At 43.1% G+C, this 143613-nt stretch overlaps 4 protein-coding genes, 1 long non-coding RNA gene and 1 pseudogene across 10 annotated transcripts; 3 read left to right on the forward strand and 3 right to left on the reverse strand.

The window, feature by feature from the left end:
- Positions 1-9884: 9884 nt before the first annotated feature.
- Positions 9885-14316, reverse strand: Prok1 (prokineticin 1). Its single transcript, XM_020187866.1, has 3 exons — positions 14245-14316; positions 11664-11789; positions 9885-10004 (listed from the first exon to the last, which is right to left on the reverse strand). The coding sequence occupies exons 1-3, from the start codon at positions 14314-14316 to the stop codon at positions 9885-9887; spliced, it is 318 nt and encodes a 105-aa protein (XP_020043455.1).
- Positions 14317-51072: 36756 nt separating this feature from the next.
- Positions 51073-55508, forward strand: Lamtor5 (late endosomal/lysosomal adaptor, MAPK and MTOR activator 5). The gene is made up of 4 exons (XM_020187867.2): positions 51073-51399; positions 52106-52167; positions 54313-54430; positions 55095-55508. Exons 1-4 carry the CDS (start codon positions 51203-51205, stop codon positions 55153-55155), a joined length of 438 nt encoding a protein of 145 aa, XP_020043456.1. The 5' UTR covers positions 51073-51202; the 3' UTR covers positions 55156-55508.
- A 4493-nt stretch (positions 55509-60001) lies between these two features.
- Positions 60002-82386, forward strand: Slc16a4 (solute carrier family 16 member 4). Its single transcript, XM_074050796.1, has 10 exons — positions 60002-60188; positions 60731-60895; positions 60983-61098; positions 65773-65905; positions 66620-66763; positions 66879-67040; positions 68501-68995; positions 70254-70465; positions 71497-71590; positions 81326-82386. Exons 3-10 carry the CDS (start codon positions 61012-61014, stop codon positions 81505-81507), a joined length of 1509 nt encoding a protein of 502 aa, XP_073906897.1. The 5' UTR covers positions 60002-60188; positions 60731-60895; positions 60983-61011; the 3' UTR covers positions 81508-82386.
- On the reverse strand, positions 73087-106768 carry Rbm15 (RNA binding motif protein 15). 6 transcript variants are annotated; one of them, XR_012439955.1, is made up of 5 exons: positions 103900-106768; positions 98133-99714; positions 88968-89126; positions 88404-88508; positions 86393-86474 (listed from the first exon to the last, which is right to left on the reverse strand). XR_012439955.1 is itself a non-coding variant. In XM_020181127.2 (2 exons), the coding sequence occupies exons 1-2, from the start codon at positions 106766-106768 to the stop codon at positions 99692-99694; spliced, it is 2892 nt and encodes a 963-aa protein (XP_020036716.1). In that variant the 3' UTR covers positions 86393-99691. The 6 variants fall into 6 exon arrangements, 1 of the variants encoding a protein (XP_020036716.1); XR_012439951.1 differs by adding an exon at positions 73087-82514 and having other exon boundaries at positions 82573-89126; XR_012439954.1 differs by having other exon boundaries at positions 86393-88508.
- A 649-nt stretch (positions 106769-107417) lies between these two features.
- LOC141414942 (uncharacterized) lies at positions 107418-113323 on the forward strand. Its single transcript, XR_012439956.1, has 2 exons — positions 107418-108008; positions 108636-113323. It is a non-coding gene; the product is annotated as an uncharacterized lncRNA (long non-coding RNA).
- Positions 113324-124911: 11588 nt separating this feature from the next.
- Positions 124912-126047, reverse strand: LOC109697489 (small ribosomal subunit protein eS6-like; annotated as a pseudogene).
- Between the last annotated feature and the right edge of the window lie 17566 nt (positions 126048-143613).

The raw sequence follows: 143613 nt of genomic DNA on the forward strand, positions 1-143613 counted from the left end.
TTATTGGCAAAGCCTACAACATAATGAAACCAACCAGTGGCTTCTCCAGCCTGGACCAGACCAGACCAGAGCAGGAACTCCAGAGAAAGTAAGGGACAAAGAGAGACAGTGGAAGACACCCACCACAGTCCAACCCTGAAGAGGCAGGCCTGGCTGGGTGATCACACCCCAAAGAATCTGACTTCAGACTCCATTTATTTTCTTCTGTACAATTTTGCCCAAAGATTTCCAGTAATCCCACGTCAATGGAAAACCTGAGCATCATCCAGCCACATTAATTAAGGAGGGTTTTTTTTTCCCTCGGAGATGAATGTGTGTTAAAAATATCAAATATTAATCACTGGCAACATTAATTTATAATAATGCTTGTCTCCCTTTCAACTTCCAAGTCGACATCTGGTGTGACTGCTTTGAAACTAACACTTGCTCCATAGCGGGAATTATAAATAGCTCAAGTTCAAAAACTTCACCTTGAACTGAACAGACTGACTCCCTGGGGTGATTTTACAGAAGGGAGGGGGCTTCAGTGTGCAATAAAGTCATGGGGTAGGGTCTTTAACTTTTTTTTTAAAGAAGGTGGCTGAGATCCTGGAGTGGGGGACAGAGGATAAAGGGGAGGCCCACTGGGCCTGAGATGGGTCAAAGGTGGGTGGGGGCTGGCTTCTCCTTCCATCCCTCTGGCATCCTAGCCTTGCCTAGGGATTGATGGATGCAGATAATGACTTTGACAAAGGGAAAGCAGAATCCACTTTAGATGAGCAGAGGAAAAAAGTTGTCAGTCAGCCCACAAAGCCCTTGCATTCATTAGCTCGTGTAGTACTCACAGTTCACACTTGACGAGCATTCAGTGTCACCTCACTCAGCCTGTGTGATAGGTTCAGGTTCAGAAAGAGCTGTCACCGATGAGGAAACTGAGCTTAGAGAAGGAGAAATTGAGCAAGGTACAGGTAGCAGGTGGTAGGCAGAGGCAGCATTCACAGCAAGAAGAGCAATTGTTGACGCTGTCCCCACCTTCCTAAGGCTGCTAAGACCCCAGCCTCCCACATCTTCTCTCCAGAGTGGCTGTGGGATGGGACCCAGCACTCTGAGTGCTTAACAGGCACCTCCAGGTAGTGCTAACCCCCAGTGCAGGCTGGAAGCATCGATGTGGGGACCCCTTCTGCAGATCCAAAGGATAGGCAGGGATCATTATTCCCATTTCTCAGATGTGGAAACAGAACCTGAGAACTGCCTGCCACCTCCTAACCTTTGGTCTCAGTGCCACTAGGAGGAACTCTGACCTCCAGCCTGGAGGTCAGAGCAGGGAGAGAGACCAACCTGGAGGACACCTCAAGGAGGTAGAGGCAGGCAGGAGAGGCAAAGAGGGTGGGAGAAGCTGGGAGCAGCATACTGTCCCACAAGGGGCTCCCAGGACACTCAGTGAAACCCCTCCCAGCCCTCCTGTTTTGTCATTGCTATCTCCAGGTGCTCCAGTGGTCCTGTGCTCCTGGGAGGATGCAGGCTGCCCAAGGTATGGTGGCCAAAGGCAGGATTGTTGGCAAACAGTCTCCAAGGACAGGAAGAAAATTAATTCCCTGGAACTCAAGCAATGAAAGAGCATCACTTAGTCACTTCACAGCTGCCCCTTGCATTCAGGGCTCCAGTGCCCACCCTGCCCAATGATACTGCAGCAGGGAGCCATCAGAACCTTCTCTCCATCTTTCTCTGGCTAGCCTTGGCCATCAGTGGGACCAAAGTCTTCCCAAATGCTTAGTCCCCTGATACCCCTCATAAGCTCCTTCCTCTGTCCCTGCTTCCTTGGGCCTGCTCCAAGCTAATGACAGCAGTTTTGGCCAACCCTGACAGAACTGGCTTTCAGATGCTTAAATCCCTTGCCCTCACCCTAGAGTGTGCCAAGGACCACCTCTGCCCATGGGTTGATGCTACTGGGAGACTCTTGCTAGACCCCTAGAGTGGGGAGGCCCCCAAGAAAGAAGCCTGGGCCCCATTCTCTGCTGCCATGACTCCCTGACACCCCCACCATGCACCAGTCATCCCATCTGGTCACTCCTCCCCTAATGGCACCAGACTGTGTCCTCCCAGCTTGGGGACAGCCATCCTTTGGGTCATCCTTTAGGTGAGCGCCCCTCCAAGGAGCTTCCTTTCTCTCCTTCACAGTCACCCTTCTCTTTGTGTTCTCTCCCCTCCTCCCCAGTGCTGCTAGCAACTGAGGATTTCATAGGAACAGCAAACCCCACCTTAAAGCCTGGTTCTGGATAGGCACAACCTGGACACTCACATCCCATTCTTCTGGCTTTCCCTGCTGTCTTGCCGGTCCTTGTTTTAACATGAGGACCAAATTCTGACTCTCCTGGAGCTTTCCCTAAGGGCAACTGATCTCTCTGTCCCTTTGAAAGAGATGTAGAATTTTCATTATTTGTTTCATTGATTTCCTGCAAAGGTTGGGTGGCTGGCATGTTGGGGCAGTGTTTTCATGGTGTGGAAGGTACAGAGACCACCATGTGGGAGTCATAGCTAGACAGGCTCAAGAAAGGCCCCAGTGAATCCGAGCCCTGGTGACACCTTTCTCTGGTGCCTTAAAGCACCATTGAGAACTGTGGTCTAGGAGCTGAGTAACATTTCTTAGAGCTGTTTAGTCTTGGGGCAGCAATCAGTAATGGTGAGGCCTGTCTCGGGATGCAGACGCCCTTGGGTCGGTTTGATTTGAGCACAATCTGGGAAAAAAACTGAACTCCAAGCCCACTCTCCTTCTGACTAGCACAGTAGTGTAATCAAAGCCCATATTGAGCAAACACCACGTTTCGCTTTGAAACAGTGACTCAAATGTTTAGCGAGGTATTAAGAGGCAGTTAGATAAGACTGGTGTATCTCTGTTCCCAGAAGGAGTTGTTATTGGTTTCTGCCCACGTAAACCTGTGCTGCTGAACTAGACCACAACAGAACATGATCTGAACAGGCTGTGATTTCTTCCCACTGTGTTCAGATTCTGGGGCATCAAAGCACATCCAAGAGAAGGTATTCAGTCCCTTTTTGGCTCTTTGATTGAAGGAGCCTCCAGGTAATCATGATTTAGTGAATTGGTCATGAGAACCCCAGACACTGGGCCAGGAGCCCAATTCTGACTCTCTAAAGTATCTTCATAAAAAGGCAAAAAAAAAGAAAAAAATTTGAGCTGGGGGCATGGCTCAAGTGGTACAGCACCTACCTAGCACGCATGAGGCCCTGAATTCAAACCCCAGTGCTGCAAAAAAAAGAAAGAAAAAGAAGAAGAAGCTGTATGCCAGACCTTGCCCTGAGTGTTTTGTGCACACTAACATTTAATCCTCACTGCAACCCCAAAAGGTGCTTGTTATTACTATTATAGCAGATGGGGAAACTGAGGCACAGAAGGTTTAGGAACCTGACCAAAGTTCCTAGCTACTAAGTAGCTAAGCCAGGGCTCAAAGTTGGGCAGCCACCAACCACCATAGTACCCAGCCCGTTGGGAAACAAGAAGAAGGCAACTGCTGATAATTCAACGAGAAATGCCAACGAGCACTATGCAAAATAACAAGGAAATGTCAAACTGCCATTCGACAGATTTGTTTACTTAATCTTGGGGTTTAGTTTTGTGACAGTATTTCAGGGGTCCTCTCCAACTGGTCTCTGTCAGAAACTTGTCACTGCCCATGGTTGCTTACTCATCAACCTCTCTCTCTGAAAAGGCCCAGAGTCCTCACTGACCCCCAAGTAACGGCCCCTCTGCCTTTGAAGGGCCTGGGATCTTCTACTGCCCCACAAAAGGTCAGGTCCTGCAGGTGCCCAGAGCAATTTGAAGAATCACAATCTTGGTTTCCCCCAAGTCACACAGAAAGTAATAGCTCTGTGACCCGAGGGCACAGAGGTGGGAGGCTGAGACAAGGAAAACTCTTCTGGGCAAAATGGCCACAAATAGTATCCCTCCTGTAACCTGGGTCATGTGGCCTCCCCAAGATCCAAAGGCTGTTCCCTCCAGGCAAGCAGGAGACATGGGAAAGGCGGGGGCCACAGACTGTGGTGACAGACATGTAGCAAGTGAAAAGTCTCACAGGGAGCCCACTGAGTCTGTGCCCGTTAACTCTGCCCTGCCAAGGAGCCTTGCTCCTCAGTGGGGAAATAAAAGTTCCTTGTGCTCATTTTAAGTCACAGTCACAAAAAACTGAAAGCCCAAAGTGTAGAGTGCAAGGTCTAAGGGCTTTCACTGCTGCTGAAATTGATTGTGTCACATAGGCGACTTTATCATCTCAACTGCTGACAGCTCAGCACACCATTCAAGAAGTCGTCTGGGATAGAACCCACCTCTTACAACTACCTCACGCAGTTCATGAATAAAGAGGTACAGTTCTCCCTGAGTACCACAGGGGATTGCTCCAGAACCCCCAAGAATACCAAAATGCGAGGGTGCTCGTGTCGTGAATCCACAGTTGGTTGAATGCACATGCGGATTTTATTAATGTTTTTAATAGTTTTATTGTGATATAATTCACACACCATGCATTCTTCCATTTCAAGTGTGCAAGGATGGCATTTATAAAATGGCACGGGACTGGCAGAGGGGCTCAAGAGGCACACGCCTGCCTAGCAAGCAGGAGGCCCTGACTTCAACTCCCAACACCACCAAAAAAAAGAAAAAAAAAAAGCAAGTGTAAAATTGCATCGAATTTGCATGTAACTAACCCACTTCCTCCCACATACTTTAAATCCTCTCTAAATGACTTATTTTACTTAATACAACGTAAAAGTTGTTGAGCACATATGAATAATAAAAAAATAAAAAGTAAAGACATACCCCTCATTCCAAAAATAAAAGTTGTTGAACTGGGCTGGGCTCAAGTGGTAGAGAGCCTGCCTAGTGTTCATGAGGCTCTGGGTTCAAACCACAGTACTGTCAAAAAACATCGTAGTATATTGTTGAGGGAATAATGACAAAAGTCTATGCCTGTTGAGTATAGATTTTTTTAAGTATTTTTGACCTACAGTTGATTGAATGCATATGTGGAACCATGAGTATGGAGATCTGACTGTGTACAGTTTAAGTTGACATGAAATCATTCTTCTTATCCCCCACAAAGTAAATGTTAAATGAATGTTTAAAAAATACCTATTTGAGCCAGGTGCCAGTGGCTCATGCCTATAATTTTAGTTTCTTGGGAGGCTGAGATCAGAAGGATCACAATTTGAGGCCAGCCTGGGCAAATCTTGTTCATGAGACCCCATCTCCAAAATAACTGGAGCAAAATGGACTGAAAGTATGGCTCAAGAGGCAAGGCGTCTGCTTTGTAAATGTAACCCTGAATTCAAACCCCAGTTCTACCTAAATAAATAAATAAAAATTAAAAATACCTGTGTGAAAGGAAGCCAAGTCATTTTTCAGCCCTGGGATGCCCACCCTCCTTGGTGTTGGCGTCCACCTAATCTTGAAGGTCTCTTGGATTCTAGAAGCACCCAGTTCCTGAGGCCAAGGCTGGCCTTTCCTAGCGTCAGTCTTTCCAGGTCTGTACTGAAGTTACTGAAGGCTACTTCTTTTTTTGTGTGTGGTACTGGGATTTGAACTAAGGGCTTCACACTTGCTAGGCAGGCGCTCTACCCCTTGAGCCGCTCTACCAGCCTTGAACACCACATCTTTTTGTCTTTCCTTCTCTTTTTTACTTTGTGGATTTTAATAGCTTTATTGTGACATAATTCACAAACCATTCTATGGAGTAATTTTTAGGATTTTTACAGTTGTACAACCATCTCTATGATCTTGTCTTAGAACATTTTTGTCATCTCAAAAAGAAACCTTGAGATTGGGATCATGGCTCAAGTGTTAGAACACTTGCCTAGCAAGTAGGGGACCTTGAGTTCAAACCCCAATACCACTCCCCCCAATAAGAGTAAAAGAAAAATGCATAGGAAACCCTAAATCCATTCACAGTGACCCCCCATTTTTCTGTCTCTACCCCACCCCCAACCCTGGGCAGCTCTGTTTCTATGGATTTGCTTATTGTGGGTTAATGAAATCATACAAAATTAGGGTCGTTTGTGACTGGCTTCCTCAAATTAATTTAGTGGATGTTCTCATGGATAATCCATGCTGTAGCATATTAAAGGTATTTCTTTGCTTTTTAGAACTGAATAATATTCCAGGTTTGCATGCCACATGTCATTGGTTTAGTCATTAGAAACAGAGAGGAGTTGTTTGTTTAAAGACAGTTCTTTGTTTACTTTCCAATTTCTGATGAGAAGGGGCATCCCTAGAGACACACAGACAGAGTGCCCCAGGGCTTCCCCTCCTCACCTGGCAGATCTGATTTTGATTTCTGGGGTTTTCTGTTGTTTTTGTTTTGTTTTGTTTTGTTTTGTTTTGCTTTTGGCAGTACTGGGATTTGAACTTGGACTATACCTTGAGCCATTCCACCAGCCCTTTTTTTGTGTTGTGTATTTTCAATATAGGGTCTCGTGAATTATTTCCTCAGGCTGGCTTTGAACATGGTCAAACCCCACTCTGAGGCCAGTGCTTTAGCACTGGAGCCTCTACTGTTCCAAGAAGGAGTCCTGTTCCTCCTTGGGTATCACCTTTGGTCACTGTGCCCCAGAGCCCAAGGGCTAAGATCTCTTAGCTAGTGATAACCAAATAGGAGAAACAAGTCACTATGCCTGGTCTTGTGTTCTCTCAGTCATCAGAATGTCAGGAACTATGCAGTCCACTGCTCACCATTACCATGTGGGTGGAGGTGGTGTTGCAACAGATTTCTACCTGGGCAGAATCTCTGCTCTGGCCTCTGCCCTCCTCTCTGTGTCTGGCCCTCCTGCCTCTGTGGGGAGGGCTCTAGACATAGGTCACCCCAGCTCCCCAGGGATACTGTAGAGATGGTGGAGGTATTGATCTGAATGAATGAAAATGAGGGTTTATTTAGAGAGGGAGGCTGAGTAACCAAGAAGCCCCAGAGAGCCAGCTCTGTGGTTCCTGCTCCGTCCTGGCGATACACAGATGGAAACAAGATCAGCCAGTTGTGTTACTCTGACTCATATCCGCACACACTTTCCTAACTCTGGAGACAGTGTGAGAACACAGGCCACAGCACCTGAACTAAAATCAGCAGGAGAGCAACTTCCAAGACAAGCATCTAAGATGAGACTGGCAATTGATCATCTTTCCTATGGTCCTTAAAGTGGAAGACCTCTTTCCACAGGTGTGAATATTGTCCCTTTAGCTTTCTAATTGAGTCTAATACCAGTGGATGTTTGGGGATGTTCCCTTCCTAAGGCTCCCATCTCTCCCATCTCAACTCTTCTTGCTATCCCTATAATAGACACTAGATGGAGCAAGACACCATTAGTTGACAATGAAAGCTTGAGGGCCAAATAAGAGGGTGGATCTTGAAGAATGTCAACTTCACCTGGTCTTATTTTCCTAGAATATATCTGTTTCCGGGATATATTGTTCTCATAAGTAGATTCTGTTTATAGCTATACTTATGAAGAACATATTTCTACATAGAAAGAATGTATTTTTCTTAGCCTCCCCATCTTCCCCTTTGTCTGGCTTTCTGTGTTCAGCAACAGCACCAGGGAATTGGAATGAAGACCAATTACATAATCCTCAAATGTAAGATATGAAAAACTGAGAATAAGTCCAATTAGATTCTATTGATGATTCACCCACCCCTTGGTCAGCAATTGACCTGCTCTCAGATGGAGGTGGGAGGGGTGAGATGGCCGTGTGTTAGGGAGTGCTATGGGGCATCCTGGTGTCTGCTCCCAAAGCTGTAACCATTGTTCACTCAGTGACTCTGCTTGCAGAAAGGAGCACGATATGGAAAAGGCCCCCAAAAGAAGTCAGGGCCATGACAATTAGCGGTGCCTTGAGATCCCAAGAGCAAGGACAGTCAAATTGGAATTTCAGATTTGCAAAGGAAATTCCATCCAGGACCTGAGCCTGAAATGAGAAGAGAAAAAGGCCTGTGTGGTGCAGGAAGGAACGGCTGTACAAGTCAACACAGCAGGTGGCAATGTCTGTCTGAGAGACAAAACAAAGACAGACAGGATGGGGGTTGGCCTGGCCTGGCCTGGCCTGGATGGAATAAAGACTGCTGAGCAGGGAGGGGCAGGAGGGATGGAGGACAGATGTAGAATGAGCTTTCTGGGTGGGCAGGAACCCCCAGGCCTCAGAAGCCACGGCGGACTCTCCTGGAGGCTTCTGAGAAGTACAGTGTGATACGATATAATTTCCTCTGTTTTTGTGTTTTGTTTTGTTTTGGGTGGGACTGGAGTTTGAACTCAGGGCTTCACACTTGCAAAGCAGTCACCTGCAAAGTAGGCGCTCTACTGCTTGTTCCATGCCTCCAGTTCATTTTGCTCTGGTTATTTTGGAGATGGGGTCTCAGAAACTATTTCCCTGGGCTGGACTTGAGCCTCAGTTCTCCCAATCTCAGCCTCTCAAGTAGCTAGCTAGGATTACAAGTGTGAACCACCAGCTCCTGGCTATAACTTCCTTTCGCATTCTACATTTTTCTAGAATAAGAATTGAGGTGGGGAAGAGGCAGCAGGACCAGCAGGTAGAGAAGTTCCCAGCCCTGGGTTCAGACATAGGGTTCATGACCTTACTAGCTCCATCCGTGATACCCCGATACCAGGAGCTCAAGTATTTGACATAAAGCCAAACAGACCAAGTTTCAGAAATGAGAGTTGCATCCAGATCACCTAAGTAGTCTCCACAATGGCATCTCCTACTCCACCCCAACGCTTCAAAGCAGCAACCATCCCACCCAGAATTCTCTGAGCTGCCTCTTGCCCCTCACTCAAAGACACTTAGAAACACTTGCTCCAAAACACTGCCAGGGCAAGGAGGAGGAACACCCATCACTCCACCCTTGCCCAACATGGCCTGGTCTCCACAGACAGGGACCCCTGTCTACAAGCAGTAATAGGAAGACCATACCACACACCTCCGTTTGGCTCCTTCTTTTATTCTGAAGCAGAACCTAAAAAAGGTCTGTGGGCACAGTGTCTTTCTGCCCTGGAACCCAAGCTTCCTTCAGCCTCTGTCCTGCTCCCTCCCTCTCTCTTCTCCTCCCAGCCTGGCAGACCTGCTCAATGGGTCTCATCCTTACAAGCAGCTATTTAAGGTGACTTCCTAATTGCCTTCTAAAAAAGTCACTGTCAGGTAAGATTGAAGCCCACCGTTTGCATTTAAATTGGGAGGCACTGGAAACTGGGAGCTTCACTGATAACTGGTAGAGGGTGTGAGGAGTGGCTTTAAGATACAATGCAATTCTGACCTAGCGCAGGCTGAAGGTCACAGGTCACAGGCTAGCTGGGACCCGAGCCTCGGGAGCCTGACCTCCCTGGCTCCCACATCTGCCTCCAGATGACTGACTTCCGACCTCTGGGAAGAGCTGACCTTGGGTCTGTGCTCTTGAAATAAGAGTGAGTCAGTGAAAGAAAAGTGAACAACCCTCAAGTTGGCTCTCCCAGTCCTCATGAGACCTGTGACTTTGAGCAACACTACCCAAGGGCCTGGGCTTGGGAATATCTGGCTCAGGGAGAAGGGCACATGCAGGAGGAGGACAGTGATGTCCTTTCCACCATTCACAACCTCTCAGGCAGCCTGAGCAGGGAAGCATCAGGCTGACCCTATCAGGGCCACAACTCAAGCTGGACACCCTCGGGCTGGCCTCATGGATCATGCCACAGTGGGAACTCCGCCCACCTGCATGCACACATATGGTCTGGGCAGGAGGTCTCCAGGCTGACAGTATAGGGCCTGGGGGACTTGGGGGGCTGGGTTGCAAGGTAGAAGCAAAAATCCAGAAGAGATGGAAGAGATCATCCCAAGCTGTGCTCAAGAGAGGCCCAGTGGGTGTCCTGACTCCAGCAAATTTCTAGAAGTTGATGTTCTTCAGGTTCATGGAGCAGCGGTATCTGCCATCCAGAAACCGCAAGCACAGGAGGCTGGGCAGACAGGGACAGGCGTGATGCTGGCGTTTCCGGAAGAAGGGGATCTGGGGAGAGAAGAGAGCAGCACTTTCACCACAGGAAGCAGAACTTTCGAAGGAGCCTCTGGTCACCCTACCTCCCCATTACAAATGAGGAAAGCAAGGCACAGAGTGAACCAATCTGTGAAGGAGCTAGAATTTGGACCCAGGCAGCTGTGTACATACACACCTCTCTTGAGTGCTCTTCTGTTATGTGCTGAGCTCTGCACTGGGTGCCCAGGTGCAGCTATGAAGGGACAGACTCACACCTCCCTAGGTCCAGCAGGAAACTGCCTGGATATAAATCCCAGGTCTGTATAATAATTGACAACTTGTTCAGCCTTGCTGTGCCTCAACTTTATTAACCGTAAAATGGGTTAATAGCACATACCACACATGGTTGTGAAAAGGTTGACTTTATATATTTGCAAAGACTGCTGGGCTACCCAGCCTAGTTCCTCAGCCTTCAGCCTCCTTGGCTGTGGAGGGGGTTGAGAGGGAGGCCATGATCAGGAGTGAAACTGATGGAGGATTTTCTAAATCCAAGAGAGTATGGGAGGCTATGCAGGCCAATCACCAGCTGTGCGGTAGACTCCTGGAGCCCAGGCTGAAAGGAGAAAGGTCTGAGAGTTGGCAGGCCCTGCCCCGTGCAGGCCCCTGCATCACCTGACCTTGCAAAAGCAAAGAATCATGGTTGACCTACGACCTAGGAACTAGCTGTCAGGGATTTGGAAGCAGGGTGAGTGTCTCCTTAAAGTGTGTGCTTTAGGCACCTGCTTCCATCACTCTAGCCCAGCCATGTATGGAAGGCCATTTGTCAGGCCTTATTTCATGTTCCTGAAGGGAGGTTCCTAGGGAGCAAAGGGCATTTTGGGGCCTTTCAAAATCTGAATTTGTAAGATGTGTAAGTGACTTTACGGATGACTAGTCTGCTCCCTTCAATGAACACGTGAGGCCCAAAATCACACAGCAAATCAAGGGCTGGTGGTGGCCAGCCTCCAGGTCTAACAGCTTATATGATTGGTACCATTCCTCCAAAAACAAGGAGGCAGAGCCCAAATCAGTGAAATGTAACTACAGTTGAAGTTGACACCTGAAAATTGGAGCTCCAAGAAACCTGGTATGGCGGCCCATGCCTGTAATCCCAACAGTCTAGAGGCTGAGGCAGAAGAGTCTCAAGTTTCAGTCCAGCCTGACTACATATGAGACCCTGTCTCAAAAACAAACAAACAAACATACATACATACATACATAAATGGAAAACTGTAGTTCCAATCCTGCTTTCTCATTGGCTGTGTGTGTTAAGCAAGTCACACGACTTCTCTGTACCTCAGTTTCCCCACCATGGCCCAGGGTTTCTATAAGGATTAAATCCACCTATATCCTGCCTAGAAGGTCATAGGTGGACAATGTCAAGCCCTGTACCAAAGTATACATATCATCTGCAGAGCACTAATTCGGGTGGGTGCCTGATGGTAGTGGACAGCAGGACCTCCAAGGTTGTCTGCTCCCCCTCTGACAGTCAGGAGTTAGATTTGCTGTTAAGGAATCAGAGCTGGCATCCCCCGACACTGCCCTTAGAAGCCACAGCCTCGCTGGTCTTGGCTTGAGCCAGGCCCCAGAACCCTGCTGTCTGATCAGCCCATGGTGGGCCACACACATGCATCCATACAGGCGGTGCAGCACCTTGTGGCTGCCAGGATGACACTCCTCTCCTTCCCGTCCCAATGGAGTGCACATCCTCACTCCCCGCAGCCACAGGCTGATGGCACAGCAGGTGCCTGCTCCACACTGGACATCCCGCTCACAGGCCTGCAGAAACAAGAGAGAGGGGGGAGGCCATTAGTGCCACCAAGAGAAACCAGAAGGAAAGAGCACACCCTAGAAGACCTTGTCAGGATGGGGAGGAAGTGACTGTGTGTCTCAACCTAACAGGACACCTTGAGCTGTGCTTTACTGTCCCTGCTTCCCTCCTGGGCAGGGCACTAGGGGCTCAATGGGGGCCCCTAGCCACCTGAATCTGAGGGACCACCCAGCTCCTTTGAGGCAACTCAATGGGAAGCATTCCTTTGTCAGCAAGTCCAAGGTTAAGAGGCATAGCTTTTCCCCACGCTGTAGGTGCTCAGGGATTGCTGGTGGGACTGAGTTAATTAGATCTTTCAAAGGGGGTAGGGTCCCTGATGGCTCAAGCCCCTGGGTGGACATCTCTGCCCCAACCCCTGGAATGGTGTCTCCACCACATGTTGGTGCCTCAGCCCTCAGAGGTACAGTGGACTGGTGTCTCTCCCTAGTGCTCCTCTGCCGCCCTCTCTGGCCCCTAGCTAGGGGTGGATCCCCTCCAGGTTGGGCTCCCAGAATGGGTTGTGTGGTCCTTCCTTGTTTCTGGAAGGTGCCATTTGTCAAGAAGGCCACACAACCCCACTTTACATACAAGCCAGAGCCAGGAGAATTTCAGATTCGGGTGGGACCTGATGGAGAAACATCTGACCTGTCCACTTGAGAGAACTATGTGGCTTCACTGAGCTGAAGTTCAAAGCTGGGTTTTGATTTGCTCTTGTCCAGTACAAGGCCTGGAGCACCTTTGGGTGTGGGGGACATGACAGGAACTGGAAGCTCCCAACTCCCTCATCCCAGGGTGGGGGAGGGGATGTCAAATCCCTCCATCGCCCAGAGGAGGTGTGGTTGATGGTCACCACCTCCTGCCTCCAGCCCAGCAAGGGTATGGCTCCCATCCCGGCAGTTCCCAGATAGCCACAGGCAGAGGAAGCAGACACCACTTGATTCTGCCTCTCCCTCAGGGGTGGGAAATTGTGTCCATGCTGGGAGGGAGAACATATGGCCTGGATAGTCATGATCCAAGGAGCAGTGGAGTGAGTGGTTAGGCCTGTCCTCTTCCTGAGCGTCAGCTGTGGGACATCAGCAGGACATAGAGAATGGAGGGTGGCTGGGCGCTCCTGGCTTCTGCTCAATACCCTGTTCTATCTGATCCCCTTGCTGCTCTATATGTTTCCTCTGACTGACCCTCGCTTTCTCTCATTTTGCTTCTCACTGTGCAGGTGGTGTCCCATCTTCCTCAAACCTGTCTGCCTGCTGCCACACTGGGCCAGATGTTGGAGCTGTCCCAGTGAGGTTGACCCAGGCGTCCAGGTCCACTACGTGCTCCCATCCATCACTGTGGGCAACGTGACTTCTCTTCTGCCTTCTTATCCCCAGGTCCTCAGGCCACATGACCGGAGGCCACATATAGCAGTTCACACTTACTAGGTTTAATTCTACCTTCGTATTTCTTTGGAGACCCAAAGCATTGGCTTGCCTTTTTGTTTGCTCTTCTTTTGAACAGTCTCTTTCCTTTAAAATGGAGAATAAAGTGGTCTTGGCTATGAATATTAAAACCAATCCAACTCCAAGAATTTTTTTTGTTTGGCATTACTCCTTTCCTATGTACAAAGCTGGAAGAGGTTGAAATAAAAGTTAATTTCATCTCCTTTTTTCCTCCTGCTTTTTATCTAGACAGCTCTCAGGTGAAGCATTGCTTTGGTTTTAATTAGAGTGGTCCTGCGCTGTAACAGAGCATGTGCCCATCCATACAAGAGGGATGCACAGTAAAGCTAGGCATCTCAGAGGACACCACCACCCTAGTGTTGGGACATTGAAATGCCCAGTGCCCCTGGGCTGAACCTCTGCTGGGAGACTGCATTTCAACTTGTTTGGGGAGTCCTCAGCCAATGTTGGGGTGGCCCATGATACCCTCGGAACTCACTGGGCACAGAGTGAAAGAAGTGTTTTGAGCATCCTTGAGAGGCAGCAGAGGTGAGATGACGCAACAGCAGCTAAAGAGCTCACCAACCTTAACCAAATCAACATGTCATGTAAGTTAAAACAGGCTTCTGGACCAGATCACACATGAAAGCCAAAATTTACACAAAAGACAAATTAGGGACTGCTAATCCACTTTGTAAAGGAATCCCCTGTTACAAAACAGAAATCTTCATTTCACCAAAGAACTAAACTTCAAAATTCTCCATGCTCTCCTAATGCATTTAAAACACAAGTTGATTTACACACAGTGTCTCCAAAACCAACCCCACTTATCAGAGTGAATTCTAACTATTTTTGGAGATCACATGCAGACCCTTCTCCGAGGAGCTGTTTGATGGCTACCTCTCTCTTCCTCTTGCTTTGTGATGTGACAGAGTGTGGTTCCTGATATCTGTGCAGACCCTGACATTGTCCCAAAACCCAGACACAGAGAATGCTAGAGACTTACCCCTGTGATCACGGCACAGTCGGACACAGTTACTAGGAGGAGCATAATTGAGACTCGCATGGTACTCTCCATGGTCACCTGGGAGGAAAGGAAGACAAACACTGTTCCAATTCTTCTCACTTCCTCTGCTCAGCCTCGTGCTGGCAAGCTGGGAAGGCCAGGCTCTTGACCCCTTCCTTCTCCCAGATTTATATGATCAGATCCAGGGCTGTCTGTCAATGCTTCATCTCTGCTCTTCCCTCCCCTTCACCAACGTTATTCAGATGATCTCAGAGCACAAATGAGACCTGAATCCCTAACGATGTTGTCTCACCATGAGAACTAATAAAATCGAAGACTTTGACAGTTGCTCTAACTCTTCCAAGAACGCCGTGCTTCAGACGGTTGTACGCATTTCACTTGATTTTCTTTTCTGCCTCCGCATCCTTCTATGCTACTCCAGATAGGAGGAAGCCTTTGGTAATGAATTAAGGGATTTACGATGTCGCCATTTATCGTTCCCTGAACCAAACCGTGCAACATACAGGATTATTGATTCCCTCACATTCAAGCCAGAAAGAATTATCTGGGAATTTACATCTGGGCTCAGCACAGAGATAACTGAAAAGATGCAGTGGGTAAGGTGGAGTCCCTGGTCCTCTGAAAGGCTAGGATTCCAATGAGGAAATTCTAGACAGCGAATACAAGACCAGGCTTGTGGGTTGATGCTCCAGAGTGGCCCTCATAAGAATCTGCTTTCTAACAGACTCAGGAAAGACACCAGCAAGTATCACTTAGCACAGTGGCAGAAGATCAGCAAGCACACAGGTCCCACCCTCTTAGCAATCTGCAGAGAAGTCAGCTTGGGATGGACTGCGACTACAAGGCCCCAGTACCTACACTTCTGACCTTTTGTTGCATGGGGTGAGCATGAGAACAAACTAACAAACACAGGGAGCTCAGATACCAGTCTGATAGGAAGATGACTCTGTCACAGCCTCTCTTGCTGGGGTAAGCTCCTATTCCCAACCTTCTCCACTCTAGACAACCCAGAGAGACGTCCTGAATCCTTTATCAGGATTCTGGACGTCTCTCTACAATAATAAAAGCTAATATTTTCCGAGGTGTGTTTTTCAATGTATTAATACAGGTTAAACATGCTTGCCTAGAAAGCACGAGGCCCTGAGTTCAAGCCCCAGTACTACCACCACCACCAAAAAAATACAGGTTGAGCGTACCTAATCATAAAAACCCAAAATGCTCTAAAATGCAGAACTTTTTGACATGATGCTACACATGGAAAATTCCATACCAGACTCTTCATTGCATTCATAAAATTATTTAAAATATTATATAAAACTACCTTCAGGCTATCTGTATAAAGTATATATGAAACATAAAGGAATTTCATGTTTAGACTTAGGTCTCCTCCCCAAGATATTTCATTATATATAATGCTAATACACCAAAATCTGCAAAACCCTGAAACCTAAAACATTTCAGGCCTCAAGCATTTGGGATAAGGGGTACTCAGTCTGAAGGTGTTACACACACGAAAAAAATAAAGATTTCTATAGTCAAAGATCTGGGAAACATCGAGTTATACATATTTAACCAGCTTCCTTCTGGAGGACTTTTCAGAGCCTTTCATATGTGTTAACATACAAAATGTCAAGTGCAAAACATAGCTTTATAGTACGTTTCCTAACAGATCCATCCACAAAGCCTTTTTTTTTTTTTTTGGAAGAGTTCTATGGAAGCACAGTTCCCACATAGAAATGTGGACAAGCGTTTATAAGTGGGGACAGTAGAGTCAGGGCACACTGGCTGGGAACACAGCATGCCCCCACCACCACCCCACAGGAAGACATGTTGACTTCTGACTCAAGTTGCTCACTGGCTTCACGACCTTGAGAATAAAACTAATGCTCCAAGTCCCAGTTTTCTCAGTGCCTCCCTTTCTTATCCTTCCTTTCTCAGTCCCCCCACCCCACACCATTCCCTCCACCCCATGACACGCAAAATCTAATTGTCCCACACAATTGCAGTGAAGAAATTGTGGCAAGAAATACTGTTGCAAAACAAGACCAATAAGGTTGACTGGAAGTATTTTCTTTCTTTTGAATGCTTGACGGAAAGCCAGTTTCAGCAGAGAGACAGGGATAGCCGGTGGCACAGCGGGAATCCCAGAAGACTTTGTGGAACTTTAGGGACAAGCAGCACTTTCTTTGTGTCCTAACTCAATTAAACAAGCATTCATTGGGAGCCTCCCATGTCATGGGAAGCTCATGGGTACTGAGCTGAATTTTTCTCTACAACTTGGAGATCTGTTTCTGTGTACAGGTGAGTGTTAATAGTCCTCTTGACACAATAAGGGTCACTTTTTGACTGACAAATGCAGAGTGGGGGCCATAGCAGATAGGAGCCCCAGGAGATGCAGGTAAAAAGCCAGAGGTGAAGTGAATTGAGAAGCGAGTGGTGGAAAGTGGGAATGATGGTGAAAGGTGCTAAATGTGTATCAGTTCCCAATGAGAGAAGAAAACTAGTGGATAAAATGTGTTGGGCAAAGGCTTCCCCACCATACACACCTGGGAGAGGAAGGGAGCAGGTGGGCAGTAAGTCACATGTACTTGGGCATTTGTGTGAAAAAGCTGTCAGCAGGTCATGCGTCATGTCTTGGGCTTCTACCCAGTCCTCGGTTTCAGTTCGTGCCAGTGTCACTGTTCTCCAAAACGTGTGTGTGTGTGTGTGTGTGTGTAGCAAGGGCCAGGCTCATGAGGCCCAGGGTAAACCCTGGAATGGAGGTTCAGGCCCAGGTTAGCCCAACCTGGTGTCACAGTCATTGTTCTACAAATTACATGACATCATTTCCTCTAGGTACTGGTGTTTCCAGAGTTCTCCAAAGTCTACTTTTCTTTCTTCCTTTCTTTCTGTATTGGGGTTTGAACTCAGGGCCTCACACTTGCTAGGCAGGCACTCTACCACTTGAGCCACTCCTCCAGCCCTATTTTGGGTTGGGTATTTTTCAAGATAGGGTCTCATAAACTGTTTGCCTGGACTGGCTTCAAACCATGATCCTCCTGATCTCTGCCTCCCAAGTAGCTAAGATTACAGGCATGAGTCGCCAGTGCCCTGTTCTTCCTTCCTTCCTTCCTTCCTTCCTTCCTTCCTTCCTTCCTTCCTTCCTTCCTTCCTTCCTCTCTCTCTCTGTCTTTCTCTCTGTCTCTCTGTCTCTCTCTGTCTCTCTGCCTCTCTCTGTCTCTGTCTCCCTCTCCTCCTCCCCCTCCTCAGCCTCCCCGCCAACCCCCAGTCTCTTTTTGAGACATGGTCATGTCTCAAAATTCACAATCCATCTGCCTCATCCTCCCAAGGGTTAGGAATGCCAACTTGTGCCACCATGCCTGGCTTTTCCTCTGCTTCTTTCTACCCCTTGAACCATTTCCCTGGGGTTGGACACTTGTCCCGAATGAACTTCACAGCCACTCAAGTGCTAATGATCTCAAGTCTGTGGTCAACAGCTCACATTCATTCAACAGTGTCCTGACCCATGGCCCCCTTTCCACCCTCACCCCTAAGCCCATTTATATAACTCAAGGTTCTTAGTTATAAATAACGGATCCAGCCTGGCTGGCTTAAGGGAAAAGAGATTCTAATGAAGACTGTTAAACAGCTCACTAAATTGTTGGGTGTCTTGAGAAACAGGATGGAGCTCAGTGTCCAAGAGCAATGCCCAGCAGCACAGCACGAACTTGCCTAATGAGAAAAGCCAGATGTCTGCTGACATCCAGACTCCCGGAGTTTCTGAGCTGCTCCATTCTTGTGCAAGACGCACGTGAGCTGTCTGATTGCAAAGGCCCACTCTCTCCCCTGCCGTCTGCAAGGGCAGGCTCAAAACCACAGACAGGGAAAATCCTCAGGGCTCTGGGACAGCTGCAAATCATGCTTGCCCACTGCTAGGTCCTCCCTACACAGGTTGGTGGCCCCATACTACATTCAGTAACTGAGTTACTCATTACCTACTTGATCCTGTCACCTGGACCTCCCCTGAGCCCCAGATCCCCGTTTCCATTTTCACCACCACTCTCTACGCCATCTTCCTGATTGACACCTCCCTCCAGGCTAACTCCTCCTTCTGCCACACAGCTCAGAGAGATGCTCTTCACCTCCTAAACATCAAAAGGCTTTATGGATTCCACATTGTCCTTCAGATCAAGCCCAAATCCTTATCCAAGTCCAAGGGCTTGAACCATCTTCCCCAGCAGTCCTTCTGGTGTCATCTTCCACCATTCTTACCCTCACACTCACCTTTCAGCAGGGAAGACCTTCTCCCAGCTCCTCACTGGGCGACTCTTGCATCTTCCTTACCTTTCCACATACTTGTCTTCTTTGCTCTTGTCTAAGTTTCTGTGATAACTCAGCCACTTACTGACCATGTCAATGTAGACAAGTTATCTCACCTCTCTGAACCTTAGATTTCTCTTCTAAAAAGTGGAAGGAATGCCCCCGTTATGTGTGTATTATGAGAAGTTTATGGCATCACTCTGCAGAGTTTAGCATCTCTAGTGGACTGGATGGTGCCCCAAAAAAGATATATCTTTGTCTCATTCCCACCTGTGAATATGCCTTTATTTGAAAAATGGTCTTCGTACATGTTATTAACTTAAGGATCTGAACATGAGATCATCTTGGATTACCAGAATGGTTCCTAAATATGTTGGCAAGCATGCCATGAGAGAAGAGGACAAGGCCTGTGTGAAGACAAAAGAGAGATTAGTGATGGTACCACAAGCCAAGGTATGCCAGGAGCTGGAGTAGGCAAGGAAAAATTCTTCCCTAGAAATTTCAGAGGCCCAGCTACCGCCTTGACTTCAGACTTGTGACTCCCAGACCTGGGAGAGTAAATTTCTGTTGCTTAAGCCATTAAATTCATGGCAATTGACTGCAGCAACTGTAGGAAATTAGCAGAGATTCAAAGGGCGTATGACTTTCTCCTGTTGCCTTCCTCATTCCTCCTGTCAGAGATGCTGCCTCGCTAAAGGCCAAGAAAGCCAAGCCCTGGCCAGCAAGGGCACAGTTACCCTCATTTCCTTTACAAGCATTCACTAGCGAGAAGGTTCCTCTGAAGAATGGAATTTGAATTCAGACGTCCTCTCTCCCCAGGAAAGCTGGCTCCCCAGCTATTCCTGAGTGAGGAAGCCCAGGGAACCACAAACAAGTAGCTAAGACTCCACCCCTCAAGGGCAGAACAGGGTAATTAGCAATTAGTTCTCATTTATTTTGGCTTCCTGAAGATATCCTGGGAATTTACAACTTGGGTATGTTTGCTGTTTGTTTGTTTGTTTGTTTATTTGTTTCTGAACCTGTTCTAAGAAATACTGGGAATTTTTTCCTTGAGGCCCTGCAGCATCTGGTTATTTTGTCTCTTCTCCCCATCAGGATTTTTTTTTTTAATGTTTTTATTTTGGGGGCAGGACTGGGGTTTGAACTCAGGGTTTTGCTCTTGCAAAGCAGGCACTCTACTGCTTGAGCCACAACTGCAGTCCATTTTATTCTGTTTATTTTTAGAGACGGGGTCTTGGGAACTTTTTTGCCCAGACTGGCCTTGAACCAAGATCCTCCTGATCTTAGTCTCCTAAGACTAAGGATTATAGGCATGAGCCACTGACGCCCAGACTCCGTCACAATTCTTACAAGAACATAGGAAGTTAGCTTCATAGGCCTCGCAAAGATACTCATTTCACTGCAGAGGTGAGACAGGCCTGTCTGGCTGAGGGAGGCTGGGAAGAAGGCAACCATAAGCATAAGAAGCTTTTCTTTCCACAGCCCCAGACACTCACTGCCAGGATAACATTTGGCATTTTCACCCCCAAGATTTTGTCCCAAAGCAACCTGATCTGTCTCTACCCCTCACTACCCAGCAAAGGATCCAGCATCCAGAAAAGCCAAAGGTCACTCAGCAAGACTGTGACAAATCCCAAACTCCATCTGGCTAGAGTAGAGAGAGAAATAAGCCATGCAATGAAGCTGCCTGGTTTTGAGTCCCAGTTCTGCCATATATCAACAAGGATTCCCTTATTCCTTCAAGCCCAAGTCTTGGGCATCTGTCTCGCCTCCCATGTTTTTGAAGGGACCGAAAGAGAGAGAGAGTGTATAAACTTGTAGTGTCTTTCAGAGAAGTGGGCCATAGGACTCTCCCATCAATCTGGGAGTGGAAAGTACTGACCACCAAGGGGGCACTGCCTCCCACAAGGGGAAGTCTACTGAAGAAGGTGGGAGGAAGCTAGCTCCCACCTACTTCACAGGGCAAAAGTAGGATTCAATTGTGAAAGTTGCAGGGGAGAAGACTTCGGCCCAGTATAAGGAAGAAAATCTCAGCCAATAGGGAGATTTGGCTGCTGGGGAAGTAGCAGGCATTTCATTACTAGATGTATTCAAAGCCTCCCCTTACAGCTGAGAGGCTGCTATAGGGTATCCCTGCCCACAGCAGCCTGTAAGATCCTGAAAGACTGAATACACAGATGGACAATGACCAGTCCATATTTAAAAACAAACCTATGATATAGACTCTATAGCAACCGGCCTGCAAACCAACCCCTTATCTGCAATAAACAACCCAGGAAGCCAGTCTGCTGTGTCAACTTTAGGAAATCACACTGCTGTGCTCACAACAATCCAGGAAACCAAACAATAATGCCTGTAAACAATGGCCCCAAATGTCCAGGTCTTGATTAATTACCAACAGCTCCCCAATTTTTGTCCCCACCTACAACTTAGGATGAGCCAAAGAAAGCTATGTACTCCCAACCAATTGCACAAGATGCTCATCCAGTCAGCCAGCCTGTTGACTTCCTCAGGCCTCGCTTTTCCTTCTATACAACTTCACACTCCTCTGCCTGCCAATGAGGCTCTGCCAAGACACAAGAGAAAACACAAGTGACAGTGGCCAACTCCTTCTTTAGCAAACTCAGAATACATGGTCCTTGCTTTTCTCACTTCATCTTCATTTATGTCCACAATCTTTTCAAATGCTAAGATACAAATGAATGATTGTGTTTGCCTGATTTTATGCCCTAGTGAGATTGTGTATATCCACATAGGTAAGTACATACCTCCCATGTTACGCTTGCCTGTAGAGCACTAGGCCCCAGGGCTCAGCTCGTTCATTTCCTGGACCTGGTCTAAGTCCCTCACAGCAGGCGCCACTGGTGCCCCTAAACCTCACGTTCGCAGGGCCCATCTTTGATTTCAGCAGCATCTGTGATGGATTTACCTTGTGCTGACAGTCTACCAAAGGAAGGCCATTTCTTTCCACTTGATGCCCCAGGAGTCTCTGCACTGCAGGAACTCAGACCTCCCGCCAGTACAGCCTGTAAGTGCAGAAAGTGAGTCCCCATGAGGGAACAACCAACCACCTACTGGAGGGGACTGACAACCAGATGGTAGCCAGAGGGTAAATGCTCCAACCTAGAAGGCCCCAGATCTCTTCTCCAGAGGGCCCAGAAGAATCCAGCCCCTAACTGGGAAACACATTCATTGTTGGCATTCCTTGCTTCTTTGCTCCCTCTCCCTACTCCTTTTTCCTATGTTCTGGAATCATATTCAAATAAACACCAGTTCCCATGCTGTTGCCTTTGGTGCTGCATTTTGGGAAACCCAAGCTCTCGCTCAATGTTTTGGGACCTAATTTTCCTTCCTCACAAAATAAGGGACTTTCAGCCCTTCTGCTTTACTCAGAGGATTGGCAGGAGAGAGGGACCAGTGGTTAGTGAAGCCCAGACAAAAGCCCCCATCTTGCTCTTCAGAGCAGCTCTGTCTCCATCTGTTTACACACTGGGGTCCACGTGAGTTCACTCTCTAGAACGACTTGTGTTCTGACAAGTTGGGAGACCCCTGGACAGTCTGATCTGGAATGTTCTTTATAGACTCTTGGTGGTAGTTTCAAAAGGAAGAGCCAAGTTCCCCAGCCATTCCTGATGAGTACTCCCTGATCTGAGGCAGCATTACTGGGACCACCTTCCCAGGGACACATTCAGAGCTCTCTACTTATCTGGTCATGATGTCTCATCAAAATGAAGCATGAGGTTAGTTATGTGTCTGTGGCTGGATATTTCCAATAAATTTCTGGACGTTCCTATCTGGGATGGATTGCTTCTTGTGAGAGGATTCCCCAGGCACCAGAAACCTCTCTGGTTCATTAGCTTGCTTGTTCCTCTATAAATGTCAAAGCCATCCCCTCTGTGGAGCCCAGAAATGTCTTTGAAGTGTCAGTGGCCATAAACATCCCAGTTACTACCTCACCAGTGGCCGGGAGGTCTCGGAGACCATCAGAGGACTTTGGCCTCCTTGCACTCTAATGACTCCCAGCCTAGCAGGAGGAAGATGCTCAGTGCTAGAGGGAAATTGCTCAGTTAGAGGCTCAGAAACAAGGAAAACTGTAGTGGGTACAACTCCCTTCCCTGAAGCAGTCAGCAGAGATTTCTCCCTCTGTGTTGGCTGGGAGAGGAGAATGCAGGAGTCAGTACTCCCAGGCGGTGTCCATCTGGCCCAGCTTCTTTCTTGGCATAGCTAAAGTTGAGCCAAAGAAAACAAGGGGATCGGAAGAAGAATGGGAAGAAAGGCCCTGTGGGCTTGAGCCACTAATCTTGGCCCTGGGAGCTCTATATGTAGTCAGTATCCTCAGGCCGTGGGTTTTCCATCTTCAGTGGGGTGTACACAGAATGAAAATCACAGATTGTCACCATCAGCAGAGGCTGAGAGGTCTGGCAGCACAGTCTTCTCAACTTAATAGAGGCCGAGGAGACTCACTCAACTGCCATGATGACCACCTGTAGCACAGATCAGGACTCTGACTCCCACCAGCTGCCCTCTGCCCTTCCTCTCAGGAGGTTCCCAGAGTCTTCCTGCTCAGCCTCCTGAGTCCAGCTGTGGCTGGTCCAGCTCTCTCCTGCCAGGCTCCTACTCAGCCTCTACTTGTTGTTCAACCAGCACTTCCAGATCACAACCAAAAAATGATCTCAGGGTCCCTCTCAGATATCTAGGACCCATTCAACCCAAGGTCCAACACTGTCACAAAAAGTCTTCCATAAGAAGTCATTTCCATGGCAAAGTGAAAGTTGCTCTAGTGCAGTTGTTCAACTGTTTTGACCACGACCCATCGGAGTTATAATTTATTTCTTCAATGTAATCTAATCTGTTTAATCTTTTAATGCTGATTGCGACCCTTTAATCTCAGCAAACTTTTCATAAAGGGATACAGTAAATATTTGAGAACCATGGGATCTCTGCCACAACTCACCAGCCCTGCCATTGTAGTGGGACTTGGAAGCTGACATAGAAAATAGGAAACAAATGGAGGTGGCTGTGTTCCAATAAAACTTTATGTACAAAAACAGGGAGTAGGCGGAATTTAACCCATGCACCACAATCTAAACTGATCTGAAAGCTCACTGTGGAATCTCAACCATCACTTGAAAAACACTGCTGCAGGGGCTGTTCCCCACACCTTTCTTCCTAACAGAAACCAAATTTTGCAAGTTAGGCCTCTAAGAGATTCTGTTAATGAAATCCTTTTGTAATGGAAAGGCTGTGGATTTTGGAACTAAATAAATGTGCAAAATAAACGTGAGTTACAATGTCAAAAAAATAATAAAGTCTGCTGAATCTACAGAGCACAATCTGAACCTAGTCAAAAGAATTATGTAATTCTATGCATTCTGCATAGAACAAGCTACAAAACACAATCACAAGAAGCTAAAGAGTATGAACAGTACATACCCAAGCATGTATTGCTTAAAACACTGGTAAGAGAAATTACCTCTCTTAACTATAGGTAAGAGAGAGGGAGAACAGAGGACAGGAGAGGAGGGAAAGCTGACTACTTTCCCAGTGTTAGTACTGAATTTTGCTGGACAAGTGCTATTGTTCCAGCAGTGCAGGCACAAGCTAGGTTGGCTCAGTCAGCCTGAAGGAAGGCTGTAAAGTCCAAGCTTGGGAAAGTAGTTTCTATCTATAGGTGGATGAATCACGGAAACATGGAGCCCCAAATTTTCCTGCACCAAGGTTAGAGGATTGGGACCATATAGTGAATCAGTCTCAGGGAAAAAAAAAAAACAAAACTGATGTTAAATTTGATAAAGCAGAGAGGTGAAAAGCCCATGGGTCCTTGACTTGACCACATGTTCAGCCAATGCAAAGTGAGATTATCTATTTCTTGTAGCCAAACCATAGGGAAACAAACGGTTTGCATCAGGGGTGGGCCTCTGCCCAAATAGAACCTTGACTCCATCCCAAACAACTACTGGTTTCTGGGACAAAGCAAAGAGTTCTCATTCCACTCAGGTGGGGACACAAGCCCTTCATGTGCTGCCTAGTGTGCTCTCCCCCTAGGTGCTACCCCTTGAAAGCCAGCAACCCTCAAGGTGTTTTAACTTGAGTCCAGTGCTTTTTCCTGACCCGTATAGGTTAAAAGCAAGTTGGCACTTCCTAAAATCAGGACCAACACACTAAGGTCTGTACATTTGAAAGCCTTCCATGAAACTTTAGTTGAATGAAGGTCAGAAAGGAACCCAGTACGTCTCAGTAGGAAGTTCACCTTATCAAATGCGTAGCTTTGGGATAGAAACTTTTCACTCAAATGGGACAACTGGGCATCCAGTGGACAGCTCTCCCATGGCCTGGGGGGGGGTAAGCGACAGGACCATTCTCATTAAGGCTGCCACAAAGAGAGAGTGTTCAGTGCCACTGAAGTGGACACAAGATAAATGATAAATGCTATGTTGTGAGTGTGTGTGTGTGTGTGTGTGTGTGTGTGTGTGTACATACCAGATTTTTTAAAAGAAGGAAAAAGAGTCCTGAGAGAAGTTCTGAAGACACAGGGCAGTGAGATAGCACATTCAAATCCTCTGGAAACTCCTGGGAAACACGGGCATGAAATACTTGTCTGAGTACGTGCAACTGCATTTCCAGGAAGGTCTAGGTGGTCAGCTCTGGAGGTACCAGGCTGGTCAAATGGGGAAAGGTCTGAAGCTGTCAGCAGCTGTAACAAAGGCAGAACCTCCATTCCCACTTTCCAAGCCCACACCCAGCAACCACTCCCCTAGCCTCCCTCCCAGTCTGAGAGATCAAGCAAGCACTCCACTGAGCAAATTCTCTCAGCAAACAGTGACAGATGACTAATAAAAATGACCAGTTCACTAAGGGTCTTGAAAATGTTGGTTCCAAGTGCACTTTGTATGTCCCTGACTAGATCCAGGAGGAGGCACATGGGGATAAAGATGCCTAGGTCCCCGGCCACTGGAGCTGGGGTTGTCTGAGTTTCACTCAGATGCTGATGCTCATGAGGAAGGTAAGAAAGAAGGCAAGAAGTATTGTCCCTCTCACTTCACCCAGCCCAGAGTAGCCTGGCAAATGCTAACAAAAGATAGCGAATCATAAGTGGGTGTGCTTCCTGGGTTCAAGAAGTAGCTTCTCTCTACCCGTGGCATTTGTACAGAGAGAGAGAGAGAGAGACGAGAGAGAGAGAGAGAGAGAGAGAGAGAGAGAGAGAGAGAGAGAGAGATGGGATATGTAACAGTTATTATCTTTAGCAACTACACTCCTCTGGACCAGGAAGGAGAACCCTGTAAATACAGGTTCCCCCTTATGACTGGACATCTGCTCTTCCCTTCTGCTTCTACAAGCTAACCTGTATGTAGGGTTTTCCTCTTAATTGTAAAATTCTGCCCCAATATATCAAAACCTCGAGAGCAGCAGGACCTTTGTTAAAATGCAATTTTGCCAGGTATGTGAGAAATAAATGGATTTTTTCCAAGTTGTCCAGATCTCTAGGTGTGAGTCACAAAGTCATGGAGTTAAGGAAACTTATTTAAAAAAAAAAAAATCTGGTCTGAAAACAGTCTGTGGGAGATGTTTACATGGGAGTTTGGAGATGTAGCCAAACGAGGCCAGCAAAACAAGACTGCAGAAACAACACCCAGTCTCCTGCCCCCGATGGATGGCACCTCCTCAGTTTGAGGTATAGTCTCTCTGTCACACACACACTCATCAGTAGTGATGTTTTCATTTTCTGACCTGACAGCTGGTCCAATAGCCAATCTTTGCTGACATGAAAGGTTGGAAACTCAACAATTAATAACCCCCAAAACCTGCTCCAGGAAGACAGGAGATTAAGGGAAAGTCCCAGCCTGGTCACTCATTCATAACAGTATCTACCAAGCACCTGCTGTGTGCTAAGCACTGTCCAGGCATCATTTCATGTAATCCTCCCAACCACCCCATGAAACAGGTGTTCTTGTGGGGAGCAGGGTTCAGGGAGGGGAAGGAACATCAGCTCTTGAATTCAACTCTTGCTCTGCCACAGACTAAATGGAGAGGTGGAAGGGTCAACAGATGGTTCCAGTCCAGTAAGTACAGGTTATTGCAGAGGAACCTGGTCCTATGCTGGTCAAAAGAAAAGACTTGATGAAGAAAAGCTAATCAAAATGAAGGATGAGTAGGGTGCACTCAACAAACACAGGAGAAGTTGTCCTGGACCAAATAAACAGTGTTTACGATGGCAGGAGCACAAGCTGAGCTCAGTGCATTTGGGGAACAGTGGGGACACAGATTGGAAGTGAAGAGCAGCAGGAGTGAAGCTAGAGCCTTGCCTACCATGTGGAAATTTAGGCTTCATGTGGTGGGTAATGAAGAATCATTAGAAGAAACCTGTGTATTACAGCAAAAGACTGTTGGCAAGGGTGAGGCAGATGAACAGGCTCAAGCCTCGAGATGATAAGGCAGCTAGCAGCTGTTTGCAGGAATAGGGTAAAAGAGAGGAGAGTCCAAACGCAGCAGAATGGGCGGGGCCAAAGGGATGGACTTTGGAAGCATTTGGGTCTTTGCATAGGTGAGGGAGAAAGAAGAAAGAATGATTATTTGGGGAGAAGGGGAGAACTGTGTAGATGTTGGTGATATTTGTCAAATAAAGGCATGCAATAGAAGAGAAACACATCACTCCTGGTCCCAGCAGGAAACAGGGAGTCCAATTGAATTAGGGTAATGCATGGAGGGTTTTCTCACAAAGGTGTAGGTGTGGTGTAGGCTAAACACAAGGGCTGATGCAGCAACCTAAGGCTAGTGATAGCAGAGTGGAAGAGCTTCTAGCATCACTCATGGAAGAGTGACCTGGACCAGAAGGAGGCTCTTGCAGAGTTCTCTTGGCAGGATCTGTGACCTTGCAGCCAGGGACAACCAACCCAGGGGCCCTCAGGGAGAATGTAGCAGAGGAGTGAAAACCACATTTCACTTTTTCCACTCCTCCCTCCTGTGAGGGCTCCCACTAGCCAAACCCAACTGGAAGGAAGTCAGCACAGAGCCCACTGCTGAACCCCAAGTCAGCTTCCTGGAATAGAAAAATAGGGCAAGAAAGGTGGAGAGTGTCAGAGAAGCAGATGGACTTGAAGCAAAAAGAAGCTCTGGAGAGGTGCAGCGAGGTGCTGGAGAGAGCCCATATCTGCTGATCCTGCTGCAAATGGCAGAAGGTTCTTTTGATCTTTTTGGATGGACATCACAAATAGGCAAGGAGCAGTTCCCTTAGTGTTAGAAGACCTGAACTCCAGGGGTTATTGGCTGGGTTTTCAAACCCAGAGACTTTTAGCTATAGTTTAGGAGTCAGACTTATTGCTCCAGGCTGTCAAAGCCAGAGGCATACGGCTGTAGGTCTTGAGAACGAGTCTGATGGCTCTTGGTTTTCAAGATGAAAGACTTATGGCTGTAGGTGTTTAAGTCAGGCCAGCCATCCTGCACCTACCCAGCAGCTAGCACAGTAGCCCCAAACTTCAGGTATAAGGGCAGTCAGTGCTTAACCCTCAGGGGCGTTCTGGAGTTCTTCCAATGGTTGGAGTTCTGCAGTTCTGCTTGGCTTCTCACGATCTCTCGCCTTCCATCGTCTTGGAGAGTCCCTTACATTATACAGTCCCAGGCCTCCACCGCCTCACGCCCTCCACACACTATGCATCTTATGCATTCTTCACAGCTTCTGCAAAGACTATTCTGCTGACTGCTGAGTCCTGAGGGTTTATAACCTCAGCAATCTCCCACTCTTCAGTTGCCTTCTGGCTACTTTTGCAGGATGGTATTTTGTCCCCACCCATAACAAAGACCACAGAAACCAACCATTTGGAAGAGATTTTACTGGGGCCTAATCTTGCGACACAAGTAAGGTAGCACACAGGAGGAAAGCCACCAGGCTGACCTGAGGAAACCGAGAAGCAGGCAGTTTATATAGCTGGAAAAGGGGCGGGTCGAGCTTGTGCACACCTTCCAGTTTCACCAATCACAGGCTTCACAGGCGCACAACCTTCAGTCCACCAATCACAGGCTTTTTGCTGAGTCATTAGGACCCGGACTGAGTCAAAATAGCTGCAATATGGACTGGGCCATCTGGAGCAATTTCAGGTAAGGTCATCTAGAGGTCACTGAGGTTTGTCATGGCCAAAGTGAAGCCTCCAGGAGCTGGTGCAAGTTGGCTGGGGTAGTTGTGACTGGAGCGAGCCCTCCTCCAGAAGTGGTGGCTTCAGCAGCAGTCATGGCCACAGTGGTCTTTGCAGCTGGGATGGAGTTTCCTCAGGGCGTCCGTTAAGTGTTCAAAGCAGCCAGGCTGCCATGTAAACTTTCTAGCCAAAGAAGGGGCTTCTCGGTCGCCAGCCTCCCTCCCTAGACAGCTGTGCACAGGGAAGGGTTTGACAGTTGTCAGTCAAATGGCTGAGCAGCCTGTTCCTGTAGAAGAAAAAACAACAAAACATTAAAGGTTGCTTACAACGAAGACCTATCATGGCATTAATATCTTTTTGGTTTTGGTTTTGATTATGGCGTTAACATCTTAACATACTTAACAGTGCTAACCCCGACCAAATACCCTTAGGAAGACTTGGGTCTTTCTGTGGACTTGGCCGAGCCACTTAACTTCTCTGGCCTTCGGAGAGGACTCCTGAATACTCAGGAGTCATCAGTGGAAGTACATGGCACTGGTGTGGCTGTGGTTTTCTGGAAAATGTGTAGCAGGGCAGAGGGCTTTGGGAAAGTTCAGGAGGCATAGCCAGTGAAGAAGGCTGGGAAAGAGCCTCCAGAGATGGCCAGTGGATTCCTCCTCTACGACAATCTAGCATTTTCCCTTTAACATTTCTCTCTCTCTCTCTCTCTCTCTCTCTCTCTCTCTCTCTCTCTCTCTCATTTTTTCTTTTTCTCGTAGTACTGGGATTTGAACTCACCTCCAGCCCCTTCAGTGTCTCTCCTAAGACTCTACAGATTCTATTGTCACTCTCACCCACCATGTACTTCTTATCAAAGTGCAAGCACCTTTGTTCCCAGCCCCTCTAGGCTGACATATACCTGATCTGCCTTGTTGGTGGAGTGAATAAGTAAATAATACCGAAGAATGTGTCCCTGAGAAAGTGGGCATTGATTAACAGGTTCCAGAAGATGATAGAAGACAGCGTGGACAAGGATGCTGTCCATTTGATGGACATTCACTATGTGGGAGGCTGTGCTCAGGACTAGAGACTGGAGAGGGGGGTGAGGTTTACTCTCTGTGCTCAAGCATCACCATTTGAACAAAGCTGTCCATGGAGCTCTCTGAGCACTGCTGTGAGAGGGTGGATGGGGTCTTAGGCAGGTTGGAAGGTGTGCTGGGAATGAGCAAGGACTAACTTGGCAGGGAGTTAGGGAGGATGAACCCTGTTCAATGTTTAGAGCAAAAGTGTAATGCAAGAAGCAATGAGACAAGGTTGGAGACATAGCAGGGGGTCCAAGTGCCTGGACTTGCACTTCTAAGTGCAGGGCTGGAGGCATGACTAAAGTAATAGAATGCCTTCCTAGCAAGCAGGAAGCCCTGAGTTCAAACCCCAGTATCGCCAAAATACTACTAATAATAATAATTACTGTGACAAAGCTTCTTCAAGTGCAGCTTCTGTACTTACCAATGGAAACAACACTCCAGACCACCAAAGTGACGAGCCCAGGTCCCTAGTGGGAGTATGAGTCACCACACACTAAACCTCTAAAGATTAGCACAGCCCCTTACCTACTGTCTAACACACAGCAGGCTCACAGCATACAACAGGCTTACCTTCTACAAGGACCTGTCCACCTGGAAGCTAAAAGATGTGCCAAGGTCCAATTTAGCCTTCTACACTCTGCTACCCCAAATCCAAAAGTTGCACTGGGGATCACGGACTGAGAGTTACCACAAGAAAGCAAATGGTCATCTGCCCAACCCTGGAAAAGAGCCACAGAGCCATTGAGCTCCATAATCCTTTGCCCAGACTGAGCCATATAAACATCTGGGAGAGAAAACTCAAGATGGTCTGAGCATGACACAGATGGAGAATCTGAGCAGACAGCAGCCTACCCACCCCACCCCCACCCCCGGTGGTCAGGACACAGAGCCAGAGTCTCAACCTGGAGGGAATATTACTTCCGCCCAGGGTTGATTGAACATGGCAATAAACGGAAGCTGCTAAGGGAAGGCCAAAAACTGAAGCTTTCTATTGAGTGATAAATCTGTGCTGGCCAATTTTCCACAATTAGTCAGCCACATGCTCCTGGAGAGCCCCCAGAGCCCCTGGCCTGCTTCAGGAATTACATCACTCTTTTCTCTTTAAAGAATAAACCTTCAATTTCTTAAGCTGCAGAGAGGATATGTGGGTGATTGCTTTTATATTCCCCAACCCAGACTTACATATGCTCTTTTATGCATTTGAAATGTTTCATTAAAATAAATAAAAGCAATTAAATTAAAAACAAATCATTCTCTTGGTGGCAGATCAAGGACTTTCTTCAGCATAGGAACATTTGCTACTTCCCTGTTTTTCTCCCCACACAAGATTTAGTGACGGGATGTGCCTTTTCTTGAAGAGCGAGGTCATCAAGTCTTCTCCACACAGTCTTTGGTCACTGTGTGACCTGAAGGCATGGGCCACCTGCATGGTGCCAGTGATAGGGCCTTGCCCCTTGCTGGCCCTCAGGGAGAAGGCTCCCAGCCCTGCTTCGAGCTGTCCTGCCTGGAAGTGGGACAAGTCCTGGGGAAGACAAGGAATGGACAGGAGTGGAGGCTGCCTACGGCAATCTCAGCAGAGATACATCTTGTCTTAAATCAGAAAATGGCTGGACCTGAAAAAAGAATCTTTGACTTTCTTCAGCTCAGCTTCCTCCTCTCTCTCCACCACTCCCAGTCACCTCCTGTCCTCATTTTTATCAGGAAACAAATGAACAAACAAACCTAAGGCCTTCTAAGTATTCTGTCTAATGAGAACTTAATGTCAGACTGTGATTGTAACTAATTCAGGAATGGCGGAGGGTTTCTTTCCCCAGGTCAGTGCTGGTGTTCATTCACAATGGCTGCCTAGAGAAATGAGTTGAGACTCAGTCTGAAGCCACCTCTAGGCTCAGTGGGAAGAGAGCCAGTGTTAGTGTCTGCCAGAAGGGCAGGATGGGGGAGATACTGGCACACATGGCATGCAATTTCTAACCAAGAGAATCTACAAAGAATCCATTTACACTGGAAAATATTGTTGAGACAACAACCACGAGCCCAGAATCAAAGGAATTTCAACTCCTGGTGGGAGGCCCAAGGTATTATATTTTTTTACTCTACTCACAGAAATTAACATTAACAATGCTTTTGACCTCTGAATTCAGGTCTCCCAGTTGGAATTACAGTTCTTCCTGTGGGAACTATGGATTCCTGATACTAGGAATGGGGTTATGACTCATCAATGCTTCTTCTCCACCCCTATGGTTCATAGAATAAACTACTTTTTGCTGGGTATGGTGGAGCAAGCCTGTAATCCCAACACTTGGGAGACTGAGTGGAGGATGGAGAATTTGAGACCAGCCTGAGCTACACAGCAAGTTTGAGACCAGCCTGGGCTACATAGCAAGACTGTCTCAAAAAGTAAAACAAAAGCGCACACACACATAAAGAATAAACTGGGTTTGTTTGTTTGTTTGAATTTTTTTGGCAGTAAATGGATTTGAACTCAGGGCTTCACACTTGCTGGGAAGGTGCTCTGCTACTTGAGCCACACCTCCAGCCCTTTTTTTCCTTTTAAGATAGAGTCTCACACTTTTTACACAGGCAAACCCAGACTCCTGTGACCTCCCACATAGCTGGAATTAGAGGCCACGAATACACTATTGTTGTTGTTTTAAATCTTTTGATAAGGAGGCCAAGGCTGACCCCTGAAAATGCTGCCTACAAACCCTGACTTCTGGGATACCAGTCCCTTCTAGAAAGTTCACCCTACCTTGACCATTCTGGGAAGAAGCCATGTGACTCAGACATATGGGTCAACATGAATCTTATAAGCTCAGAGGACCTCCTCCAAACAAACACTCTTCATTTTTTCCTCAGTTAATGCTTATCCTCTGAAAGTGGTTCTTTTCAGCTCTGAGCAAAATAAGGTCAAGCACCTTCAGGTTCCAAGATCAGTGGTTCCCATGATACCCAGGGAAATTCACTTTGAGAACTGTTTCCCAGAGGCCACTACATGATTCCCTTCAGGAAAAGGAACTGGTGTGGCTACAAGGGGTCAGCCATCTTAACAGGGACATGCACTCCTCTCTTTGGTTCTAAATCAACTATGGAGGTGGAAGGGGTTGAACTGGCTGTGGAGCTCTTCCTTCTGAGGAGAGCACTCTGGTCATGAATGGGTTCTCTGATTCTCTTCCTCTCCCTCTTTCTCTGGGATGAGTTTGCAGCCCAGAAATCAGGTCTGTGACTGAAGAAAGAAAAAAAATGAAGTTGGGCAGAGCCTGCCTGGGAGAGTTGACAAGTATGGGATTGAATATCACTTACTGATGTAGGAAAACATAGTGCAATTCCACTTTGCACGTGTGATGCAAGCACATGTGGGTTTGCACAAAGAGAAAAGAGATTGGTGGCTCACACCTGTAATTCTTACTACTTGGGAGGCTGACAGCAGGAGGATCTCGTCGGTTCAAGACCAACCTGGCAAATACTTCCTGAGACCCTACCTCCAACATAACCAGAGCAAAATGGACAAGCAGTGTGGCTCAAGTAGTAGAACACCTGCTTTGCAAGTGTTCAAACTCCAGTCTCACCAAAAAAAAAAAAAAAAAGAGAGACAGAGAGGGAGAGAGAAAGAGAGAGATTAGAAAGAAAGAAAAGAAAACGTTAATGCAAATGACTGTGGCTTGGGTTTGGTTTTGTCTTCTTACAATTCGATGTTTTCTCAGTGTTCTGTTTGAGCACATGCTTTTTCGTAATAGAAAACCAATTATATGTTACTTTAAAATAATTATAAAAGGGAGGAAAAGGAAAACGTAAAAAAGAACTGAGCTCATATCCTCATTCTTCCATCTTATTAACTGGTGCCCTTGGACAAATTGTTTAACTTCTCTGGACCTCTGATTCCTCCCACGCTAAATAGTACATGCTTAGAACAAAAGGCAGACCCAGTTTTTATGGTGGCTATTGTTTTCAAAGAAGGGGTTCAAAAATGGATGTGGTGCTAGAAAGAGACTCTTGATTTCCTCTGTGGAGACTGAGGGTCTAGAGAGAAACGAGCAGCCCCAGGGAACCAAGGAAATGACCCAGTTGGGTAGCATGCTCCTGGCCATCATTCAGCCCCAGGCACGGGTTGGGGGAACAAACCAGAAACCCCCCAGGCCCAGCAGCCAGACTCCACCCCTGCCTGTGGCCATGACTAACCGTGAGCTGATGTGCAGAAGCCTGGAACCAGATTCCAAATGCAGCCAGCAGACATGTTTTTAAGTCGGGGAGGGGGGTGGTCAAGCTGTCCTAGGGAGGGAGTGGTGGTGGATGGATAAGCCTGCAGGCTGGTGAGACCCATAGCCAAGAGAAGAGGCTAGACCTCCAGGGAAGCTGCACAAGAAACGTGGTGGTGTGGGGGTGGGGGGGTGGGGGGGGAACATGGCTCCAAACAAAGGCTTTTAACGACATGGCATATCATAGGAAAAAAGTGGCAGCATCAACAGTGGCCAGGCAGTGCCTTCCAAGAGGAGCAGCCCTAGCCAGAGATTTGCTCTGTCGTGTAAATCTTGCTCTAAAGCACTCAAATTAATTTCAGCAAGAGCTCCCCAGAGCTCCCAACTAGATGACCCAGACTCCTCTTGTCCTTAAGAAAAACAAGAGGAACAGCCAGAATTTGTCAAGAAATTAATTAAAAACAGCAGTGAGAGTCTCATGAATTCATAATAAGACAATAATTTTCTTTCTCGGGAGCAGGCTTGGAAGCCGGCCTCTTCCCCTCTAGGGCCTGCTGACCCAGGGCCCCCAACTTCTGGGAAGAGCAGGTCCTGCCACCAGCAAACAGCTGCTCCCTGTCTACCAAAGCTACAGAACCACAAGCCTCATCTATCTCCCAGCCCAGGAGGCAGGGCCATAAGCTTCGTGTAGTGTCATGGGTGCTCTCTCCAAGAAGAGCAAGAAAAAAATGCCTCTGGGTTTTGCCTGTGCCTGAAATAGGCTCTTCATTTATTCTTTATTGGCTTGGCTTGAGGTTGCATTGAATAACTCTTTTCTTGTATGGATAATTGGACCACACGAGAATCCAAGCTCCAAAAATCTAGAAGGAAACCCAGAGATCAGACCCCAGGACCCAGCTTGGGAGCCCAGGGTTTAGACCCAAACTCATCATTGGATGGGGGAGAACACAGGGTTGGTCAAGATCATAGAGACAATGAGAATGCAGATCTGCTGCTCCTGACCCACTTGGCTATGCTGTTTATCCTTTGCCTCTATTTAACAAACCAGAGTACATGGTGAAAATGCAAAGACGACCAAGACATAGTCCCCATCCTCAAGAGACTTGGGGGAAAGAGAAGGACTTACATGTGATATTAAAAGAATTACTAATGATCTAAACCTTGGAAACGAAGCCAAGAGAACCCTGCATGTCCTGCTAACCTCATTTTGAGCTTGTTTCACAAGCCTTCTCAAGGATGATGTAGGTTTTACCTAATGGCCAACATAGAGGGATCTACATGGGAAAGATCAGGAGGAAGCAGTTTGACTCCCTTCCATGCTGTTCCCTTGGTGTCCCTTTATGAAAGGTCCCTGCACCAGCCAAGGTCACCCATCCCCTCCCACATTCCCACTGCCCTCCTTCCCTTACTCCACAACAGGCTGGAGATGGCCTAGGCCTTTCCGTCAAAATTTGCATCGTCTCTGATTCTGCCTTAACTAGGGAATCGCATTTCCTGGCTGTCTCCATCCACCACATGGAGTACTGTGAAATATCTCCTGACAGACTCTAAATGTTACCAGCATCAATCACAGGATAAGCAGCAAACAAGCGTGAGACACAGCAGCCATCTCCATCAGGTCCCAAGTGTCGTTAATCAGGAAGCCTGCTTCTTGCCGCAGAGGATGAGACCTGCAGCTCAGGGTGATCTTTGCTTTGGCCCTAGCCAGGGCTTTTTCCTCTGGAGGGTGTTTCTGCCCCTTCTTGGTACAAAGGGTCAGATTGAACACCGACTGAGACTTGTGAATTCTGAGTGCAATGCACATTCCTCTTGGGTTTTTGAAGTCACAATGTTGCAGCCAAAACCTTGGCATTTCCTGAGATTCTCAGTGGCCACTGTGGCCTGACATGCACTGTGGCTAGATCTGCTGAATGTCCTGGTTTCTCACTGTCCATGGCCTCACCTCTCCTCAATTGGAAATTCATATATGGAAGCAAGCACCTCAACTTACAGGGTCCCTTGGCCTCATTACCCATCCTGAGCCTCCAGGCACCCCAGCCCCTTATCTGTGGCTCAGCCTCTACGGGTAGGAAAGGGCATTGATTCTTGGGATAGCAGGGCTCAGTAAGGGCTGGCCAAACACGAGTGGGGTGGAGGAAAAGCAAGGCAGCACCATCCACATGGTCCTGTGCACTGCTGACGGCCAGCTTGGGCTAGCTGGCTGCGTCTGATTCTGCACTAGTTAGTAACCTTGGGCAAGTTGACCTTGTTAAGCCTTAGTTTAACATGTCTGTAAAATGGTGCTAATAACAACATGTGCCTCACTTGGATACTTAAGACTTCTACAATAAATATCGCTGTGTGCCCCTAGCAATGTTTCATTCAACAATAGGCCAAATACACGATGGGGGTCCCGTAGATTATAATGGAGGTGACATTTTTCTATCACCTTGTGACATCATAGCTGTCTTAAGATCTAAGCACAATGCTAGTGTAAACTACCTACTGTGCTGTCAACCAACCCCACAGCACATACAGCTGTGTACAGTACCTAATAGTCCATAATGGTGTGCTAGTGTATGTACGGGTGTATACCGCATTTTCTCACGTTACTTTATTTATTTTTATTTTAATTAATTTATTTGCAGTACTGGGACTTGAACTCAGGGCCTTGCACTTGCTAAGCAAATACTCTATTACCTGAGCCACACCCCTGGTCCCTTTGCTTTTAGTTTGTTTTTCGGATAGTATTTCACAATTTTGCCTGGGGCAGCCTTGGACTGTGATCCTCCTACCTCCAATTCCTGAGTAGCTAGGGCTATAGGCACATACCACCACGCTCTGCTTGTTTTTGAGATAAGGTCTTGCTAACTTTTTTTGCCCAGGCTGGCCGTGAACTGCAATCCTCCTGTCTCTCCTTCCAAATAGCTGGGATTACAGGCACGAACCACTCTAATGCTTCTTTTCCTTGTAAAAACAACTTGCAGTAAAGCAGTCTGCTGTGTTACGCCAGCAGCCACCTTCTGCATCTTGTGTTTGCCTCACTCTTCATCACGTCATTTTCTCTTGTGCTTGATTTCTGTTATCATTGTCCTTAAGCATACAAAAGCCACTATGAATGTGACCAGCAAGAGGCCATGTCATGAGTGACCCAGATGCAAGTTTAAAAGTGATTATGAGCAACAAAGGTAGAAAATCGAAGGTGGTCACAGCTTGCAGTCAGGCATGTCCACCTTCATGACAGTCTTGAAGAACAAGAGCAAAGTGACAGAAGCTGTAGGATCTGCCTCACTGAAGGGAATGAGAACACAAATTCAAGAAGGGCCCATGTCAGATTTGGAGGGACTTCTACTTTCCTGGGTTGAAGAAGTGCAACCCTCTCAGCATCACGGAGATCAGGGCCAAAGCAAAGAGTTTGCTTGTGATGTCGAAAGAGAAGGCCGGTCCCATTACTACTGGTGATGGGGTTCAGGGATTCAGGAAATGTCATTCAATGTCATACCTCAGGTGAGTGGAATAAAGCGAGTTCTGATGTGAAGGCAGCAGGAGAATTTTTAGTGGGGGAAAGTACTTGCCAGAGAAAATGTGATAGTATGGAAACCTCCATATTCTGGAAACAGATGATGAAGGGACTTCATCCACAAAGAGGCCAAGTCCATGGCAGGTTTCAGGCTTTCAAGGACAGGATCACAGACTTGCTTGGGGGATGGGCACCAGGCTACAAAGTGAAACCTCAGGGCCCTCAATTCTTCCCTCAGCTCATACTACAGAAGCAGCAAGAGGTCATCAGCCCTCCTGAATGCTGTGTCAAAGACACAAGGTAGTTTTTGAGAATAACAAATCTTTTAAAATTGTGCTTACCTAGGTCTGTGTGTGTGTGCTCTATGGTGTTCACAAGACAAAATCACCTAGTATCCCTTTGTTAACTGTATAAAAGAGTGCAGTGCCTGGTAATAATTAATCCTCAATAAATGTGAGCTATTTCTTGAGGGGAAAGGAATGAATTTTATCGTGCGTGTGCATAAGAAACATTCCATCTTGGGGACAGGCAAGTGGGGAAAGGGCCAGAAAGGGCACATGTCCCTAGATGTTGTCTCTTCTGATCAGTTCTTTTACCCACTCATAAAGGAGGCTGGTCCTCATTGCATATTCCCTTGTCCAAAGAGTGACAAGCTCTCCTTAAAGTGATATATGCTGCTTTCAGATGGGCCCTTCTCTACCTTGACAGATGGGACTGTACTCACCTAATTTCTCTCCAGCAATCGAAAATACCAATGAGACATTTGTCTCCTTGCCTCTGTCTTTTTCCCAGGGGAAATGCTGGTGGCTAGAATTAATGTGGCACTTGATTTACTGTGTGGAGTCTGCAGGCACAGGGACAAATCCTCTGGCTGGTAGGAGGGAGAATGGGGAGAAGACAGTCATTGGCTGTGGGACTGGCTCGCCAGGCTTGTCATCTAAACTATTTGAGAAGACAGGTACAGAGGGGCCAACTCACCTGGGATCAACATCTTGAAGAGCAGTTGGCCTTAGCTTCAGAGTCCCAAGGCCATGGGCACTTCCTAGCTCTATGCCCTTGACAAGTCAGCCGACCCCTCCACATCTCTGCTACTTTGTCCACAACATGTGAACAGAGATCCCAAAGGGGATGACTGTGGGTCAAATGAGAAAATGTGTGGAGTGGAGGTGCTTTGTGAATGTTGGCTTTTCATCTTTAAATACAAAAGTAGTACCAAGTTTATAAATATTAAAACTGAGTCCCTGAGGAGTGAAATCTGTAGCAGTCAGTAATTTAACAAGAGCCTCTGCTGCCTTCCCTGTCTTTGACCCTTGTTGTTGCTCTGCTTTTCCTGGTTCCTTGGGAGCTTGAATAAGGTACAGATGAAGGGTTGGAGAGGCCTCCGAAGGGGATTCCTTCATTAACAGAACAGACATTTACTGAGGCCCTGCTGTAATCCAGATGCTTGTTCAGGCACAATGGAGGGAAAAGACAAAACACTCAAGTTCTGAAAAGGCTCTTGCCCTGAAGGTTCCCTTCTCCTTTCCTCTTTCCCTTTTCTTCTCAGCCCCAGAAGCAGCTCTGTCCATGAAAAGCATGGAGAGGTCAGATGCCTACCTCCCCTGAATTGTCAATTTAGAATCTAGTGTCTGAAAGTAGCCATGCTGGTCCCAGGCTCTGGGCAGGGCCAAACACACAGCCTAATACTGGTATCATGTCCAGAAAGTGCCTCCTACCCAAAACTCAACATGGGAGGCTCCTCGAGTGAGGAAACCTCCCATTACTCCCAGCACAGTATTTGGCAAACAAGGAGTAATGGATCCACAAAGAAACGGAACTTCAGATCCACAGTGAGGACACGGCATGAAGTTGGCTGTCATCTCCATATGCACCATGATACAAAACAAGCAACAATCTGGAGGACAGAAAGTCCCCTCCCCTTCACCGGGGTGTGCAATGCTGCCAAGTAAAATTGCTCCCCAAGTCACTACTTTAGAATCCAGTGTGTGCAATGGTCCCCAGGACTGTGCTAAGGGATTTGCACAGAGTTTACTCTCAAGCGTCAGGACATCAGAGGGCTTGTCCCAAAGTCTTACAAGGTGATAATTAAATGCTGTCATAGTAGATAAGGTCTTGAAGCTAAACATGGAATTGAAAGTAGATGTTGGTGATCATGAAGAATGCTTTGTGCTCTGCTCCATGTGGGTGGGAAGAACTGAATGGGTCATCTCTCTACAGCATCCTCTTTTCCAAGGTAAGAACCGATAATACCTTGCTAAATGTATGGGTGATGAAATAAAGACACAAAGATATGTCACTGCCCCACAAGGATTTTTGCCAGCGCTAGTTGACAATCATACCCACTGTTAGCACAATCAGGGTCTCTGAAACCCACCTGGGGCTCAGGGAAGGCATGTCGGGTTGAATGCCACATAGCCAAAGCACCTGCACATTCACATTTGGCTACAAGCCTCAGTGCACCGCACCACAAATACATGTACTCCAGGTAATGTCTTTTCAATTTATTTTCCAGCACTTATTTCATTTACCCAATTCTCAGGGTGATAGATCTTGGCATTAAGGATGATTTGATGTGTGATGCAGACAGTCTAATTAGGGATAAGGTATTTTATCAGCTCCACTAAATTTTCTTTTCTCTGGTTTGTGATTTTTTGATACTGAGTTGATCTTTTTTTTATTCATAAGGGCTTCATTCCCATTTGTCATGGCTGCATTAACTGTGGATCTGATGAAGACTTGGATATAGAAGCCTGCATCTCATTTATCCTCAGTAGCAAAACTAATAAAGCAATGGGAAAATAGTTTTCGGAACTGGAACTTTTTTAAGCTACTCTGAGTCATCTAAAATATATTTCACTGTGTCTTCCAGAATTTGGACTCAGCTCTAACTTTAGGAGACTATGCCCAACTTCAACATCCATCCAATGATGGCTTGTACCCTACTCCCTGCCCAACCTATGGCTCAGAGAGGCTAGATTAGAGTGGTCATGAGCCACTCATTTCTTCTCCATACATTTATTGAGCACTTTCTACAGCAAGGCTTAGAGATACAAAACAGATTCAAGAAGGCCAGAGTCAAATGGGTCATGTCACCACTGTTGGCCAATGTCCAACGAAAGAAGAAAGTTTTAGTTAGCCAAATAGCAATGTTAGGAGCAGGCTAGAAAGATCATCTGCTCTCTCCTTTTGCCTCTGTGAGGGTGATCTCATTGACCAGTCCTATTAATGAAGGGCTGTCAAATGTCTGTGATGCCTTTGACTTACTGGCTTTATGGATGGTTGAGTATGTTGGCTTCCTAAGGCTGCCATTATAATGAACCATGCACTGAGTGGCTTCACTAACAGAAATCTACTGTCTCACAGATCTGGAGGGAAGGCAGCCCAAATCAATGGTTTGGTAGAGTGGTTTCCTTCTAAGGGCTGTGAGGGCAGGATTTATTCTAGGCCTCTCTCTCCTTGGCTTACAGATGGCTATCTGTTCGGTCTCTGTTGCTCTCGCATTGCCTTCCTCTATGCATATCTCATGTCCAAACTTTCCCATATATCAGGACACCAGTCATAGGGATTAAAGTCTATTCTAATGTCCTAATTTTAATTTGATTATCTCTGTAAAGACCCTATCTCTAAACAAGGCCACATTCTAAGGTACTAGGACTCAAGACTCCAACATACGAATTTTGGGGAGACATAGCTCAACTCGTGTCCCTGAAGCAGGTTTAACTAAATGTTTGAGACAGAGTATGGCAGTATGATACAGTTGAAACACTGGAAAATTAAGACTCCAAAGGTAAAGGTCTAAATTAGCCACTCCCCCTCTTTGATTTCTTCCCTGTAGAATAAAAGGGGTCTGGACCAGGTCCCCAGTTCTATGACTGTGTTGCTGATGGAGAGACAGAGGGAGGCAGTAAGGTGGTGGTGGGGGTGTGTTAGTGGTTTGGCTCCAGCATTTACAACAGAGTGGTAGTTAGCAAATATTGACCTTCTGAGCCTCAGGGTTTTTAACCTTAAAAGGGGGACAGTAATATTGAGGCAGAACAGACCAGGGAAAATGAGGGATGGGAAATAGTGGCCAGAAATTCAGAAATAAATAGTATATCAATAAATGGCTTGATTAAAAGTGGACAGGCACTATTTTCTTTGCTTTAAACTTCACACTCCCTCAACAAGCTTTAGTAAAAAGAAAAAAAGGTGTGTGGGGGGGGAGGAAGAGCAGCAATCTCCTGCTGACCTTGCTCACTTGTCCAAAAATAATTAGTGTGCTCTAAAAACTGAGGATATCTGAAAGAAAGACACGTATCCCGCAGAAAACTCTTGGAAAAATGATTCCTCTGGGCACAAAAAGTGTCTACAAAGAAATATACTTGGGCTGGAGGAGTGGCTCAATGCTACAGCACCTGCCTATCAAACATGAGGCTCCAAGTTCAAAGCAAAAAAAGAAAATTCTTATCATAAGGATGGACACCTGTCTTGAAGAAAGCATCTAGCAGAACTCATCCTTTGTTCAAAGGGATGTTCAAACATCTATGTCATACTGATTCAAATTTAATCAGCAGGCCAACCTTGAAATCTTTGGATCCAATTGATAAGACAGTGTAACAACAAAAGCAACTAATTATACCAGATATTAGAACAAAGGGAAACACTTTTCCTAAGGTAAATTCAAGCCAAACCCCAACCTCCTTTTTCACTATAAATACCCTTAATGTTAAAACACCTGTTATCTGACATGCCCACACCCATGTCTGGGCTGTGTACTATGTTTCTATCTTTCCTTCACTAAACTTTATTAATACACTTCCTTGGTTTCTGCCTCAGTGTGTCCTAAAATTCTTTTTTGCAACAACATCACAAACTCAGTACCCAAGGGCAAGGTGGAGGCCTCCACCCTTTTGGAGATTTCCTCCCTAGAGTGTTGCAAGGGGCTGTGACACTTCAAAAAGGTTGTGGGCCAATTCGAGTTATAATACATATATACATGGAAATGTTACAAGATAACTCCCTGTAGAGCTATTTTAAACAAACAAAAATGCCTTTTTTTTCCCCAAAAACAGAGAACAGGAAGGTAAACAGGTCTTGTCCGGAAGTTGGTACTAGTGGGATGGAGGAGAATATGAGTGAAGGAGGCTGAATGTAGTAGAAATATTATATTCTCATGTATGGAAATGGAAAAATGAGACATGCTGAAACTATTCCAGGAATGGAGGGAAGGGGGATAAAGAAGAGTAATGGAGGGGGTGAATTTAACTATGATGTATTGTAAGAACTTTTGTAAATGTCACAATGTACCCCCAGTACAACAATAATTTTTTAAAAAGAGAAAAAAAGGCAAAAAATGAATAATATTCAAAAATAAAAGCACACACAATGAAAGTGAAAAACAAGGTTGTGGGGACTAATGAGACCTGTGAGTCACCTGGCACACAGTTGTCACATCCTACATATGAGCTACTAATGGCATTAATACTGCCATCAGGCTTTGGATCTAGGATTCAGGTCTCAGTGGTGTTCACTGCTGGAAGGCAGAATGGCCCTGTCACACTCTGCTGCCATTTGTGCTGGAGCTCAAATGGAGATGGTTTAGCTGGTAAGACTGTGGGGATCCTTGTGACATGCCTTCTCTATGCAAATCCCACCCCATTTAATTTCACTCCTTCACATTCATGCCATATTAGAGTTAGGACTGGACTTTTGGGTGATTTTTTTCACCCTCACTATATTTTATAATTTTTACACAGAAAAAGTATAACTTTATAGAAAAGTCAAATACATTTTTATTTAACTATTTAACTTAATACAGCTTTATACACGTGCTGTGTAAGCCCAGGCTCTCCCATGAATGCTAGCCTGCTTTATGTCTAGAGCTACCATTTGGCTCTTACTGTTGCTGAGTCATCTTGTCCTCCCGTGCATCTTCACCTGGATTGTAAGCAACTCGAGGTTTCCTGGCTTAGGTTAACTCCCACAATACACCACTCCCTCCTACAGAAGTATCTCGTGTACTCCTCCCACACCCTGATGGGGCAGATGATGGCTTCCTCATGTCACAAAGGCACCCCTGAGACTCAGAGGTCACATGGGCAGGCAGGGGCATAGCCAGGATACAAGCCTTTGGAGGCATCTGTCTGCCTCCAAAGCCACCCACCCCATGTGTTGTCCTCACCATTTTCTACCAAGTCAGATTTGTGAATCCCTTTCCCTCAGCCCAGACCGGTCAGGAAAGCAGGGTTTCCTGTGGCCTTGGTGCCCCCTGGTGGTTCATAAGGGCTTATTTCACCCAAGGCCTGTGTCTCTAAGCTCTCGGAGGACCAGAGCCCACTTGAGTGACTCTGGGGTAGCAGAGCCCCCTGCACCCAGAAGAGCACTGGTCCCAAGTGGGCTTCTCCGGAAGATTCTGCTGTGGTCAAGGGCAACAGTACTGAGAGAGCATGTGACGTCTGGGATGCCGCCCTCACCTCCTCTTCCACTCCCAGTCAGGGCACGTGGACTTGGGTGTTCTCTGATGAGCTCTCCAGGGACTTTCATTCTCCAGGAGCTTGTTTATGTAGGAGGGAGAAAGAAGAGGATAAAAGCAGCTGAAGTTCAAGACTTGATGGTTCTTTACACACACAGTCCTACTCCCAGAAGACACCATCAAGACTCCGCAGGAGCAGGGTGCTGATGGCTCACACCTATAATCCTAGCTACTTGGGTGGCTGAGATGGGGAGGATTGTGGCTCAAGGCCATCCCGGGCAAATAGTTTTTGAGACCCCCCCCATCTCCAAAATAAGCAGAGGAAACTGGACTGGAGGTGTGGCTCAAATGGTAGAGCACCTGTGTAGCAAGCACAAAGCCCTGAGTTCAAACCCCAGTACTGCCACAAAAAAAGGAAAAAAAAGTACACATATGAAAATTCCAATACAATGAGGCAAATGCTTTGAGCTGGGCATTATGGACCTCTCCTGTTACCCAGAAATGGTTACCGGCATGCATAACTAAAGCAAATGCCTACAGGCTGAAGAAAGTAGAAAACAATTAGGGGTCAGATGTCTCCCACAGCCACCACTCCAGTTCCCGGTAAGATATTCCTTTCCCTCTAGCTACCCAGGGGCAAAGGAGCAAGCAGGCAGAGAAAGAAGGAGTGGTATGCAACAGTCTGCCCTCCGGCTTCACTTCTGGTGTGGCAAGACTGGGGCCAGCTGCCCAGCTACCACCCTCTTCTGCTTTCTCCTTTTCCCTTCAAAGGCCTTTCTTACAGCTTAAAAAGTCATCCACAGATGTTCTGAGAATCCTTTGATCATTGATCTGGTTTTGAGATAATCTGAGATAACCTGGAGCTACACGGTGACCATTGTTCACCAATGGCTACTGAGCAAGTGAAATGTGGCTAGTTTGAATGGAAGTGGGCTGAAAGTGTAAAATATACATTGGATTTTAAAAACTTAGTATGGGAGAGAAATGTAAAACATCTTAGATTTTACTGATTACATTATTGAAATGATATTTTGAACATATTTTTGGGGTAAACGAAAGGTTACAAAAATTAATTCCATCTGTTTTACTTTTTTTAAACATGGTTGCCAGGCCACTTAAATTTACAAATGTGGCTCACACTCACTTACGTTTCTGCTTGGACAGCGCTGCAGAGTGGATAGATTTTACTGCATATGACCACAAGGAGGTATTGCTGAGATGTGGACTTTCCTCTGGCTCTGCTTCCATGGGAAGCGGGCTGACTCCTAGACAATTGGTGTAAACTTTGTTTCAAACAGTCAATATTTGTATTTTCTGATGGTATTTTTTTGTTGTGTTGTTTCTTTGAGGCAAGCTCTCCCATGCAGCCAGGTTTAATTCAAACTCAACCACCCTCCTGCCTCAGCCTTCCCAGTGCTGGGATTACAGACATGCACCACCATGCCCATCTTGAATGCTATCTTTCTTTTTTTTTGAAATTTTTTTCCCCTTTATCCATTTATTCATATGTGCATACATTGTTTGGGCCGTTTCTCCCCACTGCCCTCCCCCCAACCTCCCTCACTTCCAGCCAGAACCTGTTCTGCCCTCTTCTCCAATTTTGTTGAAGAGAAGACATAAGCAATAATAAGAAAGACATGGTGTTTTTGCTAGTTTGAGATAAGGGTAGGTATAAAGAGAGATTCCTAGCATTGCTTCCATGCACAAGTGTGTTACAACCTGAATTGATTCTTCTCTACCTGACCTCTTCACTACTTCCTGGTCACCTTCTCATATTGACCTCTGTTGTTTTAAGGTTACTATATTAGCTCTTCTGCAGTGGGGACATCAAATACTTTCAAGTTTGGGTTTCCTCCCCATCCCCATTCCTCCTGTATGTGTTCTCCCCTTAGCGTGTGACCCATATCTAATAACACTACTGCATTTGTTTTAGGTCTAAAGTTTGCATATGAGGGAGAACATACGATTTTTGCCTTTCCAAGCTTGGCTAACCTCGCTTAAGATGATGTTCTCCAGTTCCATCCATTTACTTGCAAATGATAAGATTTCATTCTTCTTCATGGCTGAGTAAAATTCCATTGTGTATAGATACCACGTTTTCTTTATCCACTCATCAGTAGTGGGGCATCTTGGTTGTTTCCATAACTTGGCTATTGTGAATAGTGCTGCAATAAACATGGGTGTGCAGGTGCCTCTGGAGTAACCTGAGCTGCATTCCTTTGGATATATCCCCAGGAGTGGTATTGCTGGGTCATATGGCAGGTCTATGTTTAGATTTTTAAGAAGCCTCCATATTGTTTTCCAGAGTGGCTGCACCAGCTTACATTCCCACCAGCAGTGTACAAGGGTTCCTTTTTCCCCACATCCTCGCCAGCACCTGTTGGTGATGGTGTTTTTGATGATGGCTATTCTAACAGGGGTGAGGTAGAATCTTAGTGTGGTTTTCATTTGCATTTCCTTTCCTGGGATGGTGAGCATTTTTTCATGTGTTTTTTGGCCATTTGAATTTCTTCTTTTGAAAAAGTTCTGTTTAGTTCAGTTGCCCATTTCTTTATTGGTTCATTGATTTAGGGGGAGTTCAGTTTTTTGAGTTCCCTGTATATTCTGGTTATCAGTCCTTTGTCTGATGTGTAGCTGGCAAATATTTTCTCCCACTCTGTGGGTGTTCTCTTCAGTTTAGAGACCATTTCTTTTGCTGTGCAGAAGCTTTTTAATTTTATGAAGTACCATTTGTCCATTCTTTCTCTTAGTTGCTGGGCTGCTGGGGTTCTATTGAGGAAGTCTTTGTCTATACCTATTGCTTCCAGAGTATTCCCTGCTCTTTTCTGTACTAGCTTCAGAGTTTCGGGTCTGATATTAGATCCTTGATCCATTTTGAGTTGATACTCATACAGGGTGATAAACATGGATCTAGCTTCAATTTTCTGCAGGCAGATAACCACTTTTACCAGCAACATTTGTTGAAGAGGCTGTCTTTTTTCCATCATGTTTTTGGTGGCTTTGTCAAAAATAAGGTGGGCATAGCTGTGTGGATTCATATCTGGGTCCTCTATTCTGTTCCACTGGTCTTCATATCTGTTTTTTTGCCAGTACCATGCTGTTTTTATTGCTATTGCTTTGTAATATAGTTTGAAGTCAGGTATTGTGATACCTCCAGCATTGCTCTTTTTGCTGAGTATTGCCTTGGCTCTTCGTGGTCTCTTGTGTTTCCAAATGAACTTTAGGGTAGATTTTTCAATCTCTGTGATGAGTGTCATTGGGATTTTGATGGGAATTGCACTGAACATGTATCTTACTTTTGGTAGTATAGCCATGTTTACTATGTTGAGTCTACCAATCCATGAGCACGGGAGATAGTTCCACTTTCTGCAGTCTTCCTCAATCTCTTTCTTCAGGGGTTTGAAGTTCTCCTTGTAGAGGTTATTCACATCCTTTGTTAAGTTTACTCCTAGGTATTTGATTGTTTTAAAGGCTATTATAAATGAAATTGTTTCCATATGTTTTTTCTCAATTTGTTCATTGTTGGTGTATAGAAAAGCTAGTGATTTTTGTAAGTTGATTTTGTATCCTGCCACCTTGCTGAAGCTGTTTATGATGTCTAGGAGTTTTGGGGTAGTTTTTTTTGGGGGGGGGTCTTTGAGATATAGGATCATGTCATCTGCAAATAGGGATATTTTGACAGTTTCTTTATCTATTTGTATTCCTTTTATTTCTTCTTCTTGCCTAATTGCTCTGGCTAGGAATTCCAGGACTATGTTGAATAAGAGTGGGGATAGTGGGCACCCTTGTCTCATGCCTGATTTTAGGGGAAATGGTTTCAGTTTTTCTCCATTAAGTATGATGTTGGCTGTAGGTTTGTCATATATAGCCTTTACAGTGTTGAGGTACATTCCTTCCATTCCTAGTTTTCTTAGAGCTTTTATCATGAAGTGGTGTTGGATCTTATCAAAGGCTTTTTCTGCATCTATTGAGATGATCAAGTGGTTTTTGTCTTTGCTTCTATTGATGTGCTGGATTACATTTATAGATTTGTGTATGTTGAATCACCCCTGCATCCCTAGGATGAAGCCAACTTTGTCATGGTGGATGATCTTTCTGATGTGTTGTTGGATTCAGTTTGCCATTATTTTATTGAGGATTTTTGCATCGATGTTCATTAAGGAGATTGGCCTACAGTTCTCCTTTTTGGAGGGGTCTTTGTCTGTCTTTTAAGGGTAGTTTAAACTGCTTTTTAAAAAATTAGTATGGCTCATATGGTATTATCTCCTAACTTAACTAATTTATTTAGAGCAGGAATTCAAAGCCCCTAAGGCTGGTGGAGTGGCTCAAGTGGTAGAGCGCCTGCATAGCAGTCATGGGGCCCTGAGTTCAAATCCCAGTGCTGCAAAAAAAAAATGGAATTCAAGATCCCTGAATTACAAGTCAAAATGGATTTTTTTTTCTGAAATACTGGGGTTTGAACTGCTTGCTAGGCAGGCACTCTTCCAACTGAGCCATACCACCAGCCATGTTTTGTTTTGGGTGTTTTTAAGACAGGTTCTCTCAAACTATTTGCCCAGGCTGGCTTCAAACTTCAATCCTCCTGATTTCTGCCTCCCAAGTAGCTAGGATTACAGGCATGAGCCACTGGTGCTCAGCTCAAAATGGAATTTTAAGGAAGTTAAAATTCTGCAAGCTTCATCAGAACAGTTTGGTTATGAAAAGGAACTCTGAATGGAAGCCCGGAAGAGTCTTGGAGTCTTGGAGCTGGGTCCTAGGTCAGAAGATGGACTGAGCAAACACTGGAGGTCAGAGCGCTGGAGGAAACTCAGCAAGATGTGATGCACAGCTGTGGGTAGAGATTTATAGGGGATGGGAGAGCCTACGAATACATCACCTCTCTGGGAGACAATTTTTGAGTCTTAAAAATGACTATATCCTTGGGACTCAAGTGATAGAGTGCTTGCCTAGCAAATGCTAGGTTCTGAGTTCTAACTCCAGCATTGCCAAAAAAAAAAAAAGGAACAAGAAAATGACCATATCCTTTGACTCAGTTATTCCATGTCTATTATATCATAAAGAAAATTTTAACCTGCACCAGGCACTGCAATAGACAATACACACCACTATAAGCAACCTAACTGGACACTAATACGGGCTTAAATCAATTCAGAGATAGCTGTAACATGGACTATTTTGCAAGCAACTATTACAAAGCATGTAAGTGAATACTTATTGTGATGGAATGACATTTATGCCAAATTCTGTGAAAAGCCCAACTACAGAATTGCATATCCAGTACAAATACACATTTGCAGACACAGTCATCTGAAAAGGATATTCTCCAAGTGATTAACAGTCATCTCTGCTCAGTGAAACTGTAGGTGGTTTCCTTTCCTTATTTTAATTTTTTTAAGTAGTTCACCCCACTTAGGACTGAAATGCCTAATTTTCTTCCTCAAAAATTTCTGAGTCCTCACCATAAGAAATACCAACACAGGTCAAGCAATGGTGGCCTATGCCTGTAATTCCATCACTGAGAGCTGAGGCAGGGGGATGGTAAGGTCCAGACCAGCCTGGGCTACATAAATACCCTGTCTCAAAAAAAAAAAAATTCATTGGCAAATACAAGTACTGACTATTTGAGACAAAGTTCGTGCCAATGATCTACAAGTCAGCTGGTTTCCCATGGAAGGAAAGTCAGCATCTCAGCAACGCCCCCTTAGTGCCATCTCGTGCAGTAAAGCTTTGCTGGGTTTGGGGCTCATCAGTTCTGGTTTACCAGCTATTCAGGGACAGATATTCAGAATATATAAAGAACTCAGGAAAGTAAACACCAAAAGAACAAATAACCCAATCGATAAACAGGCAAATGAACAGACAGGTCTCAAAAGAAATACAAACGGCCAATAAATACATGGAAAAATGTTCAACATCTTAGCCATAAAGGAAATGCGTATCAAAATGACAGGGAAATTCCATTCTGACCCCAGTCAGAATAGCACTCATCAAGAAAACAAACAAGTGCTGTAAGGATGTGGGGGAAAAGGGGATCCTCTACACCCTTGGTGGAAATGTAAGTTTCCACAAATGCTGAATTCTGTGAAAAGCCCAGCTACAGAATTGCATATCCGGTATGAATGTCAACTATTCTTTAAAACAAACAAAAAAACTAGTTAAAAATCGCTAAACCAAGTGCCTGGCCAGGAACCTCTGGGCCTAGACCTCCCCTGCCTGGGGAGCAACGCAGGACCCGCCTAGTGCCACTGTGGAAAGCAGTATAGGGAATTCCTCAAAAAACTAAAAATAGCCAGGCACTTGTGGCTCATGTCCTTAGGCCTAGTTACTCAGGAGGAAGAAATCAGGAATATCAGGGTTCCAAGCCAACTTGGCAAATAGTTCCCGAGACCCTATCTCAAAAAAACCCATCACAAAAAAGGGCTGGAGGAGTGGCCCAGGTAGGAGAGTGTCTGCCTAGCAAGGGTAAGGCTTTGTGTTCAAACCCCAGTAATACAAAAAAAAAAAAAATTTAAGTGGAACTGCCATATGGTTCTGCTGTGCAGTATCACTCTTTGAGTGTATGTCCAAAGGAATCAAGTCCGCATAAACAGCGATACCTGAACACCCATGTTCTTGCCGCACAATTCACAGCAGGCAGGTCACAGAATGCCCCTAAATGTCCAACAACATATGACCAGAAAAGAAAATGTGGTATACCTACATAATGGAGTATTGTCCAGCCATAAAGAATGGAATTATACAGGAAAATGATTGGAACTGAGATCATCATGTTAAGTGAAATACACCTGAATCAGAAAGACCCTATCTTCTCTTGTATGCAGAATCTAGATTAAAGAAAAAAAAACCAGAACACCAAAACAGGCATGACAGCAGAAGATAGTCAATTGGGAAGGGATCAATAGGAGGCGGGCGGGTGACAAAGAGTGGTGATGGTAGGGTGAATATGAATCCCACTATTCTGTAAAATTAGTAATAATAAAATGTACCGATGTCTTTGTTAAAATTCTGACTTTCTCAGCACCTAGCTTGCGGTTTCAACCTTGGGCTCTCTCGTCCTTTGGTCCCTTGTGTCTTCGTCCCTGCCTGACCCGCCAGGTTACTGTAAAACCTTGTTTAACGTTTACAATTTTTACCAGCACAGGTTCTAACTGAGCCGGAATCCAAAGGTTAAAAATCGCTAAACCAAGAGCCCGGCCAGGAACCTCGGGGACTAGCCCTCTCTGCCGGGGGACTCATCCGCGCGTCTGGCGGCGGGGAGCGACGCGCAACCCGCCGGCTCTCCGCAGAAAACTAAAAGCGCGGGCATGCCTTCCGGTAAGCCACGCGGGCGCGGCGCCGCGATGAATTTGGTCCCTCTGGAGACGCCGTCCGGGAGCGCGCCTCGCTCGCGTCACGTGACCGCGGGCTGTGGGGGAGCCGGACGCGTAGTACAGCGCAGAACTGGGCCGAGGCGGACGACGGGCGGGATGGAAGCGACCTTGGAGCAGCACTTGGAGGACACGTGAGTAGTGCCGGCCTCTTCGGCCTGTCCTAAGAATTTGAGCGAGACAAATGACGTGACCCGCGAGTGTCTCGGGGACGCCGCTCGAACCCCGGGACGTGGGGTGGGGGCGGGGCGGGTGATCCGGAAGTAAAATCCCGCGAGTTTCCTCCAGCTCGAGGTCACGGCCACCTGTCGTGTTTTAAGTCGTCTGGACCCGCGGGATAGCTATTTACATGTGTGGGAAACGTTAACTTTGGGAAGAATGTGTGCAAAGGTGAGCCCCGCGTGCACACACACCTGCCTCCTCCCGTCGGGGGACCAGTCAGTTACCTGGTGCTTAAAGGAAGTGAAACAGCCTGTAACGATTTCGAAGATCTGTGACACCTACCTCCCCGGCTTGTCCCCTTCCCTCTGAGAGAGAACTCCTTGTTTTAAGTGACAAAGTATACTAAAAGCCTGCATCTCTGACCAGGTCAACAGTGCTAGATTCGGCAATGTTTGTGGCCCTCTGAAGCCCAGTCAGTGCCACTGGACAGTCTTACCTCTTTAGAGAAATGTTTTTATTATTTAAACTGTAATTTTTTTTCTCGGGGAGTGATCTTGATAAAAGAGTGGGAAACACTGATTTAGAGCCCTAAAACAATGCTTGGTGCCTAGAAAGCCTGTATGTGCTCTGATTAAATATTTCTTCTATCATTTCTCTCTCCCATGTTCCTGGAGTCAGAATGAAGAATCCGTCCATCGTTGGAGTCTTATGCACAGATTCACAGGGACTTAATCTGGGCTGTAAGTGTCTCATACCAGCCTCCTACTGAGGCTGAGTTGTGCTGCTATTCACTAGCTTTTGTTTCCAGTTACCTTGCCACTTTCTAGGTACTTTTGTGAGAGTTGAGATTATCTGCAAATAGATTAGACATCTGGCACTTTGTCATTGGTATTTAAAAGGCACAAAGTCCCTCACACTCCTGGTATTAAATAGTTGTCTCTATTAAAATGGTATTTGAATCATTTTAAATTGGGTCTAGAAAAGACTTCAAATGACAACTGATACCATTTATTGAATGCATTCTGTGTGCAGGAACTGTTAGGCGTTATAAACATCATCTCTGATTTTCACAATAACCTTGCAAGGTGGGTGGTACTATTTGTTAGTCTAACTACTCCTCACAATAAGTTTGGCACATCTGAATTCTACCCCCTATTGTCCCATTTACTTACAATGTGAGCTTGGACCAAAAAGAACCTTTCAGAGCCTCAGTTTCTTTACTGGGTAGTTGTTTAATAATGGTAATAATTACAGAATTACATTTGTGGAGTTCTTACTCAATAAAAAAGCACCATCCTAAGTGCTTTGGATTATACTAACTCATATTCCTCAAAACAACCCTGTGTGGTAAAGAAATCAAGACCCAAAGCATGGTGTGGTGTGCAGGCCTGTAATACCAAGGACTCTGGAGATAGAGGCAGGAGGATCTTGAGTTCAGCCCCAGCAAAGTTAGCCAGACCCTATTCAAAAACAAAATACAAAACAGAAGGCTATCTCCATGGCTTAGACAGTAGTGACTTGCCTAGCATAGGTCCAGGGTTGGGGGTGGGATTGAGATGCCAGAGCTAAAGTACAGGTAATAAATGGTTGAGGCAGCATTTGTGTTGGCTTCAAAGCCTCTTAATCACAATACTACAAAAACTTACCATCGAACTCACACACAGTTACTGACTGTAGCAGTTACCAATTAGGAAATAAGACCAAAAGGATAAATGAATAAAGCATTCAGTTAATTAATGTCTGAAATAGTAAGCTTAGGACTTCTTACTTACCGCATTAGGTAGGAATTTTTAAAACTAAATTTTTTTCTGGAAGGTAACTGAAAGAGATAATCTATAACTTAGTTACGCTTTACACACAAATTAGTCATTTGGAATAAAATGACAAAATTTTTTGAAGTGTTTGCCAGGCTCACTGATGGAAAGACTGAAATTCAAGTGTGGGAATCTAAAACAATTTCTTAAGAATTCTTCAAAGTCTAAAAGACTGCACCGCATCTGAGCAGTGAATGTCTTATATATCAATAGTGAATCTGTGCATTCTGTGATAGTGAAGTGTCTGTTATATGACTTAGTCTCAGGCACAGGTAAGCTTGGGTTGCCTTTACTTACAGAAATCTATTGTAAACTTAGTAGTTTTTTTTTTGGGGGGGGTGTGGAACTACGATTTGAACTCAAAGTTTCTACTTGTAAAGCAGGTACTCTACAGCTCTAGCCACACCTACAGTGCTTAGTAATTATTTTTTATACCTGGGACCCACAATTTAGTTACTACATACAGATTAAAACAAACATTAATAAAAGACAATTCTGTTGACATTTGGAAACAGCTAGCTAGCTTATTCTACCAGAAATAATTCACACAGTTACAGAATATTCACATGTACTGTCAAGGTGATCTTACAGCTGAACTCCCAAGTAAATACTTTATGTCCTTTGAGATTGAGGTCAATAAAAGGAAATCAGATTTCCCATAAGGAATTAGTTAGTTTCAACAAGTCTCTTGCTCTTATTGACTGCTTTTTGTCAATCTCACCTCTGAATTTCTTCTTGCTTTCAGTAAGGCTCCTATAAAATGAATTTATGACTTTCAGATTGACTTGAATTACAACTTCCTTATATGCCTGAGAGGGTGTTTAGAGATTTGAGGGGAATGACTTTGAGAACTGAATGTCATTTATGGCTTTATTGATTTAAGAACTGTTGCCTGGCTTTCTCATGAATATAACCAGCTGAGTATCAGGGAAAATTATTTCATGTTAGTACCTGCCTTAAGAGACCAGGAACTGAAGCTACTTTTGTGAATAATTTAATGGGCAATACTACTATAGCTCTTTGTTCATTTTTGGACAGTCAGGTAACATGATTATCATCTCTGCTTTCCAGGCCGGGGGACCCTATCAGATGAACATGCTGGTGTGATATCAGTTCTAGCCCAGCAAGCAGCTAAGCTAACCTCTGACCCCACTGATATTCCTGTGGTATGTCTAGAATCAGATAATGGGTGAGTAGATGTTGACAGATCCTTTCTTTTTTTGTTTAGAAAAATCACTGGGAAACTTAATTGGGGTCTGCCCTGTGTTCATCAGTGATTCCTTAGTCATTTTACCTCAGGAGCAGACAGATTATCTCTAAAGTTAATGTGCTTTCAGGCCACATGACATTTAAATGGACAGTAAGAATTGTCATCAACTATCAGTCTGTCAAGAAAAAGAAAGTAATAAATGGCACAGAAGAAGACTGATCAATGAATAGAAACTTAATAAAAGTACTAAAGAGTTTCCAAGGAAGGGTCGTCATAATACTAAGTAAAAAAAGATCAGAACACAAAACTGCACAATATAATCAGTTTTGTATTTAAAAAAAAGAAGAAGAAAAAGGGAAAAATGTGTATGTGCAGATAAAAAAAGAACCAGGAGGTTGGGGATGTAACTCAGTGGTAAAAGTTCTTGCCTAGCATGCACAGGGCCTTGGGCTCCATCCTCGGGGATGAACATGGACATACACACGCACACACACAAAAAAAAGGAAAATATTTCTTGCCTCATGACTTTAATGTAGAAAAGTGATATTAGTATTTTGAATCTTAAACCAAACAACATCTTTAATCTTGCACTGAAGTCCCACTTGTTGAAATTTTACTGAATATTTTCCTCTTTGCTTTTCAGGAACATTATGATCCAGAAACATGATGGCATCACGGTGGCAGTGCACAAAATGGCCTCTTGACATTTCATGCCAGTTTTCTAGTAGTGTGTCATTTGGACCCATCTACCTGTGCTAATGATCTTATACAATTACTGAAGTTCAGCGGTTAGGCCATTTAATGCGCATTAGGCACTTTTCTATTTATAATGCGTAAGTTGCTTATTAACCAGCCTTTCAAGATACTAGTAAGAGGGGCTAGAGGGTTTGGCTTAGTAGTAGAGAGCTTTCCTTAGCAAGTGTGAGGCCCTGAGTTCAGATCCCCAAACCGCCAAAATAGAAAAACAAACAAAAGAACCCCAATGGTTTGAAGCAGCAAGTCCATTTCACTTTGTATATACAATTTTGTTGTGTTCAATAAATGTATTTGGAGGAAAGCTTGGATCCTTTCTGTATTCTTTAAACATTTATCAAATCTTTTTTTTTCCAGTTATCAAATGGTAATTTTTTTTTTCCCAAAAAAATATCTGTTCCAAATGACTTGCTTCTCTTTCAAAAGCTTTTTGAATGCCTGTGTTCTCACAGAACTGTCTACAGATCAAGCATATCCCTCTACCTCAGTAAGGTAATAGCTAACGTCAGATAGCCAATAAAGTCCTTACTACATGCCAGAAGCTTATTTCTCATTATTCAGTACAGTAGGTACTCTTGTTTGCCCTTTTTTTATGTTTGCTAGGGGATTAGCAGAGGCACCATTTGGACTCTGGACTCCAACTCAGTGCATGCACTCAACACCCAGACCAAAGAAATAGCCACATTTGGCCAGAAAAGAAAATGTTTTAACATTTGAAAGTATAGTGCTATGTGTCTTCTCTTCACCCTTTCCAAGTCTCAACAACAGAGTGGTGCACAGGCAGGCACAAAGGACCTCAGTTTGTTGCATTTGAATACAGTTCCTGTTGATCTTTTGCAATTTGACATTTCACAATATTAAAAGTGTCCAGGATATTAGTATAAGGTGCTATCTGAAAACAGATAGACATGGTTCCAGCTTCTGCTTGCACTGTAATAGAAGGGATATATATGTCATATTCCAGATACATGTTTATTATTGGTTTTCCTCACTAGCACATGCGTTTTGAGAGTATGAGCTTTGTCCTATTTACAGATATATCCCAAGCACCAGAACAGTTCTAGTACATAGTAGGTACTGAATAAATACTTGCTGAATAGATGAATATATATAAATAGTACAGTACAAGAGGGTTTTGTGGCATGAACTGGGCCTCCAAAGAGAGAACAGATGTGATGAAGGGGCTTCTAGCAATAGGAAATGGCAATGACAGGACAAATCAAAAGGAGTATTTGTGTAACAGCAAATGCTTTAGTTTGGTCTGCTAGGCAGGAGGTGAGAAAGCTGGAAGACAAGGTGACTAACAAGGAAATTGTCTATTTAAGAATCCTGGGTCTTTTCCTGTGGGCAAGCAGACAGATAAGAGTAAAGAGTGGGTTTTAAGATGTAAGATCCATCTTTTTTTTCCAAGAAGAAAACTTCCTCTTGCTCATTCAGGTATCCAACTCTTAGCCCAGTATAGTAAGAGCCAATCTTTATTAAGGGTTTTGCTGACATGGTACGCAATTTACACGATTTAGCTCATTTAGTCCTCAAACTTAAAAGGTATTTTCCCCATGTAGAGAATACCAAATATGAGACACACCCTCCCCAAATGCAAGAAACAAAAGAGAATGAAGAATTACAGGTGATTGAATTTTCTACTTTAGATGATGGAAGCAGCCAGAAGGGTGGCATTGACAGGAAAAAGTGACTGGGATTTCGGTGTGTTGAGTTTCTAATAGGGCATCCTGGTGGTAATACTCAGGAACAAACATACACTGAGTGCTTACTATGTACCAGGCAGTTTTAAACCTTCCTTCAGGGGCCTTCTCTTACAATTTATAGAGCAGAATTCACAGTTCTTGCAAGGCCTCCCAGGTCCTGTAGGATAGCCCCGGTCGGCTCTCGTGCCACATCATACACTCTTGTCTACCACACATTGCCTCTGTCTAGCGCAGTGTTTGGCACAGAGGAAACACCTGTTTATTTAGTTAAACAAAGGAGTTAACAGACTTTCTCATTTATTTACAACAACCCTTTGAGGGTTATTGTAGAAAAAAACTATTCAATTTACTGATCTTAAGACTTGTGCTAGAAAGAGCTCAGGACTGGAGATGGCTGATTTTCTAGCCTGTACCAGACTAAAGTTGAGGTATGGTTATGACTGGGCTATAAGATGCTAAGATACTTAATTTAGAAATTATTTCTAGGTATGTCTGTGAGGATGTTATTGAGTGAGATTAACATTTCAGTAGACTGAGTAAAGATTGCCTTCCCCATGTGGCTGAGCCTTCTGTAATCCACTGAAGACCTGAATAAAAAGTTTTGAACTGGGTCATTGGGTCTTCTGCCCTCAGACTCAAGACTATAACCAGAGCATACACCATTGGCTGTCCTTATTCTTAGACCCTCCGATTTGGACTAGAACTAAACCAACTCTCGTGGGTCTGCAGCTTGCTGACTACAGATCTTGGGCTTCTCTCTAACCATATGAACCAATTCCTTATAATAAATCAATCTTTAATACACTCACCCCACCACCAGTTGGTTCTACTTCTGAAGAATATTGTTTCTTTGGAGAACCCAGACAAATACAATCCCTCAGGTTTGATGACTCAGTAGGACTTAAAGGACTGGCATTTCTTATAATCATGGAGTTTATACTATATCGCAAGGAAACAAAAGCAGAATCAACAAAAGGAAAAGTTGAATGGGTAAAGTCCAGAAGAAATGAGGCACAAACTTCTAAGAATTGTCTTTCAGTGGAGTCACACAGAATATACTTAGTTTCCCCAGCAATGAGTTGTGACAATGCATATGAAAAGTCACCAACCAAGGAAGCTCCCTAAAGACTGCCCCAGAAGGCTGGTCACATAAGCACTTCCTACTAGCACATAGTAAAACTTCAGAACCCCAGAAGGAAAAGTAAGTGCTCACCATAAACCATATTGTTTGCACGCTATAGCAGTGATCCACTCATCATTTAGGGAATGGTGGAAGTTCTGCAGTCTAAATTCCCAGATGCCATCCAGAGGCCAACCTTGTAAAACAACCTTTTAAAAGGCTAGCTATGTTAACTCTTTTCTGCACAGGGACAGTTTCAGCTGAAAACTAAATCTCTTAATTCTGTGCCTGGTAGTATTATATTACATTAAAAATGATTCATGGCTGTATTTGACAATGGAATGAGGGTAATAGTGGTAACAGGAAATTATGGTGCATTCTTGCTGAATAGTTTTGGGGCCAAAAGAGGTTAGAAGCTGAGGGATTTATGTCTAGTTAAAACTCCTGTAAGCCTTATTAAATCAATGGAGTACAGATGCCAAACTGATAACTAATACCCTAAAGATGGCTTAACAATTCTTTACTCTTGATATTAGGTACTATCTGATTAATATAATCATTTTCAATGAACCCAGTACCAATAGCAGTTCTATAAATGTCCAGTCACCTTACAAATATATTATTAATCTTCACAACAACCTTGCAAATTAGTATTAACCACATTCAACAGTCTAGAGTTTTGGAAACAGATTCACAAAGGGTAACTTGCTCAGTCTCAAGTCTTAAAAATGGCTAAACTGACATTCTATCAAGTCTGTATTTCCCACTACACCTCAAAACTTCCTATTATATACTCATATGAAAGATATGTTTAAAGGGGCTCACTTCTGAGGATTTGGAAGCCCTCCTAGCCACTGAATGACTCCCTGCTCTGCCACATTTCAAATCTGGCCTCAGGTCTTGAGATCAGAACTTTCTACCAATATCAAGCTCAGGCTCATGTTGTCTTGTGATTGGAATCACAGACAGCCTTGTTTTAAAACGAGTGTGTCATCAAAGAAATTAAAAACAGTCCTACAGATGTTTACTAAAAATGTTTTCTGGAATGTGTAATTAACAAAGAGCTCTCTGAAAAGCAATTCCCCTTCTACTAGATTTTCCCTTCTGAGTGTTTATTTGATCTCTACCACCAGCACCACATAATTGCGTAATCTTTCCATCGTCATACTTACTGAGCACCCTCCCAAAGACTAAGCTGTCCTTCTGTAAGCACTTTAATCAAAAGTATCAGTTTAGCTTTAAGATGCTGAGAAGCCCATTCCTTTTAAAGGGGAACATGCATAAATGTGCAGAGAAAAATACACTTTGGCCTAAAATACACTATGATTTAAAATCTGGAATGTTGGTGTGGGAAGATGAAAGGCAATTTCTGGTTGATTTTTTTTTTTTTAAACATGGAGGGTGGAGCAGAGGAAGGAAATGGGAGTAGAAAGTTAAATTATTCTGGTACTTTTCTGGACGTCTTAATCATTTCCAAAGTGTAAAAAGACAGAAATGTTTCATTAAAATTACTATAAGTATACATCCTTTCATGGGAGGTATCTGAAGTTTAGCAGGTTATCAAAAAAGCAATTAAAATGGAACGTAACACTTCATATTCGTGTGTGTATGCCCATCAAGACACACGTGTACAAGCACAAGTGTATGTGTGTGTATTTTGCTGGAGATTGACTATCCCCACCACCAGCTCCAAAATTGCCATTTGTGGTACAGGAAATGTATTTTCGTGCATTTCTCTTATAAAGTAAGCATGTCTTAAATCTGTCCCTGAGGAATTTCAGACAGGTACATTAGGTATGGACGGGATTAAACCCCATCCCCCAGTCTTGAGCACAGTCACCAAAGAATTTCCCCTCGGTTTACTCATTTGCTTTTGACCCTACACTGAAGTCTACCTTCTGAGCAGGGGTGGGTAGAAGGCGGGCCTGAGATGCTCTCAAGTTACAGCCTTTCCTCCTCCCTCAGGAAGTAAAGTCCACTGGCAGGAATGCCTAAACTGGGCCGGCCCTCTTGGGCTCCACAATGCTCACTTGTCTTCACAGTGCAGAGGAATGAAATGTCTTAGAAAAAGAGTAACATTCTAGGAAACAGTATAATTTATTTTCCCTCCTACGTTGCTTTGTTGGTGGAGGACTCCTTCGCTGAACCGACATCAGAGGTAAGATGGAAATGGGATTGTGCATTGCGTTGCTTTTCTACAGGGTCTGAGATTACTGACACATCTCCCCCATCCAGCCTGCTCACCAGACAGCCATTCCACACATTCTGCTGGTTGATTCTTTTCCAGAATGAAACAGCCTGCCTTCAGCTACAGTGGAAATTGAGTGCTGCACACCTTCCTTAGAACATTTGCATTTTCTTTTCACTGTCTCCTCATATACTGAACTCTAGGTTAGCAGACACTGGGACACTTCCATCCTAAACACTTAAGCATGTCCCTCCTAAGAACAAGACGATCTCTTGCAGAACCCTGAGACCTCCATCATAACCAAAAGATTTAACCTCAACAGTACCCTCTATTCTACATGCCATATTTAACTTTCCCTAACTGACCTCTCCAACTTTTTTCTGATACAGGATTTATTCAAGCCACAGGTATCGCACTAAGTTTCTTAAAATAGCTACAATGTAGCAAGAGCTATATAAAGGGACTTCCTAAACGTAAGGTGCCCTCCTTTTTTTCATTCCTCTACAATCAAGGCTGGCCCATAGGACCAGGAGAGTGCCACAGCTTCCCCTAGAACTGGCTGGCAGCCCCGGGGAAGACTGGACCACAAGGGGAGGAGAGGCCACTTCTCAGTCAGGAGTTCAGGACTTGCAGTTAACGGAGCTCTTAAATCAGGCCAACTTCACACAAAAATACAGGTTTGTGTGTGTGTGTGTTTATACCAGAAATAAAGTTTAGATCAGTTTCTTGTCAGCTGGATCAATTATGTCTTGGGTCTATCACAGGAACTCCTGCACTTCACAAAGGAAACATCATGCTGAAGAGGAAGGGGCAGGCCCGACCTTACACTAGAACCCTGGATGGCGGATGGGGATGGATGACAGTGTTTCATTTCTTCCTGGTAAGCATTTGCTTTCCATTTTCCAACTGTCTGGACTATCTAAAGGTTTGGAGCAACCTAACAAGACCACTTAGGAAATCCTTGGCATTTGAATGGACTCTGTCACTACTTCCTATTGACACAGTAGAACAGAGGTCCCCAGTTAGGAGTTTGTATTACAAAACTCCTAACAAATACAGCACTATTTGTTAAACATTGGCTTCATTACCAAAGAATGTGGAATCTCTTCACAACCCCCCCACTTCCCCAAAATGTTAAAAGTAGAGAAACTAAGGCTGCCCTAAGTCTGAGAGCCCTTCCTGGTTGGGTCTCCTTCCAAATCATGCTTTGCAGAGTTGGCATTGTTGGCAAGGGTCTCTACTTCTCCCACCTCTCTCCCCAGGAACCACCATCTCCTACACTATCCTCTGTGGATAGGAAATTGACTAATTTAGTTGCTGGTAAGAAAAACAGCCTAATAACCAGGTTAATAAACAATGTCCCATTTTGGGAGTGTTATGCTCCTTGTTAAAGCACAAAAAATACATCAAAATGTAAACAATGAACTTAGGAGCTAACTGCTCACAATGGCAGTGTGGATCCTCAGAGGACTATGCTTTTATGTCTTTATGATTTACTTTTCTACAAAAGATGAGCTCTTGAAAAGGTAAGTGAAGCTGGGCACAGTAGCTCACACCTGTAATCCCAGCTACTCAGGAGACTGGGATCAGGAGGATCATGGTTTGAGGTAAGCCAAGGAAAAAATTTTGTGAGACCTCTCAATTCAATCAACAGCAGGGTATTGTAGCATGCACCTGTCATCCCAGCTATGCAGCAAGTATAAACAGGAAGACCACAGTCCAGGCCAGTTCCAGTAAGAAGGGAGGCCCTTTTTTAAAGCACGGGAATGATGGAATCAGATCTGCATTTCAGAAATGTAGCTCTGACTGCTGGGTGGAAAATTGGGTTAGTGAGGATTATGCCCAGACACAGGGGAACTATTGGAAGAATGCTGCCATAATCCAGGTGAGAAAACAGTAAGGCCCTAAATTAAGGCAGTAACAACAGGGGTGAAAAGAAAATACAGATTGAGGACATCAAGGAGGTAGACCTATATATAAGATCTGGGGAGGAATTAGATGTCAGGGAAAGAGAGTGAGAGTCCTGGATTGCTGGCTTAGGCAACTTGGTGGATGATGAATGCCACTCACAAGTCAGAGGGCACAGGAAGAAGGAGACAAAATCTGAAGACAGCTTGGCTGGCTTAACCTTGAACAGAGTCTGAGGAACTCAGAGCCATACTTATAGAAATACAGTCTACGTGCACCTGTAGCACAGAATCTACATACCACAATTTGTGTGTATCCAGGATACATGGTAGTTTGAACTTCAAGTCAAGGTGGGTAAAATCACCAAGGAAAGGGTGAAGAGCCTAGGACAAAACCTTGGGGAAAACATGTAGGGGATAAGCCCACAGAGGAAACTGAAGGTGAGTAGCAGTGGCAATCCAGAAGTTATCAGGAAAAAATGTGTAGATGCTGTTAAGGTCAAATATAATAAAAATGACAAGCCAGGCACCGGTGGCTCATGCCTGTAATTCTAGCTACTCAGGAGGCAGAGATCAGGAGGATCACGGTTTGAAGCCAGCCCAAGCAAATAGTTCTCAAGAACTTATCTTGAAAACACCCTTCATAAAAAAGGGTTTCTGGAGTGGTTCAAGGTGTAGGCTCTGAGTTCAAGTCCCATAATGCCAGAAATAAATAAATATGACAAGTCTATAGGTTTGGTAATAAGAAGTCTCTGATAACCCTGGTAAGAGCCATTACTGTGTGGGGATTGAAGATAGTGGACGTCACTTTTCAATGGAGCAGTAGAGTAAGAGGACATAAATACCTAACAGACTTTTCTCTAAAGAAGCTTATCTATGAAGGTCAGGATAAACTGGGATGATACTAGGGTAGGGTAGAAAGAAGCTGTTACTAAATAAAAGTAACTGACAAAGCCTGGTGCTGATTTCAAAATGGACCACTGAGACTGATCCAGCCCCCTTCTCCCAAGTCAATTAGGATGATCTGGTAAGGGAGCTAGCTCTTACTGGGAGGGCTGCTTAAGGTGTTCCTACTAGATTCAACTCAACTGTTCTTCAAGATAAAAAGGAAATGAGGGAATGAAGGGTTTCTAGGCTTATTTTATTTGGGGATGAGATATTTACATCTGATGTGGACTCTGGTGACAGGACTGAAACCCACCAAGCTTGGTCCAAGGCATGGGATTAAGCAGATTAATACAGACTATGGTCCGTTTAGTTAACTAAGGGAAAACATAGACCTTGGGAGAGGTTTCTAGTATCTGAGTTAAAACAGAAAGTAGAAAGGTTTTAAGTAAATGGGAAGAGAGAAGGGTAGATGCAAGTGCTTTGCCCCTGGGTTTCCTGAACTAAGTGAAAAACAGACTCAGTTATAAAACAAGGTTGTACCCACTCAGAGCTGCCTCACCCATAGCCCAAAGAGAAGGGTTCCAAACTGGAGGCCAGTAGGTAGCCAAATTCAGGTGGCTAAAAAAATAAGAGGCCAGCATCCTGTGGACTTCAGCATAGAACTCATGCTCACAGGAGAAAAAAAAATGCTTACTTTACAGAATGACACTTCATTAGAGTGTTTCTTGTTCGTGAGAGAACACAATCGTTATTCTATTTTGAACTCAAGTCTAGTTCATTTGAGATTTGTGTATATTTTCTAGCTTGATTTCTTGAGACAAGTGTCTTGGAGGAAACTTCTGGTCATAAAATGGCTAAATGAGGGGTCTAATAAAATGTCTTCCACTTCTGAATATATGGCACTGGTGTCCACAGTATTATTCTTTCTAAATAAAGAGAGTTTTAGACTTTCTATCAAATCAGAATGGGAAGAATACATTTAAGAGACTTTCTTCTCTCCACCCCAACTTTTGCAGCCTGTAAGTGTTGTGGCTGATGTTAGTCTAGCCAAGAACTATTAGTCTGATGGTGGTGACAAAAAGGAGGGGAAGGACTTGACTATTTAGAAATTAGGGGGTGAGGCATTGAGGTGTCCAAGAGGAAGGAGGTCTCTGACTCTTAAGTGGGTACATATATGGACTTAAAAAACTAAAAAGAGTAAACATGAGATAAAGCAAAGATGAGTTCAGGTTTGGACAAGTTGGCCAGAAAATGAAATAGATATGGTAGACAGTAATGAGTTTGAACCTCTTGGAAATGCAGAATGGTAAAGATGAGATAATAAGTGGCAAGAATTAAATACTTTCCCAGAAATTCCTAATCTTCATATTCCTATGTGTAGTTAATATTTTCATTCTCACTTCACAAAAAAAGGAAGCTTAACCTCTTTGAAGTAGTTTGCTCAAAGTGTCCAAAAGCACACCCATAGTGGAAAGCAGAGCCAGGATACAAACAAGCCAAGGCTGGCCGACTGTAGATCCATACTCATCACTACACCACAAGTGTACGGGTGGTAATTAAAACATTAAGAGTGAATGATTGTCCAGGTAACAAATATTAAGTGAGATGAGTGCAGAGACACGGGAAAATACTTAACCAAGTTAGAGAAAGCAAATGAAATCAATGAAAGGCTGCCCAAGACCCTGTGGTTCTCAAGCAATGCCTGGCCAAATTGAAAGCAGAGAAGTGGGTCTGGAAAAGCCAAGACCACGGATACAACCTAGGAAACCCCTGGAGACAGAGTGAACAAAGTGTAGCAGGAGGGCTTTGAGAGTGAACGCGGACCCCTGGCTAGATCTCCCTTTGAATTCCCACTCTAGGCTCCAGCAGGGAATAGTTTCCCTGGTAAGCAAAAGAGGAGGAGGAGGAATTGCCTCCAGACGAATCAGAATTCCAACAATATGAATTAGTAGTCCACAGAAAGAAAACTGATCGCAAAAGGAGCAATTCTGATGGAACAGATGTGGAGGGGCAGGCAAAGAGAGGTTGGTAGAATTAAGAAAAAGATGGAGCTTAAGCCCCAGCCATAAAATGACAATACATTCTGGTCAACCCTGGATGTCCTGGCATAACTAAGCACTCATTCTCAAGTGTTCCGATCTGGATGATAAATTATATGGTCACTTTATATACTAGGTAAAGAAGTGCTCATCTCAGGAGCAGAGTTAAAGCAAAGGTAATCTAAGAACTGACAGGACTAATTCCTTCTTTTTTGGACAAAGGCTTTTCTCCCACAAAGGTAATTGAAACAGCTGACTTTAAGAGATGCTATGGGGTCTGGTGGAGTGGCTCCAAGTGGCAAAGCACCCACCAAGTTAAGTATGAGGCCCCGAGTTAGTTCAAGCCCCAGTATTGCGAGGGGGTGGAGAGGGTGGCTACGATACCAGTGGTGGTCGGCAGTCATTCCATCTGAATACAAATTTCACCTCCAGTACCCCATTTTCGTCAACATTTTTCTTTCCAAACTTCACCTTTCTGTTCCCTAATACAATATTGATACATACATAGAGTAGCCTTGAAATGAGGATTAAATGAGCTTTCATGTAACATGAGTAACCACTATAAAATGAGTTCCAAAAGAATGCAAATTATGAGGAATCACAAGTAAAGCAAACTGGTAAATACTAGAGCTGAGACAACAGAACCTCTAGCAGCTGCAACCTCCCCTGCACTAGCTCACTCACCACCTTACACAGACTCTTTGGTCTGCTTTGGTTTAGGTAAATGTGTTTGTGATGGGGATGACCAAGACATTTGCAATTTTCTTTGTGGTCTTTCAAGAAGAGTTTGAAGCCACCTCAGAGCAAACTGGTTGGATTGGATCCATCATGTCATCACTTCGTTTTTCGGCAGGTATAAAGTGTTAAAAGGTCTCTGACCAGGGAGAAGGCCCACAAAAGGCAATTCTAAGAAGACTTTTCTGTCAGTTAAGACTAAAGCGTTGTTAACGTTCCGGTTCATTTATTAATATGTATTAATATGTAATGCTGAGAAAGTAGGTATTGCAGTGTTTGGCTTCTACTTGACCTGGTAACTAAGTTGCGAAAATTAGGATTCAAACTGAAGAATCCTACTATTCCAGGATTCAGTTTTTCATGTCTTCTTTCCATTCTGGCAATGCCTTAATATATGTCCACTGAGTCAGGCCCTTAACCTGGAAGTCAGACCATTAAGTTCTAATCATGTAATTACATCCAGAACAAAACACAGGACCTATTTCTCTTTGTTCTAGTTTTAGTCAGCACTACAATGTGGTGATTAGTGACTCAACCTTTTTCTAGTTGAAGTCCACAAGTACAATTACATTTTATCTAAGTTTTATAACACACACTTTTCACCAAGATTACCCTCCAAACCATCTTATGATTCTTTTTCAGTAACTCTCCAAAAAGGAGAGTATAACTAGCAATATTAAAAAAACTCAGTACAAACATCTTTTGAAGGATACACAGTACTTCAAAATAGATTCCTCTTGTTTTCCTTCAACTGTTCATTTAAATGCCCATCAGAGGGTAAGGGAGACCAAAACATATTTACCTAGTATTTGCCTTTCTTTCTTCTTTTAAGGTCCCCTGGCTGCTATTATTTGTGACATACTTGGAGAGAAAACTACCTCCATTCTTGGGACTTTCCTTATTAGTGGTGGCTATCTGATCAGCAGCTGGGCCACAGGCATTCCCTTTCTTTGTGTGACTATGGGACTTTTACCTGGTGAGTCCACCGTAAACAGCTTACCTTCTACTATTCGTGGGTCCTGAAGGCCTAGTTGTATCAGATCCAGAACATCTTATCTGGTACCAAATTACCTACTATAATTTTCTTTTAGGTTTGGGGTCTGCTTTCTTATACCAAGTAGCTGCTGTAGTAATTACCAAATACTTCAAAAAACGACTGGCTCTTGCTACAGCTATTGCCCGTTCTGGGATGGGACTGACATTTCTATTGGCACCCTTTACGCAATTCCTGATAGAGCTCTATGACTGGACAGGTGAGTCAGTCTGCCTTAAACTATCAACTTTGCAAGATTTAAATGTTCAGCTCTCTCTATGTGATCCCTGGAAATTGTGTGTGGTGGAGGGGGGGGGGCTGCAGTTTTGAACTTAGGGATTTGCACTGCAAAGCAGGTACTCTACTGCTCCAGCCATACCTCCAGTCCATTTTGTTCTGGTTATTTTGGGGATGGAGTCCTGTGAACTATGTATCTAGGCTGGCCTCAAACTGTAATCCTCCTGGTCTCAGCCTCTCAAGTAGCTAGGGCTACAGGTGTGAGCTACTGGTGCCCGGCTGGAATGGAGCATTACGAGTGATCAGTTTCAAAAGGCATTGCCATAGCATGCACAGGGCTCTGAGTTAAATCCCCAGTATGGGGAGGCGGGGAAAGAAAAACAAACCAAAACCCTTAAAAGTACTGCCAGAGAGGAAATAAGCATAATATCTAAAGGAAACATGCTCCTCTTCCTCAGACAATTTTCTATGACTTAACAGGCTTTGCCAGCTCACACAAGCAACTCAGATTTCACTGTGGAGTTTAATGTCTGAGACAATGAGGATACTCTGTGCAGTGACAATGACACCCCTGGAGAAATAAGTCACCCTCTTCCTCCTCCCTTCTCTCAACAAGGCATTCACTTATTTTTATGTCAAACCATAAATTTGCACAAATATGAACCACTTACCCCATAATTTTCTTTGTATCTGAGGTAACATTTGAGTTAAAATAATGGTAAATTACTGGAAAAGATATATGTACATGTATTCATATGCCCATTTCTATCTTCGTAGCAGTTCTGTTGACCCTTTTCCTATGTAGAAAAGCATTCAGTAGTCTCACTGTGAATGGGAACAGCTGACAAATCCCTAAGATGGGATGGTAGAGCCTACACAGCCCATACTCTCTCTAGAAGCACTATACAAAAGTCACAAACATCAACTGCTGAAATCAACCAACTACTCAACTTCAAAGGCAAGACAAGCATCTGACTTCTTTCAAGAAAAATTTAAATGCCATAAGATAAAAGAATTCCTTTTCTAAAGCTGTTTCCAAGTGATTGTCATCTAATTCTGTACTTGTGTTTAGGCCTAAATCTATGCCATCACTTCAGGGTACTTAAAAGTCCCTATTTAGAACACAATGTAATTTGCTAACATTTGAAATACTACTCCCATTAAAATAATTGATTTTTTTTTCTTTAGCAAAAATAAACTCTCCCTCCATCCCATCTATTCATGCAGTCTTCTGGTTTTCCATTTCCAAGAGATTCATTTTTACAGGGATATAACAGTGTATATAGCTGACAAGACAACAGACAAGTGCTTTCAGTTAAATTTGGGAGGCAAAGTAGTATTTTCAAGAATTGCTGGACTATGTAACAGGGCCTCTTCTGAGCCTATAAACAAAGTACTGTGAGGTGAAAGATTATTTTTAACTCCTTAATCTCTTTTATTTAGGTGCCCTTATATTATTTGGAGCTATTGCATTGAATTTGGTGCCTTCTAGTATGCTCTTAAGGCCTGTCCACATCAAAAGTGAGAACAATTCTGATATTAAAGGTTTGCCTACAAGTGATCCAGAGATACCAGAAACATCATACTCCAATGAGACACAAGAGTCTTCCATCAACAACAGCATAATGCAGAACACTGGACAACTTGATAAAAGCTTAACTGTCTCACAAAATCAAAGTGAAGAGTTCAACAACAGGCCTAACAGGAACCGACTGTTAATGAGTAATGAAGAATATTATAAGAAAAAGGCCATTTCACAGAGCTGCAAACAAAAGATCTTTGATGTTTCTCTCTTTCAGAATCCTTTCTTTTACATATTTACCTGGTCTTTTCTCCTCAGTCAGTTAGCATATTTCATCCCTACCTTTCACCTGGTGGCCAGAGCCAAAACACTGGGGATTAATGTTATGGATGCCTCCTACCTCGTTTCTGTAGCTGGTAAGAAAAACTATCAACCTTCTACCTATAAGGAAAAATGAACAGTTTTACAAAAGTTTATTAAACTTTCTTGTTATTAAATAACAAGAAAGGAGTTGTAGAAGGCAGAAGGGAATTTTTTGAGGCCAAGTGGAGAGCACCAGGGTTCCCTATTCCCTACACAGACCTGTCACCACACCTTGCAGAATCTCCCATGATAAATAGCGGACCCTAACTCAAGTCTGACTCATTTTCATGTGTCTGACACAGTAGACATTAATTATTTGTTCGATAAATACTGAATTTCAAAAAGCTGGCTCAGTGGCAACAGCTACTCCAAGAAGCAGAAAATCCCAAGTAAACTGTAGTGACTGAAAGTATTGGTTCTATAGTTTGACTCTCCAGATTCAGGTTCTTGCTCTTTATTTCCTGAGTGACTCTGTGTTGGACTTCCATAATCTGTAGAACAGACACAATAGTACCTAACCCCATAAGGTTGTCAAGATGCACATTGAGCTTAGTAGTACCTGGTAGTTAATTTCTAGTTAAGTATATTCCCCCCTTGAAATTAACAGATAAATATGACCCTTGAAGGTAATCACCAGTGGACTAGCTGACATTTCAAATAAATCAATGTAAATGAGTATTCATAAGTTTCAGGAAATGTTTGATCCAAAAGTTAGATTCTCAAGGGTTGGGATTATGACTCAGTGGTAGAACATTTGCCTTGTTAAAAGTGAGAGGCCCTGGGTTTCATTCCCCAGCACCATAAAAACAAACAAGTTACAGATTCTCTCAACTGACAAAATTGCCTATAATGAATAGGGACAAGATAGAGCTGGTGTGCTCTAATTATGGAAAGTCTCAATAGTTCATCATCAACTTCTAATTTCTTGAGGAAAGTGAATGTGCCAAGCCTTTAAAAGCAGAATGTAGTGCTGGTGGTGCGGCTCAAGTAATAGAGCGCCTACCTAACAAAAGAAAAGCCCTGAGTTTAAACCCTAGTAGCACCAAAAAAACAACCAGCTGAATGTACTTGGTTTCAAATATTCCAAATGCAGATACTCTGCTTCAAATAATGTGTATAGAAGAGGAAAAATACATTTTCTTTCACTATAATGCTTGATAGAATAAATTTAGATCAGATTAAGGGTATACAACGGATCCAAAAATCCTAACATACACTCCCAATGTGTATCATCTTAAGGATACCATAGGCATTCAAAGGGCTCGGAAAATGCAACTAGGATTTCCTAACAGTTTTTCTATATTGTTTCAGGTATCATTGAAACAGTCAGTCAGCTCATTTCTGGATGGGTTGCTGATCAAAACTGGATGAAGAGGTATCAATACCACAAGTCTTATCTCATCCTGTGTGGAATCACTAACCTGCTTGCTCCTTTAGCCACCACATTCCCACTACTTATGACCTACACCATCTTCTTTGCAATTTTTGCTGGTAGTTACCTGGCACTAATACTTCCTGTACTGGTAAGTATACATTCATTAACGTTATACCATTTGGTATAGGTATCAATAATAATCTCCCCCCAAAGAGAATAGCTATTTTATAGTTTTTATAATTTAAGGAAACCATACTAGAAGCCACAGAAATCCCGTAGCTAGCTATATCCTGTCACTATTCGTCTTTCTTTGAGGGGAGGGAGGTGAGAAGACAGTTAAGAAATGAAAGTAGAATTCCATTTTGCTATTAATCTTCTAGAAGGTTAAGATTGTGTTCACTCCTTTCCTTCCACTCCAGAGTCTTTGGCTCCTTCATGGCCACAATCTTAAGGTATCCTGGAACCAGTGTCACTTCTATCTCATTGAGGTTATTGTTTACTTTAGGGACATTATTTTTTGGTTGTAAAAATACAAGACAAAACAAACAAAAAACCCTCTTCATTCTTACCACAAACTGACAAAAAGTCCTGGACTCAAGTGGAGCTGAAATACCCAAACACTCATGTGTTCTTGGAAACCCCTTCATAGAATCAGGTCCTCAATGTACTAAAGTATTTCTGGCCTGACATCAGTATTAGCACAAGTGCCACAGGACACTGTGGTAAAGCTTGGGCAAAATTCCAGCTTCATTAAGCTGAAATCAACTCCTGTGACACCTAATTCCTTACAAACTTATGATGGTACTCAACCACAGGTAAACTCAAGAATATCACTGTCATCTCAGATTTTAACACCATTTATAAATGGAGAAAAAAAGGACACTGAGGTTCGGGGGTAAAACTTATTCTTGAACCACATAAAAGATTTAAAAACCATACAAACCCCAATGTTCCCCCACTAATAAACTGCAAACACTGCCTGCCAAGCCAAGTTACTGTTCTCGGAAAGAGACCTCGCTGTCTATCATATACTGTGGGCCAAAGGCCATCCAAATCACGTCAGAAAGTGAAACTATTTACAGTTTGAGATGACAAAAACAGGATTTGCCCCTTTGTGGGCATAGGTCTCCATAGAATTTCATACTTAATATGGCTAACACTGAATTCTAATCCCCACAGGTTGATCTGTCTAAGAACTCTGGAGTACACAGGTTTTTGGGATTCGCTGGTTTCTTTGCTGGGATGGCCGTCCTTTCTGGACCACCTATAGCAGGTACTGAGCCACACTCTGAGCAATTCAATACCAATTAAAGAAACACAGACCCGTGATTAACGGTAACATGCAACTGCAGTGCCAAGTTCAAGAAATGGTATCTCTGGCTTTCCTATATTTGCTCCACTTCCATCACCAATACAGGAAAATATGAGGGTTAATTCAATAGACGGACACTAAAATTCTTAATATTCTCTTGGGAATCTTACAACAGGGAGTGGACCATATGTTTACTTATACAGGAAACATATACAGTCTCTAAGACCCCTGATGATTTAAAAAAAGGAAAGAGTTTGTAGATGATTTAGAAAAAGAAAAAAGAGCCACCAGCATCTTACCATCTTTTACACTTGATCTTAGCAAAAAGGCTGAGAAGCATTTCCGCTAGCATCTTTTATCCAAACAGTAGTCATTTCTACAGACCCTAAAGGCAGCAAGCCTAACACCTTTGTTGCCTGATGCACCACAGAGCTGTGAGGGCTGTTCCAGGATCTGTTCTATTCATTCACACTCTTATCTAGATCAAGGGTGGGAGGACACTTGGCCTAAAGGGAAAAATCTCTGTGAAAGGGATGCATGGGGCCACTGGTAAACATTATATACAAGTACACACAGTAGGTATTTGAGGAATTCTGATTTTTTAAGTTAACTTTAAGACTAAAATGTAGTTTAAGAATGAAGTGTAGTTTATTGGGAATATTACCTAATGGGATATTTTGTGCTTGCTGAACATTTAATCTAAGACTATAAAAACCTGAACACAGGCTTAAATTTCTAATGCACATGCTTAAATACTATTTTTACACACCCTAGCGCCTCAACATATTTAAACGCACAAATTAGTACTGTATTTCCAATCATCTGCAAAAAGGAACTTGGTCTAAAACTTACTTTTACTGTTTTCAGACCTGAATTAAGAAAGAGAAGGAATCTGATCTTGCTTTACTATCACTTTTTAAAACTAAGTTTTATAATGATATTAAATTTGCATGTCTTAAAACTTAGAAAAGGCAAAGGTTTAAAAAAAGAATATAAACTAAGGATAGCAAGAAGTATTGCCAGGAGGAATAGAAAAAAACCACTGAGGTTCAACTTAAGCATATTCTAAAGGAAAATTTTACACAAATATGCAGCCAACTGCCTTATTTGCATTTATGAATACACCTTTTCCCATGTTATCTAACTTCTGTCTACACCTCACACCTGTAAAACAGGCTAAAGATTTTTTAAATCAAACCCAAGTTGTTAAGTTAGGATTTGTAAAAGGAGTTTGAACACCAGAGTCACCTAGAAGAGATACTCTAAGGCTGATATGCAGCCTTAGATACAGAAAACAGTTCAAATATAGTCTGCTCATATTTTTTCAATTTTGATCTTTCTTCACTGGCTGACTCAATGGAGTTCTGGAACTTTTAACACCTATTAGGCCAAAAGTAGAATGATTCAACAAATATCATGGGCACAGAAATGTTATTCAAATAATAAAGGCAAACAAGGAAACTTCAGTATGTTTAATGTTACATGTTTTTATATACAACTTAAGATAAAATGTTGAAAAAAAGAGTCCAACATATGAGAGGCAATTAAAGTTTTGTGAGGACCACTACCTGGAAAGAAAAAGCTACAGGTGTGCATCTGAGTCTTGAAATCAATTTGTTAGGTCATGATCTTTTTTTTACTTTTTTAATGAAAAAGGATAAACCACACACAGCAGGTCAGGAAAGAGTATATCACTTTATTGTGAAACTTTTATTTCATGGACACACCTATGTAATATAAAGTATGAGATATAAAATATATTTCTTTCTGTTAATCAGTAAGAAACCTAGACTTATACGTAAGGATAAAAAGAAGGTTCATGATAAATATTTGTATCCACTAATTCTAAGACCAGGCATCATAAATTTACTAAATTCTAGCTGGGTGTGGGGGCACAGGCTGTAATTCCAGATACTCAAAAGGCGGAGATCAGGAGGATGACAGCCTGAGGCCAGCCTGGGCAAAATGTGGGAGATGCTATCTAAAAAACAGATAAACAAAAAAGGGCTCAAGTGATAAGAGTGCCTGCCTAGCAAGTGTGAACTTAGTTCCCTGAGTTCAAATCCCAGAATTGTCATAAAAATAAATAAATGAATAAATAAATAAAATTCTACCAAAAAGAAGATTTTTAGTCTGGGAGTTGCTCAGAGTAGCTCAAACAAGATTATGACAATACATAAAAAAGGTAAATTTCCTTCTCGATACCAATGTTTCACAGATAATGTTGTGTGACTAAACATCTTGTTGAAGGGAGAAATTTCAGGGAAGGCCTTGCTCCTCTAGGCCATTCCTCTGAGAAATGACAGAGGACTTCACAAAGACCATTAGATGTGTTCATAATTTCTGATTCCAGCAGCAACTACCAAAGAAACATCAAAAATGTTAATATAGAGATTAAGTCAGTTCTTAGGACTGGGGGTGTAGCTCAGTGTAAGAGCACTTGACTAGTGTCTATGAGGCATTTAGTTCAATCCCCAGGACCACAAAAACAAAAGAAAAACACATTAACTCTGTCCTCAAAACGTGGACAATTACATGTTTAACCTTAACTAAATCTAAAGTCTTACTGGTGATAAAATATTGAATTCTCAACCAAACTTAGAACTTTAGAGCTGTATGAAATTCCCATTTTTCACTTACCTGTATCTGTTATTACCAAATTGCAAAAGTTGAAATTCCTATAAAAGATTAGTCATTTTTAATTAGGAATGTGGCAAACAGTAAATCCTCACTCAAAACACTACTTAAAAATAGTGACAATGATAACATGAACCGTATTTTTCTCGTTCCTGTATGGAAATGAAAAAGAAAAAAAAAAGAGTTAGTTCTATAACGTTTTAGCAAGTCAAGGAAACAAAAAGCACGTAAAATCCATAGGAACCATGTAAAATTCTTTTCAATAGTTTATTTTTGAAAACTATTAAATAGACCATATGTGCAAGAAAATTATTTACACAGTTTTCTCAACTGTGAACAGAACAGCAAATATGGCAGCAACAAGATTCCTTATCACATTGTTGGTTAAACAAACAGAAACCGAAAGAACAACAGTGAAAACTTACCTTCTCTAAACACACTTCTTCATCAGGCACCACCCTTGCCCAATCTAACCCACAGTCCCTTCTATCCCTTTCCAATATTCAGTAACAAATCCAACTTTAGGTAATGATATGGCTGGAATGAGATGAGGTCAGTTCTAAGTTCCTTGGCCCAGGGCGGTTAATAGACCCAAGGGTAGGCATTCAAATATCATGCCTCATCTAGACCTAACTGCTGTTTTATTTTTTCTCTTTTTCCTTTTTTTTTTTTGGAGGGGGAGGTGCTGTTATATGGCACCCCAAAGTACACAGTAGCACCACAAATGAAACTTTGCAAGGTTGTGGGAAAATGAAAAGTATTGATATCTTAAAATTTTACTGTATTTCCAATAGACCCAGCTAACAAAAGTCTTGCAGAAAGTATATAAATATAGCAATAGTCAGTGCCTTGGGTAAAAAAGCAAGTATACAATCATAATCTCCAACAAACAAGTTACATGAAACTACTTACATGAAATTTCTAATCCAAGGTATTTAATGTGTGAGCCTAATATGCAAAGTCTCAGTTTCATTTAAATATAAAACTATGGGCCATACTAACTTCCTATAAAATTGAACGCAGTTTCCCCCTTTTCCAAATACTCCCCCATTTCCAACAAACTAATGTATACACTGGAGTAATACAGGGTGTGAATTTGATCAAAGTACACGATATGCATGGGTAGGAATATCAAAACAAAACCCCTTTGTACAATTAATATAAAATAAGAGAAAAAAGAGCTCCCCCAAAAGCCCAAATGCATACATTGTGCTACTACTATATGTTTATTTTATTTACTTACTTACTTATTTAAATCAATCACTAATTTTTTTTAAAACTCCCTTAAGCTTTCAAATTTTAATCTGGTTGTAATTATTCATTCAATAATTATCAAGCAGCTTATTAGTACAACTCTACTCAATGCTACATGGAACACAGGAAAGACAAAAGCTACTCTCTCAAAGTCCTCCCATGGCTCTTCAGGTTGTGGCATTCACTCTGTCACATGCACTGCCAAGACTTCATAGTGAGAACAAAAAGTCCCAAACCTCTAAAACTGAAAATTATTGGAATCTGCATTCTTTTCTTTTATTAACTGAAATTTTAATGAAGCTACTATAGCTATTTCCCCCTTTTCTTTTCATTTATTTATTGGAATTACTGGGATGTTGAGTTCAGGGTCAAATTCTTGCTAAGCAGGCACTCTGTCACTTGAATTATGTCGCCAGCCCTTCCCAACTTCCTTACCTTTAATTAAAGACACTATGAGCTGTGGGATAATAAAATGACCTTAAAATATCAAGCTTAACTCAGTCACATACATACTTCTTCCATCAAACTCTAAATAAAACCATTTCTAATCCTGAACAGATATTAATCGCTGTACTCCAGAATAGGTTAACATTTCTTACTTTTCCCACATATCTCATTAGAAATGACATGGACTGAAACTGGTGGTTTTGCAGCAACTCTGTTTTGTAAGATAACAGATAAATGAAAATGAATCCATCCAAGCCTGTCTCTATCCAACACAGGTAAATCATCATGGTCCTTACTCTACCATTTGCCAAGCATGACCTCTACAGTTTTATTAGTCATGTTGGCCTATCAACTGAGAATTTTTCTGTGACTTAAAATTTTATTTGAAAAAAAACCTCAAACCTTTTGGTCTGCTGTAAGTTCATTTTGGAAATTTAGGACGAGTAGAGGACAAGTGGGAAGGGATAGCAAAGTCCTCCGATCTCTAAAAATCCTGAAGTCTATTATATACTGAAGAGGCAAAAGAAAATAATGGAAACTATGTTCATCTGGTAATTTTCCCCACATACAACAAAGTCCCACAGAATTTTACTGACCCAGCATTTCTAAGATGGATGTTCCAAACACACACACACACACATGCGCGCGCGCGCGCACACACACACACACAAAATTCCAAATAGTTCTCTACTGTGGTTTAAAGAGGTGAAAATATGACACACTTACAAGGCCAAGGAATTGAGTTTTCAAATGTTAAAAGATACCACAATCCTCTTAATAAAACTGACAGCACAGAACTGATGCTGAAAGCACTCCCAATAAATCTTACTGAAAATCTCTATCCTGGGGCTGTTAATGAGTTACTGTCTTAAAAGGACTTTCGTTTCAAATTTGCTAAACCTGTTTCCCAAGACTATTCATATGATGGCAAACTCAGGAATATTTGTACAACATACCCGAGCAAAAGGACAAGGCTGTCAATACTTAGCCAGTGGTTCTGGGATGAGAGAATGTCATTGTCTCTGGGCACCTTGGAAGTTTGCACCGTAGTCTAGTACAACAGCTGGAAGTTCTGGTTCAAACTGGCCGGTCACAGAAGTCAAACCACTTATTTGAACTAACATGAAAGGAACTTTGGAACTAAGGTCCTCCGGGTGTATTTCAAGTTTTAGCAAGATGACCAATGGTAAAGTTAAAATAGCACACCTATCAGGATTCATAACTCAGCTACAGAGTCAAGTTCTCACATACCTGGTGATATGAATGAAAACTCTTAGTTGTTAAATGCCTTTTTACACATGTAGAGCTTCACTCATGAAATAATGTAGAATAATTAAAAGTACTGACATTAAAAATTAATTCAGAGAACCAGGTATGGTGGCCCACGCCTCTAATTGTAACTACTCAGGAAGCAGATAGGATTGCAGTTTGAGGCCGGCCCGTGCAAGAATGTTAGCAAAACCCTATCTCAGAAACAAGGCGAAGGACTGGAAGAGTAGCTCAAGCAGTAAAGCACCTGCCTAGCAAGTGTGAAGTCCCTGAGTTCAAGCTCCAGTAGTACCAGAAAAAAAAAAACATACTCATCAGACAGAGGTAGAAGAATCACAGTCAGAGATCAGCACAAGCAAAAGCATGAGACCCTATCTGAAAAATAAACTAAAGCAAAAACAACTTGGAGGCATGGCTCAAGTGGTAGAGGCCCTGAGTTCAAACCCCAGTACCACCAAGAAAGAAAAAAAAGAATTTAGAATCCTACATTAAGGATCAAACTTGAGAGGTGATTCGCATGCCTTTTTATTGTCATAAGAAAACTGTTTGTAAACTGTTTAAGGAAACTCAACCCAGTTTTCTTAAATGTTTTAAAATAGCACAAGAAACACTGTTAGACATTCCTGCTCAAAACAATGGCTACAGCCAGGTGCCAGTGGTTCACACCTGTAATCCTAGCTACTCAGGAGGCAGTGATCAGGAAGATTATGGTTCGAGGCCAATCTGGGCAGGTGACTCTCATATGTTAGTCTGGAGACACAAAGGAAATGCTTATAGAGGACTTTGAATTAGTAAATCTCCATCAGTTTCCAGTTTACTGTTCAGAGTGTTGGCTACATATTCACATACACATATCTGACCCTTCTCTGAAATCCACAATGCTTCCACTATGACCACAAGGAATCCACTCTTTTGAATGTCAATTTATATCTGTGCTTTGATTTAAAAGTTAAAATACAGTAGCACTGAACTACCAGTAAATAATTTCTTTTAAAAATACTTATGCCAGATGCCCGTGGCTCTACTCAGGAGGCAGAGATCAGAAGGATCAAGGTTCAAAGCCAGCCGCAGCAACAAAAGCAAGAATATCTCAAAACTATACATCACAAAAAAAAAAAAAAGACTGGGGGGAAGGGGGAGAAATAACCCAAACATTGTATGCACATATGAATAAAAAATTAATGAATTAATTAATTAATTTAAAAAAAAAAAAAAAAAAGGACTGTCAGAGTAGCTCAAGTGATAGAGCGCTGGCCTGGCAAGAGTGAAGATCTAACACTACTATTCTAATGAGTGGCAAGTGGATCTTAATTAGAATTTAAAAAAACACTCATCTCAACCATCAAGTTGAATAGTAATAACAGGTGTAAACCAAATCATTGCATCCAATTTTACGTGGAAATACTTCTAAAATATGCAAAAGTATTCCCTGGTCTGGTAAGAAAACATTAAATGCAGTTTAATCTTTGTTTTAGAAATAATGTTCTCTCCTCAGGAGCATGTGTACAAACGAAAGGATTATAAGCAGTTTTTTCTTCAACCAAGCTTCACTATTTTCAGATTGCCCTCCTGACATTTTAGTAACTGTTACCTCTTTGTCCAAGAATTCCCGAGTGCTTCTTTTGATACTCCTCTTAAAATTCCTATGTACGCAAATACACACACAACACATGTATGTACCTATGTGTACATACACACAATATGCTGTGCTGGTGGGACTAAGGCAAGAATGACAAAGGATAAGAGGGGGTGGTGCCACCTGGCACACTCCCTCCTTTATAGAAATTTCTAGGGAAGTTCAGATTGTTCTCTATTTCTTAGAGAGCTAGGTAAATCAACCAATATAATACAAAGACTTGTTCTAGCTGTTTTCACTCTATTCTCTTGTTTACCTGCAAGAAACATTTAACTGATCTCGCTGATCAAACAAGGAGTCAATAAACAAAAAAGCAACTTAGGACTGGATGGGTGGCTCATCCCTGAAATCTCAACTACTCCAGAGATGTGGCAATCAGAAGGATGGCAATTCAAGATCAGCCCAGGCAAAAAGTTAGCAAGATCCCATCTCAACAAACAAGCTGGGCAAGTGGTTCATGCCTGTAACCTCAGCTATGTAGGAAGCATAGGCAGAAGGATTATGGTCCAAGGCTAGCCCCAGGCAAAAGAAAAACCCATGAGACTCTACCTAAAAAAATAACTAAAAGCAAAAAAGAGCTGATGGCATGGCTCAAGTGACAGAGCACCTACCTAGCAAGGGTAAAGCCCTGAGTTCAAACTCTAATAGTCAAAAATAAATAAATTAATAAAAAGGCAACCTAAAGTTAGTTGAATTTAAAATTCTATGAAATAGGGCTCAGCCTTTCTGAGATCCCTCCCATGCAGGAGCTTCCGCTACTCCTTTCCTTTCTGCTTAAATAAAACTCAGCTTTTCCTCTTAGCAAAAAAAAAAAAAAAAAAGCATAAAATATTCTATTCATTGATTGCATTAAAACTGGAAACATAAGGCTATTAAAACAAAAAGGGGTTGGTGGTGCAGCTCAGTGGCAGAGCACGTGCTTAGCAATACCTAGTACCCCTGTCAAAAAGAGAAAAAAGACAAACATCTCAAAAACACAAAAAACAATTCAAAGTCTATCAGAGCTAAGTAAGAGAATAGACAGGAAAGACATGCACAACTATACCAGAGGGGGCAGGGCAGTTGACACTTCAGTGAGGCATCATGATCAAAGCAAAAGGGAAAGGAAAATCAAAAGACCTAAGGGTAGATATTCCCATCTCTTTGTTCATGGATGTATCCCCAGAACTGGGCTGGCCTGTGACATAATGCTTTGAACACATGATCAGACATAACATACATAAAATCTTCTATTAAAAATGCTCCTCAAAGTGAGGTAAGTGGACTCCCAGAGTTCCCTGAGACCTTTTATGGTCATCCAAGAGGTCAAGACTACATTCATATTAATACTAAGACAAAACGAAGCAAAAAATGTTTCACCTAAGTCTAGCATGTGCCTTTAATCAAAAGATTTTTGAGGCCCCTCCCATTCCTGCTTAAAAAAAATTAGCAAATAAATAAAAAACAATGGGTTGGAGGCGTGACTCAAGTGTTAGAGAGCCTGCCTAGCAAGCATGAGGCTGAGTTCAAACCCCAGTATCACCAAAAATAAATAAAATTTAAAAAATGTTTATCTGGGTGCTGGTGGCTCATGCCTATAATCCTAGCTACTCAAGAGGCAGAGAGCAAGAAGATTGCGGTTTGAAGCTAGCCTGGGCAAAACAGCTCGTGAAAGCCCATCTCGAAAAAACTCAACAGAAAAACAGTTGGTGGAGTGGCTCAAGGTGTAGGCCCTCAGTTCAAGCCCCAGTACTGCAAAAAGAAAAAAAAAATGTTTAGCTTAGAACGTGCCTCAGTGGTAGAGTGCTTGCCTGCCTTGCTATGGGCTCTTTGTTCAATACCCAGTACCACCAAAGAAGAAACAAATAGAAGCCTTCAGATTTTAGGAGGAACCCATTCAAGCCACTTGATCAAGCAGCTCCTCCTCTGCCCTCACAGCCTGAGCCTTCCCTTCACAGCATTTACCACGTATGTAATTTATACAGTTAACACGTTATCTCTCTATTACACAATAAGCTCTGTTAGGTCTGTCCTGGCTCAACACCATCCTCAACACACAGCTATTGCCAGGAATATAGTAAGTACTCAAATGTTTGTTCAGTAAAGGGAAAAAGATAGTCGGTTCTTTTGCCTTTTTAGTTGGAAAATAGTAATTCATGATTATTTTCTTTATAAGAATAGTGATCTTTTAAAAGATTCATCATAAAATGATGTGTTCCTAATTTTCTTGAACTTTCACTGCAAGAATGGAGATGAGCTCCAAGTCCACAATGACTACTTAGCAGATGTAAGTCCATAATGAGATGAAACTCCTTCAACTTCATCAATGAAAAGATAGACAAGTAAGGAGCTTAAATAACTTTCTAATGGGTCACAAAACAGATGGGTAAGTACAAGAGGTACAGCTCCTGGTTGAGAATTAATTACCAATGAAAAGATTTGCATAACTAACAAACATCCTTCCTTCCTTCCAGGCTGGTTATACGATTATACACACACATACATCGGTTCTTTCTACTTCTCTGGCACGTGCTATCTCCTCTCCTCAGTTTCCTTTTTCTTTGTACCACTGGCTGAGAGATGGAAAGCAAACAGTGACCAGAAAGAAAGAGGACTACAATCAAGTGAGAGTTTAACAAAAGAAAATCTAAATTAACAAATCATTGGAAACAAAAGCTTGGAAGAAGTTTCTTTTTAAAATGAGAAGGTAAACCAATTTAAGGTTCTTTCTTTCTTTAGCACTGTGAGGAATGTCTAATTGGTAGTAAGAAAGAGTAACAGTGTTCATATTTCATCAAACAGGCTAAAACTTTAATCAGCTGAACAGCTATCTTAGAGTATACTATAATAATATAAACTATCAATAGTACCATGGTAATTCAGTCATTAAATTATGTGAATGCAGGAAACTATTTTTTTTTCTTAAAAAAGTATTGCAAAAAACAACAACAAAAAGAAGTATTGCATATAGACAGTTAAACAGAATTCTGGAATCTGATCAGCACAGGAGTTTTGACCTGCTCTGTTTCTGACCTGGGTCAGAGGCAATCTGGTAGGTCACTATATTGATGCCAAGCTTAGTGCAGACACTACAGTCCAGAATTCTTGGACTCAAGCGATCCTCCTGCCTCAGCCTCCCGAACAGACAGGACTACAGGCATGCACCACAACACCCAAATGGAATCTGAATGAATGTTAAAGCCTTGCGTAGTGACGAGGATGATACATCTCTTCCAACAAGTTTATCTTTATCGAATAGAAGAAATCCTTGTTTTTTTTTATTACTTTGTTTCTTAAATTTCCATGATAAACATATATTGCTATGTAATAAAAAGTGAAAATTATCAGAAAAATACACAGTATCTTTCAAGATCATTTGAATGGTATTCCTTCCCATCTAAACAATGTTATTTTTCTACTACACTTAATTTTCTAAAATGTTCAGACTGAATATCTAGATGTCGCTTCAGAACAAGATTCCTATGAAAGTTAAATATGTGGTTTAAATGGGAAATAAATTAAAATGTTTACTATACGTGGATTAATTTTTAATTATTATCATTTGAACTAAGCAGTTACATGTGACTACAGAGCCCTTCATCATTTGGGTAATCTACACACACCTACACACACACACACACACACACACACACACACACACACCTACACACACCTACACACACACACACACACACACACACACACACACACACACACACACGCCCCTTGAGTAATCTGTAAAAGAAAAAGTTTTCTTCTGTAATCCCAGCCTCAAGAGGCTGAGGCAGGGCTGGCCAGCCTGGGCTACACAGAGACACCCTGTATTAAAACAACAGTTTTCTGCAACACCAACCTCCCTTAAAATCTCCTTTATAATGCTCTTTAAACTATCATCATCATAATTATTGTCTCCACTTTAAAATATCTATTGATTCCTTACAGAGAAGAATCCTAGACTGAAAGCCTGAGTTTACCTCAAGATGCCACACCCCACTACTCTCCACAGATGCCTTTGTACAAACTTTTTCACCTGATACAAGCCCAAAGCTTTGTTTTCTACCAGGCACAGTCTTACCATTTAAAACCGGACTCACTCCTCTAGAAAGTCTCTCCAGCACCTGGAATCCCGTTTTAACTACTTTTTTCAGGGGGTGGGGGGATGGGACTGGGGGTTGAACTCAGGGCTTCACACTTGCTTCACAGGCATTCTACCACTTGAGCCACTCTTTTTTGGGTTGAGTATTTTCAAGATAGAGTCTCTCAAACTGTTTGCCTGGGCTGTCTTAGAACTAGGATCCTCATGATCTCCTGAGAAGCTAGGATTACAGGCATGAGCTACAGGTGCCGGGACCTCATTTAACTTTTAAAAGAATATTGTGTGAGCTCACATGTCAGTCTTTTCCACTAGTTAGAAAGAACAAGATAGATGATGTTTTATTCATCTTTGTATTTTCAAGGACTAGCATAAGCTTTGGAACCAAATTAATCTAGACTGAAATCTCAGTTATCTCAAAGACAGTAATTGATCTTGTTTAAAACACAGTTTTTACATTCATTCATTCACTGACTCTTGCTACATAATCCAGGCTGGCCTCAAACTCAGGATCCTCCTGCCTCAGCCTCCCAAGTGCTGTGTTTACAGGTGTGCACCATTATACCCAGCTATACTTTTTTACATTGGAATATAAATGTCTAATGTTACCATACAATTTTATTAGCTACTCAACCTCTCTAAGCCCCAATTTCCTCCTCTGTAAAGAGAGAATACCACCAACCTAACTCATAGATGTATCATGAAGATTAAATGAAAATATACCTTTAAGCAAAATACCCCTCATACATAGTAGTAACTACTTTGCTTTCTATGTCAAAAAGGAAGATAATTTACTAGGAACTACCCTCAAAAACTCCCCTTCTCTTTGGAGAAATAACTATTTTCAAAAGGACTTCAAATACCTAGGGAAACTAGATTGTTTTCTCTAATCTCAAACTGTACATTTTAAGTACATCCAAATAAAGATCTCCAAATTGAGTTATGATTCAGACAGGCTTTATGAATCTTATATAACAGAGAGGTTCTTCATCCCCCTCAATGGTAACTGTGCCCTCTAAAACCTTAATAGTGTGCACTAAGAGAACTCAAATCTCTAGACTTAGAAAGCTAAAGACTTCTATAACTAATGTATTATTGTATTAACAAAATATGATGTCCCTATTAATTTACCATAATACTGTCATCTTCATGGACAATATTTTGAGATGACATGTTAACACATTTCTAGGAATCCATTATGTAGGACTATCATGCTAAATATATATGTGGTTTCAAAAAAAGCACAATGGTCACTGATTTTCTTTTTGCTTTCCCTTCAAGAGATCCCTGTGAGACAAACAGTAAACAAACATCAGTCTTAGAATAAGCTTATGTGCCTAGGGTGGAGAACAACTTTAATTCAATATCTAATAGTCACTGAAGTGTACATATTTCACATATAGTAGTATCTTACTTAATCTTCACAATAACTGTCAGAAGGGGGTATTCAGAAGCAGATACTATGATGCCCATTTTGCAAGAGTAAGCTGAAAGTCAGAAATGAAATATCCAGTAAGCAGTGGTGTCACAATTCAAACACAATCTGACACAAAACCCTACCCTTTCTCTCTGTATTACTCTTGTTTATTGGCAAGCACCAACAGATTATGAAAGGTAGTAATAATGTGTTTTAACTCAAACTGGCCTAAAATTTTAATTTCTAGATAGAAATAAAGTAGAATAGAAAGTACCTAAGAATTAGCACCCTTCCCCAAAATGAAAACCACAAATCATATCTACTACAGTGTACCAATATAGTTAAGATAATCAGTTTTTAGGCTGGTGCAGTGGCCACTCCTGCAATCCCAGTTACTTGGGAGGTGGAAATTAGGAGGACTGTAGTTTGAGGTCATTGGTGGAAGAAAGTTGGTGAATCCTCATTTCAATGAAAAAGCTGGGTATAGTGGCCTGCCTGTCATCCCAGCTATTCAGAAAGCTTAAGCAGGAGGGTCAAAGTCCAGGCTACCCAGGACAAAAAACACTAGACCCTACCTGAAATGTAACTAAAGCAAAAAGGGCTGGGGGCTTGGCACAAGTGGCAGAGCCCATGTTTACCCCAGTATCACCAAAACAAAAAACAAAACCACCCACAACTTTCTTAGGTCTTCCAATACTCACTGAAACTGAAAGAAGGAACTACCTATGGACAAGCCATTTATAATTCCTTACTAAATAGCTAGTAGGAATGTTTATAAACTGTAAGCCTTGAAATAAAATTATATCTAATAAAGCTATGATGATTTGAATATAAAAAGTCCCTTTCTTAGGTACTAGGTTTTAGATATAACTGTTAAAGCATCTTTTCTTGCTGCTCTACGAAAATGTCACATATTATAAAAGAATTTTCTATATTTATTGATCATTAAATATTACTTCTGATATGAAAATTCTTGTAGTACTTCTAACTTTTTATAGTTTTTTCCCATCCAATACCTCATTACCATGTCACTTCTGTGAGGAAGTTTGAATAAGCATTAAGTACAAGTATTTGATGGGCTGGTGGAGTGGCTCAAGCAGTAGAGTGCCTGCCTAGCAATCATGAGGCCCCTAAGTTCAAACCCCAGTGCCACCAAAATAAAAAAAAAAAAGAACAAGGTACTTGCCCTTTTTTTTTCTTGAGTCAGACTCACTATGTAGCCCAGACTGGCCTTGAACTCTTGCCTCAGCCTACCAGTGTTGAGAGTACATGCTACCTTCAAAACTAGTTCTTAGCAAAGCCAATCCTAATACCTATTTATTGGGCTAGGGGGTGTCACTCTGTATAAAACAGCATGGAGATCCTACCATCTAAATCCTCAGCATACCCTGCCACACATACTTATACATGCTTGCAAGAAAATCTAATTACTAGTATTAATTAAATCAGGGCCTCTGGTTTTTCTTCTTCAATAATTCTCTAGAACTTTAAATTCACTTAAATCAATGATTACATTTACATGAACTAAAATGATAATCTTGTGGTATTTTTCAAATAATCTAGGCACATGTGTTTGTCTGCAAAAATTTAGCACTTTAGTAAATAAATTTGCCTAATTGCAAAATCCCTTTTCTAGGAGAAAAAAAAATCCCACATATTAATATTTTAATTAAGAGACATAATACAAAATTTGAAGTAATTTCTCTCAAGACCTCAATATAAAAATTAAAGCCCAATACTTTTTTTTTTTTTCCAGTACTGGGGCTTGAACTCAGGGCCTACACCTTGAGCCACTCCACCAGCCCTGTTGTGTTAGGTATTTTCGAGACACGGTCTCGCGAACTATTTGCCTGGGCTGGCTTCAAACCTTGATCCTCCTGATCTCTGCCTCCTGAGTAGCTAGGATTACAGGTGTGAGCCAACGGCACCCACCAAAGCCCAGCACTTTATAAAAAGGTTTGAGTTTCTCTTAAGCCAAGCTTAGGTATGTATGTTTGCCTCATGTGGCTATTCATTTGCCACAAATACCCACCTGAAGTGCTGGTGGAGTGACTCAAGTGGTAGAGCAGCTATCTATCAAGTGTGAGGCTCTGAGCTAAAACCCCAGTACTTCCTAAAAAAAAAAAAAGAAAAAGAAATCCACCTCAGTGTCTCACACTTTATAACCTATGTCTTTTTCTTTTTTAACATGGATTTTTTAAATTATTATTGTGCTGGGTGGGGGTACACTGGAGTATTTACAAAGATTCTTACAATGTATCAAATATATCATACTTGAATTCGCCCCCTCCACTGCTCTCTTTCATCTCCCATCCATCACCTATGGTCTTAATATATACACATAAATGAAAAAATTACTGAAATACTCGGAATCAGCTTTTTAAAACCAGTTTAAAATTCATGTTTTTTTTCTATGAGAAGTAAATTGGTATTACCGAGGATCATGAGGAAAAATAAGTCATTTTTCTCTTTCTTATTCCCTTTCTCCCCTTTTTTGCTCTTTTAAAAATTAGTATACATTAATAGAATGAGGGGTTTCACTGTGATAATTCTATAGATGTGAACAGTATAACCTGGACAGGTTCACATCCTATTATGTATCTTTAACTTGTCTCTCTTCCCCCTCTTTTTCACATAGTATTTAAGGAATTTAATAATGCTATCTTCATGTATGTGTGTATATACAAACATATATATACATGATGTACTTTGATCCTCTTCACCTCCTCAGTACCCTATCCTTTCCCCCTCCCCTCTCCCACTGATAGACAAGTCTTTTCTTGAACCTATGCCAGACATGGTGGTACATACCTATAATTCCAACACTCAGGATGCAGGAGGATTGTTGAGAGTTCTAGGTTAGTATATTAGTATACTGTGAAATACACTGTATCTTTATATAGTATATCCTTCAATCCAAAATGATGGTCAACTTAGTGAAGACTTTTTAGGGAAGCAGAGAATGAGCTAGGATTAGGTTGATAAACTGTCAGGGTTTAGTCAGAAATGAGGGAGTTCTTAAGACCCAAGACTTAGTTTTAAAACCAAGACAAGTTAGCCAGTATTAAGGAGACCATGTCTGGACAGCAGACAACAGCACACTAGTTTTTTTTTCTAACCACCTTCCAAAAAAAAAAAAAAAAAAAAACCAAAAAACCCACCACAAATTCAATTCTACCTCATGCAAGCCCCACCTAGCATAACAAAAACTAACAAGACACACAAAATTTTTAGAACCCACTTTTAGGCATGAACTTGTCAAGGACTTCTGAAATCTTTAAAAATGAGTTTATCTTTCCCACTGCCAAACTTTCAACTTTTGCTTCTTATACTATTTTTACAAGTGACATCTGGCAGAAATAAAGCCATGGTTTCCCACTCTTTGGCTTATATTAACCAACACCAATGTTCTTACAGCAGGGAAATAAGAATTCCATCACTTTTTGTTTTTCTTTTGGTGAGACTGGGGTTTGAACTCAAGGCTTTGCACTTGTCAAACAGGTGCTCTACCACTTGAGCCACATCTCCATACCATTTTGCCTTAAACCACGATCCTCCCAATCTCAGCCTTCCAAGTACCTATGATTACAGGCATGATTCACCTATGCCTTTAAAAGTAATGTGTGTCAGGACTGAGGAAATAAGATATGTTACTTTTAAAGAACAAGAGATGGGCTGGAGGCAGGGCTCAAGAGGTTGCTTGGTAAGCATAAAACCCTGGGTTCAATCCCCAGTAGCACAAAAACAAACTTATATGGTAAAGAGCACCTGCCTAGCAGACATGAGGCCCTGAGTTCAAACTCCAGTACTGCCAAGAAAACAAACAAAAAAAGGCCCACTAGTACAAAAACAAAGAAAAAAATAAAAAGCAAGAACTAAGAATGTCTTGTTTCCAGTATCTTGAAGGTAGTCAGTTTTATGTAAATTATTTACATATACCAAAGTATAAATCAGGAGTTTGTCACACTTCAAACAATTTCAAGCATATATACTGCAACTCTGCAGCAGGGACCTCTGAGGCTACAGCAATAAAATGACTCACCAATTGGCAGGTGTCTTAAGTCTACAAATAATGAGTGTAGATGAGATGTAATGCTTGGATGAGACCAAAGGTATGTGCTCCAACAGACGAACTCATCCTGTTTAGCTAAGAGAAGAGAGGCTAAAACTGGTCAGTAGTACAGTACTTGCTTTGTAAAGAAAAAGAGAATTAGATTGCTACAAAAAGGCCTATAATTCATGCAGACTTTTTAAATGTCCTCTGTATATATTTTAAATTCCAATTTTCACTTACCAGAAAAGTACAACAGACTAAGATCTAAGGAGAAAAATCAGTATTATGCTTCCAATTTAAAAATAACTGAAGGTGAGAGTTATGTTGAGTTCATTTGTTCAAGAAATTGAAGTCAGAGTCACAAGAAAAATAAATCCATATTTAAACCCTCCTATTATATTTAATGACTTGATGTCAGTTTCCACTCAAGTGAAAATTAGTAGTTTATATTTGAGATCTTCCTCACTGGATGTATATTCTTACATGGAAACTGACACCATGCCATAGTTAATAAGATATGGGTTTATAAATATGGAATTAAAAGAAACTTACCCTTTCCCTTTGTGCAGCTCTGACTTCCAACCCACTTTCTACAGAAACAGGAGGACAAGTGCCAGTGCCAGAAGTCTGCCAATTAGAACTCATCTTTTAGTTGCTGAATAATTAAGCCAGATCCCAATGTTGACTATAGGTTTTGATTGTCAGTAGTTCCTAAAAAGAAACCCAGGAGGAAAAAAAAGATGTTGAACCAGTTACTGTACTTAAAAGATGCTACCCTTAAAACCTGACTACTAAAGAAAGAGGAGGGAGATCCAATACCACACATTAAAAAAAAAAAATTACTAGGGCTTCAGTCATCACCAAACTTAAGGATAGCAAACAGAATAAAAAGTGTCTTTGAAAGATCAAAATACCATTGCATTAAAGGAAAAAAGAATATGCATCACAGAAATAAAGTAGTTCCAATTGCCAAATCTTAAAGTTCAAATGAACTCAGTTTTTTAAAATGTGGAATGCATTTTCAGTAAACTTATGACCAGAGAGTAAATGTCACAAATGAAATTTGTCAGGAGAAATAAATGATATAGTTATATCTCCACTAACAACTGCTCTCTCATTTCTGAGGAGAAAGCTATAAATCATAAATGAATCCTTGAAAATCTTTTCTAAAGATGCTGACATTGCTGTGCTTGATAGAAAAAAATTCTTCAAAAACACATCAACTTAAAAATTAAAAAATTATGAGATCTGAGAATAATCTGGATGCAGTTTTTCACTGGATATCAACACAACTGCTTGGCAAATACATTTTAGAATTCTTTTTTTTTGTGGAACTGGAATTTGAACTCAGGTACTCTACCACTTGAACCACACCTCTAATCCATTTTGCTGGTTAGTTTGGAGATGGGGGTCTCTTGAACTTTTTGCCTGGGGCTAGCCTCAAACTATAGTTCTCCTGATCTTGGCCTCCCAAATAGCTAGAATTATAGGCATGAGCTATTAGGTGCTTGGCCATTTTAGAATCTCTCAGCTTAAAAACTTACACATTAAAAGTATCATCCCTGTACCTAAATTGACATAACGCAATTTAGCGTATTCTCTAAACATTCATACTTAACCACATCCTTTTATATACATGAATCTTAATTTTTTTTGTTTTTGTACTATGCACATTATTATGAATTAGATTCTTGATTCTTGTTACATTTGCGGAAAATCTTAATAAGTATCATAGTACAATTTAAAAACAAAGGCAATTAGGAACCACCCCTCAATCCTGCCCATATCCATCCACCCACAGAAAGTTATAGGACTGGGGACATGGCCATAGCTCAGTGCTCAGTGTTGCAGCATTTGCCTCATATGCACAAGGCCATGGATGGATTCCATCCATAGCACTGTGCAAAAACAAAACCAAAAAATAAAACAACAAAAAACCCCACCTCTACAACTTTTCTTTTTTCTTTTTTTTAATGTGGTACTGGGGTTTGAACCCAGGGCCTACACCTTGAGCCACTCCAACCCCTTTTTGTTTGTAATGTTTTTTTTTCAGGATAGGGTATCTAGAACTATTTGCCCAAGCTGGCTTCAAACTGTGAGCCTCCTGATCTCTACTTCCTGGTAGCTAGGGTTACAGGCATGAGTCATCAGCTCCTGGCCAACCAACTTTTCTACATCATGGGACACCTATGGACACTCAAATATGCTCACTTATACTTGCAGGGGAAAAAAAAAAAAAGTATTCTTTTTTGAAATGTAAACCAGACACAGGAAGAAAAATATATAAGTATAACAAATTCATCAAAAATCAAACAACTAGGATAGGTAAGAATAGAAATCCCTCCCCATGTTGGTGAAAGACTCTTGATTACTTTCTAGTCACCCGAGACTCACTACCTCAGTGTACTTTTTTTTCTTAGTTTTCTCATTAAATACATGTACTTTTTGGTTTGGGCTTTTTTTTTTTTTTTTTTTAAGGCAGGGTCTCACTAGGTAGCCCAGGTTGGCCTCGAACTCATAGTCCTCTTGCCTCAGCCTCCTAAGTGCTAGGATTATAGAGGTGAACCATCACACTCAGTGAAAATACGTAATGTTTCACAGTGAATGTTGCTAACACACAAATCTGACTTATGTATAAGAAAGAACATTCTATGATCAATTTTTATCATATATAATACACACATCTACATCTAAAGCACTGCTTCTCAAACTTCTGTATGTGTACATGGCGCTGGAACTCAAACCCATGGCTTCCCACATGCTAGGCAAGTGCACTACCACTGAGCAACACCCACAGCCCGTTTCTCAAACTTGAATATATGTATGAATCACAGGGAGATATATGACCCATTCAACAGGTCTGAAGTGAGGTCCCCCGAAATTCTGCATTTCTAACAAGTTTCCCCATGAGACTTACTGCTGCTGGGGACCAGTTTTCGTAGCAGAGATTCTAGAAGACTACACAATATGTACCCTGTACTGAGCCCCAATTACATTCTGAAATTTTTTAGTTTAGGTTTTCAAACAATTCTTAAAAAGTTAATTAAATGTATATTTAAGATTTGTCTCTAGAGCAATGGGCTTCAACCCTAGCTACATAGTAAGTCACCGGGGACACTTACAACAAAGAAAAAACATTACCTGGGCTTTCCAGAGTTCCTTTCTACCTAGACCAATTAATATGTGGAAGAACCTTAGCTTCTGGCATGAAAGTTCTCATGTGAATCTAATGTGCAGTCAGGATTGAGACTTCTGCTATAGAAGGCAGAAAAGAGTCCAACTAATGAGTCTAGTCGCTGGGCACCGTTGGCTCACACCTGTGATCCTAGCTACTCAGGAGGCAGAGATCGGGAGGATGGCGGTTCAAAGCCAGTCCCGGAAAATAGTTCTGCAAGACCCTATCTGGAAAAACTCTTCAAAAAAGGGCTGGTGGAGTGGCTCAAGGTGTAGGCCCTGAGTTCAAGTCCCAGTACCATTAAAAAAAAGAGTCCAGTTTACCAAAGTGTTTCTGTATATAAAAACCATACACAGAGCTGGGCGTGGTGATATACATCTGTAATCCCAGCGACTCAGGAGGCGGAGATGGGGAGAACTGAGGTTTGAGTTCAGCCCAGGTTAAAAGTTAGCGAGATACCCCATACCTCCCCATATAAACCAAAAAGTCAGATGTGGTAGCACGTGCCTGTGATCTAGCTATGTAGGAGTCATAGGCAGGAGGATCCAGGTCCAAGGTCAGACCCAGGCAAAAATTTGAGATTCTAGCTAAAAAACTGCTAAGGCAAAAAGGCATTAGGCCGCTGCTCCCATGGTAGAATACCTGTCTAGCAAGCGTGAGGCCCTGAGTTCAAATCCCAGTGGCATAAAAAGAACGCTCACATACTTATCCTGGGAGAGAAGTAAAACTATTGGTGGTCAATTCCTATTTGCTAAAATGCCAGTCAATCATACGGCACATCAGTCTTCCCAAGATGCCATAAAATGTGTCATGAAAAGCGCAGCACCCCACTTTTAGTTCTGCCTGTAATGGTTCTATCATGGACACAGATGAAATAACTTATGCATAAAACTTTTCATTAAGTCCTTTTCCTGGATAAAGGGAAAACCCATTACCTAAGAATGTCAGATGACAAATTCAGCAAATAAAAATTGTGTACATATGTATATGGTTTACATAGAATGACAGCCGTTTCATTGAAAACCTTAATTTCTTATCCTGGAAAGTTGGTTTGACACTGTTAGAAAAATTCCAAGTTATGAAATACACAAAGCACAGTCAGTGGTTAGATCAGAAAATATTTACGACTACAGTGGGTACGTATTTGTCATGACAACTGTCAAAAGCAGAATGAATACCAAGAAGCATACTGAGCCAGGCGCCAGGGGCTCACGCCTATAATCCTAGCTACTCAGGAGGCAGAGAGAGATCAGGAGGATACGGTGTGAAGATGGCCCAGGCAAATGGTTCACAGAGCCTACGTAGAAAAAGCCCATCACAAAAAAGGGCTAGTGGAGTGGCTCAAGGTGAAGGCCCTGAGTTCAAGCCCCAGTACCAAAACAAAGAAAAGAAAAAGAAACACTGGGAAAATGATGGCACTCGAAGAAAGACTGCTTTGAAAGCTCAGGACAGGCAACAATTATGAGAACTAAGAAGAAATAAAATCTAGTTGTGAAGAACTGTTCAGCGGTGGAGTACATGCTTAGCATGTGCAAAGACCTGGGTTCAATACCTAGCACCAAAAGACAAACCAACAAAAACACTAGATGAAAAGAACACTGTTGATTTTTAAACACGATAAAAGTCTTACATAGGATCTGAAACGCTAAATTTATTTCCCTTGGCATTAGAAGTAAAGTTATGTTACTTTCCTGAGACAGATACCCCCTTTTGGGGGATGGGGTCCTGGGGACTAAATCCAGAGTCTCCTGTATGCTAAGCACATGCTCCACCACTGAGCTCCTACCTATGTCAAATTCCAACTCCTTCAGCTTAAAACCTCAATGGTTTCTACTACATTCAACATTTTTTTTTTTCTGGTACTAGTGTTTGAACTCAGGGTCTCAGTCTTGGTAGGCAGAGGCTCTACCACTTGAGTCACTCCACCAGCCCTTTTCTGTACTGGGTATTTTTAAGATAGGGTCTAGAACTACTTGCCGGGGCCAACCGAGATCCTCCTAATCTCTGCTTCCTGAGTAGCTAGGATACAGGTATGAGCCACCAGAAGCACCTGGCTGCATTCAACATTTCGAATGCAATCCAAACTGAGGCCAGGAAGCCCTAATTGATAGTTTACCTACTACCTTTGTCCACCAGAATGTAAGCTTCATGAAAAAAAAAAAAAGAAAAGAAACTTGCCCCTTTTTTTAAACCAATATACTCCCAAGGTCTAGAATAAGGCCTAACATATAATAGTTAATTACCCAAATAACTTAAGGAATTATTAGCTACATTTATCGAATCAAATTCAATTATCTATGGAATAAAAATACACTGAACTTTATCTGTACGTGTTGAATATCCCTAATCTGAAATACATGGACCAGAAGTGAATATATTTCAGTTATTCAGATTAGGGAATATTTGCATAAACCCCACTGGCAAAGCATTTTTAATCGGAAAATCAGAAATGCTACCATATGTGAAATTTGCTGACACTCAAAAAGTTTTAGAGCCAGGTGTCAGTGACTCACGCCTATAATCCTAGCTACTCAGGAGGCAGAGAACAGGAGGATCCCGGTTTGAAGCCAGCCCAGGGAAATGGTTCAGAAGACCCTATCTCGAAAAAACTCATCACAAAAAAGGGCTAGTGGAGTGGATCAAGGTGAAGGCCCCGAGTTCAAGCCCCAGTACTGCAAAAATAAATAAATAAATAAATAAATAAATAAATAAAGTTTGATTTCTGGAGCATTTTAGATTTCAAATTAGGGATACTCAGCCTGTAATTCCTTTTTTGTCTCAGTCCTATTAGGAACCTACCTAGGAAATATAGACAATGGTCCATTAATTGAAGTAACTTTCATGTGGCACACACATACTCACTCAAGCCCAGAATAAATTTTAAGACAGACTACAGCCACATTATTTTTTGATTAACATCTGAAAACAGTGCCTGGCTGTGCATCCTTTAGCTAAGTCATAAAACTTTTCTGGTGTCCCCTTAGCATTTCAGAAACTCAACAGTGGCCCTCCTTTGCAGATTGTTATGAGACAAAATTAAATATTAAGACTGAATGCCTTTAAGAAATAATTACGTGACTACAAAACTGCTACTTTAACAACTTTTAAGTGATGAATTTCACAGCATTTGCAGTTTCATTCTCCCTGTCTGCTCCAACAGCTCTGAATTTATCTTCTGGCAGTTCCTCCTCTCAAGCTTCTGAGACAGATGACCATTCTTCCTCTCCTACCCAGGTTTCTTTTCCAGTGCTATATTCTCTTCCACACCTCAGACATGACATGACTCCAGGTTTACACCTCAGCACTCTACTCCCAGCAGGCCCACTGGCTACAAAACATGTTAGATTACCTGGGGAGCTGGTAAAAGAATAAAGACTCTGAGCCACGATGGCCCTATCAAATCTCAAAATGTCTGGGGCGGAGCAAAGAGCCTGTTTCCCAAGTATTGCAAATGTCGATATACTTTAGTTTGAAATCCACTGCCCAGACATTTTCTCAAGTTTGCAGCTTTAATCCTGTCCTTAGGCTCTGGAAAAGTAATGAGAGGCACAACAGTAGAGTGACCAAGAGAACCCAAGCTGAGGCAATGGCCTGGTTAGAACCCTGGTTCACACTTAGCAGTTGTCAGATTATGGTATTTGGTGAGACTTCAATGAGACCACTTAGGCACAGTACTTTGCAGAATGTTTGGCCTAAAGTGGTTATTCAACGAATGCTGCTATCAATTGCTCTGATCACCCATTTCTACTCCCATCCTACTCAAATTGGCTTGCCCTTCAAGATTTCCTGTTGCTGACCCATCCACCTTCCTAGTTTCTTCAGTCTGCAGCCTATCTTTTCCGTTGACCAACAAGTTACTAAATTCCTACTCACGCTTATCTGCCTGACCTGTCAACTCCCTCCATCATTGCATGTCCTTCTCTTGTAAAGTCTTTCTTAATCATCTCATCTTGAAGTAACCTGCTCAGTCATCCATATACTCACATCACCTGCAAAAGTTCATTAGCAGTTAACTACATACTGACCTGTAGCATCTTTCTTTTAGTTGTCTTAAACCAGTTTATACCTAGTTTCCTCAATTCGATTATAAGTTGCTTAAGGGGGTAGACATTGTCTGATTCTTTCCTGTATTTCTATTCCCAGCACCTTAGTTCCTAATATACAGCCAGTATTCAAATGATTAGAGAAACCTTAACTGGAAGCTAAATATCACAGGCACTTGAGTTGAAACATGTTCACTAATTTTAACTCAAGCTCAAAACCTCTTCTTTTCTGCTAAGGTTTGAAGAAAATTCGTTATTCTAAGGTTTGAAGAAATTTTGTTATTCAATAAATCTCGCTACTAAAAATTTAAAACTAGATTCCAGTTATTTGAAAAGACCTTTTAAACAGAGAGCTCAAAGGGAGTATATTGGAGTGGGAGATGAAGGTCAGAGAAGCAATAATCTGATACACTATTGCAAAAAGAAAATATGCTGCAATGCAGGGCATGGTGGCACATATCTGTAATCCCAGCACTGGAGAGCAAAGGAAGGAGGAATCTCAAATTCTAAGCCAGCCTGGGCTACATAGTGAAAGTCTCTCTCAAAAAACCATAAAGAAAAAAATACATATAGCCGTAAGCACTAAATCTATTGCTTCAGATAAACAGCCTGTAAACATCTGTATAGACTTAAATTATGGGAATGGCAATTTATAAAATCTGAGTTGTCTTACTGAAGTCAGGGTAAACCTTTTCAATTTTAATACTCGCAGCCAAGCTTTTCAAAATGAGCTCAAGTCAATTCACCAATGTTCCTGGAATATGAACACCTTTTTAGATCATGTGAAAGACAACTGGGAACCACACAAATACTTAGAAGGGCAGTTTCCAATTTTGAAAATCGTAACTCTGGATCTACCACTCACCCAGTTAATTTTTTTCAATGAAGCTAGGAATAAATAAAATCTTATTAGTAGTGTAGTTTCAAAACATTGTCATGCTGTGTACCATTTTACATGACATGGTTTTATATACGAATAAACATAATGCCCTGGTTTTGCAACACTTATTTCCTTTTCCTCATTCTTAAGAAATGAAACCTGAGACCTCAGAAAGATACCAAATGGATTTGCTTACTAATTGAAAAACTACTTAGTGGACTTACAAGGTAGGCTAGCAAGAAAGAAAACTGACATCCAACAAGTATAAAATAACAAAATGCAAGGACAGTTCACTTAACAAAGCCTTAGATGGCAGCCACTTAATAAGCAGATCTGTTTTAAAAAACATGTAAATGACACAAAGAACCTCACTGCCCTCCATTTTGTCCCTTTTACTGTATCAAAGTATGGTACATAAGCTGTCCAGCTAAATAATGCAAGGGGCGCTCAAGCAAACCCATGGAAAAAAGTAGTTAGTACAAACTAGCTACTGTTGTTACCAGATTCTGTAAGTCTTCTGGAAGAGATGAAAAAGAAAAATCCTACCCAAAATTTTTTACCTCATTTAAACATACCTAAATTGTATTACATACTACAAAAGTTGGGCTGGTTGCCCAAGCTGGTAATCCTAGATATTCAGGAGGGAGAGATCAGGAGGATCATGGCTCAAAGCCAGTCCCAGGCAAATAGTTCCCAAGACCCAATCTCAAAAAAACTCATTACAAAAAAGGGCTGATGGGGTGGCTGGCTCAAGGTGTAGGCCGAGTTCAAACTCCAATACCACAAAATAAAAAAAAAAAAGTTGTGCTTGTTGATAAATTGCCAAAATCTCAAATTTGATTAATGTGGGGGGGGGGATGCTCAGAAGACTGGTACGAGTAAGTGGGCAACGAAAATGTTAAGAACAGATGAAAGTCTCAAACTTGATTAATGGGGGTGGCACTCAGAAGGCTGGTAGGACTAAGTGGGCAATGAAAATGTTAAGAGCAGATGAAAGTCACTTTTCTCAACGCTGCCTATTCATTTCCCTCAAAGTTACAGTTGTCTAATTTTATAATCAATCTCTTTGTGAAACAAGAAAAATAACCATTGGGCTAAAACATCATTTCAAAGAAAAAAAAGATGGCATGCTTTCTTTTATTGTCAAATACTGTAATACTCTAAAACTCAAATGTTCTGATAGCAATAAATTCTTCTGCACCATTAAATTACAAGAAGGGTGAAGACCAAGGTTAATGGGAAATGTCAAAAGGACAGCAAGTCCACAAGTCTCAAATCCATAACCAAAATTTTAAAACTTTGGTTCCCACATTAAGTTTTTTCAGGGCTGACAGTGTGGCTCTGGTGGTAGAGCACCTGCCTAGCAGGTGCCCTGAGTTCAAACCTCAGTACCACCAAAGAAAAGGATTTTTTCAAATGATAAATATAAAGGAAAAAAAAAAATTCAAGCAGAAACAAAAGTTCTGGACTGTAATTTTATAAAGAAATCTCAATATGGAAGAATGCTAGTAATGGCAGCAGAGTACCTAAAGACTTCCAATCAGAAAACCATACCCAAACATTAAAAACCCTCACCCTATTAATTAAAATGCATTTTTGACCTCTAAAAGCCCTCTTACCTGTTTATAAGAGTTTACACAGCAGTTTGCCACTGGAACACCACCTTGCAGAGTATAACCGTGGCATCGTTGGTTGATAATCACCTGTTGCCTAGCAATCATCATCCCGCATGGAGACAGACAGCACTAGGGCTCTTCCATCCGAGGTTAAAATTCAAAACAAGCCCAACAAGCCTGCATTTCAAGGTGGTCTTCGTCTGCAACTAGTTAAGTTTAAAACTGGCAAATAACAACCATGGTGTTGAAGCCAAAGGTGCAGCATTGCTGGCTTCCTCTTGAACTCCAGCGTTGTCACTGTGCACCGAAGTCTCCTGCTGCAAACAGGGGAGTAGTTCTCCTGTACTGGGAACAGGATTCCAAAGCTCAAGAGCCCCTGTACAGGATAATGCAGGAACTAAAGGCAAACACTTTCTCCTCCTTAAGGATGCCTCCATTTTTTTTCCTCACAATCTGTACTACCAACCGAAGTGACTGGGCCTGAGTGTGCGTTCGTACCTATGAAACCGTCACGGTGCATGCACATCCAAGGCATGTGGAACCACAGGTCAAATAAGGCACAGATACCAAGTAACGGTTCTAATTACAAACGCTAGCTCTCAGGAACTCTTCATCCATTCAGAACTAAACCCATCACTGCATAACTGGTAAGAAGCCCCTGGAGACGGAGGAGCTCCTCAAATGTGTCAGGAAAGGCTTTATTAACATCATCATCATTAACATTTAAAAAGCAAACGGAGCATTTCTCCTTCTTTTGGCAATTTGGTGCAAATGTTAAAAGTGCAAGATAAAGCAATTTCAAACTTTTCTTCAAATTAAAAATGAAACTAAGGCCAAACGTGATGGGTGAACAAAATAAATCAAAACTTAAATTTCAGCAACTCCAGCTCTTCAAACCAGCAAAGCCCCCGACTCGTGCACTGTGGTGAGGCTTAGGGTGCTTGCCCCGGCTTCTTGTGTGCCAGCCAACAGCACCATTCCCTCATCACGTTGAGGACCGAGAAGCAAAGGATCCCCTTCACTGCAAACAAAGGGGGTCACTGTAACACTAGTGATCCTTCAGAATTGACACACCGTGATAGTCAAAATGAAATTGATGGTCTCCCTGCTTCTTGCTCAAGACATACAAGATCTGAGCAGCAGCAAGTACCCCCTCAGCTGCAAACAAAGGGGTCAAGGTTTGCCGTCAATTCACTTCCAGGCAGAAAAACATTTTCCTCAAAAGAAACAATTTATTTAGAATAAAACAAAAGCAGCTCAACTGTGAGCGCATGTTTGAGTGACAGCTACTTTTAAGCTGTGTGAGCCATAAAAAGGGTTTTTCTTTACTTTTCCAGAAATCTTGTGTACACAGCACAAAGCAAAGAGGTCATTTTTTTTTCCACTTAAAACACCGGCATTGGCATCACAAATAGCAGATACACAACGTTAAGCTGCCATTTTAGTAAAATGCACAAAATACTAAACAGATTAGCTTTCTTCCATCAGAGGCCCATGTAAACTCCACATAAGCCACAACTTCTCTTCAAAAAGGTCCATTAAGAGCTTTGAATTCCGTATCTTCATCCGTTGTTCACCAGTTTTGCTTGCAGGGGGGGAAAAAAAGGTTATTCAGTACAAACGTTTACAATATTAAAAATATATGTATTTCCCCTATGCCATTATAGATGAACATCATATTAACAAGACCTTCCTTGATAGTCCACCTCAACTTCAAAAAGCACCAATAATACCCACTGGCACAAATCTTGAAATGAATTTACTGTATGAATAGACAAATTACAAGCAGAACATCAGAGTAAGTTTTTCTTAAGGACTGTAATTGAGGACTATAGGACTGAAAATATCCTTTTAGCCTCATGTAACTGAGTAAAATGTGGAAAAAAATTTCAGGAAAAAACCAAGGTTATAATCATTTACAATCAATCTCTATCTCTTAAACATAAGTGAAAAAGTGGAACTATAAAAAGATGGAGTTTAGTCAACCTTTTACCCCCTTTACTCCCATTCTGTAATTTATGTGGAGCAACACAGATTACTCCATTACTGTAGAAAGAGGTCAAAATACAAAGCCATTTAAAAATCCACCTTCATCTATGTTACCCAAGACAGCAGCTGTTACCTTCTGTTAAGAAACATTCACACAATTGCTGAACAGTCAAAAAACACTTAGGACTTAGGACTCTCACTTTTCAACTGTTTTAAGTCATACACATAAAAACACTTCATTAAGTTTTAACATTACTCCCAGTTCCACAAAAAAAAAAAAAAAAAGAAAAGAAAAGAAAAAAAAGATGTTAAGTCTTAAACATTTCACTGTAGTTACCTGAAATCATTTTCCATCTTTAGGGTTATCACTATAACCAGAATGTTAACAGGGTCAGCTCTTGTTTTTGTTCTCACACCTAACCTAACTCCTCTCTCAAAACCAGACACTGTGACAGAGAACAAAAATGCCCAGAAATTCTCTCCACAAATTTTTTTTTCACAAAAAGGTCATCAAGGCCCTCTTGAGAAGAGGGCCTAATTCTATCACCACAGAAATTTTGGTGAATGGTTCCTAGGGACTGAGACTGGAGTTCAAAATGAGCAATATCACTGTCTAAAGAGTGGGTTTAAATTTTTCAAAACAGTTAACACCTCATAACTTTTAAATAAACTTGGAAATGTCTGACTCTGCAAAACACCTGACATTTACTGCTATACATCAAATGATCTAACTAAGTCAAGAAGGGAGTATATTATCTTCAAAACGTGACAAAAGCTTACACTAGCCAGAGGATGGACATTTTTAGTTACAATTCTTAAAGGAAAACTCCTTATCTACTTTCAGTTGTTAGACCAGAAATTTAAGTTTTCTTGTGGAAAATTCTTTACAGGATTCCCAGTTACAATCAACAAAATATTACCCAAAAACTTAAGTAGAACTGTTTGCTAGGAACTGAGTGCTCAATTTTCCACAGTCTTTGCAGTTATAATCTTAAAATCTTATTTACCTTACTTTTACCAGTAATACTTAATAAGTAACTAAATAATATACTGAAGAAATTTTCTTTCCATTTTAACTGTTTCTGAAAAATCAATTACACTGAGATAAATTAAAGAAAAAAGTAGAAAAAAAATAGCTTGTTACAAAGACCATCCAAGAACTGGTGGAGTGGCTCAAGTGGCAGAGCACCTGCCTAGCAAGCATGAAGCTCTGAGTTCAAACTCTACTGCCACCACAAAAAGCAAAGAAATTTAAACAAAGACCATCCAATGTTGGGATTATGAAATTCTGGCTAATGAGAATTAGAATCAGTTTTTACACTTTTAGCTTTGATTCAAATTCTGAAAGGGTAAGTGGATAGCTTATAGATATTATGAACCTGTACAACAGAATGGGCAACACAAATAAGAGATTCACCTGGACGATGGCACTCTGTAGGTAAGCACCAAACTAAACACCATTAGTTTTGTTTGTTTTTCCATAATACATACACTTAGAAGCTGTATCAAGCCACTGTTTCAAAAACACTGAAACACTAGTTGTCCAGATCTAACAAAAGCAGCAATGTCAGCTAAGGATTCAAACAAATATGGAGCAAAAAGCAGTTCTCGCTTCAATAAGCTATCACACCAAGTCAAAAAAAAAAAAAAAAAACACGCACAAACATTTTGATTTATAGTAAAATTAGATATCCTGGACTTCACTCTCTAAAAGAGCAAAATCATTTGCCCAACTATCTTATCAAGATACTCAAAAGTTAATGGTTAGTGAGATTATTTAAACTGGAAAAATGTATCCAGCTACAAACTTGTACTTTGACTCCATGTATGTGCAGATTCTATACTTGTGTTAGTTTCTGAATAGCCAGCTGTCTACTGCATGCCATGGAAGAAAAAAGCACTCAAAGTTCTAGTTGTAGGATTTCAGCTATTTTCTCTACAGGCATACCAATGACCTTATGGTCATAAGCCTAGTACTTTCCTCCTCTCAATATGTCTATAGTTTTTCCAGTTTAAAAACAAAACAAAAACACAAAAACCTCCGAACTTAAAAAAAAAAAATTATTTTTAACTGCATAGTGAAAACAAAAAAGGATGATGCAGTAGTGATGGCTTTAATGTTGACATGCATTAGACACCTGCCATAATGGAAAATAAGAATTACATGACATTTCCCTGGGTTATTATTGGTGCTATTTCAAAACTACTAGCTTTGATAACAGAAAGAAAACAGTTGGGTTCTGCCAGGCTTTGAATAAGTCACTTTCTAAAAACATAGAAACATGACCATGATCCAGAAAGTCCTAGTTTCTAACCATAATTAATTATCAAGGGCCTTAGCTGAAGTCCTCAGCTTTAAATCAAGGGAGAAAAATTTACTTAGTAATTACCTCAGAAATTAGAGGTGGTGGCAGAGGGGTAGATAAAAAAATAAATAAAACAACAACAACAACAACAACAAAAATCATCCATTACTATAATGTAGCAGAAGCCCTTGATAAGAACCTGAAGTCATATCATCTTCAGCTTTGGGAAAAACAAAAAGACAAAAAAACCGTATGGGTAGGTTAAACTATTTTATATTAGTTACAGGTGCCTGGGCAAATAATACAATAAAAAAAGGATTTTCCTACACTAGTTTTTTAAATCTCTGTGTCTGGAGAGCAGTGAAAATATTAAACATGAAACTTCAAACCTATTCAAAACATTTTCAATAGTGTAACGTCACCACTACTGTTTAAATATGAAAATAAAAATACGAGCAAAAATTTTAAAAAGCTTATCAAGGGCATTTTACGATGACTTTGAAAAAAATTCTGCAATCCAGGTATGGCTGATTAATGCCCACTGAAACAAAAGATGACTTACAAGCCTGCAGACAAGTCTTCCTTCTATTACTGAAACCAGAAATATGAATGGATACGAAAACAAATCTTTGATGAAGAACACTTGGTTTTGAAATATGCACATCAAATTAGAACTGCACCTGATACACCTCTCAAAGTCAGTAAAAACACCACCACACACACCTACAACTGACCGAAGAATTCTGATTTTAAAAGCACCTACTCATTTCTTGCATACTAGTGTAAGCATAAGACATAAATGGTTTGTAACACAGTGCCAATTTTTACCAGTTACAGCTACAAACCAAAAGTGCACATACGGGATACAAAACTCAAGAATTAATGATAAAAATATATGTTAAAGCAAATTTTCTGGGAATAAACCATGTAGTTTAAGAGACATTTTCAAATACCTGATTAATTACTCTGCTAAACATTTACCAGTGTATACTTTTGTGATCCCTGATCAAATTTTAGTCACAAAAATAACATTTCTGGTACCAGAATTATTTATCTACACACCAATCAAGCAATTTTTCGATGTATATTACCATCTGTATACAGTCAGTGGGCTCTTTTCTCCAAACTCTGATTTTCAAACTTTTTTTTGTAACTTTGAGGATTTTTTTTAAGCTCAAGATTAAGAAAGAAAGAAAAAAAAATGAAAGGAGGAAATTACAAGGGTAGGAACTCCTAATTAAAGCAAATCCATTTTCCTGCTACCTTCAGGCCATCCCTTTTTGCTTAAAATAGCTAAGCTGTTCTGACTTCTATTTTGTAGAGATTTGTAAAAACATAAAAAAGAAAAGGCTACAACTGAACAATTAAAAAAAAAAAAAGAAAATTTCAGCTGATGCTGTATCCCATTACACATCACAAAACAGGAACCATGTCAAAGTAGTAAATACAAGTTACACATGGACTTTAGGACGCACCACGGACAATGATCATGACCAGGTAATCTTCTTCGGATTTGGCCAGTGCCTTGGCAGGGGAATCCAGGAACTGCTGGGAGAATTCACAGGGTGGGAAGGCATGAAGGACCCCGGTGTTTTCCTTGTCTTTGTTGCCTCCCACAGGGAGGCTGATCACCCCAGCTGCCTGCTTTTGCTTTAAATAGGACACAAGGTTCCTAAGCGGCCTCTGAGTAGAGGTGGCAGTGTCTGATGTGGCCGAGGAAGAGGAGGATCGGCTGTCAGAACTTCCAGGTACAGCCAGAAGGATGGCATAACCATTGGGCCCTGCCACTTTGATGCGTCGAGTTACTTCATCCAACTTGGGCTGGTCCAAACGAAGACGCTGAGTGATCTTGAGCTGGGCCACTTTGCCTCCAGTTGAACCTTCCACAAGAAGACTGCTAGCCACTTGGAGGTCACCCTGCAACAGATGCATATTGGAAGGAAAGTTGCTGTTCTTCAGTAGAAGCATGCCCTGCCAGGCCAAGCAGAGTTTGGGAGAGGCTGCTGCTGCAGGAGCTGTACCCCCATCCTGTTTCTGAGAAGGGGACTTCAGCTTTGATGAAGCAGTGCTGGCGCTAGGGGCACTCCCATCAGACCGATCTTCTTTTTTCAGAGGACTTTTTCCCTCAGTGGGAGCAGCTGTCCGGTGCTTCCTATCCCGTTCAACTGATGCAGAGTTTTTACGGTCTCTCTTGTCACCCTGGCTCTTCTCCAAACTACCCCGCCTGTCTCTGATTGGAGAGGACCTTTCCAAGACAAGAAGACGGGAAGATCTATCATTGTCACTGTTGTAACGATCCCTGCTACTGCTCAGTTCTGGACTGCGATCAGGAGAAGGAGCGCAGTGACGTTTCCTAGGCCGGTCACTCTCAGGGGACCTATCAAGATGCCGTCCTCCACTCTCCTCCAGCAGCCTTCGCTTCCTAGGCTGGTCTCTGCTGCTGGGCAGATCTCGATCACCTCTGTCCCGGTCCAAGGACCAGCCATCCCGCCTTCGATCCAAGCTATCCAGTGGCTCATAAGCAGTAACAGCAGTAGCTGCAGTCCGAGTACTACGTTCCCGGACTGGGGGTGGGGGTGGGACCCAATCGGAATCTGGATAAAGGTCCCTATCACGATCTCTGTATAGTAAGGGTGGTGTCCTATCCCGAGCACCCCTCAAAGGATCAGGTGCCCGATGTCCAAAAGCATCTGTCACCAGTTCATAGTGAGTTAAGGGCAAAGGCTGCAGATATTGCTGTTGGTAACGATGTTCGGTGTCTGCAAAGTCTACTCTAAGGCGACGATCTGGGCCACCAAGTGGGAATCCTCGCATATGGGTCCAGGCAGCATGAGCTGCATCCAGGCTTTCATACTGGATATATGCCCAACTATCACCTTTTCGGTAATCTATGGTGCGTATTGTGCCAAAACGGTCAAATTCTCGTGCCAGGGCAGCAAGAGGCACCCAAGGTCCCAGGCCACCAACCCAGAGGCGGGTAGTGGGTGTAGCTTTCCCATAACCAATTTTGATAGGGTTCCGAATTATAATTTTGCCAGACATTGCGAGTTTGGCCCGGTGAGACATGTCTAGGTTCTCAAATTTGAGAAAGCCATAGGTACTGGTCTGGCCTCGAGAAGGTCTCTTGATGTCTACTTCTGTGATGACTCCAAAGCGATCAAAAGCCCTTCTTAGATCACTCTCTGTCACAGTGATGTCTAGGTTGCCCAAGAAAAGCGTCCGGTTAGCACGCTGATCATCCTCGGGTGAAATCTCATCCACTTCTCGGAAAGGAGCAGCACCTGCTCCAGCTCCCACCCTTGGCTCAAGACTATAGGCGGGGCGCACTCTCTCATAGAACGCGTAGTCCCGTTCTCTCTCCAGCTCCCGGGGCAAGGGTGGCGGGGGTGGAGGAGGCAGGCGGCCGAGAGCCAACTGCTGCAACCGGTAGTCTCTGTATCCCAGAGCAGCGCCACCAGGGGAAAGTGATCGCTGGCCTCCGCCGCCTCCAGGGGGATGCCGGTGACCCCCGACCGAGGCCCCGACCACGCTGGCGGACGGAGGGTAAGAATCTTTGTCTAGCGGGGAGCGGCTGCGGCGTCGGCTCACGTACACGGCCTCTATCTTCAGAGGCCGGTCGTAGAGCACCAGGCGGCCTCTGGCATGCTTGGCCGCCCGCGCGTCCTCTGGCCGCCGGAAGTTCACAAAGGCTACCCGCTCATCCCCGCTGCCGGACCCGGAGAGATGACTGATTTTGACACTCACATCACCGAACCGTTTGAACTCGTGGAACAGCCCGTCCTCCACCGCCTCGTCGCTCAGCTGGGACCCCAACTCGCTGATCTTCAGGGTCTTGTACTCCGCGCCGTCCCCGCCGCCGGGAGCTGAGGCGGCGGCCCCGGAGGAACGTGACTCCCCGCCTCCACCCCGGGAGCTGCTGCGCGACTCGCCCCCGCCCGAGGAATTTTTGGTGCTTGGGGAGCTGTAACTATGCAAGCGGCTACTGGAGCTGCCCCCGCCAGTGTCGTACTCGCGGCTGCCACCTCGGCTGCTGGACTTGTCCAAATGCAGACTCCGCCGCGACCCGCCGCCGCCGCCGTCCGCCTTCCCGCTGCTGCTCCCATTGCTGCCACCAGAGCCCCCTAACTTCTTGCTCCGCTCCCCACGGGAAGTCGAGTCCTCACCCCCACGGGAACGTTTGGGCTTGACTGGCGAGCGCTCTTTTCCCTTCATTGTTGCGGGTCGTCGGAGGTAGTCTCCGCGGAGCTGACTAACCCGCCGCCCCGCGCTCGTTTCACACAGCGGAACCGCACGCCGCCATCTTGGACTCCGCCGGGGCAAAGGATCCCGCCCCGCAGACCTCATTGGTCTAGCAGCTCTCTTTTCTACAGCCTCATTGGGAAGACGGTTTGTCTGTCTTTACATCTCCCCGCGCTCCGCGAAGGCGCCCGCCCAGCCACTGTTATTGGGTTCCCAACGCCCTAGTCGGAGTACCTCATTGGTTATATTCGTTGTCTATCTTAACGGTTCCTCGCGCCAGGCTGTAGCTCCGCCCCTCGCACTCTACAGTCACCTGACCCAAAGTCTGGAGGCGTTGATTGGACAAAAAGTCTGCCCTGTAACGGTACTTCTTGCGCGGTGAAAGCAGCGATCCCACCTCCTCCTCCCTTTCATTAACATGTGACCGGTCCTTTAACCCACTATTTGGGAAGCCGGGCTATCCATTCTGGCGTTTTTTTGAGAGTTTGGCTCACACCGATCTCGCGAGAAACAAAGAGCGGGCTCCCTCTTTCGACCCCTATCTTCCAACTTCTCCGGCGGCTGACAGAAGTTTAAATCTGATTGGATGTTGGCCAGGAAGTTGATAGGCTAAAAAAACTGTCCATCACTCGCTTAAAGGGGTACGGTCATAAACTGAGGAGGCTAACTGAAGGTGAAAGACTAGAACACGCGCTTGCTGTGCGACGTCACTTTGATGTCGCGAGATGGTGACTGTCAGGCCCGCCTCCGCGCGCTTTCGGGGTTCTCTTAAACACTTGTTCCGGCCTGCGGCGTACTTGGTCGTGCTTAGGACCTCCGGAGCCTGAAACTTCTGGGCTCCCCCTAGTTCTGCCTGTGCGGGACCATGGGCTGGAAAAGGCTCTTCGGCTATCGGGGACCCTTAGATTTGCCTTAGGCACCGGTCCCGGGGCGACCAGCGGACACCATCTTACTTCCTCGGGCCGCTGCGTAACAGCCTGAGAAAGCCCCACCCCCGTGCGCGAGAGAGCGCGGCCCGCGGTCTCAAGGGCGGCGGGACGGCAGCGGCCGAGAGTTGAGGATTCGCAGACCCGCGGGTCGCGCTGGGCCCCCGGCCGGGCAGAGAGCCGGCGGGAAGAGCTAGGAAGCGAAGCCGCGGCTCTCGCGAGGGAGCCCGCTGTCCCGGGCGCTAGTGCCCGGGGTACCGCAGGGGTGAGCCACGCTACCAGCCTCGTGGCCGTGGGCGTGGCCGGAACTGGAGTGTCCCCGCGGCCGGGTCGCAGTGGGGTGACCTGTCTTACATGGCGAATCTCTGTGGAGTTTGCATTCCGTATAAAAGCCCTGCGATGTAATACAGTGTTTCAAGGTAACAGATAAGCCCCTCAAACAGATCTAAACTTTAAAACTTGTTTTAACATTAGGGACAGGAGCCTGGTTAGCCCTTGAGCCAGCCTTTGTTGTGTTGGTAAGTAATCCTGAGGATGGAGAAGATGTGGGTCTTTTATCTTCTGATTGTATCAAAGAAACCCAATTGGTAAGGCATAACAATCCACAGTATTGTGTAGTGTATTAAAAGTTAGCTACTAAGCCGGGCACAAGTGTATCCTAGTCTGTCACCCTAGCTGCTTAGGAGGATCGTGGTTCCAGGCCAGCTTGGACAAAAAGAAGTTTTCCAAACCCCAATCTCAGAAAAAAAAAAAAAAAAAAAGCTGGATATGGTGGTGCACTACAGCAGGTAAGGTGTAGGATCTTGATTCAGCCCGACCTGGGCAAAAAAGAGAGTCCCTGTCTCAAATAACCAGAGCAAAAAGGCCTGGAGGCTGACTGTAGAGTTCCTGCCTGACAAGCTTGAAGCCCCGAGTTCAAAACCTGTTCTGCCTCCCCCAAAAGTAACTACTAAAACAAACCTTCATACTAATGTGTATGATGTGCTACTCGTGGTTTTTAAAAAATTGTATATGTATGTGCATGTGTTTTTTTCATATTTTAACAGAATTGCCTTGATGAATGCATGGGAAACTTACCAGGATTGCCTTCAGGAGCGGAGCTGGAGTGTGAGACTTTTTTTTTTGTATGTTGTTATTAAATGAAAACTTACCATGTGTATGCTATTACTCTTTTAATTTAATAATTACAATTATTTTTAACTTCTTATGCTATTTTTATGGAAAAAAATTAAAATTATGCAAAAGCAGGGTATTGTATTATAAAGAATTTCTACATACCCAAACACCCAGTTTCAACAATTATCAGAGCATCTTAATCTTGTTTCACCAGCATTCCTCTTCTCACTCTACCCTGCTCCATTATTTTGTTCCAGGATTACCTGATACATTTCCTGCCTCAGGCGTGGAATCCACGGATTTTCCAAGGAGTTCCTTTTAGTGGAAAGATGGGATTCAGAGATAAAAATCTGAATGCTAGGAGATAAACCCAGAGTGCTTGCAGACACACATACACACAATTTGTAAAAGCACAAAATAAAGAAAAAGCTTTATATAGACAGGAATTTTTTCATCTCTGTGAAGGTTATATGAATACTATACAAAAGGAAATTGAAGTTAAGCATTACTCAATGTAATAGCCAATCCAGATGACCTAGGCTGCAGAGTGGCTATTTTTTGGCCTAAATTGACCCGCATAGGTGACTCACTGACCAAGAGATAAGAAACTAGATAAGGAACTAGTTTCCCAAACCTCAGGATGGATTTGAGGAAGCACAAGAATTGAGAGGAGGATTCAAGTAGTTAAATAGGCCCCATATGTACTGTACTGCTTGAAGCACACCAGGCTTGGTGACTTGCCTCTTAGGAGCACCAGAGAACTTGACAGACACTACTCCCATGGCTGGCAGCAATAAGAAGGCTTGCCTGAGCGTCTGGTAGCCTGTCTGGAGCCAAGAGGACTTAATAGTGGTAAAGGCCAAGAACACACATATGCTCCATAAAAGTATATTCTTTTAGGGCTTGAGGTGTGGTTCCAGTGGTAGAATGCTAGTCCAGCAAGTGCGAGGCCCCGAGTTCAAACCACAGTACTGTCAAAAAAACCTATGTGCTGGTGGCTGACGCCTGTAATCCTAATTACTCAGGAGGCAGAGATCAGGAGGATCGCAGTTTGAAGCTAGCCTGAGCAAATAGTATGGCTTAAGGAAAAAGCAAAAATTTGTGCACATGGAAGAAAACTACACAATTTAAAAATATCAGTATGTTTTCAGTCCTTTTTCTACCCTTATTCTTCTTAGGTTTTATTGTTTGTATATCCTCAATATACACACAGACAGTTATGATTGCAGTATGAATTTATCTTGGGAGCTCAGACACATTAGATTGCCTGACAGATGTGAAAAGGCTAAAGCTGGGAATTAAATATTTTTCCACTCATAATAGTAGAATAAAATTTTATCACCCTTCTTAAAGTAAGTGTTCTCTGCACAGTGAGGTTTATTTTGCGTGCAGAAGGTATATATTTTACTGATGGGCATATATTAAATTCCTAAAATAGCAAACAATCACTTAGGGACCCAGTTTCCATTATAAAGTGATGTACTTGTGGTTTGTGTGTGTGTGTGTGTTTTTTTTTTTAAGCTTCAGATACAATCTATATACCATAAAGTTCACCCACTTAAAGTGTACAAAGCGTTGGGTTTTAGTATACCTACAGAGCTATGCATATGGTTCCTTCTTTAATATTGTTATAGAAAGCACCATACTATAACTTTGTCATGACTAAACACTAATATAATTGTATCTTCATTAATTTAGATCCCTTGTACAGTACTGATTAAGAGCATAGACTCTAGAACCAGCTAACCTGGATTAAATCCCAGATCTGCTGTACCCTTGGAAGAGTTACTATTAACCCCTCTGGGCTTTGGTCTTATCATTTAGAAAATAGGCACAACAATAGAATCTTCTCACTGATAGGACTAAATGAGTTAAGAAACAAAGTTTAGAAGCAAGTGTCTGCCACATAGTTATTCCATGTTATCTCTTCGAACCTGGGTGCCAAGAGTTGGATTAACTATAATCCTTAGTTTATGACACAGTCACTAATGGGCCATCCACGGGGCTTTAAATTTTTCATTATCAATAATGGTAAATACCAATGAGCCCAAAGCTCAAAATAGCACTCAAATAGAAAATTACCAATAATGTGTGTTTAAGAGTTCTTCCTCTATCCTGTTTACTGCCTGCCCTCATGTCCTGAATCTAGTATTTCGAGATCCTTGTTTTTCTGTTAAAGAACTTTAAAGAATTTTAAAAGGAATTTTAAAGAATTAACATGCATATTATACTTGCACATGTGCACACATGTTCCTTAAAGGTACATTATTTTACTTTTCCTTATATTTGACTTTAAGCAAACATATTTGGACATCTTTGAGTATAAACAGTCATATTCAAATATAGTCTTCTGAGACATGCATTTTTCAGTCATTGCTGTACTATTGTAAGGGGAGCAAACATGAGGGGGAATAAACTGCAGAAATGACCCTGGGAATGTAAAGGGAACAGATGGCAGAAGCAACTTGGTCTTAGATGAAGGAGACAGGAAGGCATCCTTAAAAGCAAACATCTAAGGAGACGTGAGGGACTAGCTTCTCACCCAGATAATACAGTGGTCCCTTTTCTAGATAAGGCAGACAGAAGCATCTTTAAAGACAGACATCTAAAGAGGCATGGGAAACAAAGGGCTTCTCAGAATTAAGCCCATCACCAAAGTAACAAGATGCAGCTGCACATGTAGGTAGTGGGCCCCAAGGCCAGGACGAGCTGACCAGACCTTCCTAGAATGTCCAGTTCAATAAGGAGAGGGATGGATAGGTGATCGGATTTAGTGAGAAGTTGACTAGGTGCCAACCAATCGCAAATGCAGTTTCAAGGTAGACTAGTTGAACTAAGCTAGTGCCCTATGTCATTTCCTGGACTTCAGCCATTCTTTGGCTTAGCTCTTTCGCTAAGTCCTACCCATCAGGGCGCTTTGCTATCCTTTCGGTAAGCTTTGTGCTTGCTTTAACTCGGTCTGATGTCTTTAATCATTGACTATGCCAGGACACGAACTCAGGAACAATTCCAGTATCACTATGATTTTTCCATGTTACTATACATAGCTATAGTTTAATTCCATTGCTGCAAAAATATTCCATTATATTGAATATATCACCATTCTTTTGATGGCATATTCTTATTTCCACTTTTTATGCTATTAGGAACAATGGTACTATGAAGATTTTTTTTTTCCTTCTTACGATATGCAGATCCTCGTGCATTTTAGGCAAGCTCTCTGCCACTTGAGCTATGCTCTCAGGTCTTAAGATTCATATTCCTAGTTCCTGAGGCATATATGCAAAAATTTCTCTGAGATGGGCTAAGGAGACGGAGGGTGGGAGACACTGGAGTGGAATTACTGGATTAAAAGGTGTATTGAATGTTCACAACATAATGTTAAATTGTTTCCTGAAGTAATATTTTTAAACAATTTCTAACCTCACCAATATATAAACGATCTTAATGATCTTTATTATTCAGATCTTTATTAATTTTTAAAATGTCACTGACATTTTATCTTTTTTTAATCAAACAATTGGGTATAAAATAATTTCTCTGTGAGGTTTTCACATTTAGTTTCCCCGATCATTAATGGCATTGTGTATTTCTTTATTAAGTGTACTGGCATGCATATTTCTCATCTTTGAAATATCCATGTTTGTTCATGTGTTGAATTACATCTTTTTCATTATGTATTGTAGTATGTGTAGAAAATACCTGTTTCTAATTTATGGCTTATCTTTCTCACTTAAGTTGATTTTTTTGATTTTTTTAATGAACAGAAGTTCTTAATCTAAGTAAGATTGAATTTTTCAACCTTTTATAATTAGCACTTTGTATATCTTACTTAAGAAATCCTCATCACTTTTTCCAGTCACTAGATTTGCTTATGCTAAAGTTTTGGTTTTCTAAATTTTACATCCAAATTCATTAAATCTTACCAACTGCTGGGATTTCATGAAATCTTTGAATTAGTTCAGAAAAAAAGGTAATTTATGAAATTAAGTCTTCGTTTCCGTGAACTGGGACATCTTTCATTTAATTAGGCCTTATTTAATCTCCTTCAATAAGATTTTTTACTTTATGAATGCTTTTGTATGTCTTTTTTGTCGTTAAAGTTAAAAATGTATTGACATTCTAAGTAAGGTATATAAATTGTGAAATGCTTAGACTAGAGCTAGTAGAGCTGTACATATTTAATACTGCTTATAATTTATCATTGCTTATAATTCTGCACAATGTTAATCACAGCTAGATTGAAAAAGTATTTGGAAAATGTAGCAGTGTGGTTTGTCAAGTTATAAGTCTACTTGATATCCAAAGGGATTTATTTGCCTTTGTAGAATTTGAAACAGAAGAACAAACAGCAGAAGCTATTGAGGGCAGGCGCCGGTGGCTCACACCTATAATCCTAGCTACTCAGGAGGCAGAGATCAGGAGGATTGTAGTTCCAAGCCAGCCCAGGCAAATAGTTTGCAAGACCCTATCTTGAAAACACCCATTACAAAAAAGGGCTGGTGTAGTGGCTCAAGGTGTAGTTCACCTGAGTTCAAACCCCAGTACTGCCAAAAAAAAAAAAAAAAGTTATTGAGGTAGGTCCAGATCCCAAAGTCAGAACAGGGAAGAGGAAGAGGAGCAGCTTTGAACATGCAGAATGCCATGTACTTAGTTTGTTTTTGCCTGTTGATGAACTGTTTTGGGGAATTGAATTGTTTTCGTTGTGCTGCAACAAAAACTGAGCTGGATGATGGTCACTGTGACTTGACTCTCTTGCATGTCTTTTATTATGGTTTGTTACTATCATTAATTATGTCATTTCTTTCAGTTATGCTTTCCATTTGTCTGTTGTCAGAGATTTGAAATACAGCCACTTGCTAAATTTTCCTATTATTTATATTGATTTAGTGCAGACTCCTTTTAGTTTTCTATGTAGACAATCATATAGTCTACCATTATTTCTTCTTTTCTAAGCAAGAATTGTGCCACATTCCCAGCCCTACCTTCCTTTCTAATTCTTACTATTTTGTTTTTTCTGGTCTTACTGATCTATCTAGAATATTTGATACAGTGTTAAATAAAAAGAGTGATAGTAAGCACTGTATTATTCTTGATTTTAAAGAGAATACCGCTAATGTTTCTCCATTTAGGATGATGTTTACTACATATTTGTTTGTTTTTTATTATCCTTACTTTTAAAGAAATTCAGTTTGCTCCTAGTTTATGGAAGTTTTTAATCATAAATAGATTTCTTCCAGAGTAAAGGAAACCAAGGAGACATTGTCAATAAAATCAATTCACAATGCACATTACATGCTAGATGGTGTAAGACACTGTAAAGGACAATATTAAGGCAACTAAGAAATGTGACCATGTATTTCAAATTCAGTAACAGTGATGTACTGATGTTACACTTCCTGATTCTGATCACTGAACGGTGTTTACTATGAGAATGCCTTTGACCTTGGAAGCACTGGCTTAAATATTTAAGGGTAAAAGAATCCTCCAACTTACTCTAAAAAGTTTGGAAACTTCATTGAACAACTCATTCATTTCCTCCTATTTTGTTCCCAGCAATCCTCATGCTGCCTCATGATGCATCATGGCTTTTCAAGTGCCAGCCATTATAAGCATTCCAGTCAGCCAAAAAAAGAAAGCCAAAAATGTTTTAGCAAGGAAGGATTTGTTTTACTATAACAGAATAAAGTCAGGAGAAATGGAGGAAATGGAGAGAGAAAAAGCACCTCCTTCTTGAAATGCAGGGGTGAGAGATCAGTTCTCCCCTGCTCTCTTTTTTCTTTTGAAATAGTCTTACTATGTCACCCAGACCCCAAACTCATGATTCCCCTGCCTCAGCCTCCCAGGCACCTGGTTACAGGCATGAGCCACCATGCCTGTAAGTCTTCCTTTTAAGACACCAGTTGGAAGTAACAAACTAAAATTCCATTTATATTTCATGACTCAAGGCATAGACATCTGGCCACACTTAGCTGCAAGGGAAGCTGGGGAGTACATTATTTTAGCCTAGCTAAAAAACCAGAAGTCTTTATTTCTAAGGAAAAGAGCAGACACTGGACAGTCATTTCCACTTCTACCTAGTGGGTGAATTACATAACACATATAAAGCTCATTGTGTAAGAAGAGCTCAAACTGCTTTTGCTGAGAAGAATGGACTCCTTACTCAGACCCATGAAGTAATGAAGAAAAGCTTGGCATCTCTCCATTTTGTATCTGTCTTTGCTCTAAGCCATTCTCTTTACAATCACCTTGGATTCCAGGGAGGACAGAACTGGTAACATCTTATGAACTACTCCCCAACAGTAGACCCTCCTCAAGATAGACCACCTTCCAGATAAACTTAGGAGTATCCCCCAAAATAAGACCACACCTGGGACTGGGACTATGTAACCATGTATACCTTTGTCCCCTGCCCCCCCAGTTCTTTTATCTACTTAAACCTATTGTCAGGTCTGTACCCAGCAGATGGCTGAAGATGGGAATGAGTGCTTACTTTGCCTCTTCCCATGGCATGTCCCGAGCCATGTAATACATCACTCTCTGTCTTTACTATGCCTCTTTATTTGGCATTTAGGGGCTAGTGGCCAGACCTGGCAGGTAGAATTCCAGCAGTTTGGGCCTTGGGTCCAAAACTCAGGTTTCAATTGTACATAGTAGGATTCTTTTATAAGATGTCATTTCATGACTTCACTTACATTATCTAATTTGATCCTCATAGTACTATATGAATTAGGGCAAATATGATTGTGTTTTCTGTTTTGTTTGTTGTTTTGAGATGGAATCTTGCCATGTTGGGTAGCCTGGTCTTGCACTCCTGGCTCTTGTAATCCTTTGGCCTCAGCCTCAAGTGCTGAGTCTACAGTTGTGAGCCACTTTGCCCAGCTCAATCGGAAACTAAGCTTCAGAGCAGCTACATATAGTTGCTGCTGCTGGGGTTTGTTTTGTCTTCAAAGGATGCAGTAGAGTCCAGGAGAAAGGAGCAGTCATACCTGTTCTGAAGTCTTAGATTCTCCAGACAGACTACCCTCAGAGAGTCCTGTGATCTGTGACTTTTCCAGTCTGTCCCTGCAAAGCACGGGAGAGAACTCAGCTCTGTTGACTGTCATCATGGAACACTTGCCACTATATCCTATATGAACTGGGTTGTTGGGAATGACACAACTCTTCAGCAGTAGCCTCTCTTTCCTCTACACATAAATGTGAAGAAGTGACTCAGCACAGGATCTGTTCATCAGCAGATAATGAAAAAAAGCCAGCTGTTACCAAGCACACACTACATGCCTGGCACTCTGAAAGTTTCCCCCACGTTAGCTTACGTCCCACTCACAGCCAACTGGGAGACTTTTATTAACTCCCCCCACTCCACCCCCTTCTCTTTCTGATAAAGAAGCTGAGGCTTAGAGCGCCAATATTCTTCAAAAACATTCAAGGAAAGCAGGGTGAGATGGCTCACGCCTAGTTACTCAGGAGACAGCGATCAGGAGGATCATGGTTCAAAGCCAGACCGGGAAAATAGTTTCTGAGACTCTATCTCAAAAATACCCAACTCAAAAAAGGGCTGGTAGAGTGGCTCAAAGTGTAGACCCTGAGTTCAAATCCCAAAATTTTGAGGAGCCCAGCACTGGTGGCTCACTCCTGAAATCCTAGCTACTCAGAAGGTAGGGCAGAGATCAGGAGGAACATGGTTCGAAGCTAGCCCCAGGCAAATAGTTCTCAGACCTTATCTTGGAAAAACCCATCACAAGAACAGGCTGGTAGAAGTGGCTCAAGCAGTAAGAGTACCTGCCTAGCAAGTGGAAGGCCCTGAGTTCAAGCCCCAGTGCCACCAAAAAAAAAAAAAAAGATCAGAGAAAAGAATGTATACCCTGGAGACTCTTACCCCTCAGGCTGTACAAGGCATTTGTTGTAAGTCATCCTTACATAGTTTGGGTAATGCTGCTGGTTGCCTAAACAATATTCCTGTTCTTTCCTTCTTCGTTATGAACAGGAATGTGTTTTTTGAGATAAGATTTCACTGAGTTGCCCAAGGTGGCTTTAAACTCATGATCCTGCCTCAGCCCCCAAGTGCTGGAGTTGTAGTGTGCGCCACCACCTCAGACACAACGTTTTAATGGAGGCTTAGATAACTGATACAGACAACTCACAGATCACTGATGCAGTGGGGAACACGCAGTAACCGTGTTAGCACTTGCCTGTGTCATGTCAGTGGCTCACGCCTGTAATCCTAGCTACTCAGGAGACACAGATCAGGAGGGTTGCGGTTTGAATTCAGCCTAGGCAAATAGTTGATGAGACCCAATCTAGAAAGAACCCATCACCAAGAAGGGCTAGTGGGGTGGCTCAAGATTTAGGCCCTGAGTTCAAACCTTAGTACCACACAAACACAAAAAGAAATGGTTCTTTAGCTGGGCATGGTGATGCATGCCTGTAATCCTAGCTACTCAGGAGGCAAAGGCAGGAGGAGTGAGGTTAAAGGGCAACCTGGCGGGGGGGAGGGGGGGAAGCAAGACCCTATCTCTCTCTCTCTCTGTCTCTCTGTCTTTTGGCAGTATTGGGCCTACACTTTGGGCCACTCCACCTGCTCATTTTTGTAATAGGTTTTTTTTTGAGATAGGGTCTCTCAAACTATTTGCCCCGGCTTACTTCGAACCATAATCCTCCTGAGTAGGTAGGATTACAGGCATGAACCACTGGCTAGGGGACAAAAAAAAAAATGGTGCTTTGACCTCAGTAGTTTATAGTAACCACAAAAGAGTATTTCATGTAGTAATTTAGAAATGAAAATTAGGTGATGGTGAGAGAGATGGGGATTTAGGGACGCTCAGTTATTAGACAAAGTCTCCAAGGACACAGAAAAAGCGTGATATGCAGCTCCTTGTTGGGTATGATACAAAATCCCCTTGCTGTGCCCTGGGTCTGGTGGAGACACATATTACAGAGCTACTGACAATGTATTCCACGGAGCCTTCCTGAGTGGCACATCTCAAATTCCACCCACCTGTAAAAGCGGGTACGACCATAACTTCGTTAATATTAGTGTGTTTCAGTTGGACAAAGTGGTAGGTTTAGATTTTTTCTGGTGTGTTTAGTGCATACAGTCTGTTGGACAATGCACTACCTTCTGAGATTTCACAAACTACCTCTGTGAGCCCGTGGCTAGCCAGAGCAGCTTTTGAGAAACAATCTCTCAAAACAGCTGCAAATTAGCAGGAAAAAAAAAAAGTAGATTTCTGGCCAGGTGCAGTGGTTTACACCTGTAATCCCATCTACTTGGGAGGCAGAGATTAGGAAGATGAGGTTTGAGGTCAGTCCAGGCAAAATATTATTGCCACAACCCCCCAGTTCAACAAATAAGGTGGACATAGTAGTGCACAACTGTAATTCCAGTTACACAGGAGGCATAGGTAGGAAGGTCATGGTTGAAGGCTGGCCTGAGTTAAAAGCACCATCCCTATGTGAAAAATAACCTAAAAGCAAAAAGGGCTTTCATGGTAGTGCACTTGCCTAGTAAGTAAGTGCAGGGCGGTGAGTTCAATCCCCAGTATTGCCAAAGGAAAAAAAAAAAAGCACGTCTGCAAATATTTGTGTTTACGTGTGTAGCCTAAGTATAAAAATACTTTCATGATATTTTAAAATTGTGAGCTCCTCTAACCAATCAACAAATTAATTGTTATTGAGCATGTTCTGTGTGCCAAGTCATACAGGAAAAAATTGTGACTTGATACCTCCCCAGAAATTGCTTGAATGGGGGCAAAAAAAAATTGGTATATTTAAAATTAGTCAGTGAGTAGTCAAAAGTTAAACCAAGTGTACAAGTTTAGTGAAAGGAAATTTCAGCACAGACAGGGCACTCGGGAATTGTATATGTTCACTGTAACTGTTCAGTCAACACTGAATGCACAATGTCGAACTCTGGAAAAGGTCCAAGGACTTGGAGGTGTGGCTCAGGCGGTAGAGCTCCAGCTTTGTGAGTGTGAAGCCCTGAGTTCAAACCCCAGTCCCACCAAAAAAAAAAAAATTATCTGATGAAGGGGCACATAGACAAGAGTATTTCCAGACTCTGGTGGCCTACGCCTGTAATCCTAACTACTTAGGAGACAGAGATCAGGAGGATCACAGTTCAAAGTCAGCAAGCAAATAGTTCACTAGACCCCATCTAGAAAAAATGCCTCACAAAAAAAGGGCTAGTGGAGTGGCTCAAGGTGTAGGTCCTGAATTCAAATCTCCCAGTACGGCAAAAAAAAAAAAAAATGTCCAAGCACTATTTTGTAAATGGTGCTGGCTCTGAATTTCCTTACTGGGTACCTTGACCTTGGCAATTAAACTTTCTGTAAGTGGTAGCTCTTGTGAGAAAATAACAGAGTATGAAAAGGGAAAGGACAGATCCCCAAAAGCATGCTTTCAGGTGAGTGTTAGGCTAGAAAGTAAACCGTGGGTCTGTCTTTGGATCTCAGTGGCAGATGCTTCTTCCTCTGGGACAACTGTTGACATAATGCTTTGCCTGAGTGAATAGAGGAGAGAGCAGACCTCCACTTCAGGCATAGAGGGAGGTTTCTGGTGAAGTGGACAGGTGTCTGTGAGGGATTACAAAGCCAGCTCTGTGTGGGTTAAGCTGCTTGGTAGAGGAGGGACTTGACTGAGACACGGGAGAATAAATTCTTTTCAGCATCTCACCCCCACCATCTTTGTGTGCAAATGACCATCGTTCTGGACCACTTCTACAGCCCAGGGCTCACCTGGGCCCACTCTGGTTCTGCACTCAGCAGTGTGAGTCATCTTTCTAAAGACCACAATTCCCAACGTAAGATCCTGTGTGGGGTGGCCTCTGTTACCACTCCATCCTCACATTGCTCCACATCCAACCACTGGCCGTCTTTCTGTCCCCACATAGTCCTTGAACTCCACCCAGTTCAGGGCAATTGTTCGCCACACTCATCACCACTCAATCTCCTCCTCATGCTTCAGTGTCAGCTCTAGGCCATCTTCTCAGGAAAGCCCCCCTGACCAGACTGAAGGTCCCTGGTATAGGCTCTTACTCCTCCATCAATGATCGTCTCCCTCACTGCACTTGCCACAAATACAATTTCATATTATTTGACTTAAATTTTAGTGCATTTGATTCCTGTCTATCTCATGCTAAGTTTCAAAAGTTCAGGCAGATGCATCTGGTTAGTCATTTTATGCACAGTTCTTCAATGCCGGGCATGTAATTGCCTTGCAAAAATTTCTCTTTTTCTTTTTTTTTTCAGTAGTGGGGATTGAACCCCAGGACTCAAACATGCTAGCGAAGTGTTCTACACACACACGCACACACACTTAAAAAAATTTTTTTTTATATTTTGTTTATTTATTTTTGCAATACTGGGGTTTGAACTCAGGGCCTATACCTTGAGCCACTCTGCCAGCCCTTTTTCTGTGATGAGTGTTTTCGAGATAGGATCTCGCAAACTATTTACCTGGGCTGGCTTTGAACCATGATCCTCCTGTTCTCTGCCTCCTGAATAGCTAGGATTACAGGCATGAGCCACCAGCGTCCAGAAGATTATTTTGTCTTTGAGACAGGTCTCAAAAACCTGGGCTGGCCTCAAACTTGCAGTTCTCCTGCCTCTGCCTTTCAAGTAGCTAGGATGGCAGGTGTACACCAACATACACAGCAACACAAAAAATTTTTGTTGTGTAAATGACCAAACATAATCTGTAGGAATATTTCCCTACATCCTATAAAATCAAAGTAAAAAACTAACTGAATTTAGAAAACAATTTATACCATTTCATCCAAACCTCTCTCTTACAGCTTTGCATATAAAAGACCTCCAGCAAATCCTATAGTGGAAGAAGCCTTCCACTCATTTGGTCAAGGATGTAAACCAGGGTTCCCCCACCAGCCTGCTCCAAGCAGCATTTCTATCCACGGTAGACCCTCTGGATGTCCATGCTAGTACTGTGTCTACAAGCAGTAAGTGGCAGGAGGAGCTGTAAATGTTTCCTAGGAGGAATTTCCCAGGAGTTCAGCACCCTGGGAATCCAGGCCAGCCTGGGATTTAAGATTTTAACAGGTAGCCACAAGTGCAAACAAGCTCTACAAATGAGAGCTGCAGCATGGGCTGGTGACGGGCTCTGCTCAGCAAGGTGTGCAGCCTAGCAAACACTTGCTCAGTGAATGAATGGAGGGGAGGGTAGTTGGGGTAATAACCCCTTAGCTAGCAGTCTCATCTTTTCTTTTCTTTTTTTTTTTTTTTGGCCATGTTGGGGTTTGAACTCTGGGCCTCCCACTTGCTGGGCAGGTACTCTATTACTTAATAAGCCATCCTGCTAGCACTTTTTGTGATGGGTATTTTCGAGATAGTATCTTGTGAAGCTATTTACTTTGAACCTTAATCCTCCAGATCTCTGCCTCCTGAGTAGCTAGGATTATAGGCATGAGCCACCAGCCCATCTTTTCCGAGAAAAAAAATTGTATGGTTAGATCTAAAATTCAAGTGTGGATGGGAGACCTTTAAGCTTTGATAGCTAATGTGTTGTTATTTAAACTGCCTAGGTGGTGAAGACTGTGGTATGGTAAAGCTGTAGTTTCAAAGGCATTTACCCAGTAACTGGATCTTAAGAGGTACCACAACATCCCAGGGTAAGTCAATACTGATCTTTATTCATTGGTATTGTGATAAACATTTTGTCAATTGCTATTTATCTAGGATTTAACATGAAGTTCTCTTTTGTCAAATCCAGTGTTTTCCTTTTTCTTCTTCCAGTACTCACCATCTTTGATCTTTTTGCTATCACTTGACAGTTCAACAACCCACCCCCTCCTCCTTGATTCTCTCTGCCCTTGTTTCTGTGACTTGCACTTTCAATTTAATTCCATTTCGCCAATATTTATTGGTCATCTATGATGAACCAGACACTGGGCTGTCGTCATTCGTTTATTAACTCATTTGTCAACATTAACTGAGTTCCTTCTGGGTCTTGGGCACTGTGCCAGTGACTGGGATATACAAAGATGAAGATGCTGTAGTCCCTGATCTAAGAAGCTTCCTAGGCTAGTGGGATCAATGAACTGCATCATGGAGTGATGAGGTGATGACAGGAGTGGGACTCAAGGCCCATGTCCCTCAGAGAAGGAGCCACTTCTCCACAGGGGAGGGGATACATTTCAGGGCATGGTACCTGCCACATGTTAAATCTTCAATAAATATTTATCAAAGACTCTCTCAGCTTCCAGCTTCCACTTGGGCCCCACCATGCTTCCCTTTGTATTTCCCTTCTCTAACTTTTAATAAATTCCTTTTACACCCACATGTCCTGTCATGGATTCTTTCTGCTGGGACACAAAGAATTTGGAAGTCTTCTGATCACAGACTGCGCTAGTGCTGTTAACATTTTTTTGGCAAAGCCAGCCAAGGAGTTAAAAAGAATGAAAGCCTTTAGGACCCAAATCATGAGTCAACAAGGCTATTGATCTCTACAAATGAACGAAAGCTCCATGAGCAACCCAGAGCTCCTTGAAGAACCTTAATTGTAATGGACATTAATTCAGACACCTTGTGTCCAAATGAGTCCAAGACAAAAAATAGAAGAGACAATTTCCCCTTGTAGGTAGGGTCTGCTGTCCCTTGTCAGCTTGAAGCAGATAATGAAGATGGACTTCACCCCTTCAGTAATCCAGAAAAGAATTTTTTGGGATATTGTCTCTCAGGGGGAATTTGAGGCAGACTAAACTAGGGACTCATAGAAAAAAAAATCACATTTTAGATTAACCATGCTTTGGCTCAGGAACCACCCTCACCTAGTTGGGAAACACCTATGCCCCTCCCCACTCATTGATTATTGGTTGGGAATCACCTTGTTTTCCCCTTCCCATAGGTTTTAAAAGCACCCGAGGAGCAAAAACACAGGCTCTGAGCTTCCAGCTTCTGCCTGGGCCCCACCATGCTTCCCTTTGTATTTCTTCTTCCCTAACTTTTAACAATTTCCATTTACACCCACAAAAAATTATCAAGGGAACAAAATTCCTTCCAGGCAGAGAGAATAGCACAAATGGAATCTTCAAGGAAACCTTGGCAGCTAAATAGTGAGTTTCAACTCAATTGGGCACAGAGGTAGATCCTCAGTGGGCTTGGAAGGGGGCAGCAATGCAGACAATGGTTGTGGAAAATTTATTTTTTTCCTATTGTGACTATTTAACATAAATTTTATGCACATGCATATTTAAAACCACATTACATAGAATATTCATTTATAGATTCAATTTTATGCATTTATGTTAAGAATGAGATACAAATTGCAGATATTAAAACTCAAATAGGAAAATATAGTAGGTAGATATAGATGCCACAGAGGTCCTGCAGCACAGCCATTGTCCTCTTGACGGTGGTGGTGATTCTTAGGTTTAATAAAAAGGAGAGTGAACTATCGGGTTGTGAATGAATCCTACAGACTAAGGTTTCTTAACTGGTGTTAGAATTAAAATTAAAAAATCACCTGGGAGCTGGATACCTGTGACTCATACCTGTAATTCTAGCTACTCAGGAGGCAGAGATCATGAAGGTCATGGTCTGAAGTCAGGCTCAGCCAAATAGAACCTATCTTGAAAAAACCCATCACAAAAAAGGGCTGGTGGAATGGCTCAAGTGGTAAGAGTAACTTCCTAGCAAGTGTGAGACCCTGAGTTCAAATCCTAGTATTGAAAAAAAAAGTCACCTAGGGATCTTGTTTTAGAAAGCAAATTCCTGGGCCCCACCTGTATTGGTCCGGATTCTCCAGAAAAAACATATCGTATGCATGGTATACCACACCATAGATATGTATATTATTATTATAGGGAATTGGTTCTGGCCAGGTATGCACAGCTGTGTAATCTCAGCTACTCAGGAAGCTGAGACAGAAGGGTCATGAGTTTGAGGCCAGCCTGGTCTACATAGCTCTGTCTCTGACAAAAAAAAAAAAAAAAACGTAGGGGGGACTGGTTCATGCAATTACTGAGGCTGAGAGGTTCCACTATCTATAGTCAGGAGGCTGAAGACCCAGGATAGCCAATGATGTTAGTTCTGTCCTGAAAGTTGTCATGTTAGTTCTGTCCTGAAAGTTGTCAAGCTTGAGACCCAAGAAGAACCAGTTTCAGTTTCAGCCCAAAGGCAGAAAAAGATCCATGCTCAGCTCAAGCACTCTGGCAGGAGTTCCTTCTCGCTCAGCTTTTGTTCTACTCAGCTCCTTCTTTGATCAGACCACTTTGGGGAGGGAAATCTCCTTTCCTCAGAGTCTAGATTCAAAAGTTAATCTCATCCAGAAGCACCCTCACAGATACATTCAGAATAGGGTTTGACCAAATGCCTGGGCACCCTGTGGCCCAGTCAAGTTGGCACAGAAAATGAACTTCCCACAGTGTAATGCATACTGAAATCTGAGGACTTTGTAGGCCACTTGAAACCATAGAATATATTCAAGAAGAGAGTGAGCTGAAGGAGTGAATCAAGTAGTAGAGTGCCTGTAAACAAACATGAGGCCTTGCGTTCAAACCCCAGTACCACCAAAAAAACCCAAACCAAACAACAACAACAAAGATGGAAGAAAGGAGTGATTCAGTCACACTGTTCTTTTGGCTGAGAACTGATTAAGAATATCCTGGCAGGTAAGTGGAAGGTAGATGGTGATGGAGTAGGATAAGGTGAAGCAGAGTAGGGTGGGGTAGACCAAGATTGGGAGATGGGGGGTGTTCTGTAGGACACAATGATGACATCCTATTCTTTTCTCTGCTAATGATTCTGTTTCCCTTACTGGTGCTTCAAAACAAGTTACTGTGATCAGTGGCTTAAAGCACTGTGAGCCACAAGTTTGGAAAGGGCTCCACTGGGAAGTTTACACTTGAGTTCTCTCACATTGCTGCATCAGATGTGGGCTGGGGCTTTAGTTATCTCGTCTGGGCTGACTATCCAAATGGTTCATTCACATGGCTGTCAGCTACACCAGCTGTCATCTCATACACACAGCCTCTCCAGCAGCATAGTCTGAGGGTTCTGACACTTCTTACATGGCATCTGGCTTCACTGCAAGAGAACCATGCAGAAGTTTCACAAGTTTTTCTGACCTCGCCTCAGAGTCACACACTGTCACTTCTACTGTACTCTCTTGGAGGAAGCAGTCACAAGCCTGTCCGGGGCATGGGAATGAGATTCCACTGCTTTTTTTTTTTTTTTTTGAGGTGTGATCATCTATTTGTTACTCTTAAAGATTCTTATTTTTGACTGGACTCACACTTAGAAGTAGAAGCTCTCAGAGAAGACAGCCTTCTCTTTGCAATCTGTTCCTGGCTTTTTTCTTTGGCTTCCTTCATCCTGTTAGCCAAAAGTTTGGCACATTCTGCAGTCTCTTCCTTATTTTCCTTAGTACGTTGTTTCTTCAGAGCAATATGCCGGACATGTGTGCTGCAGGACACATGGAGTAGCAAGATGCTGAATCTTAAGTGCTTTGGTCCTGGGCTTCTTACCTTCTTTGTTCCAAGGCTTTCTAACAACAGTGACGGATGTCATCTTCTTTAGAGAGACTGAAAAGTTTTCGGATTCTACTAGCTCTTTTGGGCCCCAGAAGACGAGGCGCAGTAGTATCTCAGTCCAGGAATAGCCTTCTCTCCTTTTTTTACAATAACCAACTTGAGAACACTCAGGTTGGCATCCACAATGCAACCCCAAACAGATTTGTGCTTTCTCTCTCCAGTTCTCCTAGGTGTGTGACAGGAATGCCCCTTACTGAGTAGCAGGCGAGCTCTGCCATGGGTCAAGATACCCTGCTTCATGGGAGAACCTTGTTTGTCATTCCCACCACTGATTCGGACCACATAGCCCTTCCGTTCTTCACCCAGAGCGTCAGCAGCAACTTCGGTGGCCATCTGCTTCTCACAGAAAGTAGGAAGGTTGTGCTCATCGTCCACTTCAATGAGTTTGTAACAGCCAGGGGCCGGGAAGGACATATGCAGCTTCATCTGGGCTCAGCTGCTTGCCCAGGAGGTGCCACGAAAAAGAGCAAGATTCCACTTCTTGATGGGGGCCTGGCCAGTTCACAGTGTAGAGGAGCACGTGGGATGGGAGAGACCATTGGACCAGCCTTGGAAAACACACAATTTTCTGCAGCTCCCAAACCTCTTCCACCCCAACCTCTTATTTACTCTCTTGGTTTTCTTTTCTTTTCTTTATTTTTTGAGACAGGGTGTCACTCTATAGCCTAGGCTGGCCTCAAACTTTAATCTTCCTGCCTTCCAAGTCTCATTGCCAGTGTGAGCAGGTCCCTTGACCTGACTGGGAGCGACTGGGGATTGAGAAAAAAGACACAAAGACAGACATAGAGAAATCTGGGGTCGGGTGGGTCCGGCACTCCTGATGAGAGATGCTGACGACCCCCTCTGCCTCCAGGCACATTTATTTATACAGCAAGTGTGGGAAAGCAGGTTGAAAGGCAGGTCAAGTTCTCATGGGTCCAGTCGTGTAGACAGCAGGAACAGATCAGCTGTGGTATGTTGTTATTTACTACAGACTATCCTGACTGTCAGCATGTCCTGTTTTCCCTAGCCTCCCCTTGGCTGGGTCCATGCCTATCAGCCAAGAGGCCCTTTGACAGCTGTGCTCATGCCAAGGTCTATCTCCACTGCCTCAGTCTCCCTACTTGCAATGCATCCCTTGCTGACCCTTGCTCACCTCCTTCATGCCAGGGCTTTGCCTTCTCAGCACAAAGGACTTTGACACGGCCTTGCTCAGGTCAAAGTTTCTTTTCAGTCTATTTAGTTACTGGTCTCCCACACCAAGTACTAGGATTATGGGCGTGAGCTACCACTTCTGGCTCTTCTCTCTTGTTTTAAATGTACTACCGCCCATAAGATATCTCTGCTTGGACTTCTAGTCTGCCCAAACTCAAGTCTGAAAAAGAATTTATCACAACAATTTTCCATCCCAATAATCTTATTATTTTGGTAATGTGATAACTTGCAAAGATAAACAAAAATCTTTCATCTTTGAGTTTTGTCTTTAGGAAAATAATCTGTTACCAAGTCCTATCTTGCCTCACTCCATCCTATCTCAAAGGAAAGAATGAGGCCATTTCCTCGTGATGGTCACATATTTATAGTTGTTCTTAGAAGATGTTTGGGATGGGTTAGCCAGGACTTAGACAAATGTAAATATTTCTTAGAGATCAGTTTTCACTTCCATTACCATAGCAGAAGAAATGGTTCAGTGAAACTCCATCGCATTGTCTTTGTGAGGGAGAAGAGAGCTGACGCCGTCGTCCAATGCCAGAGCTTTCTGTGCAGTCAGGCCAGGAGTGAGGCTTGGAAATGGTGCCTGTCTTACTTGAACTGTGCCTGAGGTTCTATGCCATCCCTCCCTTCCCAATGCCCTGCCAGGATCCTTCTTGGTCTCACAGGATGTTGTGTGTATTTAACTAATTAGTGGCCATAAAGTGTTCCCCAAATGCCAAGTGTAATTATGGCAAGCAATTGTTTTTGCCTGGAGAAGCAGCAGCCATTGTGGAGGGAGAGAATGGAAATGTTAGCATGTTCTCTTGAACCTATGGGAGCAGGAGCTGCCCTCTGATGGACAGGACCCTGAATATAGTTCTCCTACATCAAGGCACCCCTAGGCAGCATCCCCCACAGCTTCTCTTTCTCTTTATAGATTCATCCTTGCTTTGTCAAGAGAGAAGGCATTCCCCAAGTGCACTGCCAGGAGCCACCACACAGGCAGCTTGGGTAGATGACTGAGCTCTAAAGGCCACTCATGGGAACCTCACCCCCACTCCAGGGCCCCAGAGGGGTTCTGGGAAAAATTCACTTGGGTTGTTCCTGCCACCCACAGCATCTGAAACTTAACAATAGTCTTTACAATCGTAATAATACATTAGAAAGAAAGCACTTTGGTGCCCCCTACATGGAAATTTTTGCAAGATTTTTATATTTAGAGTTCTGTTTCTCCCTCTGGGCAAATTTTATAAATAACCATTGGGAATGCTGAACAGAATTCAATTTCCATATTGATTCTGTTTCTCTTTTCATGTAAGAAACACCGAGCAATTTTATGTCGTGTGACCTTTCTCCCTGAAGGTTTATGCAATTAGGTAATGTAAATAGACAGGAATATAGGAAAGAAAGAAAAGAAGGAAACAAAGGTGTGGATACAATGCAAACAATGATTTATTTGGAAAGAAATGAGGGCTGGAGGTGTGACTCAAATAATAGAGTGCCTGCCTAGCAAAAGTTCAATCTCCAGAACCACCAAAAGAAATTCCATATTATGTCTTTGTTTTTTTCTTTTCTTTTTCATTTATTTTATATTTTTCTGGTGCTGGAGATTGAATCCAGGGTTTCATGCATGCTAGGCAAGTGTTCTACCACTAAGCTGTCCCCCCTCCTTACAAGTTATATGTGAAGATAAATGCAGATTTGTTTCAATAGCCAAACTCTCAGAGTAGAAGTTGTAGGTTATACTGTTAGCATTGAACAAACACTTGCTACACGTCCAGCATGATTTGAAAGTGCTTCATAGGTGTTGTCTCCTTTACACCTCACTTTAAGTCTGGAAATAGATCTTATTATTAACCCATTTCACAGAGTAGGAGCAGAGGCCTCTGGGAATTAAGTAACTTACCGCATGTGTCAGTCTGACGTCAGAGCCAAGGCTCCTAGCATCCTAGCAATGTCTCTATGCCAACAGCTTGTATAGTAATATGTATGAGTTGCCATTTCTATAAGGGAAAGTCAGGCACTGTCAGGTCCTGGGATCAATGAGGATACCCTTGTGCCGCCTCACTCTGGACAATGGAGGAACATTTTTCACCCTATTTGCCCAGGGACTCAGAAGATTCTGTGACACTTTCCTATGTCTAAACCTATAAGCCTTGTCCAGGAGGTCGGAAGTAAGGATTGAACCGCTGAGTGAAATTCAAGTCCATATCCATTATTTACACTCACTCAGAAATAACCTTAGACAAAGATGCTTGTTCTCTCCTGATGCATGCCCTGCCCTCCACCAGTCTAAAGAAGTTCTGGCCACACATTAGACACTCTCAGAACATTCTGGACTTTTCCTTCAGAGCACTCATTGCAGTTGGGATTAAATATCAGTGTGACTATTTGCCCAGTGTCTCACCAGATTGCAAAGATCCATCAGGGCAGCAACTGAGCCTGTGTCCCCCTGAACAATGGCTAGCACGAAACAAGTACCAGATACCTGCTAGAGAAACAAAGGATGCTGTCATCATCCTGAGATGGAGCACAAGGCTCTAAGCCCTAGAACTTTCAAAAGAAGAAGAAGAAGGATAAAATAAAAAAAGAAATCTCAGGGATTTGAATGCCAGCTTCAAGGAGATGAAAGATTGTCTTAGAGTGGATAGGTCAGACTTCTGTGCATTTTTTGTTTGTTTGTTTTTGTGGTACTGGGGTTTGAATTCAGGGCCTCACACTTGCTAGGCAGGCACTCTTAATTGCTTGAGCCACTCCACCAGCTGATAAGTCAGACTTCTGTGTGATCACCCAAGACCTGGGGCTCTCAGTGGACGTGTCAAAGGATAGATTCAATGTCAAGAAGAAAGAGCATTCTTTTGAATACAGCCTCAGGAAGTAGAAAAGTCTACACTGATGGGAAGCAAGTGCCCTGTCCCTGGAGGCAATCAGGAAGGACTTGAGGATATTCAATGAGGGGGTGGCAGACAACTAGTTCACCAGCCTAGGAAGGTCTAGTTCATGGTAGGAATGCAGCCCACAGTGAGGGAGGGGAGAGAAGCAGGCAAGAATGACAACAGAGAGGGAGGTGGACTGCTGAGGGAAGTCCCTGTCTCTTTATTCACGTTGGGCCCCAGAGCCTAGAACTGTACACAATCTACTCATTCACTCAGTTAATTCAGCAAACATTTACAGGACTGAGAGTCAGTTCCCACAGTGGACCTGCCCACCTGGGGAGCCTCCTGCCTACAGACCAGCAGAGGGCAGGAGAGACACGCCATTGCCAAGTCCTGCACAGCCTGATTCCCAGCTTTCCGTGGGGGAAACTGGGTCACTCATTCCCTCCAAGCGGCAAACATTACAAGGGGGTGGGCACACTGGGCCTCTTCAGCAAAGACTATGAGGCCCCATCTGCCACCTGCCAGAGATATCACAGCACTTGACCTCTAAGCTAGTAGAAGTCACTCCTCTCTGCAGAAGGAAGAAAGGTAGCATATTTTTTTAAATGTTTTATTTTGTTGAGACAGGGTCTCACTATGTAGCCCAGACCGATCTAGAACTTATGATCCTACTGTATTAGCCTCCTGAGTGTTGGGATTACAGCAGTGTGCACCACCATACCCCGCTGAGGCTGGTAACATGGGATGGCTCAGGGTTGGGGGAGAAGGCTGGAAGGTTTTCTTTCCAGTGAAGGAGCTGGGCACACCCAGGCCAGGTTTTAGAGAAGGGGCAAGACCAGGCCTGACAAGGCAGGGACAGGTGGAGTGATGCTTCTGAGAGAGCCTGTGACCTCACTAAAAGGAGTTCAGAGTTCTCTTTAGGCTGGGCTGAGACCTCCATTTGGAGGTGGCGGAGGGGGGCTGGGTGGCTGGATGGATGTGAATGGGTGAGTGCTAGATCTGATTTCTTAGTGGTTAAGGGGCAGGTCTGGAGTCGTATTGACTTTCCTGGCTTTGCCACCTAGAAGTCGTAAGACTTTGGGTAAGTCATTTTCATACCTCGTTTGTCTTTCCTATAACTGGTGGAACTGTTATAAAGCTGAAGTAGAGATGAACCAATGTGTCAAAGCGTTGCTCTTTTTCCTCACCACCTACAGCTCATCCTGGTCCAGGCGTCACACACTGGGATAATATCTGACACAGATGTGTGGCAATGGGAAGAGGAGGCCCACACGGCTGCTAGTCCACAAGGTAGAGTAAACTCATCCTGCAGGAAAGCTGTAGAGCCCAAGAGGCTACATCCCCCAAATCCTCTCCTCCTGGCTCCACAGCCCCCTGCTGCAGAGAGATGGAAGGGTATGGGGAGCACATGTCTCTTCCCCTCAGGTTGTGTGTGGCTTCTTGAGGGTTGAGAAATCAGGGAGTTCAAACAGTCTAGAATGGGTACCGAAGAGGAATAGAGTAGGAACCATTCTGGAAACTCCAGTTCTCCTCATAATCTCTGTGACAGTTAGAAGGACCACTTGAACCTGCAGTCAAGGACTGGTTTAGATGGATGAGCACGTAGGACTTTGTGTTAGGTAAAGCAAGCTAGAGAAAGAAAGACAACTATTAGACGTTCTCACTTGTATGTGGAAGCTAAAAACATTTGCCTCAAAAAAGCTGAGAGTAGAGTAGCGGTTACCAGAGGCTGGAAAGGGTAGGGGAAGAGAATAGGGAAGGGTTGTTTAATGGGTACAAAAGTACTGTTACATAGGAGGAATAAATTGGAATGTTCTATCGCATAGTAGGGTGACTGCAATTTGCAACAATTTATTCTGTATTTCAAAATAGCTAGAAAAGAGATTTTGAATGTTCCCAACCCAAAGAAATGACAAATGTTTGGGGTGATGGATATGCTAATTACCCTGATCTGATCATGACACACTGTATACTACCACAATAAATATGTACAATTATTATGAATCAATTAAAAATAAAAAGGTGGGTGTTGGTGGCTCACACCTTCGGCAGAGATTGGGAGGACTATAGTTCAAAGCCAGCCCAGTCAAATAGTGCATGAGACCCTATCTTGAAAACACCCATCACAAAAAAGGGTTGGTGAAGTGGCTCAAGGTGTAGACCCTGAGTTCAAACCCCAGTACTGCAAAAAGAAAATAAATAAATAAAAGTTTTGGTTTTTTTTTTTTTTTTTTTTCCAAAAAAGGGCTAGTTTGTATAATTTCTTCACTAAGACTTGAGACAAGGCCTGTGCTGCCCCTCCCCCCAACAGCGACGTGGCAGGGGCTGATGTGTCTCTACAAAGGCTCAGCACAGGGCTTAGCACTTGTTGCTTGTTAACGAGGAAGGAATCTTGGAGAACTAATTTGAGTTCCTTGTTTTACTGCTTAAAAAAAAATAAAACCAAGGCTCAGAAAACCCTGGAAGCTGGCAAAGGGACGCTTCCATCCTTTTCCATTGCTTCTAGAACCTTCTTTGTGGCCATTTGGAAAAAGTAGCTGGATCCCTACAGTGAGCCTCACAAACCGAGAAGTCCTTCTGTGACCACGGGAACCTCTCTTTGCTGCTTTTGAACGCCGGTCATTGCTTACTGACATAACCTAACCGTCAGGGTGCGACAGATGGAGCGTGACCTTCAGGGATTTGAGGACATCAAGTGTGCTGAGGTTGAAGCATGCTGCATTAGGTGTGCGGTGATGAGCAGCACAATATGAGCCGGAATCCCAGCACTTCCAGGTACCCAGGCAAGACACTTAACATCTCCAAGTCTCAGTGTCCTCATCTGTGAAGTGGGGACAGCAGTATGACCTTATAGGTGCTGGTTTTCCCTTTTAAGCTGAAAATTGCCTCTTAAACTGCCAGTTACCCTTAATCTGGAGCTGGAAGCAAGTACAAACTAAACAGTCTTCTTTTTCTCTGGGAAAATCAAACAGCAGGACCCAAAAGGAAAGGGTGAAAGCTGGTCTTTAGAATCTTCAAGTCCAGGCACAGGGAGTTTCTGAGTGGTAGAAATAACCCATTGCTGGGAAACAGGACCATGGGGATCAGGGATGGGAGTTGGAGAAAGGAAGGCGCCATGGTCTAGCAGGTCTCGTCTCTCAGATTGCTGTGTGACCTTATCTTAGTTGCTGTTTGGGACATAAAGTCTTTCTCTGGTCAAGGGGAGGTTGAGTGCGCTGCCTTTGAGGGTCCTGCAGCCCTGCAGCAGTTGAGGTTCTCAGCCATACAGCGGAAAGCTGGGCTCTCATTTTCTGGGATGCAGCCCAGGCCTCACACTGCCACAATGGCTGAGGAAGCAGCTCTTTGATGGGCTCTGGCCCACTTCCCAGAGGAGGTCACTCGGCCCCAGGGAAGCCCCTGGTTTGCTGGTTTGGATGCTGAGAAGGGCCAAGCAGCAGAGACTTTGGCCTTTTTGGCATGCAATTCCAGCCAAAGCTTTTCAGGGAAGGATGAGGACAAGCAGCAAGAGGCTGGCAGAAGCCATGGAAAAACAGCCTGGAACTCAGACTCACATTCTGCGGCCTTGCTTTGAAATCTATAACCTCAGCCACCTGGAAAATGATGAAGCCCTGAAAGGAAACAATGGTCAGGGGTCCCAGGAGACTTTCCAATTTCAAAAGACCTGGGTAAGGAATGGATTGCAGGTATTGGGGAAAAGATTGGCTAGAGCAGGCTCTGCAGGGAAAGCAAACACGGGCTGGAGCAGGTACCCTATCACTGATTCAGTGATGCAGCATCTGACTGCGGGTGGTGCTGGGTAACAGCTGTGGGGGTGTCCTCAGAGAGTTCAGGCAGGGCTGGCTCAGAGGACTTGATGCTCTGCGAAAAATGTATATGGTGTGGACTTCAAACATGAGGAGGGAGGAGGAAGGAAGGAAAGACTCAACCCCACTTGGCTGCAGGGGCCCCTGGAGGTGTCTTGGAGCTGGCTGCTCTCCTGTCAGCCAGGTGATGGGGTGGTTTTACTCCCTTAGGCAGGGAACGCTCCCGAATACCATCTAATGCCTGGTTATTGCTGCTCTGTCAGGTACACTCACACGTTGACTCATTGAATCGAATGACCTCTCCGTAGTCCCTGGAGGCTGGTGAGATTTATGATTATCTTTGTTTGGAGGCAGAGACCAAGAGCCAGGCAGAAGCATCCACCCACAGTCACCCACCTTCTGAGGTCTGGAGCTGAGATTTGAATCCATGTCCATCTATCTTTGAATCCTGTGTCCATTCCAAAAGGATGCTAACTCTCAGTGTCATCCTCTTGCCTCAAAGAAAGATGGACAACACCCCCACCTCTGCCCCATGCAGGAGGGACAGATATTGGCAGAAATGTAGCCATGTTCGGGGGAAACCAGATGTTCTGGTTGCCTGTCCCCACCATAAGCAGGAAACCAGATCCCTACTTACAGGGTCACCAGGTGAATTCCCAGCATCCCACAGAGCCCCCAGGTCTACTCTTCACATAATACTTCAGCTTGAGAGTTGATATCCTGTGGGGTCCCCTGGATCTTAATACCTCCATTTCCACTTGGTGACTCCACTCCAGGACTTCTTGGTGACTCATGCAGAGGCAAAATCTTGGCCTTGCATAGGCAAGCAGAGCCACACAGTGCCAGTGCCAGTGAAAGTCTCTCAGTAATCAGATGACCTTGAGACATTTTTGAACCCTCTGGGTCTAGACTCCCTCATTTTTTGAAATGACAATCGAACACATCAAACAAAACTTACAGCTTTGCTCTGAGAATTGAATGAGTTAACCCATGTGAAGCTACCTAACTACAAGAAGATATTCAATAAATGCTAGTTTTCATGGTGTAGGAATGGGAACGTCATTGCAAGGAAAAAAATTGTAGGATAACCACCGGTCACCGAAAACATGCCATTTCTACTCGGTCTTGTACTTGTACATAGTATCTGAATTTATCTTCCTAATACTCTTCTGAGGCAGGTAGATAGTATTTACCCCCTCCCCATTTTTCAGATAAAAAAAACTTGAGGTTCTGAAAAGTCAGTTTACCACCCAAGGTCAAGGTGCTCAGAGCTCAAGTGCTGAACATCTAAGATTGTCTGCAATAATTCCTGCTTTTCTGTGGTGACTGTGTTCCTTCCCTGAAATGAATTCCCATGTACCTACCTGCTTCAGCATCCCAGGTGCTGGGATTATAAGTATGTACCACCATACCTGGCTTCATCTTTAGATTTTTGTTTAGAGTAAGTAAGAGTGATGTGTAAGGAGCTTTGCATCCTTCATGTTAATATTTACTCCTCCTAAGTGCTCAGAACACTGTGATTATGTTTATCCCTTCCACTTTCTGTGTATTATACACATCTGTATGTCTGTCTCCTACACTAGACAGATGCTCTTGACAGCATGGACAGTATCTTTCTCTATTTGTCTGTGTTTCCTCTCCACAGAACTATTAACTCTGGCTTTGCATGCAGTAGGCTTTTGATCAATGCCTATTGACTCGAGGTGTGTGTTAGACAGAGTGAGCAAAGCATGAGAGACCAGGTTGGAATACCTGCTCCCACTGACTGTGGCTCTGAGCAAGTTACTCACCCTCTCTGGTTGTCTCTCAGTCTCCTCAGTGTGGAATGGGATGGTCGTATGTACCACCATGGGGTTGTTATGAGGAAATGAAATGAAACAATGCAGGCACAGCATTTGCATATCCCTAGTACATATTACTCATTCAGTCAATGGTGTGTGTCCTATCACCCTTGAGTGGGGAGACTGGACAAGGCTGTAATGAGGAAAGAGGTAGCTCTAGGAGACTTGGAGAAACAAGGACACTCTGAAGACCAGACTTGTTTACATCTTAGGGGATGATAGAACAGAGGTAGATAAAAAGGAGGGAGTTATTTTAAGGAAAGTTCAGTAATGTGGAGCAGAGCCAATAAAATGAGTGTAAGGCTGCTGGGACAGGGAGGTGGGGTTGATTTGAAGCCAAAGAAGCCAGATTAGTGCCCCAGAGACTCTGTCCAGGATAAAAGAGGGACCTGGGGAAGAGCCCTGACAACCAAAACCAGAAAAAGACTGGGAGTGGGGAGTGGGTAGCCAGCAGGATGACATTACAGTCTAAGGTGGCTATAGAAGGAGCAGTATCTGCCTGGATCCCAAAAGATGATCTGAAAGCCAAAAAGGATGAATAATCGGGCTCAAGGCGGGAGGCAGCTGTTCATTTATGGTTTGATGAGCACTTGACTAAGCCTCTTAGCTAGTTTAAGAAGCTACTTTGAATGTAGCTTGGTCTGAGACGTCTTTCTCTGGCTATGTGCCTTGCTGAATAAAGACCACTGGGGAGGGATCATAGAGTAGTAGAAGCAGAAGTCAGGATCTCTGGATACAGTCAGGGGAGACTGCTGCCCCTCTTATCCAGAGGTAGGGCAGCAGGAAGCTGACAGAGATAGTATGGAGAAGGCCTTCTATCAGTAGTGCATTGACCTCTTTGGCAAATCAAGAAAAATTTCTCTCTCTTTCTCTCACATACACACACACACCCCTCCCTCACATATATACTTTTGCAGTACTGGGAGTTGAACTACATGCTTGCTAGGCAGCTGCTCTACCACTTGAGCCACTCCATCAGCCCTTTTTGTGTTGGTTGTTTTTAGAGAGACTCTTGCTTTGTCCCTGGGTCATCCTGGACCACCATCCTCCTGTTAGTGCTTCCTCACATAGCTAGGATGACAGGCGTACAACATCACTTCTAGCCATTGACTGAGATAGAGTCTTGTGACCTTTTTGCCTGGACTGGTCTTGAATCCTGATCCACCCAATGTCCACCTCCCAAACAGTTAGGATTACAGGCTTGAGCCACCGCCATATATGGCAACACTGGAATTTCTAGCTGCAAAACATGGTGTTGGGGAAGCTGACATTTAGGGCCTCTTTTGATCATTTAGAAACAGGGTGCTCATCTCATCTGGAGTCCTGGTCTCCTCCTCTGACCGTCACTTGGCTCCCTTCCCCACAGTGGCAGAGGAAGAGGCTTGTCCAGTGGCAGGAGCCAAGGCCTTAACCAGCCTGAAGGGGCAGAAATGGTCTTTCTGGCCTTGAGATCTGAGTAAGATTGTCCAGAGCAATTTGTAGACTAACTTGAAAGTGACATGGGTGAGGAAGTAGCTAAAGAAACAAAAGTTCCTTTACCTACAGAGCCTTGTTAACGGTGCCCTGCCTGTTAACCAGAAATAGTAGTGGAAGCCAGGAGGTCAAAGGAGCACCTCTGGCTGGGTAGTAAGAGCCACACAGACATACGCATGTGGGAACACACCCCATCCTCCTAGCCCTTCACTCCAGTGCAGGTCCAGGTGGATGGGGTGGGGTTCTGTTCTATTCAGTCATCCACCAACTCAGGTAGCCACATTCTGCCATATCCAACCAAGGCTGCTGTGAGATTCAAAAGAACAATGGAGACAACCTCTAGGATGTTTTTATGGGCAGATCTGGAAGTAGAACATACCACCTCACATTGTATCGGTCAGAAGTCATTCCAAAGAATACAACTAAATTGCAAAATAGTCTGGGAAAAGAAGCCTAGCTGTGTGCCTGGGAAGAAGATGAAATGGACTGGGTGACCAGTCAGTAAATGTCTGCCATGTTGCCTAATTACATGTAGACACTTGGTGATGGAGCACTGAGAAGAGGGTCCAGAGAACTAAACAGATTGAAAAGACAGGAAGGATTTGGAACATCATCCAACCAAAGGTGTGGCTTTCCTGACACCTACTTGCTTGTAGGTGTTCTGAGACAAAGACATGTGGTAGGAGTAGTCAGGTGAGATCCAACATGGAGAGCTCCAAGAACAGGGAAGCTCTTGGCCAAGAGGAAGGATGCTCTGGAGGCCTAGAGAATGTTCTGAAGAGTGGTGAGGCAGTACTCAGGGCAGGCTTGGGCTCACATGGGGCACACTCAGGGAACTTTAGGTCCAGCACCAATCACCAGCATAGGAAAAAAGGCACGTGCCCAGAACCCACACTCCACACTGCAAAACCCATGGGCAATTCGCCTGTGTTCCATCTTTGTGGGAGGGGCTGAGGGGAGTCAAGACTTATAAGGAGAGGGGCCCAGAGAAAGGAGGAGGGCTGTATAGGAGAGAAGGAAATAAAGCTGGAAAAACTCATTCTGTACATGGCGGGAGAGATGTGGCTTGATTGTAGTGTGGGTGATATGTTGCAGGTCTACCCAGTGGAACCTTCTGCAGTGATGGGAATGTATCTACACTGTCCAATATGGAAGCCACACATGACTGTTAAGTGCTTGTTTCCTTCAAGTGTGCCTAGTGTGACTCAGGACCTGAATTTTCATTTGTATTATACTTTAATTAATGTGAGTCTAGTTAGCTGCTGGTGGCTAGCAGCCAGCAACTCAGCTGCACAGACACAGTTTCAGTCTCATGGAAGGAGTGGGGAGTGGTGAGCTGGATCTCCTCATTCTCTGCCTGTCACCACTCCTGGTGACAGGAGACTGGTCAGAGTGCTGGGCAGCCAGGTAGCCTTACCAAATCTTCACCGGTCTAGTTCTAGAGCTCTGAAGGGAGCCTGGGCCCTGTGTTCTCGGCCTTTGGTTTCAAAGTTGGGCTTTTGGTAGCTGCTCCTGTCAGTGGGAGGGTCTGAGTTGTTGAGGCCTCACGGATGTGGTTGTGTTCCTCAAGATGCTCAGAGAAAGTGTTGCAGCTTGAGGACGAGAACCGTAATTGCATCTGCCACTCTTCTGCTCCGTGCCCAGACTGTCTAAATGGTAAATGCTTTGGTGTTCACTATCCTTGCACCCCCTTCCCTAGCTTCATTTGGAATCTAGAATATCCCCTCACCCTTCTTAGATCAGCTAACAACTCTGCTGTGAAGCCTATTGAAGGAGAATGTTATCAACAGAATGACTGTCTATTTCTTTGTGCCCGAGGGCCCATGGGCCTGGGGCTGCCTTGCCAGTGTCCTAGAGTCAACACCAGAGTCCCTGGAATTTGCTCAACCCTCAAGACTCCTCCCTTGCCCACCTCTTAGGCTGGGTGCCAAGCTAGAGGGGCAGGGTCACATTAATTCCGTTCTCTCCTCTCTTAATTCAGTTCTCTCTCCTCTCTCTCTTCTTTCTATTATCTTCCCTTCTGGGGAAAGCTGGCTTTAATCCTGTCTACAGGTGACAGGGTTGGCTGATCCCTAACGGTGGTGAGAGGGAGTTTCCAGGTGAGAGATGGAACACACCGTGACTATGGGGACTGTGGACACAAGCCCAGGTGGGATCTGGTCTGCTTCCTGCCCGTATTCCCATGGTCAGTGTTTCTCAAGTACTGGCCCAAGTTTTGCTCAAGTTCCCTGCCTCTCTCTCACCGGGTCTCCCAGGCCTTTTCAATATGACCCAGAGAGCTCCTTCTGGAGGACAAAGATAATGACATCCCACTCTGTATGACATCCTCTGCTAGGTCCTCAGTGGCTCCCCAGTAGAGGCCAGATGTTTCAGCGTGGCTTAGAAGGCCTGTCATAGTTTGTTTCTCTTCTCCAGCCCAGCCTCTATGCAGGCTGGGGTGCTCACCACCCCTCCCGACCTCCTCACACACGAGGCATGGTCCTCTGGGGATACCCAAGGTCATTCACAGTTCCTGTGAGATGGCTCTGAGTTTATCTGTATTCCTTCAGCTTAGGAAGTACCCTTACCCTGCATCACCTCTCCCATCTGTGCAGCCACTGTTTCTGTAAAATGTCCCTTGTCTCCCTAGTGCCACACAAAGAGTTTGACAGGTCTGTCTCAGTTCTGGGGCCCCAAGGCCCCCAGCACCCTGTTGGGCTTATTCAGACCAACTGGTACAATGGAATAAAGCCTGCTCTGACCAGCAGCCTGGGAGGCTGTCTCCTATCTGAAGTCAGAGGAGAAAATGAATACAGAAGTTAAAGCAGGTTATCACAAATTGTCTGCAGTAAACGCTGTTGTTGTCCACATGTGGCCCCCAGCCCTCTCCTCCTGACAGAACAGAAACCCAGGTGCAGCCAGTACAGGCTCTTTCACAGAACAGGTGCTGCACACCTAGTTGTTAGATGGTTAAACGCTCAGCACTTAGCTCCCAGGATGAAGCTGAGGGTCACACTTGGGTTTCTTTGCTCTTGTTTTTCTGCTTTGTTTTCTGCTCTGCAGAGCAGTGCAAATGACAATGTCAGAGACAACTTCTGTAAGCCATTTCTCCCCACCCACAGCACCCTGGATCTGGAGTCAAGGCTTCTGAAGCTGGGGCCAACATGCTCTCCCTATCTCTGGACTGCTCTCTTGGGACCTGCTTCCCACAGCCTCCCCCGTCCCCACAAGCAGCCGGGACATCTTATTCACGGATGCTCCTTCTGTGCAGGGCTTTGGCAGTAGCTGCTTCTCCACCACTCTCTACTGCTTGCTCAGCCAGGGCCCTGCCAAGCCTCCTCCTCCACACCTGATGGCCTACCTGGCTGGGTTCTCAGCTGCTCTTGGGATTGCTGTCTATGGCTCCAAGCAGGGCTGTTTTCCCACTTCTCCTTTGAAGAAATGCCCATGGTACCTAGGCCATCACCAACTAGTCATCCAACTCCTTTTCTCTCCCCTTGTCCCCTAGAGTCCTTCTAGAGCACCTTGTAGAGCCCTGTCCTTCATCACTAAACCACACTCAGCCTCCTTGAGCCTCAACTGCATGGGTGTGTTTTACCTCCCTCAATTGTGCGGTGGATTCCTTAAGATCAGGCTCAAGCTAAGTACAGCTTTGTGCCTCCCACGTTCTCCCGCAGGCACTGCCCGTGGTAAGTTTTAATGCCTCCTTATTGATCACTCAGAAGTGGAGGCTCATTAAAGGGTTTGTGAAGCTCAGGTTCTGTTCCATTAGGCACTAGAACTTGGGTTCTCTTTCATTAAGATAATTTTCCCCAAAAAGTGTTCTCTGGGTTATAGGACGGTACTAGGTGTTGCCGCATAAGGAGACCCATGATCAACTACAACACGTTTCTTAGAGTCCTAATGTATTAATGCATGTTATAATTTTCCAAGAAGATAGATGTGGGAGTAGAAGACCTCCACAGGTCAGAGACAACAGACAGGGCCCTAAGACAAGTGCTCCAGATAGTAGAGAATAATCACTTGGCTCAGCTAAAGAACAGGAGGCATTAGGTTAGGGTAAAGACTAGGTTGTGATCAATAAAGCCAATCTCACAAAGATGCACTCTGGAGCCGAGGGCTCACCCAGCTAACACCAAGTGTATGGTGTGTGAGGGGGTCTCATTTGGTGTGGGTAATCATTGTCATGAGTCTCTGCCTTCCCAGGGTTTTCTCTCCTCCCAACCTGGGGGTAGTGGGCTGTCATCAATATCTCAACCAATGACCCTTCACTGGAACTACCACATGCCTGGACCCAACAGCCAGATTTCAGATACAGAATGTCTAAGTCAGCTGCAGACCTAAGAATTTTCTAAGCCAGGACTAAAAGCCACATGGAGGCCTTTCTGAGGCAGAGCTGGCCACAGACAAAAGTGTTTGGCCAAGGAACCCTTTTTTTCTTTTTAATATGTTATGAAATTGATAGTTCTAGGAACACACCTTGGTAAATGTGCCTTACAGTTACTCACCTGTCTTCACTCATCACTAGTGTCTTGTGATGTTCTGTTTATAAAGCCCATCCTGTGAATCTCCATGCTTCTGTGGATTGTCCCCCTTGTCCAGATGAGCAGAGATGGGAAGGTCCCTGGAGTGGAGAGTTGTGCCACATACATTTGGGATTCTGCTCTGCCAGTTACTTGGAGATGGGAATATCTACCTCACAAAGATACCGACAGGATGAAGTGGAAGTGTATGTTAGAGTAACTGTAAAATCCATCACCCCAACACGTATTAACTGGATCCATGTTACGTGGCTCTCCATAAAGAAAAGCTACCATTCTTGGGGAGTCTGAGGAGAACCATAGCCAGTGTTTGATACTTTCTATATGTTATTTAATGTAATCCCCACAATTACCTGACAGGGTTGGATATTATAATCCCTATTTTATAGATAAGGAAACTGAGGTTCAGCAATTTGAGGAGTTTGCCCAATTTTATCAACTACAGTGACGGTAGAAACTTGAATGCAAGCTAAATCCAAAACCCGCACATTCCGTGCTTTTTAATATTAGGAATAAAGACACTCATCCTAATAAAATAAAAATTAAAGCCTACCTCACAAGCACAAGCAAACAAATGAAAAAGATACTGGTTTAAGGCTCTGCTGTGCATGGTTCTGTATAAGAATTAACAGTATTAATGTTAATTTTTTTTTTATGGCACTGGGGTTTGAACTCAGGGCCTCACTCTTTCTAGGTAGGTGCTCTACCACTTGAGCCCCTCCACCAGCCCTTTTTCGTGATGTGTATTTTTGTGATAGGGTCTTGTAAGCTATTTGCCCGCTTGCTTCAAACTGCTGTCTTCCTGACCTCAGCATCCCAAGTAGCTAGGATTACAGGTGTGAGCCACTGGCGCCCAGCCTTATGTTAATGTTTAAAATTAACATAAAATTAACTTTTGGCTATATAGTTCCAAGAACTATAGCCAAAGCTTAGTTCCACAAGCTTCTGGTGGAACAAGTCTCTTTCCTGTCTGTTTCCCATTTTCCTCCTCCAGAGCACAGAGGAAATTGCCACCTATTTCCCAAGGCTGTTGCAAGAAGAAAATTGACCTAGAATATGCAAACGCAGTTACAGCAGTGTCTGGCTCTTGGCAGACACTCAATAAGTGTAGCTGAATGAGTTTCTTTGTAATTTATAATCCAACAATGACACACATGAAATGCCGCAAATATACTGATTTTTAACAATGGGACATAATATTGACGGAAGTATTAGTGCTCATTTTTTACAATTGCATTTTAACTATCAGGTGGTAAGACATGAGAGCAGGAGGAGGGTTAAGAGCACAGACTTTGAGCCACAGGCCTGGGTCACATTCACTTACCAGCTCCAGAGATCCCCAGTTGGGGGCCCTTGGGAAAGTGACAGACTCTTTGCCATCTCCTGGCCTGTAACATGACAGGGTGGTTGTGAGGATTAAAGAATTCACATGTGCAATTCTTTTATACACACAATAAGTGATGGGCATGCAGTAAGTGCTGTGGGTGTACTCTGGCTCCCACCAGCTGTCTCTCCCTTCTCTGAACCCTTGGGGTACTCACAGATCCCAAAGAGAGGTTTGGATATCTTTCCATGCGTTGGTATATTTTCCTGTACAGAATTTTTCTCCCTTACTAGATCTAAGCAATGTGAGGACTTGGTGCTCTCTGATTCAGCCTGCACAGGACTCTCACTGAACTAAGCTCTCCATAAATGTGAAGAAACCAGTGAACTAGAACTTCTCCTTGGGGTGCAGTTCAGAGGAGCTCTAGGGCTGTGTGCTCTCCTGCCATGCAACCCCGTGGCAGGGGGCCCCTTCTCTGCACTGGGTCTTCTTATCCTGGCTACAGAGGTTCCAAGAACACCTGTGCCCTGAGGAGGCTGACTGAGGCCCTAGGAGTCCAGGTGCCACTACTCATAGTATTTTGTCCCATCCACTCACACATGAGACCACAGAGTTAATTAAAATCAGTGGGCATTGTGATTCGAGGAAAAGCTCTCACCACTGTCTGAAAGTTCATTGTCACTCTCTAGGCACCTCGGGGACAAACCCTGGGAAGAGAAGCATGCTAAGTCGTTAACTGTAAGACTCTTTGTATGCCAGGTTGGTAAAGGAACTGGGTTTCTAAGATGAGGAGGCAGGAAGAAGGCAAACTCTGGAGTTTGGGAAGGAGGCTTGCTCTCTCCTCTCCAAGACACTGACAGTTCAGATTTGGCTCATAGAATGTCAGATGAGGACCCCCAGAAATCCTCAGGTCCGACCCTCGCAGGGAAATGACCCATTCTTCACTCTTGCCTGCCTATTCTTTCCCCAACTCCCTCCACTGACATTCAACATGTGGCCATCCTTCCCGGAGGCCACCTGGCACAGCTACCCAAACTTGGGTTTGGGAACAATCAGACCTGATTTCAAATATGGACTCTGCCAATTACTGTCTGTATTATGCTGGCCAAGATCCCTAACATCGCTGGACTTCAGCTTCCAATAGTATTAATGTCACTATTCCACCTTGACTACTTTCACTCTGTTGTTGAAATTGGTGTGAGCTAATTATGTTAGGTCTGCAGTGGTAACCTAGCACATAGTAAGTGTTCAGCAAATTATTATTTGGGGGGGCACAGTGTCAGATCTAATCATATTATATACTCCCCCTTTTCCTGTCTTCATCCAACTGAAAGCCAGCCCAAGGTTAA

The sequence above is a fragment of the Castor canadensis genome, chromosome 12 (genome assembly GCF_047511655.1).
Source record: "Castor canadensis chromosome 12, mCasCan1.hap1v2, whole genome shotgun sequence".
NCBI lineage: Eukaryota > Metazoa > Chordata > Mammalia > Rodentia > Castoridae > Castor > Castor canadensis.

Excerpts from the sequence above, each read along its gene's own strand:
- Rbm15 (XM_020181127.2), bottom strand. The coding sequence starts at position 106,768 with ATGAGGTCTGCGGGGCGGGATCCTTTGCCCCGGCGGAGTCCAAGATGG. Across the intron at positions 99,715-103,899 it reads GGTCATGATCATTGTCCGTG|CAAAACTGGTGAACAACGGA; the intron begins GTGCGTCCTAAA and ends CCCCCCTGCAAG.
- Slc16a4 (XM_074050796.1), top strand. The coding sequence starts at position 61,012 with ATGCTGAAGAGGAAGGGGCAGGCCCGACCTTACACTAGAACCCTGGAT. Across the intron at positions 68,996-70,253 it reads CTACCTCGTTTCTGTAGCTG|GTATCATTGAAACAGTCAGT; the intron begins GTAAGAAAAACT and ends ATATTGTTTCAG. Across the intron at positions 70,466-71,496 it reads CACTAATACTTCCTGTACTG|GTTGATCTGTCTAAGAACTC; the intron begins GTAAGTATACAT and ends TAATCCCCACAG.
- Lamtor5 (XM_020187867.2), top strand. The coding sequence starts at position 51,203 with ATGCCTTCCGGTAAGCCACGCGGGCGCGGCGCCGCGATGAATTTGGTC. Across the intron at positions 51,400-52,105 it reads GAGCAGCACTTGGAGGACAC|AATGAAGAATCCGTCCATCG; the intron begins GTGAGTAGTGCC and ends TCCTGGAGTCAG. Across the intron at positions 54,431-55,094 it reads TGTCTAGAATCAGATAATGG|GAACATTATGATCCAGAAAC; the intron begins GTGAGTAGATGT and ends TTTGCTTTTCAG.
- Prok1 (XM_020187866.1), bottom strand. The coding sequence starts at position 14,316 with ATGGAGAGTACCATGCGAGTCTCAATTATGCTCCTCCTAGTAACTGTG. Across the intron at positions 11,790-14,244 it reads ACTGTGCCGTGATCACAGGG|GCCTGTGAGCGGGATGTCCA; the intron begins GTAAGTCTCTAG and ends TTGTTTCTGCAG. Across the intron at positions 10,005-11,663 it reads GTCATCCTGGCAGCCACAAG|ATCCCCTTCTTCCGGAAACG; the intron begins GTGCTGCACCGC and ends TTCTCTCCCCAG.